This window comes from Microcebus murinus, chromosome 20 (genome assembly GCF_040939455.1).
Source record: "Microcebus murinus isolate Inina chromosome 20, M.murinus_Inina_mat1.0, whole genome shotgun sequence".
In the NCBI taxonomy this organism is placed as follows: domain Eukaryota; kingdom Metazoa; phylum Chordata; class Mammalia; order Primates; family Cheirogaleidae; genus Microcebus; species Microcebus murinus.
Window position 1 is genome coordinate 1 of NC_134123.1, and position 137,880 is coordinate 137,880.

Here is a 137,880-nt window from a genome sequence, read left to right on the forward strand (position 1 = left end):
CATCCGAAAACTGAGATTGAGGGTCCGGTGGTTGTCTGCACTTTTGTGCTTTTTTTTTTTTTTTTTTCTCCAAGGGCTTGGGCGTTTTCCAGAGGTAGGAGATGGAGGGGACTGATTTCTTCAGCGCCCCACAAACCACGCCACCCCACCCATGGGACACATCCCTAGAGAGAGAGAGAGACGCCCCATACACTCGCTCCCCTCCCCCATGCGCTGTGCCCCAGCCCGGGCCCGGGGGAATAGGCGGCAGCCCACCCACAGGGTGGGGGGTGCAGCTGAAAGGGGTTGTCGGGGAGGGCGGCCCCTGCCTGGGGTCAAAGGGCAGGCGACCCGCGCGTGCGCAATCGGCGGCGGCGGCCACGAGCTGGGGGTGGGCCAGGCGAGGAGAGGAAGGGGGCTGGAAGGTCTCCACCTTGGCGAGTCCAGCCGTGGAGGCGCATCTTGTGTGAGTGTGAGTGTGTGTGTGTGTGTGTGTGTGTGTGTGTGTATAGAGAGACAGCCCCCCACCCCGGCCCGCCGCTCCCTGCCCGCCCCGCCCCGCCCCGCCCCGCTGTCACCCCCGTCCCTCGGAGCCCGCCGGACCCGGCCGGTGAACTCAACAGGCCCGGCCCGGTGCGGGTCAGCGCCGGCGCGGGGCCTTGGGCGGGGGGAGGAGGCGGCGGGGAAGCGCAGAGAGGCTCGGCTTCTTGAGCGGGGCAGGGGCGCCCTCCGCCGTCTAGGGCCACACCACCCTGAACGCGCCCGATCTCGTCTGGTCTCGGAAGCTAAGCAGGGTCGGGCCTGGTTAGTACTTGGATGGGAGACCGCCTGGGAATACCGGGTGCCGTAGGCTTCTTCTTTTTTTTTTTTTTGTTTTGCCTCTTGTTCTGTCCCCTTTCTGGGAGCGAGTCGGCGGCCCGGGGTGGGGGTCACCCCCACCCTCAGCGCCCGCCGCGGTGCCTGGCGCCCCAGCCCGCACCGTGGGGCCTCCTCTTGTCCCAAGCCGCGACACCGCCGTCACGCGGCAGCATGCGTGGCTTCTGGACTGTCAGGTCTCAGACCAAAGGTCTGCTCTGTGGGAACCGACACGCTGGAGGAAACCTTGAGAGTCTGAGAGGGGAGGGAGTTCCAGAAGAAGGCCAGGATGTCATTTTGAGGGAGTATGTGACCAGAACTCGTCCCATTGCTTTTGGGGTTCTATGGGCTACACGTAGGAATCTTTGGTGGTGGCACCTGATGTTGGGGGATCCGGAGTCACACCCAGACCTGCTCCACAGGCCTCCTTTTACTTTTCTCTTCGGATTCATTATGTTTAAAAAGTGTCTCTTATCTCTATGATTGCATTTTCTTTTCTCTCTCTTTTCAAGCAGATGATGGGAGTCCAAGTATTAAGGTGACATGTGTTGCCCGTGCCCCCCTCCCCCCTGTGTTCTTATTCATTAACCTCTGATGTTGTTCCAGCGTATTGTGGGGGTACCAATGTTAAGGTCGGGTACGTTGCCCTCTCCCAGCCTCCCCCCTCGGGTCAGAGCCTCAAGTGCGCCCATCCCCCAGTCGGTGCGCACACACCCGTTCCTAATGGAGGTGTATGCCCATCCCCTCCCCCCACCCGCCCGACACCCACCCGATGAAGGTGATTCCTCTGTGTCCACTTAGGTGTCCATCGGTTCGTACCCATTTGCTGGTGAGCGCGAGCACGTGGTGCTCGTGTGTCCATTCTTGGGCTACCTGGCTTACTGGAACGGGTTCCAGCTCTGGCCAGGAGAACCACGAGAGGTGCCCTCTCACCGCTGCTCCTCCTAGCTGAATAGCACTCCGTGGTGTCCACGCGCCACATTTCATTTACGCACTCGTGGGTCGATGGGCACTCGGGTCGCTTCCAGGTCTTTGCGATTGTGACTTGTGCCCTGACTCTAACCCTAACCCTTACCCAGCCCGTCTCCTCCTCAGTCCCTGCCTGACTGACTCCTTCCCGCCCGGCCTGTCACCTGTCACCGTCCTCTGCCCCTGCCTGACACGCTCCTCCCCGCCCGGGCCGTCACCGTCCTCGGCCCCTGCCTGACGGGGCTCCTCCGTCGCCTGGGCCTTCCAAGGGCTTGGTGTGGACGCTGGTTCCAGGACGCCCTCCCAGGGACCCGGTAGCAGGGCGGCCGCAGCGTCTCGCGCCACCCAACCGTCCGCCGGCCGGTGGCCGGCGCTAAGTGGCCTGCGGGGGACGTGCCCCCACTGTGGGGCGGGCGCCCAGCCTGGTGTCTTCTCTGAGGCCCCGTGGCTGCTTTTCCCCCCCGCAAGGGGAGAGCCGCGGAGGTGGGGACCGCCTCCTCGTGGGGACGTACACCCAGCTCTCCACGTCGGATTCCGGGGCTCTCTGTCCTGCCAGAAGGCCCAGCTGGCCTGCGGGTCCTTAGAGTGGCAAAAACATCCGAAAACTGAGATTGAGGGTCCGGTGGTTGTCTGCACTTTTGTGCTGGGCACCCCAGGGAGGCCCGGGGGCTGGCTGGACAACGCGGTCTGCTGGGCAGGGGGGTGGTTTGGAGGAGCAACTGATGCCCTTTGCACTTTGGGTAGCAAGTGTCTGAGGTGTCTCTGAGCCCTGCGCCATGTCGGGGGGTGGGGTGGGGGGGTGGGAGGTCGGGGGGGTGTGGAGGAGCAGGAGGAGGAGGAGGAGGAGGTGGGAAGGGCCGTGGCCTGCAGTCGTGTTCCCGGGGTGGCTTCTTCCACAGGCTGCTTGGCCTGGGCTCCCTGCACCTGGGCCTTTGGAGGACTGGCCCTGTGCTTGCCAACGCTTCCCCTGCAGGGACCCAGAGCTGGGAGGTTGCATCTCTCAGCCCTGGGTCGGGCAGAGCCCCAGCGGGCCATGCCCACAACCTCTCTCAGCACGGGTCCCCCAGAAGGCTCCTTTGGGACCAGGATTCTCTTGCGGGTGACTCTTTAAGGTCTGGCCCCTGGATGGAGGGGCACCAGGAGTAGAGGAGCAGGAAGGGGAAGGGGGTGGCCATGCGAGGGGACACTTTCAGGCCAAGTCCCAGCTTCAGCCTGATCCTCCTGGGAACCCCGGGGTGTACGTCACACCTCCTGGTTGTCCCGCTCTGAGACAAGGGCTCTGAGACAAGGAGCCGGGCTTCGCATTCCCCCAGCAGCCAGTCGTGGGCTGAGGACACCTGGGGCGTTGGGAACTCCCTGGCTTCTCCTTGGCTTAACATCTGGAGCTGCTTGTGAATCGTGCCGCCACACACACCCGAGTGCAGGTGTCTTCTGCACAGACTGCGGGCCTCGCTCTTCTGAATGCCGCTAGCTCGCCACCCACCCACGGGTGAACCTGGTCAGGGTACTTTCTCTCGGGGGCAGACTCTCATCCTGGCGGGCTACCGGTGTTTCTGTTTGCTCGTTTCTTTCTTCCATTTCGGGAAAGGCTTCCTTACTGGGTGTGGAAATCTCCTATGCCTTTCCTCGCCTATTCTGTCAGCTTTAAAATTCTCTTTCAGTTGCCACCCTCACAGATGGATTAGGAAACTCTTTCCGGTGCACTCATTAGTGAAATGACCTCAATGAAGCTGGAATCCAATATCTAATCGCCGATTTTTAGCGAGTCCACACGCCAGGGTGGTCGGGGTCTAATGCAGCCCCGGCCAGGCCCAGGCCCCTTGGACTGGGCCACAGGAGGACCCAGAGGAGGTTCCCGGCCCCCACGGTCGCGTTGCCGGCAGTTCTCCAAGGGCTTCGGCGTTTTCCAGAGGTAGGAGATGGAGGGGACTGATTTCTTCAGCGCCCCACAAACCACGCCACCCCACCCATGGGACACATCCCTAGAGAGAGAGAGAGACGCCCCATACACTCGCTCCCCTCCCCCATGCGCTGTGCCCCAGCCCGGGCCCGGGGGAATAGGCGGCAGCCCACCCACAGGGTGGGGGGCGCAGCTGAAAGGGGTTGTGGGGATGGCGGCCCCTGCCTGGGGTCAAAGGGCGGGCGACCCGCGCGTGCGCAATCGGCGGCGGCGGCGGCGGCGGCGGCGGCGGCGGCGGCGGCGGCGGCCACGAGCTGGGGGTGGGCCAGGCGAGGAGAGGAAGGGGGCTGGAAGGTCTCCACCTTGGCGAGTCCAGCCGTGGAGGCGCATCTTGTGTGAGTGTGAGTGAGTGAGTGTGAGTGTGAGTGTGTGTGTGTGTGTGTGTGTGTGTGTGTGTGTATAGAGAGACAGCCCCCCACCCCGGCCCGCCGCTCCCTGCCCGCCCCGCCCCGCCTGTCACCCCCGTCCCTCGGAGCCCGCCGGACCCGGCCGGTGAACTCAACAGGCCCGGCCCGGTGCGGGTCAGCGCCGGCGCGGGGCCTGGGGCGGGGGGAGGAGGCGGCGGGGAAGCGCAGAGAGGCTCGTCTTCTTTTTTTTTTTTTTTTTTTTTTTTTTTGAGACAGAGTCTTGCTTTGTTGCCTAGGCTAGAGTGAGTGCCATGGCATCAGCCTAGCTCACAGCAACCTCAAACTCCTGGGCTCAAGCAATCCTTCTGTCTCAGCCTCCCAAGTAGCTGGGACTACAGGCATGAGCCACCATGCCCGGCTAATTTTTTCTATATATATTAGTTGGCCAATTAGTTTCTTTCTATTTATAGTAGAGACGGGGTCTCGCTCTTGCTCAGGCTGGTTTCGAACTCCCGACCTCGAGCAAGAGGCTCGGCTTCTTGAGCGGGGCAGGGGCGCCCTCCGCCGTCTAGGGCCACACCACCCTGAACGCGCCCGATCTCGGAAGCTAAGCAGGGTCGGGCCTGGTTAGTACTTGGATGGGAGACCGCCTGGGAATACCTGGGAATACCGGGTGCCGTAGGCTTCTTCTTTTTTTTTTTTTTGTTTTGCCTCTTGTTCTGTCCCCTTTCTGGGAGCGAGTCGGCGGCCCGGGGTGGGGGTCACCCCCACCCTCAGCGCCCGCCGCGGTGCCTGGCGCCCCAGCCCGCACCGTGGGGCCTCCTCTTGTCCCAAGCCGCGACACCGCCGTCACGCGGCAGCATGCGTGGCTTCTGGACTGTCAGGTCTCAGACCAAAGGTCTGCTCTGTGGGAACCGACACGCTGGAGGAAACCTTGAGAGTCTGAGAGGGGAGGGAGTTCCAGAAGAAGGCCAGGATGTCATTTTGAGGGAGTATGTGACCAGAACTCGTCCCGTTGCTTTTGGGGTTCTATGGGCTACACGTAGGAATCTTTGGTGGTGGCACCTGATGTTGGGGGATCCGGAGTCACACCCAGACCTGCTCCACAGGCCTCCTTTTACTTTTCTCTTCGGATTCATTATTTTTAAAAAGTGTCTCTTATCTCTATGATTGCATTTTCTTTTCTCTCTCTTTTCAAGCAGATGATGGGAGTCCAAGTATTAAGGTGACATGTGTTGCCCGTGCCCCCCTCCCCCCTGTGTTCTTATTCATTAACCTCTGATGTTGTTCCAGCGTATTGTGGGGGTACCAATGTTAAGGTCGGGTACGTTGCCCTCTCCCAGCCTCCCCCCTCGGGTCAGAGCCTCAAGTGCGCCCATCCCCCAGTCGGTGCGCACCCACCCCGTTCCTAATGGAGGTGTATGCCCATCCCCTCCCCCCACCCGCCCGACACCCACCCGATGAAGGTGATTCCTCTGTGTCCACTTAGGTGTCCATCGGTTCGTACCCATTTGCTGGTGAGCGCGAGCACGTGGTGCTCGTGTGTCCATTCTTGGGCTACCTGGCTTACTGGAACGGGTTCCAGCTCTGGCCAGGAGAACCACGAGAGGTGCCCTCTCACCGCTGCTCCTCCTAGCTGAATAGCACTCCGTGGTGTCCACGCGCCACATTTCATTTACGCACTCGTGGGTCGATGGGCACTCGGGTCGCTTCCAGGTCTTTGCGATTGTGACTTGTGCCCTGACTCTAACCCTAACCCTTACCCAGCCCGTCTCCTCCTCGGCCCCTGCCTGACTGACTCCTTCCCGCCCGGCCTGTCACCTGTCACCGTCCTCTGCCCCTGCCTGACACGCTCCTCCCCGCCCGGGCCGTCACCGTCCTCGGCCCCTGCCTGACGGGGCTCCTCCGTCGCCTGGGCCTTCCAAGGGCTTGGTGTGGACGCTGGTTCCAGGACGCCCTCCCAGGAACCCGGTAGCAGGGCGGCCGCAGCGTCTCGCGCCACCCAACCGTCCGCCGGCCGTTGGCCGTCGCTAAGTGGCCTGCGGGGGACGTGCCCCCACTGTGGGGCGGGAGCCCAGCCTGGTGTCTTCTCTGAGGCCCCGTGGCTGCTTTTCCCCCCCGCAAGGGGAGAGCCGCGGAGGTGGGGACCGCCTCCTCGTGGGGACGTACACCCAGCTCTCCACGTCGGATTCCGGGGCTCTCTGTCCTGCCAGAAGGCCCAGCTGGCCTGCGGGTCCTTAGAGTGGCAAAAACATCCGAAAACTGAGATTGAGGGTCCGGTGGTTGTCTGCACTTTTGTGCTGGGCACCCCAGGGAGGCCCGGGGGCTGGCTGGACAACGTGGTCTGCTGGGCAGGGGGGGGGGTTTGGAGGAGCAACTGATGCCCTTTGCACTTTGGGTAGCAAGTGTCTGAGGTGTCTCTGAGCCCTGCGCCATGTCTGGGGGGGGTGGGAGTTCGGGGGGGTGGAGGAGCAGGAGGAGGAGGAGGAGGAGGTGGGAAGGGCCGTGGCCTGCAGTCGTGTTCCCGGGGTGGCTTCTTCCACAGGCTGCTTGGCCTGGGCTCCCTGCACCTGGGCCTTTGGAGGACTGGCCCTGTGCTTGCCAACGCTTCCCCTGCAGGGACCCAGAGCTGGGAGGTTGCATCTCTCAGCCCTGGGTGGGGCAGAGCCCCAGCAGGCCATGCCCACAACCTCTCTCAGCACGGGTCCCCCAGAAGGCTCCTTTGGGACCAGGATTCTCTTGCGGGTGACTCTTTAAGGTCTGGCCCTTGGATGGAGGGGCACCAGGAGTAGAGGAGCAGGAAGGGGAAGGGGGTGGCCATGCGAGGAGACACTTTCAGGGGAAGTCCCAGCTTCAGCCTGATCCTCCTGGGAACCCCGGGGTGTACGTCACACCTCCTGGTTTCCCGCTCTGAGACAAGGAGCCGGGCTTCGCATTCCCCCAGCAGCCAGTCGTGGGCTGAGGACACCTGGGGCGTTGGGAACTCCCTGGCTTCTCCTTGGCTTAACATCTGGAGCTGCTTGTGAATCGTGCCGCCGCACACACCCGAGTGCAGGTGTCTCCTGCACAGACTGCGGGCCTCGCTCTTCTGAATGCCGCTAGCTCGCCACCCACCCACGGGTGAACCTGGTCAGGGTACTTTCTCTCGGGGGCAGACTCTGATCCTGGTGGGCTACCGGTGTCTCTGTTTGCTCGTTTCTTTCTTCCATTTCGGGAAAGGCTTCCTTACTGGGTGTGGAAATCTCCTATGCCTTTCCTCGCCTATTCTGTCAGCTTTAAAATTCTCTTTCAGTTGCCACCCTCACAGATGGATTAGGAAACTCTTTCCGGTGCACTCATTAGTGAAATGACCTCAATGAAGCTGGAATCCAATATCTAATCGCCGATTTTTAGCGAGTCCACACGCCAGGGTGGTCGGGGTCCAATGCAGCCCCGGCCAGGCCCAGGCCCCTTGGACTGGGCCACAGGAGGACACAGAGGAGGGTCCCGGCCCCCACGGTCGCGTTGCCGGCAGTTCTCCAAGGGCTTGGGCGTTTTCCAGAGGTAGGAGATGGAGGGGACTGATTTCTTCAGCGCCCCACAAACCACGCCACCCCACCCATGGGACACATCCCTAGAGAGAGAGAGAGACGCCCCATACACTCGCTCCCCTCCCCCATGCGCTGTGCCCCAGCCCGGGCCCGGGGGAATAGGCGGCAGCCCACCCACAGGGTGGGGGGTGCAGCTGAAAGGGGTTGTCGGGGAGGGCGGCCCCTGCCTGGGGTCAAAGGGCAGGCGACCCGCGCGTGCGCAATCGGCGGCGGCGGCCACGAGCTGGGGGTGGGCCAGGCGAGGAGAGGAAGGGGGCTGGAAGGTCTCCACCTTGGCGATTCCAGCCATGGAGGCGCATCTTGTGTGAGTGTGAGTGAGTGAGTGTGAGTGTGTGTGTGTGTGTGTGTGTATAGAGAGACAGCCCCCCACCCCGGCCCGCCGTTCCCTGCCCGCCCCGCCCCGCCCCGCCCCGCCTGTCACCCCCGTCCCTCGGAGCCCGCCGGATCCGGCCGGTGAACTCAACAGGTACGCCCGGTGGGGGTCAGCGCCGGCGCCGGGCCTGGGGCGGGAGGAGTCGGCGGGGAAGCGCAGAGAGGCTCGGCTTCTTGAGCGGGGCAGGGGCGCCCTCCGCAGTCTAGGGCCACACCACCCTGAACGCGCCCGATCTCGTCTGGTCTCGGAAGCTGTTAACGGAAAAAAATCTAAACTCTGTAAAATAATTTTAAAGAGATTTATTCTGAGCCAAATTTGAGGACCATGACCCGGAGCCACTGCCAAGAGGCCTTGGGCTAGTGGACTCGCTGTGGCTGGGTTACAGTTTGGTTTTTATACATTTTAGAGACAAGGGTTATGGGTAAAGCCATCAATCAATGTGTGGGAGGTATACATTGGTTTGGCCCAAAAAGGAGGGCCATCTCGAAGCGGGGGGCTTACAGGTTATAGGTGGGTTTAAAGATTCTTTAGATTGTAATTGGCTAAAGACACATGCTTTGTCTAAAGAGGTGGAATGTTTTAACATAAACTGTTTACCAGAGGTAAGCCACCATTTGTTGCAAATAGAAGGCCTGCAGGTTTGTCTTGCATACCCTCAGGCCTATTAATGGGTTACAAAGGAAATCTCCAAGAAGGGAGGGGGGCATGATAAGGCCTGTCTGACCTCCCTCCTCCTGGCAGGCAACTTTGCCCTTGAATATTCCTCTGGCCACGAGGGGGTCCATTCAGTCAGCCGGTAGGTGTTGAGGATTTTAGTTCACAATTCCCCCCCTTTGGCCAAGATCTGTCATAGGCAGCATCTATGGCCAAACTTTTATTTTGTCCCATCCGTTGCCAGGGTGGTGTGGCTACCTGCCCTGGGTCCATCTAGTCCCTCGGTGGGACCCTTGTGGTCAAGAGGACCGAAGAGCCAAACTGGGGCTTATAGCCAATTAAATAAGCCATACAGGATGGGAGGTAGACAGGCACTCATTAATATGCTAAAATTTTTTAGATGACATAAGAGTAAAATGCAAAATATTAAAGGCAAGGCTACAAAACTAATTTACCTACAAGTATTGAGATATACTATATTCTTGGGTTTAGTGGAAGACTTGTAGCAAATATAAGCATCATTAATTAACATTTAAGCTAAGGAAGTTTAGTAATTTATACTAAGGTGGCTGATAAATTACTCATTATATTTTCTTTTGTATAATCTGTAACTGATAAAAATTACACTCAGTAAGTTTTAAGTTTATAAAAAGCAGGAAAAAAAAGAACTTTTATGATTGGGATGGATATCTGCAGCATGTGGCCTGAAAAGACAAAGTATTTCTTTTAGTATTCCTTTAGGCTTTTGAGCGTCCCTCCTATATCTGGAGGGTAACTAATTCCATCCCTCAGAATTGGCCCTTACAATCTGGCACGCCCCCTCTTCCGCAATATTCCCTGGGCTCAGAGGGAGGATATTTGAACAAGGCTTTTGCAGATTCCATGGTTTTAAGGTCCCAGAGATCAGGTAAACTTGCTAATTACCTAAAATTTGTCAGGACTCTAGAAAACAAAAGAATTAGTAATGTTTTAAATAAAGAGTCTTTATATGAAAATTTAGTTCCATCTCATGAGGTTTGAGTTAGCTATACTCATGGTCATATCAGATTTTTAATTAAAGTCTTGGAACTTTGTTTTGTTTTAGTCCAGTGGTATATATAATCTCTAAAGTTATTAGAAACCAGTATTTAAGTGGATTTGTCAGTCCTTTCCATGAAGAAGCCAATTTTAGACTTAGCCAGAAAGAACCACTTTCTGAGATGAATCAAAGTAAAATAATAACTTAAAAGATGATAAAACTTGACCAGCCATGGTTACAGACAATTGACAAACCAAATTGGTTATTATGTGACATATAGCAATTTACATAACCATAATTATTATTGATACACATACCAAGACATGCCAATAATTTACAAAACTAGTATATTAATAACATACTTATACAAGTATAGCCCAAAGAAAATTAAACACCATTTTATATTTGACAATGTTCCCTGGATGGTTTTGACACATTAAATAAATCTAATGTCTTTCTTAGACTTTTAGTGATCCTAATGTATAAAAAGCTAGTTTAAGGTCAAAAGGCTGGATTTAGAATTTAACTTTTGGAAAGGTCATCAAATATCAAAGGCTTAAAGCATTTGTTCATATATAATCACAAACCACTATAAAATAATTTAACAAAGAAAGAGAGACATCAAATAAATCTAAAGGTGATAAAGTTATATGGATATAAATCTTAACCCTTTATTTTTAGTTTTTCTGGTTAGTCAGAACCTAATAAAGAGAGCACAGGGATTATCTGACAGAGTATAAAATGTTTTACCAAAGCATAAAATGCCAATTACCAAAATTAAACAAAAACCTTTTGTACTACACTACTTTTTATATTAAAAGGAAAAAAAAATATGTTATAAAATTAAAATGAATACACATCATGTTATTTCATTAAGAGTAAATTAATATTGACAGAAATCTTTGTTTTAGCCAAAATTCTTTAATAAATTTTCTTTTATAAACTTTATTCTCACCTGCACATACCATACACCATTTACAAAACATACCTTAAAACTTTCGATTTTGTCCTAACATTCCCTTTTCCTAAATAACCATTCATTTTAGGACAAAAATTTCATGCAAGATCCTTTCTTTATATTACTTTCTGTTAAACTTTCTTACCTTACATTAACCTTTCTTACCAAAAACATATTTCTATATTCATTGTCCCTTTACATCTTTTTAAGTAGGAAGTCATGAATTGTTTATCATAAGACAGTTGTCATGAAACAAGATTGTAGGTTACTGTAAAATTATAGCCAAATTAATAATTCAAATATATATATATTTTTTTAAGTGCCAAAATCCTATTTTTTGAGAAAGGAGACTCAGTGTCTCAAACAACTATAAGACCTAATAGACATGGCCGGGCGCGGTGGCTCACGCTTGTAATCCTAGCACTCTGGGAGGCCGAGGCGGGCGGATTGCTCAAGGTCAGGAGTTCAAAACCAGCCTGAGCGAGACCCCGTCTCTACTATAAAAATAGAAAGAAATTAATTGGCCAACTAATATATATATATAAAAAATTAGCTGGGCATGGTGGCTCATGCCTATAGTCCCAGCAACTCGGGAGGCTGAGGCAGTAGGATTGCTTAAGCCCAGGAGTTTGAGGTTGCTGTGAGCTAGGCTGACGCCACGGCACTCACTCTAGCCTAGGCAAGAAAGCGAGACTCTGTCTCAAAAAAAAAAAAAAAAAAAAAAAGACCTAATAGACAGACTGCAGTATAAGTTAATAAGGAAACTGAATCTGTGTCTTTTTTTTTTGCAGTTTATTAAAAGGTGAATAAAAAATCTTTTGTTATTCCTATCATATGACAATCTAGTTTAAAAGAGAAAACCAAATTTCATTGTATTAGTGTATTAATGATCAAAGTTAATTTTAATAAAATCTTATAAACAAATCTATCTAATTTTAACCTATAAGACTATAAGACTTTTATAAACCTTTTATAACCTTTAACTTTTATATCCACTTAATTTTTAATGATTATTTACATATTGAATAAGTAGTTTCAAAGAAACCAATAAATTAAACAAAATAATGGACTTAAACAGAACTCTAGAACAAATGGGCCTGACTGACATTTTATAGCACATTCTACCCCAAAACCACTGAATATACATTCTTCTCATCAGCTCATGGGTCATTCTCTAAGATTGACCATATCCTAGGACACAAAGCATATCTCAAACAATTTTTTTTTTTTAAAATAGAAATTATACCGTGTCTTTTTTAGATCACAATGGAGTAAATGTAGAGATCAACCCTAACAGGAACTCTCATTTTTACACAAAATCATGGAAACTAAACAACCTTCTACTAAATGATCACTTCATAAATGAGGAAATCAAGATGGAAATCAAAAGATTTTTTTTTTTAACTAAATGACAACACAAGTTATCAAACACAAGTTATCAAAACCTGTGGGACACAGCTAAAGCAGTCCTGAGAGGAAAGTTTGTTTCCATAAATGCCTAAACAAAATTATCTTTTAACAAAACTAATACTTATGCTGTATAACATTTTATTTAAAAGAATTTTTGTACAGAATTGTTCTTTTTTTTATCTAGAAGTTTTAATTACACGTACTGATCATAATATTAACTCTTAGAAAAACTTAGGAAGTTAAATTAACTTTGAACTGTTAGTCACCAATTGTATTAATATTCCTAAATATAAAGCTATGAAGGTATAAACTTAAACTTATATTTAAGAACTGATGTTCTAGTACTTTACCTTACAAATGACCCATTTATAAGGGACATATAATGACATTTTATGATTATTTTTTAACTTAACATGACTTTAAGATTTATTTGCATTTATTGCATTTGTATTTACCTAATTCATCTATATTAGCACCTTACTTAGATCTTAGCTATTAAAAGTTTAAGTTACTTTATTAACCATTTTTATACCCTGTAAACTAGATATATATAACAGAACACGGATTAAAATACAAACTCAAATCTTATCAGAAACAATTAGCATTTAAATAAGACTTGTTATTTTAAACAAAATATAACATCACTTCTAAATTTTGTAAACATAGTAGTCATTTTAGAATATCTTGTTTAAAGGTATTTGCTAATTAGATCCTTCCAAAATATCACATCCCCAAACAAAATCTATTGGCATCATAGGGGAATGTCTCTGGCACCCAAAGTTTGGGAGCAAAGGCCACTGTTCTCCTAAAGGCTTGCTGAAAATCTACTGACATTAAAATTAATAGGATTAATAAGAGAAGGACTTAAAACTTATACATGGACGTTTTTAGAATGAACACAAAGATGCAGGGGAAATTGTCCATTTTTTATGTTTAAAGTATGGACAGCTGTGTAGAAAGATGATTGGACAAAAAGGATACGAGCTAATTCTAACAGGCTTAGTGGCAGAACCAGCTAGGCATTTTATATTTAGATTTTGCTTGGCCTCTTGAGTGTGCATTTTCCCTTCTGGGTGTAGGACAAAGCCCTTTCTGGCATGGGGTTTTACAGTAAAACAAAGTACAAACAAAATAGGTCAGATAATTGCTTTATGGCCATTTTACATAGAATAATTTTAGGTTTTATGGCTAGCTTCAGGGAAGAATTGGCACAAGAGGCAAGCAAGGTCAAAAAATTTTGCTTCTGAAGCCTTTATTTTAAGCTAGTTTTTTTTTTTTTTTGATCCCATCAACATAAGATCTCCTGGCTGTAGACTGAGGAAAAAAACTTTCAGCATCATTTGTTAGCACCTCAAACAATGATACAAAGTGGTAACATGCTTTTTACATGAGGCTCAAGATTAAGCTGTTAAAAAAAACTATCTAAATGGTCTCAAAACAATGTTTAGTGCATAAACTTGAGCACATTTATAGAGTAAGATTACTTTGAGATTCTCATGGATTTTAACCATCATTCACTTTTTATCTTAAAATAAATTACTATATAAAAATTAATAATTTAGAAATTTTTTTCTAGGCAAAAACATTATTACAGTAACACAATGTAATCATAACCAGCTAGATTGTAAAGAGTAGGACAAAAATGGACAAGACCAAGGTAACACTAAAGCTTTCAATTTAAGATCTTTCAACTTTCAGGACAACTTTGAATCCCTAACAGTACTGTTAAATGAGTTGAACACACCTTGTGCACAGGCATTGAATGAGTGGAGGTAAACTATTTCTGCAGTTAGGATTAAAAGATCAAAACCAAAATGTTTTTTTTTATACACCTTTAACGATTAAATTTGTTTTTTTTTCCCTCTATTTGTTGTTTTATTTATTCTAATTTGCTGACTCAGGCACATTTGCATTTTTACCTTAAAGTTAAACACATTAAGTATTTTTGTTGGTAACCCAGATTCAGTTAATATCATTTGACCAAATATTAAATTTACTTTACTTATCAAAAATCACCCATTACTTTGTCTTTGGCTGAGTTTACATTTTTATCAAACCTTTACACGTCAAGAACTTAAAAATGTCCAGTAAAACCCAGGCAAAAACAAATGTATGCTGACAGTTTGAAAGCATTTTTACTATTACTTTACTAATAACACCTTATTTATTAATAACAACACAGCTTATTTACCAACGGTTACTAAATTCACATGAAGCATTTGGGTTTAATTTATGAGCGCTTCCTTAATTTTAAAACAGTCCGAAACCTATAAGCACAAACATGTGATACATGGACAGACATAAAACATACCCAAACATATACACTCTCTCAGAAGCATACATACACAAAAAGTTCTGATAAATTTTACCTTAGAATGTTAGCCATGAAATGGTAACACAAACTCACCAGTCTGTAAAAGAAAGCTGGATCTAAATTTCTTCTGACGAGACTGGAACTTGTACACCTGGCAAACTTTAGTTGACCTGATAGGTAACTTAATTAGGCCTGTGGATCAAAGTTTTGGGTAAAGCAGTTTTTATGGTAGTTTGATTTTTTTTTTTTCAGTGCAAAATGAGTTTTCTATGTTAGCATTTTAGCTGGAACTGGCTGCAAGGTCTCCAGGTAGCCTTTCAATTGTAAATACCACAAACAATGAGTTATCTTGGCCGGGCGCTGTGGCTCACGCCTGTAATCCTAGCTCTTGGGAGGCCGAGGCGGGCGGATTGCTCAAGGTCAGGAGTTCAAAACCAGCCTGAGCAAGAGCGAGACCCCGTCTCTACTATAAATAGAAAGAAATTAATTGGCCAACTGATATATATATAAAAAATTAGCCGGGCATGGTGGCGCATGCCTGTAGTCCCAGCTACTCGGGAGGCTGAGGCAGAAGGATCACTCAAGCCCAGGAGTTTGAGGTTGCTGTGAGCTAGGCTGACGCCACGGCACTCACTCTAGCCTGGACAACAAAGCGAGACTCTGTCTCAAAAAAAAAAAAAAAAAAAAAAAAAAAAAAAAAAAAAAAAAAACAATGAGTTATCTTAACATCACTAGAAAAAGTTAGCAGATTTTAGAGTAGCCAGAAAGAAAGAGAGATAGGTTGAGACATTTTAATAGTGGGGGGTCGACCATTTCAGCTCTGAATTTTTCTTGATGTAATTTTGCCCTTTCTTAAAACCTTGTGCACAAGAATTAGCTATAACCAGCTGGAGCTCTAGAAAACCTGGCATGCCTTTGAATTGTCGACGGAAAAAAGCCAAACTCTGTAAAATAATTTTAAAGAGATTTATTCTGAGCCAAATTTGAGGATCATGACCCGGAGCCACTGCCAAGAGGCCTTGGGCAAGTGGACTCGCTGTGGCTGGGTTACAGTTCAGTTTTATACATTTTCAGAGAGGCAGGGGTTACAGGCAAAGTCACAAATCAATACATGAGAGGCATACATTGGTTTGGCCCAAAAAGGTGGGACATCTCGAAGCGGGGGCTTACAGGTTATAGGTGGGTTTAAAGATTCTTTGGCTGGCAATTGGCTGAGAGAGTTAGTCTTTATCTAGAAGACCAGAAAGGATATGTTTACTTTAAGATAAGGGTATGAGCACTCTGGGAGGTCCAGACAGGAGGACACTTTAAATTTACAATAGGCGCCTGCTAGGATGTTTTAAGATGGTTTAAATTTAAGAATAGGCATCTGCTAGGATGCTTGAGTTAAGACAGGGGCTTCTTATCTTTTAGGTGATGTTAATGCCATACCAGAATCAGGTCAGGAAGTAAACCACTGCTTCGTTTGGTTAACAAAAGCCGCTTAGTGGGAATTTACTGTTTGTCAGCCTAACCCTGCTGGCCTCCTTACCATTTGCCAGCCTAACCCAGCTGGCCTCCTTAGGACAGAGTTTTTAGCAAAAAATTAGAGTTCAGTCCTCAGTTCCCCCTGTTGGCCAAAGATCATTCCATGGAATGCATATGTAGGCCAATAACTAGCATGAGGTCCCACGGTGCTAGGAAGGCTCATTCCTAGAGTTGTCTATCTGGTCGCATGGTGTTGTGAAATAGGCGGTGTTATATCTTAGGGGGGGGGACATGACTCCACTTGATTTAATAGCCAATTGTTAAAGGGGGCCAGATAGAGTCAGGCCTCTGGCCTACTCTGAAAAAAACATTTTGAACCAGATCTGTTTTGCGAGCTATCATGATCTGGGCCTTTGATTGATTTTTTTCCTTTTCCTGTATCTGGTATAGCATTTACAGGAAACTTAATAAGAGTCATAGGTAGAATCAGAAGGTAACAAGCAGCCTAACCAGCCAAAAAATCCTTTGCATGCATCATCATATTTTTTTAATCAGACTTACAATGCATTTACCCTCTGTATCAACAGTCAGTTGAACTTTATGGTAAATTTTATTTGAGGATTACAAAACTGATACCAATTCAGAATCTAATAAATTTAATTTTTCCTCTGGACAATTAGTCTCCATAGGTATAACATCCTGAGGAGGGCATAAATTAAACTTGAGAAAAATTTGATCTTTAATATTTTAAAGGCAAAGTTATAAAACTAATTTACCTACAACTTGTAGCAAAATATAAGCATTATTAACAATTAAGCTAAGGAGGAAATTTAGTAATTTATAGTAAGGTGGCTGATAAATTACTCATTATATTTCCTTTTGGATAAATCCATAACTGATAAAAATTATACTTAGTAAGTTCTAATTCTATAGGAAGCAGAGACAGACTTTTATGATTGGGATGGCTATCTGCAGCATGTGGCCTGAAATGACGGAGTATCTTATTTAGTATTCCTTTAGGCTTTTGTGTGTCCCTCCTTCATCTGGAGGGTCTAAACTAATTCCATCCCTCAGAATTGGCCCTTACAATCTGGCACGCCCCCTCTTCCGCGATATTCCCTGGGCTTAGAGGGAGGACATTTGAACAGGGCTTTGGCAGATTCTATGGTTTTAAGGTCCCAGAGATCAGGTAAACTTGCTAATTACTTAAAATTTGTCAGGACTCTGGAAAACAAAATAAAAGAATTAGTAATGTTTTAAATAAAGAGTCTTTATATGAAAATTTAGTTCCGTCTCATGAGGTTCGAATTAGCTATACTCATGGTCATATCAGATTTTTAATTAAAGTCTTGGAACTTCGTTTTCTTTTAGTCCAGTGGTATACATAATCTCCAAAGTTATTAGAAACCAGTATTTAAGTGGATTTGTCAGTCCTTTCCATGGCCTTTACTTGAAGAAGCCAATTTTAGACTTAGCCAGAAAGAATCATTTTCTGAGATGAATCAAAGTAAAATAATAACTTAAAAGATAAAACTTGACCAGCCATGGTTACAGAGTCCAAATTGGTTATTTTGTGACATATAGCAATTTACCTAATAACCATAATCATTACTGATAACACATACCAAGACATGTCAATATTTTACAATACTAGTATATTAATAATATACTTATAAGTACAGCCCAAAGAAAGTTAAACACCATTTTATATTTGACAATGTTCCCTGGATAGTTTTGACACATTAAAATAAATCTAAAGTCTGTCTTAGACTTTTGGTGATCCTAATGTGTAAAAAGCTAGTTTAAGGTCAAAAGGCTGGATTTAGAATTTAAGTTTTGGAAAGGTTGTCAAATATCAAAGGCTTAAAGCATTTGTGCACATATAATCACAAACCACTATAAAATAATTTAACAAAGGGATAGATATCAAATAAATCTAAAGGTGATAAAGTTATATGGATACAAATCTTAACCCTTTTTTAGTTTTTCTAGTTAGTCAAAACCTAATAAAGAGAGCACAGGGATTATCTGACAAAGTATAAAATGTTTTACCAAAGCATAAAATGCCAATTACCAAAATTAAACAAAAATCTTTTGTACTACACTACCTTTTATATTAAAAGGAAAAAAAAACATGTTATAAAATCAAAATGAGTACACATCATGTTATTTCATTAAGAGTAAATTAATATTGACAGAAATCTTTGTTTTAGCCAAAATTTTTTTAATAAATTTTTTATAAACTTCATCCTCACCTGCACGTACCACAAACCATTTACAAAACATACCTTAAAACTTTCGATTTTGTCCTAACATTCCCTTTTTCTAAATAACCATTCATTTTAGGACAAAAATTTCATGCAGGATCCTTTCTTTACATTATTCTTTCTGTTTAACCTTTCTTACCAAAATATATTTCTATATTCATTGTCCCTTTACATCTTTTTCTTACACAAGTGGAATTTTGTATTTTCTTTCTAAATTTATTTTGATTCAGCCCTTATTAGACAAAGTTACACATTTTAATAAGAACATTCTGTTTTATATTCTTTGGTACACCTTATATGTAGAATTACATACAATGACTAGAATTTTTATTTTTAGTAACTTTAAATTTTAGTGAAAATTTTAAAAAGTAGGAAGTCATGAATTGTTTATCCTAAGACACTTGTCATGAAACAAGATTGTAGGTTACTGTAAAATTATAGCCAAATCAATAATTCGAATATATATATATTTTTTAAGTACCAAAATCCTATTTTTTTTTAGAGAAAGGAGACTCAGTGTCTCAAACAAGTATAAGACCTAAATAGACAGACTGCAGTACAAGTTAATAAGGAAGCTGAATCTGTGTCTTTTTTGCAGTTTATTAAAAGATGAATAAAAAATCTTGTTATTCCTATTAATATCATATGACAATCTAGTTTAAAAGAGAAAACCAAATTTCATTGTGTTAGTGTACTAATCATCAAAGTTAATTTTAATAAAATCTTATAAACAAATCAATCTAATTTTAACCTATAAGACTATAAGACTTTTATAAACCTTTTATAACCTTTAACTTTTATATCCACTTAATTTTTAATGATCATTTACATATTGGATAAGTAGTTTCAAAAAACCAATTAAACAAAATAATGGACTTAAACAGAACTCTAGAACAATTGGGCCTGACTTACATTTTATAGGACATTCTACCTCAAAACCACTGAATACACATTCTTCTCATCAACTCATAGGCCATTCTCTAAGATTGACCATATCCTAGGACAAAGCATATCTCAAACAATTTTTTTTTTTTTAAATAGAAATTATACCGTGTCTTTTTTCAGATCACAATGGAGTAAATGTAGAGATCAACCCTAACAAGAACTCTCATTTTTACACAAAATCATGGAAACTAAACAACCTTCTACTAAATGATCACTTCATAAATGAGGAAATCAAGATGGAAATCAAAAGATTTTTTTTTTTTTTTTAACACAAGTTATCAAACACAAGTTGTCAAAACCTGTGGGACACAGCTAAAGCAGTCCTGAGAGGAAAGTTTGTTTCTATAAATGCCTATAAACAAAATTATCTTTTAACAAACTAATACTTATGCTGTATAACATTTTATTTATTTATTTATTATTTTTTTTAAGGCAAGCATGAAAATTAGGTTTATTGAGGAGAGAAAGCTAGGATTATAGGGCAAGAGCAAGATATAGGTTTACAGAGCATGATACATATGCCACAGATGACAACGGGACCCATTGTCACAGCAAAGGGAAGGTATAACAAAGGCGGGGGTGGGGTGGGAAAAGAGAGTTGGTGATGGTCTCAGTCTTCTTCTATAGTCTATAACATTTTATTGAAAGAATTTTTGTACAGAGTTGTTCTTCTTTTATCTAGAAGTTTTAATTACACGTACTAATCATAATGTCAACTCTTAGAAAAACTTAGGAAGTTAAATTAACTTTGAACTATTAGTCACCAATTGTATTAGTATTTCTAAATATAAGGCTATGAAGGTATAAACTTAAACTTATATTTAAGAACTGATGTTCTAGTATTTTACCTTATAAATGACCCATTTCTAAGGGACATATAATGACATTTTATGATTATTTTTTAACTTAACATGACTTTAAGATTTATTTGTATTTATTGCATTTGTATTTACCTAATTCATCTATATTAGCAGCTTACTTAGATCCTAGCTATTAAAAGTTTATGTTACTTTATTAACCATTTTTATACCCTGTAAATTAGATATATATAACAGAACACGGATTAAAATACAAACTCAAATCTTATCAGAAACAATAAGCATTTAAATAAGACTTGTTATTTTAAACAAAATATAACATCACTTCTAAATTTTGTAAACATAGTAGTCATTTTAGAATATCTTGTTTAAAGGTATTTGCTAATTAGATCCTTCCAAAACATCACATCCCCAAACAAAATCTATTGGCATCATAGGGGAATGTCTCTGGCACCCAAAGTTTGGGAGCAAAGGCCACTGTTCTCCTAAAGGCTTGCTGAAAATCTACTGACATTAAAAGTAATAGGATTAATAAGAGAAGGACTTAAAACTTATACATGGACGTTTTTAGAATGAACACAAAGATGCAGGGGAAATTGTCCATTTTTCATGTTTAAAGTATGGACAGCTGTGTAGAAAGATGATTGGACAAAAAGGATATGAGCTAATTCTAACAGGCTTAGTGGCAGAACCAGCAAGGCATTTTATATTTAGATTTTGCTTGGCCTCTTGAGTGTGCATTTTTCCCTTTTGGGTGTAGGACAAAGCCCTTTCTGGCATGGGGTTTTACAGTAAAACAAAGTAAAAACAAAGTAGGTCAGATAATTGCTTTATGGGCATTTTACATGAATAATTTTAGGTTTTATGGCTAGCTTTAGGGAAGAATTGGCACAAGAGGTGAGCAAGGTCAGAAAATTTTGCTTCTGAAGCCTTTATTTTAAGCTAGTTTTTTTTTTTTTTAATCCCATCAACATAAGATCTCCTGGCTGTAGACTGAGGAAAAAAACTTTCAGCACCATTTGTTAGCACCTCAAACAATGATACAAAGTGGTAACATGCTTTTTACATGAGGTTCAAGATTAAGCTGTTAAAAAAAAAAACAAACTATCTAAATGGTCTCAAAACAATGTTTAGTGCATAAACTTGAGCACATTTATAGAGTAAGATTACTTTGAGAGTCTCATGGATTTTAACCATCATTCACTTTTTATCTTAAATTACTATATAAAAATTAATAATTTAGAATTTTTTTTTTAGGCAAAAACTCTATTACAGTAACACAATGTAATCATAACCAGCTAGATTGTAAAGAGTAGGACAAAAATGGACAAGACCAAGGTAAAACTAAAGCTTTCAATTTAAGTTCTTTACAACTTTCAGGACAACTTTGAATTCCTAACAGTACTGTTAAATGAGTTGAACACACCTTGTGCACCTCTCTACAGGCATTGAATGAGTGGAGGTAAACTATTTCTGCAGTTAGGATTAAAAGACCAAAACCAAAATGTTTTTTTTATATACCTTTAACGATTAAATTTGGATTTTTTTTTCCTCTACTTGGTGTTTTATTTATTCTAATTTGTTGACTCAGGTACATTTGCATTTTTACCTTAAAGTTAAACACATAAGTATTTTTGTTGGTAACCCAGATTCAGTTAATATCATTTGACCAAATATTAAATGTACTTAACAAAAATCACCCATTACATTTTTATCAAACCTTTACACCTCAAGAACTTAAAAATGTCCAGTAAAAGCCAGGCAAAAACAAATGTATGCTGACAGTTTGAAAGCATTTTTACTATTACTTTACTAATAACACCTTATTTATTAATAATAACACAGCTTATTTACCAACAGTTACTAAATTCACATGAAGCATTTGGGTTTAATTTATGAGCGCTTCCTTAATTTTAAAACAGTCTGAAACCTATAAGCACAAACATGTGATACATGGACAGACATAAAACATACCCAAACATATACACTCTCTCAGACGCATACATACACACAAAGTTCTGATAAATTTTACCTTAGAATGTTAGCCATGAAATGGTAACACAAACTCACCAGTCTGTAAAAGAAAGCTGGATCTAAATTTCTTTTGATGAGACTGGAACTTGTACACCTGGCAAACTTTAGTTGACCTGATAGGTAACTTAATTAGACCTGTGGATCAAAGTTTTGGGTAAAGCAGTTTCTATGGCAGTTTGATTTTTTTTCTTCAGTGCAAAATGAGTTTTCTATGTTAGCATTTTAGCTAGAACTGGCTGCAAGGTCTCCAGGCAGCCTTTCAATTGTAAATACCACAAACAAAGAGTTATCTTAACATCACTAGAAAAAGTTAGCAGATTTTAGAGTAGCCAGAAAGGAAGAGAGATAGCTTGAGACATTTTAATAGTGGGGGGTCGACCATTTCAGCTCTGAATTTTTCTTGATGTAATTTTGCCCTTTCTTAAAACCTTGTGCACAAGAATTAGCTATAACCAGCTGGAGCTCTAGAAAACCTGGCATGCCTTTGAATCTTTTCGTTTACAAAAATACTTGCAAGTAGAGGTACCACAAACCAACTGGGGTGCCCCCAAAAGAGTCATTTTCCTTGCCCTTCCTCTTTTTTTTTTTTTTTTTTTCTTCAAGGAACCGAACTGTGGTCTAGGGTTTGGTGTCGTGGATCACAGTGTGCTGCTTGTGGGTGGGGCTCCTCAATGTTTCACCATTGAGTCGGTCCCACCCTCTTACGTGTCTCAGTTTCTCTCTCGGGGGTCTAGTACCTCCGAGAGGGCTCAAAACGCTGAGTGATCAGCTCTTATGTGCGTTTCCTGAACGAGCCTTCTTTTAATTAATTTGTTGGGGGGTTCCCTGTGGGGCTACTCGCGCCTTGGGGAATCGCCCCAGGCAACTCCCATTCAGGGCCCTGGTCACCCAGAGCTGCCTTAGGTCTGGGAGGAGTAAGCTGCCCCTTTTCTTCAGAGCTGAGAAACTCAGTCTCTCATCTATCTACAAATAGGACAGTTGGGTTCCTTGCCAAATGCGCAGACAAGCCAATTGAAACTAGTTTTGAGAGGAAAAAAAAGGCAACGGAGAAAGCCCTTTAGAGTGCACCTCCAAACCTAAATTAGGATCCCAAACAACAATTCCTAGGAAAAGAACCAGCTCAGAATAAACCAAGACCATCAACCAAAAGCGGGAGGTCCAGATCTCAGGAGGACTTACCAGTCCCGCTGAAGGAGAAGCTCGGAGTCGGAGGCCTAAAAGGGCCATGCCGGTACCTGGCGCCGAGTCCGCGCTGCTCCTTAGGCGGTCCTGAGTCTTCTCTGAGATCCTGCCGGCTACGCCAAAATTGTCGACGGAAAAAAGCCAAACTCTGTAAAATAATTTTAAAGAGATTTATTCTGAGCCAAATTTGAGGATCATGACCCGGAGCCACTGCCAAGAGGCCTTGGGCAAGTGGACTCGCTGTGGCTGGGTTACAGTTCAGTTTTATACATTTTCAGAGAGGCAGGGGTTACAGGCAAAGTCACAAATCAATACATGAGAGGCATACATTGGTTTGGCCCAAAAAGGTGGGACATCTCGAAGCGGGGGCTTACAGGTTATAGGTGGGTTTAAAGATTCTTTGGCTGGCAATTGGCTGAGAGAGTTAGTCTTTATCTAGAAGACCAGAAAGGATATGTTTACTTTAAGATAAGGGTATGAGCACTCTGGGAGGTCCAGACAGGAGGACACTTTAAATTTACAATAGGCGCCTGCTAGGATGTTTTAAGATGGTTTAAATTTAAGAATAGGCATCTGCTAGGATGCTTGAGTTAAGACAGGGGCTTCTTATCTTTTAGGTGATGTTAATGCCATACCAGAATCAGGTCAGGAAGTAAACCACTGCTTCGTTTGGTTAACAAAAGCCGCTTAGTGGGAATTTACTGTTTGTCAGCCTAACCCTGCTGGCCTCCTTACCATTTGCCAGCCTAACCCAGCTGGCCTCCTTAGGACAGAGTTTTTAGCAAAAAATTAGAGTTCAGTCCTCAGAATCTTTTCGTTTACAAAAATACTTGCAAGTAGAGATGCCACAAACCAACTGGGGTGCCCCAACAGGAGTCATTTTCTTTGCCCTTCCTCACTCTTAAGTGGAAAAAAGGCAACGGAGAAAGCCCTTTAGAATGCACCTCCAAAACTAAATTAGGATCCCAAACAACAATTCCTAGGAAAAGAACCAGCTCAGAATAAACCAAGACCATCAACCAAAAACGGGAGGTCCGGATCTCAGGAGGACTTACCAGTTCCCGCCAAAGGAGAAGCTCGGAGTCGGAGGCCTAAAAGGGCCGTGCCGGTACCTGGCGCCGAGTCCGCGCTGCTCCTTAGGCGGCCCTGAGTCTTCTCTGAGGTCCTGCCGACTACGCCAAAATTGTTAACGGAAAAAAATCCAAACTCTGTAAAATAATTTTAAAGAGATTTATTCTGAGCCAAATTTGAGGACCATGACCCGGAGCCACTGCCAAGAGGCCTTGGGCAAGTGGACTCGCTGTGGCTGGGTTACAGTTTGGTTTTTATACATTTTAGAGACAAGGGTTATGGGTAAAGCCATCAATCAATGTGTGGGAGGTATACATTGGTTTGGCCCAAAAAGGAGGGCCATCTCGAAGCAGGGGGGGCTTACAGGTTATAGGTGGGTTTAAAGATTCTTTAGATTGTAATTGGCTAAAGACACATGCTTTGTCTAAAGAGGTGGAATGTTTTAACATAAACTGTTTACCAGAGGTAAGCCACCATTTGTTGCAAATAGAAGGCCTGCAGGTTTGTCTTGCATACCCTCAGGCCTATTAATGGGTTACAAAGGAAATCTCCAAGAAGGGAGGGGGGCATGATAAGGCCTGTCTGACCTCCCTCCTCCTGGCAGGCAACTTTGCCCTTGAATATTCCTCTGGCCACGAGGGGGTCCATTCAGTCAGCCCGTAGGGGTTGAGGATTTTAGTTCACAAAGCTAAGCAGGGTCGGGCCTGGTTAGTACTTGGATGGGAGACCGCCTGGGAATACCGGGTGCCTTAGGCTTCTTTTTTTTTTTTTTTTTGTTTTGCCTCTTGTTCTGTCCCCTCTCTGGGAGCCAGGCGGCGGCCCGGGGCGGGGGTCACCCCCACCCTCAGCGCCCGCCGCGGTGCCTGGTGCCCCAGCCCGCACCATGGGGCCTCCTCTTGTCCCAGCCGCGACACCGCCGTCACGCGGCAGCATGCGTGGCTTCTGGACTGTCAGGTCTCAGACCAAAGGTCTGCTCTGTGGGAACCGACACGCTGGAGGAAACCTTGAGAGTCTGAGAGGGGAGGGAGTTCCAGAAGAAGGCCAGGATGTCATTTTGAGGGAGTATGTGACCAGAACTCGTCCCGTTGCTTTTGGGGTTCTATGGGCTACACGTAGGAATCTTTGGTGGTGGCACCTGATGTTGGGGGATCCGGAGTCACACCCAGACCTGCTCCACAGGCCTCCTTTTACTTTTCTCTTCGGATTCATTATGTTTAAAAAGTGTCTCTTATCTCTATGATTGCATTTTCTTTTCTCTCTCTTTTCAAGCAGATGATGGGAGTCCAAGTATTAAGGTGACATGTGTTGCCCGTGCCCCCCTCCCCCCTGTGTTCTTATTCATTAACCTCTGATGTTGTTCCAGCGTATTGTGGGGGTACCAATGTTAAGGTCGGGTACGTTGCCCTCTCCCAGCCTCCCCCCTCGGGTCAGAGCCTCAAGTGCGCCCATCCCCCAGTCGGTGCGCACCCACCCCATTCCTAATGGAGGTGTATGCCCATCCCCTCCCCCCACCCGCCCGACACCCACCCGATGAAGGTGATTCCTCTGTGTCCACTTAGGTGTCCATCGGTTCGTACCCATTTGCTGGTGAGCGCGAGCACGTGGTGCTCGTGTGTCCATTCTTGGGCTACCTGGCTTACTGGAACGGGTTCCAGCTCTGGCCAGGAGAACCACGAGAGGTGCCCTCTCACCGCTGCTCCTCCTAGCTGAATAGCACTCCGTGGTGTCCACGCGCCACATTTCATTTACGCACTCGTGGGTCGATGGGCACTCGGGTCGCTTCCAGGTCTTTGCGATTGTGACTTGTGCCCTGACTCTAACCCTAACCCTTACCCAGCCCGTCTCCTCCTCGGCCCCTGCCTGACTGACTCCTTCCCGCCCGGCCTGTCACCTGTCACCGTCCTCTGCCCCTGCCTGACACGCTCCTCCCCGCCCGGGCCGTCACCGTCCTCGGCCACTGCCTGACGGGGCTCCTCCGTCGCCTGGGCCTTCCAAGGGCTTGGTGTGGACGCTGGTTCCAGGACGCCCTCCCAGGAACCCGGTAGCAGGGCGGCCGCAGCGTCTCGCGCCACCCAACCGTCCGCCGGCCGGCGGCCGTCGCTAAGTGGCCTGCGGGGGACGTGCCCCCACTGTGGGGCGGGCGCCCAGCCTGGTGTCTTCTCTGAGGCCCCGTGGCTGCTTTTCCCCCCCGCAAGGGGAGAGCCGCGGAGGTGGGGACCGCCTCCTCGTGGGGACGTACACCCAGCTCTCCACGTCGGATTCCGGGGCTCTCTGTCCTGCCAGAAGGCCCAGCTGGCCTGCGGGTCCTTAGAGTGGCAAAAACATCCGAAAACTGAGATTGAGGGTCCGGTGGTTGTCTGCACTTTTGTGCTGGGCACCCCAGGGAGGCCCGGGGGCTGGCTGGACAACGTGGTCTGCTGGGCAGGGGGGGGGTTTGGAGGAGCAACTGATGCCCTTTGCACTTTGGGTAGCAAGTGTCTGAGGTGTCTCTGAGCCCTGCGCCATGTCGGGGTGGGGTGGGGGGGTGGGAGGTCGGGGGGGGGGGTGGAGGAGCAGGAGGAGGAGGAGGAGGAGGTGGGAAGGGCCGTGGCCTGCAGTCGTGTTCCCGGGGTGGCTTCTTCCACAGGCTGCTTGGCCTGGGCTCCCTGCACCTGGGCCTTTGGAGGACTGGCCCTGTGCTTGCCAACGCTTCCCCTGCAGGGACCCAGAGCTGGGAGGTTGCATCTCTCAGCCCTGGGTCGGGCAGAGCCCCAGCGGGCCATGCCCACAACCTCTCTCAGCACGGGTCCCCCAGAAGGCTCCTTTGGGACCAGGATTCTCTTGCGGGTGACTCTTTAAGGTCTGGCCCCTGGATGGAGGGGCACCAGGAGTAGAGGAGCAGGAAGGGGAAGGGGGTGGCCATGCGAGGGGACACTTTCAGGCCAAGTCCCAGCTTCAGCCTGATCCTCCTGGGAACCCCGGGGTGTACGTCACACCTCCTGGTTGTCCCGCTCTGAGACAAGGGCTCTGAGACAAGGAGCCGGGCTTCGCATTCCCCCAGCAGCCAGTCGTGGGCTGAGGACACCTGGGGCGTTGGGAACTCCCTGGCTTCTCCTTGGCTTAACATCTGGAGCTGCTTGTGAATCGTGCCGCCACACACACCCGAGTGCAGGTGTCTTCTGCACAGACTGCGGGCCTCGCTCTTCTGAATGCCGCTAGCTCGCCACCCACCCACGGGTGAACCTGGTCAGGGTACTTTCTCTCGGGGGCAGACTCTGATCCTGGCGGGCTCCCGGTGTTTCTGTTTGCTCGTTTCTTTCTTCCATTTCGGGAAAGGCTTCCTTACTGGGTGTGGAAATCTCCTATGCCTTTCCTCGCCTATTCTGTCAGCTTTAAAATTCTCTTTCAGTTGCCACCCTCACAGATGGATTAGGAAACTCTTTCCGGTGCACTCATTAGTGAAATGACCTCAATGAAGCTGGAATCCAATATCTAATCGCCGATTTTTAGCGAGTCCACACGCCAGGGTGGTCGGGGTCCAATGCAGCCCCGGCCAGGCCCAGGCCCCTTGGACTGGGCCACAGGAGGACACAGAGGAGGGTCCCGGCCCCCACGGTCGCGTTGCCGGCAGTTCTCCAAGGGCTTGGGCGTTTTCCAGAGGTAGGAGATGGAGGGGACTGATTTCTTCAGCGCCCCACAAACCACGCCACCCCACCCATGGGACACATCCCTAGAGAGAGAGAGAGACGCCCCATACACTCGCTCCCCTCCCCCATGCGCTGTGCCCCAGCCCGGGCCCGGGGGAATAGGCGGCAGCCCACCCACAGGGTGGGGGGCCCAGCTGAAAGGGGTTGTCGGGGAGGGCGGCCCCTGCCTGGGGTCAAAGGGCGGGCGACCCGCGCGTGCGCAATCGGCGGCGGCGGCGGCGGCGGCGGCCACGAGCTGGGGGTGGGCCAGGCGAGGAGAGGAAGGGGGCTGGAAGGTCTCCACCTTGGCGAGTCCAGCCGTGGAGGCGCATCTTGTGTGAGTGTGAGTGAGTGAGTGTGAGTGTGTGTGTGTGTGTGTGTGTGTGTGTATAGAGAGACAGCCCCCCACCCCGGCCCGCCGCTCCCTGCCCGCCCCGCCCCGCCTGTCACCCCCGTCCCTTGGAGCCCGCCGGACCCGGCCGGTGAACTCAACAGGCCCGGCCCGGTGCGGGTCAGCGCCGGCGCGGGGCCTGGGGCGGGGGGAGGAGGCGGCGGGGAAGCGCAGAGAGGCTCGGCTTCTTGAGCGGGGCAGGGGCGCCCTCCGCCGTCTAGGGCCACACCACCCTGAACGCGCCCGATCTCGTCTGGTCTCGGAAGCTAAGCAGGGTCGGGCCTGGTTAGTACTTGGATGGGAGACCGCCTGGGAATACCGGGTGCCGTAGGCTTCTTCTTTTTTTTTTTTTTGTTTTGCCTCTTGTTCTGTCCCCTTTCTGGGAGCGAGTCGGCGGCCCGGGGTGGGGGTCACCCCCACCCTCAGCGCCCGCCGCGGTGCCTGGCGCCCCAGCCCGCACCGTGGGGCCTCCTCTTGTCCCAAGCCGCGACACCGCCGTCACGCGGCAGCATGCGTGGCTTCTGGACTGTCAGGTCTCAGACCAAAGGTCTGCTCTGTGGGAACCGACACGCTGGAGGAAACCTTGAGAGTCTGAGAGGGGAGGGAGTTCCAGAAGAAGGCCAGGATGTCATTTTGAGGGAGTATGTGACCAGAACTCGTCCCGTTGCTTTTGGGGTTCTATGGGCTACACGTAGGAATCTTTGGTGGTGGCACCTGATGTTGGGGGATCCGGAGTCACACCCAGACCTGCTCCACAGGCCTCCTTTTACTTTTCTCTTCGGATTCATTATGTTTAAAAAGTGTCTCTTATCTCTATGATTGCATTTTCTTTTCTCTCTCTTTTCAAGCAGATGATGGGAGTCCAAGTATTAAGGTGACATGTGTTGCCCGTGCCCCCCTCCCCCCTGTGTTCTTATTCATTTACCTCTGATGTTGTTCCAGCGTATTGTGGGGTTACCAATGTTAAGGTCGGGTACGTTGCCCTCTCCCAGCCTCCCCCCTCGGGTCAGAGCCTCAAGTGCGCCCATCCCCCAGTCGGTGCGCACCCACCCCGTTCCTAATGGAGGTGTATGCCCATCCCCTCCCCCCACCCGCCCGACACCCACCCGATGAAGGTGATTCCTCTGTGTCCACTTAGGTGTCCATCGGTTCGTACCCATTTGCTGGTGAGCGCGAGCACGTGGTGCTCGTGTGTCCATTCTTGGGCTACCTGGCTTACTGGAACGGGTTCCAGCTCTGGCCAGGAGAACCACGAGAGGTGCCCTCTCACCGCTGCTCCTCCTAGCTGAATAGCACTCCGTGGTGTCCACGCGCCACATTGCATTTACGCACTCGTGGGTCCATGGGCACTCGGGTCGCTTCCAGGTCTTTGCGATTGTGACTTGTGCCCTGACTCTAACCCTAACCCTTACCCAGCCCGTCTCCTCCTCGGCCCCTGCCTGACTGACTCCTTCCCGCCCGGCCTGTCACCTGTCACCGTCCTCGGCCCCTGCCTGACGGGGCTCCTCCGTCGCCTGGGCCTTCCAAGGGCTTGGTGTGGACGCTGGTTCCAGGACGCCCTCCCAGGAACCCGGTAGCAGGGCGGCCGCAGCGTCTCGCGCCACCCAACCGTCCGCCGGCCGGCGGCCGTCGCTAAGTGGCCTGCGGGGGACGTGCCCCCACTGTGGGGCGGGCGCCCAGCCTGGTGTCTTCTCTGAGGCCCCGTGGCTGCTTTTCCCCCCCGCAAGGGGAGAGCCGCGGAGGTGGGGACCGCCTCCTCGTGGGGACGTACACCCAGCTCTCCACGTCGGATTCCGGGGCTCTCTGTCCTGCCAGAAGGCCCAGCTGGCCTGCGGGTCCTTAGAGTGGCAAAAACATCCGAAAACTGAGATTGAGGGTCCGGTGGTTGTCTGCACTTTTGTGCTGGGCACCCCAGGGAGGCCCGGGGGCTGGCTGGACAACGCGGTCTGCTGGGCAGGGGGGGGGGTTTTGGAGGAGCAACTGATGCCCTTTGCACTTTGGGTAGCAAGTGTCTGAGGTGTCTCTGAGCCCTGCGCCATGTCGGGGGGTGGGGTGGGGGGGTGGGAGGTCGGGGGGGGGTGGAGGAGCAGGAGGAGGAGGAGGAGGAGGTGGGAAGGGCCGTGGCCTGCAGTCGTGTTCCCGGGGTGGCTTCTTCCACAGGCTGCTTGGCCTGGGCTCCCTGCACCTGGGCCTTTGGAGGACTGGCCCTGTGCTTGCCAACGCTTCCCCTGCAGGGACCCAGAGCTGGGAGGTTGCATCTCTCAGCCCTGGGTCGGGCAGAGCCCCAGCGGGCCATGCCCACAACCTCTCTCAGCACGGGTCCCCCAGAAGGCTCCTTTGGGACCAGGATTCTCTTGCGGGTGACTCTTTAAGGTCTGGCCCCTGGATGGAGGGGCACCAGGAGTAGAGGAGCAGGAAGGGGAAGGGGGTGGCCATGCGAGGGGACACTTTCAGGCCAAGTCCCAGCTTCAGCCTGATCCTCCTGGGAACCCCGGGGTGTACGTCACACCTCCTGGTTGTCCCGCTCTGAGACAAGGGCTCTGAGACAAGGAGCCGGGCTTCGCATTCCCCCAGCAGCCAGTCGTGGGCTGAGGACACCTGGGGCGTTGGGAACTCCCTGGCTTCTCCTTGGCTTAACATCTGGAGCTGCTTGTGAATCGTGCCGCCACACACACCCGAGTGCAGGTGTCTTCTGCACAGACTGCGGGCCTCGCTCTTCTGAATGCCGCTAGCTCGCCACCCACCCACGGGTGAACCTGGTCAGGGTACTTTCTCTCGGGGGCAGACTCTCATCCTGGCGGGCTACCGGTGTTTCTGTTTGCTCGTTTCTTTCTTCCATTTCGGGAAAGGCTTCCTTACTGGGTGTGGAAATCTCCTATGCCTTTCCTCGCCTATTCTGTCAGCTTTAAAATTCTCTTTCAGTTGCCACCCTCACAGATGGATTAGGAAACTCTTTCCGGTGCACTCATTAGTGAAATGACCTCAATGAAGCTGGAATCCAATATCTAATCGCCGATTTTTAGCGAGTCCACACGCCAGGGTGGTCGGGGTCCAATGCAGCCCCGGCCAGGCCCAGGCCCCTTGGACTGGGCCACAGGAGGACACAGAGGAGGGTCCCGGCCCCCACGGTCGCGTTGCCGGCAGTTCTCCAAGGGCTTGGGCGTTTTCCAGAGGTAGGAGATGGAGGGGACTGATTTCTTCAGCGCCCCACAAACCACGCCACCCCACCCATGGGACACATCCCTAGAGAGAGAGAGAGACGCCCCATACACTCGCTCCCCTCCCCCATGCGCTGTGCCCCAGCCCGGGCCCGGGGGAATAGGCGGCAGCCCACCCACAGGGTGGGGGGCGCAGCTGAAAGGGGTTGTCTGGGAGGGCGGCCCCTGCCTGGGGTCAAAGGGCGGGCGACCCGCGCGTGCGCAATCGGCGGCGGCGGCGGCGGCGGCGGCCACGAGCTGGGGGTGGGCCAGGCGAGGAGAGGAAGGGGGCTGGAAGGTCTCCACCTTGGCGAGTCCAGCCGTGGAGGCGCATCTTGTGTGAGTGTGAGTGAGTGAGTGTGAGTGTGTGTGTGTGTGTGTGTGTGTATAGAGAGACAGCCCCCCACCCCGGCCCGCCGCTCCCTGCCCGCCCCGCCCCGCCTGTCACCCCCGTCCCTCGGAGCCCGCCAGACCCGGCCGGTGAACTCAACAGGCCCGGCCCGGTGCGGGTCAGCGCCGGCGCGGGGCCTGGGGCGGGGGGAGGAGGCGGCGGGGAAGCGCAGAGAGGCTCGGCTTCTTGAGCGGGGCAGGGGCGCCCTCCGCCGTCTAGGGCCACACCACCCTGAACGCGCCCGATCTCGTCTGGTCTCAGAAGCTAAGCAGGGTCGGGCCTGGTTAGTACTTGGATGGGAGACCGCCTGGGAATACCGGGTGCCGTAGGCTTCTTCTTTTTTTTTTTTTTGTTTTGCCTCTTGTTCTGTCCCCTTTCTGGGAGCGAGTCGGCGGCCCGGGGTGGGGGTCACCCCCACCCTCAGCGCCCGCCGCGGTGCCTGGCGCCCCAGCCCGCACCGTGGGGCCTCCTCTTGTCCCAAGCCGCGACACCGCCGTCACGCGGCAGCATGCGTGGCTTCTGGACTGTCAGGTCTCAGACCAAAGGTCTGCTCTGTGGGAACCGACACGCTGGAGGAAACCTTGAGAGTCTGAGAGGGGAGGGAGTTCCAGAAGAAGGCCAGGATGTCATTTTGAGGGAGTATGTGACCAGAACTCGTCCCGTTGCTTTTGGGGTTCTATGGGCTACACGTAGGAATCTTTGGTGGTGGCACCTGATGTTGGGGGATCCGGAGTCACACCCAGACCTGCTCCACAGGCCTCCTTTTACTTTTCTCTTCGGATTCATTATGTTTAAAAAGTGTCTCTTATCTCTATGATTGCATTTTCTTTTCTCTCTCTTTTCAAGCAGATGATGGGAGTCCAAGTATTAAGGTGACATATGTTGCCCGTGCCCCCCTCCCCCCTGTGTTCTTATTCATTAACCTCTGATGTTGTTCCAGCGTATTGTGGGGGTACCAATGTTAAGGTCGGGTACGTTGCCCTCTCCCAGCCTCCCCCCTCGGGTCAGAGCCTCAAGTGCGCCCATCCCCCAGTCGGTGCGCACCCACCCCATTCCTAATGGAGGTGTATGCCCATCCCCTCCCCCACCCGCCCGACACCCACCCGATGAAGGTGATTCCTCTGTGTCCACTTAGGTGTCCATCGGTTCGTACCCATTTGCTGGTGAGCGCGAGCACGTGGTGCTCGTGTGTCCATTCTTGGGCTACCTGGCTTACTGGAACGGGTTCCAGCTCTGGCCAGGAGAACCACGAGAGGTGCCCTCTCACCGCTGCTCCTCCTAGCTGAATAGCACTCCGTGGTGTCCACGCGCCACATTTCATTTACGCACTCGTGGGTCGATGGGCACTCGGGTCGCTTCCAGGTCTTTGCGATTGTGACTTGTGCCCTGACTCTAACCCTAACCCTTACCCAGCCCGTCTCCTCCTCGGCCCCTGCCTGACTGACTCCTTCCCGCCCGGCCTGTCACCTGTCACCGTCCTCTGCCCCTGCCTGACACGCTCCTCCCCGCCCGGGCCGTCACCGTCCTCGGCCCCTGCCTGACGGGGCTCCTCCGTCGCCTGGGCCTTCCAAGGGCTTGGTGTGGACGCTGGTTCCAGGACGCCCTCCCAGGAACCCGGTAGCAGGGCGGCCGCAGCGTCTCGCGCCACCCAACCGTCCGCCGGCCGGCGGCCGGCGCTAAGTGGCCTGCGGGGGACGTGCCCCCACTGTGGGGCGGGCGCCCAGCCTGGTGTCTTCTCTGAGGCCCCGTGGCTGCTTTTCCCCCCCGCAAGGGGAGAGCCGCGGAGGTGGGGACCGCCTCCTCGTGGGGACGTACACCCAGCTCTCCACGTCGGATTCCGGGGCTCTCTGTCCTGCCAGAAGGCCCAGCTGGCCTGCGGGTCCTTAGAGTGGCAAAAACATCCGAAAACTGAGATTGAGGGTCCGGTGGTTGTCTGCACTTTTGTGCTGGGCACCCCAGGGAGGCCCGGGGGCTGGCTGGACAACGCGGTCTGCTGGGCAGGGGGGGGGTTTGGAGGAGCAACTGATGCCCTTTGCACTTTGGGTAGCAAGTGTCTGAGGTGTCTCTGAGCCCTGCGCCATGTCGGGGGGTGGGGTGGGGGGGTGGGAGGTCGGGGGGGGTGGAGGAGCAGGAGGAGGAGGAGGAGGAGGTGGGAAGGGCCGTGGCCTGCAGTCGTGTTCCCGGGGTGGCTTCTTCCACAGGCTGCTTGGCCTGGGCTCCCTGCACCTGGGCCTTTGGAGGACTGGCCCTGTGCTTGCCAACGCTTCCCCTGCAGGGACCCAGAGCTGGGAGGTTGCATCTCTCAGCCCTGGGTCGGGCAGAGCCCCAGCGGGCCATGCCCACAACCTCTCTCAGCACGGGTCCCCCAGAAGGCTCCTTTGGGACCAGGATTCTCTTGCGGGTGACTCTTTAAGGTCTGGCCCCTGGATGGAGGGGCACCAGGAGTAGAGGAGCAGGAAGGGGAAGGGGGTGGCCATGCGAGGGGACACTTTCAGGCCAAGTCCCAGCTTCAGCCTGATCCTCCTGGGAACCCCGGGGTGTACGTCACACCTCCTGGTTGTCCCGCTCTGAGACAAGGGCTCTGAGACAAGGAGCCGGGCTTCGCATTCCCCCAGCAGCCAGTCGTGGGCTGAGGACACCTGGGGCGTTGGGAACTCCCTGGCTTCTCCTTGGCTTAACATCTGGAGCTGCTTGTGAATCGTGCCGCCACACACACCCGAGTGCAGGTGTCTTCTGCACAGACTGCGGGCCTCGCTCTTCTGAATGCCGCTAGCTCGCCACCCACCCACGGGTGAACCTGGTCAGGGTACTTTCTCTCGGGGGCAGACTCTGATCCTGGCGGGCTACCGGTGTTTCTGTTTGCTCGTTTCTTTCTTCCATTTCGGGAAAGGCTTCCTTACTGGGTGTGGAAATCTCCTATGCCTTTCCTCGCCTATTCTGTCAGCTTTAAAATTCTCTTTCAGTTGCCACCCTCACAGATGGATTAGGAAACTCTTTCCGGTGCACTCATTAGTGAAATGACCTCAATGAAGCTGGAATCCAATATCTAATCGCCGATTTTTAGCGAGTCCACACGCCAGGGTGGTCGGGGTCCAATGCAGCCCCGGCCAGGCCCAGGCCCCTTGGACTGGGCCACAGGAGGACACAGAGGAGGGTCCCGGCCCCCACGGTCGCGTTGCCGGCAGTTCTCCAAGGGCTTGGGCGTTTTCCAGAGGTAGGAGATGGAGGGGACTGATTTCTTCAGCGCCCCACAAACCACGCCACCCCACCCATGGGACACATCCCTAGAGAGAGAGAGAGACGCCCCATACACTCGCTCCCCTCCCCCATGCGCTGTGCCCCAGCCCGGGCCCGGGGGAATAGGCGGCAGCCCACCCACAGGGTGGGGGGCACAGCTGAAAGGGGTTGTCGGGGATGGCGGCCCCTGCCTGGGGTCAAAGGGCGGGCGACCCGCGCGTGCGCAATCGGCGGCGGCGGCGGCGGCGGCGGCGGCGGCGGCGGCCACGAGCTGGGGGTGGGCCAGGCGAGGAGAGGAAGGGGGCTGGAAGGTCTCCACCTTGGCGAGTCCAGCCGTGGAGGCGCATCTTGTGTGAGTGTGAGTGAGTGAGTGTGAGTGTGTGTGTGTGTGTGTGTGTGTGTGTATAGAGAGACAGCCCCCCACCCCGGCCCGCCGCTCCCTGCCCGCCCCGCCCCGCCTGTCACCCCCGTCCCTCGGAGCCCGCCAGACCCGGCCGGTGAACTCAACAGGCCCGGCCCGGTGCGGGTCAGCGCCGGCGCGGGGCCTGGGGCGGGGGGAGGAGGCGGCGGGGAAGCGCAGAGAGGCTCGGCTTCTTGAGCGGGGCAGGGGCGCCCTCCGCCGTCTAGGGCCACACCACCCTGAACGCGCCCGATCTCGTCTGGTCTCAGAAGCTAAGCAGGGTCGGGCCTGGTTAGTACTTGGATGGGAGACCGCCTGGGAATACCGGGTGCCGTAGGCTTCTTCTTTTTTTTTTTTTTGTTTTGCCTCTTGTTCTGTCCCCTTTCTGGGAGCGAGTCGGCGGCCCGGGGTGGGGGTCACCCCCACCCTCAGCGCCCGCCGCGGTGCCTGGCGCCCCAGCCCGCACCGTGGGGCCTCCTCTTGTCCCAAGCCGCGACACCGCCGTCACGCGGCAGCATGCGTGGCTTCTGGACTGTCAGGTCTCAGACCAAAGGTCTGCTCTGTGGGAACCGACACGCTGGAGGAAACCTTGAGAGTCTGAGAGGGGAGGGAGTTCCAGAAGAAGGCCAGGATGTCATTTTGAGGGAGTATGTGACCAGAACTCGTCCCGTTGCTTTTGGGGTTCTATGGGCTACACGTAGGAATCTTTGGTGGTGGCACCTGATGTTGGGGGATCCGGAGTCACACCCAGACCTGCTCCACAGGCCTCCTTTTACTTTTCTCTTCGGATTCATTATGTTTAAAAAGTGTCTCTTATCTCTATGATTGCATTTTCTTTTCTCTCTCTTTTCAAGCAGATGATGGGAGTCCAAGTATTAAGGTGACATGTGTTGCCCGTGCCCCCCTCCCCCCTGTGTTCTTATTCATTTACCTCTGATGTTGTTCCAGCGTATTGTGGGGTTACCAATGTTAAGGTCGGGTACGTTGCCCTCTCCCAGCCTCCCCCCTCGGGTCAGAGCCTCAAGTGCGCCCATCCCCCAGTCGGTGCGCACCCACCCCGTTCCTAATGGAGGTGTATGCCCATCCCCTCCCCCCACCCGCCCGACACCCACCCGATGAAGGTGATTCCTCTGTGTCCACTTAGGTGTCCATCGGTTCGTACCCATTTGCTGGTGAGCGCGAGCACGTGGTGCTCGTGTGTCCATTCTTGGGCTACCTGGCTTACTGGAACGGGTTCCAGCTCTGGCCAGGAGAACCACGAGAGGTGCCCTCTCACCGCTGCTCCTCCTAGCTGAATAGCACTCCGTGGTGTCCACGCGCCACATTTCATTTACGCACTCGTGGGTCGATGGGCACTCGGGTCGCTTCCAGGTCTTTGCGATTGTGACTTGTGCCCTGACTCTAACCCTAACCCTTACCCAGCCCGTCTCCTCCTCGGCCCCTGCCTGACTGACTCCTTCCCGCCCGGCCTGTCACCTGTCACCGTCCTCTGCCCCTGCCTGACACGCTCCTCCCCGCCCGGGCCGTCACCGTCCTCGGCCCCTGCCTGACGGGGCTCCTCCGTCGCCTGGGCCTTCCAAGGGCTTGGTGTGGACGCTGGTTCCAGGACGCCCTCCCAGGAACCCGGTAGCAGGGCGGCCGCAGCGTCTCGCGCCACCCAACCGTCCGCCGGCCGGCGGCCGGCGCTAAGTGGCCTGCGGGGGACGTGCCCCCACTGTGGGGCGGGCGCCCAACCTGGTGTCTTCTCTGAGGCCCCGTGGCTGCTTTTCCCCCCCGCAAGGGGAGAGCCGCGGAGGTGGGGACCGCCTCCTCGTGGGGACGTACACCCAGCTCTCCACGTCGGATTCCGGGGCTCTCTGTCCTGCCAGAAGGCCCAGCTGGCCTGCGGGTCCTTAGAGTGGCAAAAACATCCGAAAACTGAGATTGAGGGTCCGGTGGTTGTCTGCACTTTTGTGCTGGGCACCCCAGGGAGGCCCGGGGGCTGGCTGGACAACGCGGTCTGCTGGGCACGGGGGGGGGTTTGGAGGAGCAACTGATGCCCTTTGCACTTTGGGTAGCAAGTGTCTGAGGTGTCTCTGAGCCCTGCGCCATGTCGGGGGGTGGGGTGGGGGGGTGGGAGGTCGGGGGGTGTGGAGGAGCAGGAGGAGGAGGAGGAGGAGGTGGGAAGGGCCGTGGCCTGCAGTCGTGTTCCCGGGGTGGCTTCTTCCACAGGCTGCTTGGCCTGGGCTCCCTGCACCTGGGCCTTTGGAGGACTGGCCCTGTGCTTGCCAACGCTTCCCCTGCAGGGACCCAGAGCTGGGAGGTTGCATCTCTCAGCCCTGGGTCGGGCAGAGCCCCAGCGGGCCATGCCCACAACCTCTCTCAGCACGGGTCCCCCAGAAGGCTCCTTTGGGACCAGGATTCTCTTGCGGGTGACTCTTTAAGGTCTGGCCCCTGGATGGAGGGGCACCAGGAGTAGAGGAGCAGGAAGGGGAAGGGGGTGGCCATGCGAGGGGACACTTTCAGGCCAAGTCCCAGCTTCAGCCTGATCCTCCTGGGAACCCCGGGGTGTACGTCACACCTCCTGGTTGTCCCGCTCTGAGACAAGGGCTCTGAGACAAGGAGCCGGGCTTCGCATTCCCCCAGCAGCCAGTCGTGGGCTGAGGACACCTGGGGCGTTGGGAACTCCCTGGCTTCTCCTTGGCTTAACATCTGGAGCTGCTTGTGAATCGTGCCGCCACACACACCCGGGTGCAGGTGTCTTCTGCACAGACTGCGGGCCTCGCTCTTCTGAATGCCGCTAGCTCGCCACCCACCCACGGGTGAACCTGGTCAGGGTACTTTCTCTCGGGGGCAGACTCTGATCCTGGCGGGCTACCGGTGTTTCTGTTTGCTCGTTTCTTTCTTCCATTTCGGGAAAGGCTTCCTTACTGGGTGTGGAAATCTCCTATGCCTTTCCTCGCCTATTCTGTCAGCTTTAAAATTCTCTTTCAGTTGCCACCCTCACAGATGGATTAGGAAACTCTTTCCGGTGCACTCATTAGTGAAATGACCTCAATGAAGCTGGAATCCAATATCTAATCGCCGATTTTTAGCGAGTCCACACGCCAGGGTGGTCGGGGTCTAATGCAGCCCCGGCCAGGCCCAGGCCCCTTGGACTGGGCCACAGGAGGACCCAGAGGAGGTTCCCGGCCCCCACGGTCGCGTTGCCGGCAGTTCTCCAAGGGCTTGGGCGTTTTCCAGAGGTAGGAGATGGAGGGGACTGATTTCTTCAGCGCCCCACAAACCACGCCACCCCACCCATGGGACACATCCCTAGAGAGAGAGAGAGACGCCCCATACACTCGCTCCCCTCCCCCATGCGCTGTGCCCCAGCCCGGGCCCGGGGGAATAGGCGGCAGCCCACCCACAGGGTGGGGGGCGCAGCTGAAAGGGGTTGTGGGGATGGCGGGCCCTGCCAGGGGTCAAAGGGCGGGCGACCCGCGCGTGCGCAATCGGCGGCGGCGGCGGCGGCGGCGGCGGCGGCGGCGGCGGCGGCGGCCACGAGCTGGGGGTGGGCCAGGCGAGGAGAGGAAGGGGGCTGGAAGGTCTCCACCTTGGCGAGTCCAGCCGTGGAGGCGCATCTTGTGTGAGTGTGAGTGTGAGTGTGTGTGTGTGTGTGTGTGTGTGTGTGTGTATAGAGAGACAGCCCCCCACCCCGGCCCGCCGCTCCCTGCCCGCCCCGCCCCGCCTGTCACCCCCGTCCCTCGGAGCCCGCCAGACCCGGCCGGTGAACTCAACAGGCCCGGCCCGGTGCGGGTCAGCGCCGGCGCGGGGCCTGGGGCGGGGGGAGGAGGCGGCGGGGAAGCGCAGAGAGGCTCGGCTTCTTGAGCGGGGCAGGGGCGCCCTCCGCCGTCTAGGGCCACACCACCCTGAACGCGCCCGATCTCGTCTGGTCTCAGAAGCTAAGCAGGGTCGGGCCTGGTTAGTACTTGGATGGGAGACCGCCTGGGAATACCGGGTGCCGTAGGCTTCTTCTTTTTTTTTTTTTTGTTTTGCCTCTTGTTCTGTCCCCTTTCTGGGAGCGAGTCGGCGGCCCGGGGTGGGGGTCACCCCCACCCTCAGCGCCCGCCGCGGTGCCTGGCGCCCCAGCCCGCACCGTGGGGCCTCCTCTTGTCCCAAGCCGCGACACCGCCGTCACGCGGCAGCATGCGTGGCTTCTGGACTGTCAGGTCTCAGACCAAAGGTCTGCTCTGTGGGAACCGACACGCTGGAGGAAACCTTGAGAGTCTGAGAGGGGAGGGAGTTCCAGAAGAAGGCCAGGATGTCATTTTGAGGGAGTATGTGACCAGAACTCGTCCCGTTGCTTTTGGGGTTCTATGGGCTACACGTAGGAATCTTTGGTGGTGGCACCTGATGTTGGGGGATCCGGAGTCACACCCAGACCTGCTCCACAGGCCTCCTTTTACTTTTCTCTTCGGATTCATTATGTTTAAAAAGTGTCTCTTATCTCTATGATTGCATTTTCTTTTCTCTCTCTTTTCAAGCAGATGATGGGAGTCCAAGTATTAAGGTGACATATGTTGCCCGTGCCCCCCTCCCCCCTGTGTTCTTATTCATTAACCTCTGATGTTGTTCCAGCGTATTGTGGGGGTACCAATGTTAAGGTCGGGTACGTTGCCCTCTCCCAGCCTCCCCCCTCGGGTCAGAGCCTCAAGTGCGCCCATCCCCCAGTCGGTGCGCACCCACCCCATTCCTAATGGAGGTGTATGCCCATCCCCTCCCCCACCCGCCCGACACCCACCCGATGAAGGTGATTCCTCTGTGTCCACTTAGGTGTCCATCGGTTCGTACCCATTTGCTGGTGAGCGCGAGCACGTGGTGCTCGTGTGTCCATTCTTGGGCTACCTGGCTTACTGGAACGGGTTCCAGCTCTGGCCAGGAGAACCACGAGAGGTGCCCTCTCACCGCTGCTCCTCCTAGCTGAATAGCACTCCGTGGTGTCCACGCGCCACATTTCATTTACGCACTCGTGGGTCGATGGGCACTCGGGTCGCTTCCAGGTCTTTGCGATTGTGACTTGTGCCCTGACTCTAACCCTAACCCTTACCCAGCCCGTCTCCTCCTCGGCCCCTGCCTGACTGACTCCTTCCCGCCCGGCCTGTCACCTGTCACCGTCCTCTGCCCCTGCCTGACACGCTCCTCCCCGCCCGGGCCGTCACCGTCCTCGGCCCCTGCCTGACGGGGCTCCTCCGTCGCCTGGGCCTTCCAAGGGCTTGGTGTGGACGCTGGTTCCAGGACGCCCTCCCAGGAACCCGGTAGCAGGGCGGCCGCAGCGTCTCGCGCCACCCAACCGTCCGCCGGCCGGCGGCCGGCGCTAAGTGGCCTGCGGGGGACGTGCCCCCACTGTGGGGCGGGCGCCCAGCCTGGTGTCTTCTCTGAGGCCCCGTGGCTGCTTTTCCCCCCCGCAAGGGGAGAGCCGCGGAGGTGGGGACCGCCTCCTCGTGGGGACGTACACCCAGCTCTCCACGTCGGATTCCGGGGCTCTCTGTCCTGCCAGAAGGCCCAGCTGGCCTGCGGGTCCTTAGAGTGGCAAAAACATCCGAAAACTGAGATTGAGGGTCCGGTGGTTGTCTGCACTTTTGTGCTGGGCACCCCAGGGAGGCCCGGGGGCTGGCTGGACAACGCGGTCTGCTGGGCAGGGGGGGGGTTTGGAGGAGCAACTGATGCCCTTTGCACTTTGGGTAGCAAGTGTCTGAGGTGTCTCTGAGCCCTGCGCCATGTCGGGGGGTGGGGTGGGGGGGTGGGAGGTCGGGGGGGGTGGAGGAGCAGGAGGAGGAGGAGGAGGAGGTGGGAAGGGCCGTGGCCTGCAGTCGTGTTCCCGGGGTGGCTTCTTCCACAGGCTGCTTGGCCTGGGCTCCCTGCACCTGGGCCTTTGGAGGACTGGCCCTGTGCTTGCCAACGCTTCCCCTGCAGGGACCCAGAGCTGGGAGGTTGCATCTCTCAGCCCTGGGTCGGGCAGAGCCCCAGCGGGCCATGCCCACAACCTCTCTCAGCACGGGTCCCCCAGAAGGCTCCTTTGGGACCAGGATTCTCTTGCGGGTGACTCTTTAAGGTCTGGCCCCTGGATGGAGGGGCACCAGGAGTAGAGGAGCAGGAAGGGGAAGGGGGTGGCCATGCGAGGGGACACTTTCAGGCCAAGTCCCAGCTTCAGCCTGATCCTCCTGGGAACCCCGGGGTGTACGTCACACCTCCTGGTTGTCCCGCTCTGAGACAAGGGCTCTGAGACAAGGAGCCGGGCTTCGCATTCCCCCAGCAGCCAGTCGTGGGCTGAGGACACCTGGGGCGTTGGGAACTCCCTGGCTTCTCCTTGGCTTAACATCTGGAGCTGCTTGTGAATCGTGCCGCCACACACACCCGAGTGCAGGTGTCTTCTGCACAGACTGCGGGCCTCGCTCTTCTGAATGCCGCTAGCTCGCCACCCACCCACGGGTGAACCTGGTCAGGGTACTTTCTCTCGGGGGCAGACTCTGATCCTGGCGGGCTACCGGTGTTTCTGTTTGCTCGTTTCTTTCTTCCATTTCGGGAAAGGCTTCCTTACTGGGTGTGGAAATCTCCTATGCCTTTCCTCGCCTATTCTGTCAGCTTTAAAATTCTCTTTCAGTTGCCACCCTCACAGATGGATTAGGAAACTCTTTCCGGTGCACTCATTAGTGAAATGACCTCAATGAAGCTGGAATCCAATATCTAATCGCCGATTTTTAGCGAGTCCACACGCCAGGGTGGTCGGGGTCCAATGCAGCCCCGGCCAGGCCCAGGCCCCTTGGACTGGGCCACAGGAGGACACAGAGGAGGGTCCCGGCCCCCACGGTCGCGTTGCCGGCAGTTCTCCAAGGGCTTGGGCGTTTTCCAGAGGTAGGAGATGGAGGGGACTGATTTCTTCAGCGCCCCACAAACCACGCCACCCCACCCATGGGACACATCCCTAGAGAGAGAGAGAGACGCCCCATACACTCGCTCCCCTCCCCCATGCGCTGTGCCCCAGCCCGGGCCCGGGGGAATAGGCGGCAGCCCACCCACAGGGTGGGGGGCACAGCTGAAAGGGGTTGTCGGGGATGGCGGCCCCTGCCTGGGGTCAAAGGGCGGGCGACCCGCGCGTGCGCAATCGGCGGCGGCGGCGGCGGCGGCGGCGGCGGCGGCCACGAGCTGGGGGTGGGCCAGGCGAGGAGAGGAAGGGGGCTGGAAGGTCTCCACCTTGGCGAGTCCAGCCGTGGAGGCGCATCTTGTGTGAGTGTGAGTGAGTGAGTGTGAGTGTGTGTGTGTGTGTGTGTGTGTGTGTATAGAGAGACAGCCCCCCACCCCGGCCCGCCGCTCCCTGCCCGCCCCGCCCCGCCTGTCACCCCCGTCCCTCGGAGCCCGCCAGACCCGGCCGGTGAACTCAACAGGCCCGGCCCGGTGCGGGTCAGCGCCGGCGCGGGGCCTGGGGCGGGGGGAGGAGGCGGCGGGGAAGCGCAGAGAGGCTCGGCTTCTTGAGCGGGGCAGGGGCGCCCTCCGCCGTCTAGGGCCACACCACCCTGAACGCGCCCGATCTCGTCTGGTCTCAGAAGCTAAGCAGGGTCGGGCCTGGTTAGTACTTGGATGGGAGACCGCCTGGGAATACCGGGTGCCGTAGGCTTCTTCTTTTTTTTTTTTTTGTTTTGCCTCTTGTTCTGTCCCCTTTCTGGGAGCGAGTCGGCGGCCCGGGGTGGGGGTCACCCCCACCCTCAGCGCCCGCCGCGGTGCCTGGCGCCCCAGCCCGCACCGTGGGGCCTCCTCTTGTCCCAAGCCGCGACACCGCCGTCACGCGGCAGCATGCGTGGCTTCTGGACTGTCAGGTCTCAGACCAAAGGTCTGCTCTGTGGGAACCGACACGCTGGAGGAAACCTTGAGAGTCTGAGAGGGGAGGGAGTTCCAGAAGAAGGCCAGGATGTCATTTTGAGGGAGTATGTGACCAGAACTCGTCCCGTTGCTTTTGGGGTTCTATGGGCTACACGTAGGAATCTTTGGTGGTGGCACCTGATGTTGGGGGATCCGGAGTCACACCCAGACCTGCTCCACAGGCCTCCTTTTACTTTTCTCTTCGGATTCATTATGTTTAAAAAGTGTCTCTTATCTCTATGATTGCATTTTCTTTTCTCTCTCTTTTCAAGCAGATGATGGGAGTCCAAGTATTAAGGTGACATGTGTTGCCCGTGCCCCCCTCCCCCCTGTGTTCTTATTCATTTACCTCTGATGTTGTTCCAGCGTATTGTGGGGTTACCAATGTTAAGGTCGGGTACGTTGCCCTCTCCCAGCCTCCCCCCTCGGGTCAGAGCCTCAAGTGCGCCCATCCCCCAGTCGGTGCGCACCCACCCCGTTCCTAATGGAGGTGTATGCCCATCCCCTCCCCCCACCCGCCCGACACCCACCCGATGAAGGTGATTCCTCTGTGTCCACTTAGGTGTCCATCGGTTCGTACCCATTTGCTGGTGAGCGCGAGCACGTGGTGCTCGTGTGTCCATTCTTGGGCTACCTGGCTTACTGGAACGGGTTCCAGCTCTGGCCAGGAGAACCACGAGAGGTGCCCTCTCACCGCTGCTCCTCCTAGCTGAATAGCACTCCGTGGTGTCCACGCGCCACATTTCATTTACGCACTCGTGGGTCGATGGGCACTCGGGTCGCTTCCAGGTCTTTGCGATTGTGACTTGTGCCCTGACTCTAACCCTAACCCTTACCCAGCCCGTCTCCTCCTCGGCCCCTGCCTGACTGACTCCTTCCCGCCCGGCCTGTCACCTGTCACCGTCCTCTGCCCCTGCCTGACACGCTCCTCCCCGCCCGGGCCGTCACCGTCCTCGGCCCCTGCCTGACGGGGCTCCTCCGTCGCCTGGGCCTTCCAAGGGCTTGGTGTGGACGCTGGTTCCAGGACGCCCTCCCAGGAACCCGGTAGCAGGGCGGCCGCAGCGTCTCGCGCCACCCAACCGTCCGCCGGCCGGCGGCCGGCGCTAAGTGGCCTGCGGGGGACGTGCCCCCACTGTGGGGCGGGCGCCCAACCTGGTGTCTTCTCTGAGGCCCCGTGGCTGCTTTTCCCCCCCGCAAGGGGAGAGCCGCGGAGGTGGGGACCGCCTCCTCGTGGGGACGTACACCCAGCTCTCCACGTCGGATTCCGGGGCTCTCTGTCCTGCCAGAAGGCCCAGCTGGCCTGCGGGTCCTTAGAGTGGCAAAAACATCCGAAAACTGAGATTGAGGGTCCGGTGGTTGTCTGCACTTTTGTGCTGGGCACCCCAGGGAGGCCCGGGGGCTGGCTGGACAACGCGGTCTGCTGGGCACGGGGGGGGGTTTGGAGGAGCAACTGATGCCCTTTGCACTTTGGGTAGCAAGTGTCTGAGGTGTCTCTGAGCCCTGCGCCATGTCGGGGGGTGGGGTGGGGGGGTGGGAGGTCGGGGGGTGTGGAGGAGCAGGAGGAGGAGGAGGAGGAGGTGGGAAGGGCCGTGGCCTGCAGTCGTGTTCCCGGGGTGGCTTCTTCCACAGGCTGCTTGGCCTGGGCTCCCTGCACCTGGGCCTTTGGAGGACTGGCCCTGTGCTTGCCAACGCTTCCCCTGCAGGGACCCAGAGCTGGGAGGTTGCATCTCTCAGCCCTGGGTCGGGCAGAGCCCCAGCGGGCCATGCCCACAACCTCTCTCAGCACGGGTCCCCCAGAAGGCTCCTTTGGGACCAGGATTCTCTTGCGGGTGACTCTTTAAGGTCTGGCCCCTGGATGGAGGGGCACCAGGAGTAGAGGAGCAGGAAGGGGAAGGGGGTGGCCATGCGAGGGGACACTTTCAGGCCAAGTCCCAGCTTCAGCCTGATCCTCCTGGGAACCCCGGGGTGTACGTCACACCTCCTGGTTGTCCCGCTCTGAGACAAGGGCTCTGAGACAAGGAGCCGGGCTTCGCATTCCCCCAGCAGCCAGTCGTGGGCTGAGGACACCTGGGGCGTTGGGAACTCCCTGGCTTCTCCTTGGCTTAACATCTGGAGCTGCTTGTGAATCGTGCCGCCACACACACCCGGGTGCAGGTGTCTTCTGCACAGACTGCGGGCCTCGCTCTTCTGAATGCCGCTAGCTCGCCACCCACCCACGGGTGAACCTGGTCAGGGTACTTTCTCTCGGGGGCAGACTCTGATCCTGGCGGGCTACCGGTGTTTCTGTTTGCTCGTTTCTTTCTTCCATTTCGGGAAAGGCTTCCTTACTGGGTGTGGAAATCTCCTATGCCTTTCCTCGCCTATTCTGTCAGCTTTAAAATTCTCTTTCAGTTGCCACCCTCACAGATGGATTAGGAAACTCTTTCCGGTGCACTCATTAGTGAAATGACCTCAATGAAGCTGGAATCCAATATCTAATCGCCGATTTTTAGCGAGTCCACACGCCAGGGTGGTCGGGGTCTAATGCAGCCCCGGCCAGGCCCAGGCCCCTTGGACTGGGCCACAGGAGGACCCAGAGGAGGTTCCCGGCCCCCACGGTCGCGTTGCCGGCAGTTCTCCAAGGGCTTGGGCGTTTTCCAGAGGTAGGAGATGGAGGGGACTGATTTCTTCAGCGCCCCACAAACCACGCCACCCCACCCATGGGACACATCCCTAGAGAGAGAGAGAGACGCCCCATACACTCGCTCCCCTCCCCCATGCGCTGTGCCCCAGCCCGGGCCCGGGGGAATAGGCGGCAGCCCACCCACAGGGTGGGGGGCGCAGCTGAAAGGGGTTGTGGGGATGGCGGGCCCTGCCAGGGGTCAAAGGGCGGGCGACCCGCGCGTGCGCAATCGGCGGCGGCGGCGGCGGCGGCGGCGGCGGCGGCGGCGGCGGCGGCCACGAGCTGGGGGTGGGCCAGGCGAGGAGAGGAAGGGGGCTGGAAGGTCTCCACCTTGGCGAGTCCAGCCGTGGAGGCGCATCTTGTGTGAGTGTGAGTGTGAGTGTGTGTGTGTGTGTGTGTGTGTGTGTGTGTATAGAGAGACAGCCCCCCACCCCGGCCCGCCGCTCCCTGCCCGCCCCGCCCCGCCCCGCCCCGCTGTCACCCCCGTCCCTCGGAGCCCGCCGGACCCGGCCGGTGAACTCAACAGGCCCGGCCCGGTGCGGGTCAGCGCCGGCGCGGGGCCTTGGGCGGGGGGAGGAGGCGGCGGGGAAGCGCAGAGAGGCTCGGCTTCTTGAGCGGGGCAGGGGCGCCCTCCGCCGTCTAGGGCCACACCACCCTGAACGCGCCCGATCTCGTCTGGTCTCGGAAGCTAAGCAGGGTCGGGCCTGGTTAGTACTTGGATGGGAGACCGCCTGGGAATACCGGGTGCCGTAGGCTTCTTCTTTTTTTTTTTTTTGTTTTGCCTCTTGTTCTGTCCCCTTTCTGGGAGCGAGTCGGCGGCCCGGGGTGGGGGTCACCCCCACCCTCAGCGCCCGCCGCGGTGCCTGGCGCCCCAGCCCGCACCGTGGGGCCTCCTCTTGTCCCAAGCCGCGACACCGCCGTCACGCGGCAGCATGCGTGGCTTCTGGACTGTCAGGTCTCAGACCAAAGGTCTGCTCTGTGGGAACCGACACGCTGGAGGAAACCTTGAGAGTCTGAGAGGGGAGGGAGTTCCAGAAGAAGGCCAGGATGTCATTTTGAGGGAGTATGTGACCAGAACTCGTCCCATTGCTTTTGGGGTTCTATGGGCTACACGTAGGAATCTTTGGTGGTGGCACCTGATGTTGGGGGATCCGGAGTCACACCCAGACCTGCTCCACAGGCCTCCTTTTACTTTTCTCTTCGGATTCATTATGTTTAAAAAGTGTCTCTTATCTCTATGATTGCATTTTCTTTTCTCTCTCTTTTCAAGCAGATGATGGGAGTCCAAGTATTAAGGTGACATGTGTTGCCCGTGCCCCCCTCCCCCCTGTGTTCTTATTCATTAACCTCTGATGTTGTTCCAGCGTATTGTGGGGGTACCAATGTTAAGGTCGGGTACGTTGCCCTCTCCCAGCCTCCCCCCTCGGGTCAGAGCCTCAAGTGCGCCCATCCCCCAGTCGGTGCGCACCCACCCCGTTCCTAATGGAGGTGTATGCCCATCCCCTCCCCCCACCCGCCCGACACCCACCCGATGAAGGTGATTCCTCTGTGTCCACTTAGGTGTCCATCGGTTCGTACCCATTTGCTGGTGAGCGCGAGCACGTGGTGCTCGTGTGTCCATTCTTGGGCTACCTGGCTTACTGGAACGGGTTCCAGCTCTGGCCAGGAGAACCACGAGAGGTGCCCTCTCACCGCTGCTCCTCCTAGCTGAATAGCACTCCGTGGTGTCCACGCGCCACATTTCATTTACGCACTCGTGGGTCGATGGGCACTCGGGTCGCTTCCAGGTCTTTGCGATTGTGACTTGTGCCCTGACTCTAACCCTAACCCTTACCCAGCCCGTCTCCTCCTCAGTCCCTGCCTGACTGACTCCTTCCCGCCCGGCCTGTCACCTGTCACCGTCCTCTGCCCCTGCCTGACACGCTCCTCCCCGCCCGGGCCGTCACCGTCCTCGGCCCCTGCCTGACGGGGCTCCTCCGTCGCCTGGGCCTTCCAAGGGCTTGGTGTGGACGCTGGTTCCAGGACGCCCTCCCAGGGACCCGGTAGCAGGGCGGCCGCAGCGTCTCGCGCCACCCAACCGTCCGCCGGCCGGCGGCCGGCGCTAAGTGGCCTGCCGGGGACGTGCCCCCACTGTGGGGCGGGCGCCCAACCTGGTGTCTTCTCTGAGGCCCCGTGGCTGCTTTTCCCCCCCGCAAAAGGAGAGCCGCGGAGGTGGGGACCGCCTCCTCGTGGGGACGTACACCCAGCTCTCCACGTCGGATTCCGGGGCTCTCTGTCCTGCCAGAAGGCCCAGCTGGCCTGCGGGTCCTTAGAGTGGCAAAAACATCCGAAAACTGAGATTGAGGGTCTGGTGGTTGTCTGCACTTTTGTGCTGGGCACCCCAGGGAGGCCCGGGGGCTGGCTGGACAACGCGGTCTGCTGGGCACGGGGGGGGGGTTTGGAGGAGCAACTGATGCCCTTTGCACTTTGGGTAGCAAGTGTCTGAGGTGTCTCTGAGCCCTGCGCCATGTCGGGGGGTGGGGTGGGGGGGTGGGAGGTCGGGGGGTGTGGAGGAGCAGGAGGAGGAGGAGGAGGAGGTGGGAAGGGCCGTGGCCTGCAGTCGTGTTCCCGGGGTGGCTTCTTCCACAGGCTGCTTGGCCTGGGCTCCCTGCACCTGGGCCTTTGGAGGACTGGCCCTGTGCTTGCCAACGCTTCCCCTGCAGGGACCCAGAGCTGGGAGGTTGCATCTCTCAGCCCTGGGTCGGGCAGAGCCCCAGCGGGCCATGCCCACAACCTCTCTCAGCACGGGTCCCCCAGAAGGCTCCTTTGGGACCAGGATTCTCTTGCGGGTGACTCTTTAAGGTCTGGCCCCTGGATGGAGGGGCACCAGGAGTAGAGGAGCAGGAAGGGGAAGGGGGTGGCCATGCGAGGGGACACTTTCAGGCCAAGTCCCAGCTTCAGCCTGATCCTCCTGGGAACCCCGGGGTGTACGTCACACCTCCTGGTTGTCCCGCTCTGAGACAAGGGCTCTGAGACAAGGAGCCGGGCTTCGCATTCCCCCAGCAGCCAGTCGTGGGCTGAGGACACCTGGGGCGTTGGGAACTCCCTGGCTTCTCCTTGGCTTAACATCTGGAGCTGCTTGTGAATCGTGCCGCCACACACACCCGAGTGCAGGTGTCTTCTGCACAGACTGCGGGCCTCGCTCTTCTGAATGCCGCTAGCTCGCCACCCACCCACGGGTGAACCTGGTCAGGGTACTTTCTCTCGGGGGCAGACTCTGATCCTGGCGGGCTACCGGTGTTTCTGTTTGCTCGTTTCTTTCTTCCATTTCGGGAAAGGCTTCCTTACTGGGTGTGGAAATCTCCTATGCCTTTCCTCGCCTATTCTGTCAGCTTTAAAATTCTCTTTCAGTTGCCACCCTCACAGATGGATTAGGAAACTCTTTCCGGTGCACTCATTAGTGAAATGACCTCAATGAAGCTGGAATCCAATATCTAATCGCCGATTTTTAGCGAGTCCACACGCCAGGGTGGTCGGGGTCCAATGCAGCCCCGGCCAGGCCCAGGCCCCTTGGACTGGGCCACAGGAGGACACAGAGGAGGGTCCCGGCCCCCACGGTCGCGTTGCCGGCAGTTCTCCAAGGGCTTGGGCGTTTTCCAGAGGTAGGAGATGGAGGGGACTGATTTCTTCAGCGCCCCACAAACCACGCCACCCCACCCATGGGACACATCCCTAGAGAGAGAGAGAGACGCCCCATACACTCGCTCCCCTCCCCCATGCGCTGTGCCCCAGCCCGGGCCCGGGGGAATAGGCGGCAGCCCACCCACAGGGTGGGGGGCACAGCTGAAAGGGGTTGTCGGGGATGGCGGCCCCTGCCTGGGGTCAAAGGGCGGGCGACCCGCGCGTGCGCAATCGGCGGCGGCGGCGGCGGCGGCGGCGGCGGCGGCCACGAGCTGGGGGTGGGCCAGGCGAGGAGAGGAAGGGGGCTGGAAGGTCTCCACCTTGGCGAGTCCAGCCGTGGAGGCGCATCTTGTGTGAGTGTGAGTGAGTGAGTGTGAGTGTGTGTGTGTGTGTGTGTGTGTGTGTATAGAGAGACAGCCCCCCACCCCGGCCCGCCGCTCCCTGCCCGCCCCGCCCCGCCTGTCACCCCCGTCCCTTGGAGCCCGCCGGACCCGGCCGGTGAACTCAACAGGCCCGGCCCGGTGCGGGTCAGCGCCGGCGCGGGGCCTGGGGCGGGGGGAGGAGGCGGCGGGGAAGCGCAGAGAGGCTCGGCTTCTTGAGCGGGGCAGGGGCGCCCTCCGCCGTCTAGGGCCACACCACCCTGAACGCGCCCGATCTCGTCTGGTCTCGGAAGCTAAGCAGGGTCGGGCCTGGTTAGTACTTGGATGGGAGACCGCCTGGGAATACCGGGTGCCGTAGGCTTCTTCTTTTTTTTTTTTTGTTTTGCCTCTTGTTCTGTCCCCTTTCTGGGAGCGAGTCGGCGGCCCGGGGTGGGGGTCACCCCCACCCTCAGCGCCCGCCGCGGTGCCTGGCGCCCCAGCCCGCACCGTGGGGCCTCCTCTTGTCCCAAGCCGCGACACCGCCGTCACGCGGCAGCATGCGTGGCTTCTGGACTGTCAGGTCTCAGACCAAAGGTCTGCTCTGTGGGAACCGACACGCTGGATGAAACCTTGAGAGTCTGAGAGGGGAGGGAGTTCCAGAAGAAGGCCAGGATGTCATTTTGAGGGAGTATGTGACCAGAACTCGTCCCGTTGCTTTTGGGGTTCTATGGGCTACACGTAGGAATCTTTGGTGGTGGCACCTGATGTTGGGGGATCCGGAGTCACACCCAGACCTGCTCCACAGGCCTCCTTTTACTTTTCTCTTCGGATTCATTATGTTTAAAAAGTGTCTCTTATCTCTATGATTGCATTTTCTTTTCTCTCTCTTTTCAAGCAGATGATGGGAGTCCAAGTATTAAGGTGACATGTGTTGCCCGTGCCCCCCTCCCCCCTGTGTTCTTATTCATTTACCTCTGATGTTGTTCCAGCGTATTGTGGGGTTACCAATGTTAAGGTCGGGTACGTTGCCCTCTCCCAGCCTCCCCCCTCGGGTCAGAGCCTCAAGTGCGCCCATCCCCCAGTCGGTGCGCACCCACCCCGTTCCTAATGGAGGTGTATGCCCATCCCCTCCCCCCACCCGCCCGACACCCACCCGATGAAGGTGATTCCTCTGTGTCCACTTAGGTGTCCATCGGTTCGTACCCATTTGCTGGTGAGCGCGAGCACGTGGTGCTCGTGTGTCCATTCTTGGGCTACCTGGCTTACTGGAACGGGTTCCAGCTCTGGCCAGGAGAACCACGAGAGGTGCCCTCTCACCGCTGCTCCTCCTAGCTGAATAGCACTCCGTGGTGTCCACGCGCCACATTTCATTTACGCACTCGTGGGTCGATGGGCACTCGGGTCGCTTCCAGGTCTTTGCGATTGTGACTTGTGCCCTGACTCTAACCCTAACCCTTACCCAGCCCGTCTCCTCCTCGGCCCCTGCCTGACTGACTCCTTCCCGCCCGGCCTGTCACCTGTCACCGTCCTCTGCCCCTGCCTGACACGCTCCTCCCCGCCCGGGCCGTCACCGTCCTCGGCCCCTGCCTGACGGGGCTCCTCCGTCGCCTGGGCCTTCCAAGGGCTTGGTGTGGACGCTGGTTCCAGGACGCCCTCCCAGGAACCCGGTAGCAGGGCGGCCGCAGCGTCTCGCGCCACCCAACCGTCCGCCGGCCGGCGGCCGGCGCTAAGTGGCCTGCGGGGGACGTGCCCCCACTGTGGGGCGGGCGCCCAACCTGGTGTCTTCTCTGAGGCCCCGTGGCTGCTTTTCCCCCCCGCAAGGGGAGAGCCGCGGAGGTGGGGACCGCCTCCTCGTGGGGACGTACACCCAGCTCTCCACGTCGGATTCCGGGGCTCTCTGTCCTGCCAGAAGGCCCAGCTGGCCTGCGGGTCCTTAGAGTGGCAAAAACATCCGAAAACTGAGATTGAGGGTCCGGTGGTTGTCTGCACTTTTGTGCTGGGCACCCCAGGGAGGCCCGGGGGCTGGCTGGACAACGCGGTCTGCTGGGCACGGGGGGGGGTTTGGAGGAGCAACTGATGCCCTTTGCACTTTGGGTAGCAAGTGTCTGAGGTGTCTCTGAGCCCTGCGCCATGTCGGGGGGTGGGGTGGGGGGGTGGGAGGTCGGGGGGTGTGGAGGAGCAGGAGGAGGAGGAGGAGGAGGTGGGAAGGGCCGTGGCCTGCAGTCGTGTTCCCGGGGTGGCTTCTTCCACAGGCTGCTTGGCCTGGGCTCCCTGCACCTGGGCCTTTGGAGGACTGGCCCTGTGCTTGCCAACGCTTCCCCTGCAGGGACCCAGAGCTGGGAGGTTGCATCTCTCAGCCCTGGGTCGGGCAGAGCCCCAGCGGGCCATGCCCACAACCTCTCTCAGCACGGGTCCCCCAGAAGGCTCCTTTGGGACCAGGATTCTCTTGCGGGTGACTCTTTAAGGTCTGGCCCCTGGATGGAGGGGCACCAGGAGTAGAGGAGCAGGAAGGGGAAGGGGGTGGCCATGCGAGGGGACACTTTCAGGCCAAGTCCCAGCTTCAGCCTGATCCTCCTGGGAACCCCGGGGTGTACGTCACACCTCCTGGTTGTCCCGCTCTGAGACAAGGGCTCTGAGACAAGGAGCCGGGCTTCGCATTCCCCCAGCAGCCAGTCGTGGGCTGAGGACACCTGGGGCGTTGGGAACTCCCTGGCTTCTCCTTGGCTTAACATCTGGAGCTGCTTGTGAATCGTGCCGCCACACACACCCGGGTGCAGGTGTCTTCTGCACAGACTGCGGGCCTCGCTCTTCTGAATGCCGCTAGCTCGCCACCCACCCACGGGTGAACCTGGTCAGGGTACTTTCTCTCGGGGGCAGACTCTGATCCTGGCGGGCTACCGGTGTTTCTGTTTGCTCGTTTCTTTCTTCCATTTCGGGAAAGGCTTCCTTACTGGGTGTGGAAATCTCCTATGCCTTTCCTCGCCTATTCTGTCAGCTTTAAAATTCTCTTTCAGTTGCCACCCTCACAGATGGATTAGGAAACTCTTTCCGGTGCACTCATTAGTGAAATGACCTCAATGAAGCTGGAATCCAATATCTAATCGCCGATTTTTAGCGAGTCCACACGCCAGGGTGGTCGGGGTCTAATGCAGCCCCGGCCAGGCCCAGGCCCCTTGGACTGGGCCACAGGAGGACCCAGAGGAGGTTCCCGGCCCCCACGGTCGCGTTGCCGGCAGTTCTCCAAGGGCTTGGGCGTTTTCCAGAGGTAGGAGATGGAGGGGACTGATTTCTTCAGCGCCCCACAAACCACGCCACCCCACCCATGGGACACATCCCTAGAGAGAGAGAGAGACGCCCCATACACTCGCTCCCCTCCCCCATGCGCTGTGCCCCAGCCCGGGCCCGGGGGAATAGGCGGCAGCCCACCCACAGGGTGGGGGGCGCAGCTGAAAGGGGTTGTGGGGATGGCGGGCCCTGCCAGGGGTCAAAGGGCGGGCGACCCGCGCGTGCGCAATCGGCGGCGGCGGCGGCGGCGGCGGCGGCGGCGGCGGCGGCGGCGGCGGCGGCGGCCACGAGCTGGGGGTGGGCCAGGCGAGGAGAGGAAGGGGGCTGGAAGGTCTCCACCTTGGCGAGTCCAGCCGTGGAGGCGCATCTTGTGTGAGTGTGAGTGTGAGTGTGTGTGTGTGTGTGTGTGTGTGTGTGTGTATAGAGAGACAGCCCCCCACCCCGGCCCGCCGCTCCCTGCCCGCCCCGCCCCGCCCCGCCCCGCTGTCACCCCCGTCCCTCGGAGCCCGCCGGACCCGGCCGGTGAACTCAACAGGCCCGGCCCGGTGCGGGTCAGCGCCGGCGCGGGGCCTTGGGCGGGGGGAGGAGGCGGCGGGGAAGCGCAGAGAGGCTCGGCTTCTTGAGCGGGGCAGGGGCGCCCTCCGCCGTCTAGGGCCACACCACCCTGAACGCGCCCGATCTCGTCTGGTCTCGGAAGCTAAGCAGGGTCGGGCCTGGTTAGTACTTGGATGGGAGACCGCCTGGGAATACCGGGTGCCGTAGGCTTCTTCTTTTTTTTTTTTTTGTTTTGCCTCTTGTTCTGTCCCCTTTCTGGGAGCGAGTCGGCGGCCCGGGGTGGGGGTCACCCCCACCCTCAGCGCCCGCCGCGGTGCCTGGCGCCCCAGCCCGCACCGTGGGGCCTCCTCTTGTCCCAAGCCGCGACACCGCCGTCACGCGGCAGCATGCGTGGCTTCTGGACTGTCAGGTCTCAGACCAAAGGTCTGCTCTGTGGGAACCGACACGCTGGAGGAAACCTTGAGAGTCTGAGAGGGGAGGGAGTTCCAGAAGAAGGCCAGGATGTCATTTTGAGGGAGTATGTGACCAGAACTCGTCCCATTGCTTTTGGGGTTCTATGGGCTACACGTAGGAATCTTTGGTGGTGGCACCTGATGTTGGGGGATCCGGAGTCACACCCAGACCTGCTCCACAGGCCTCCTTTTACTTTTCTCTTCGGATTCATTATGTTTAAAAAGTGTCTCTTATCTCTATGATTGCATTTTCTTTTCTCTCTCTTTTCAAGCAGATGATGGGAGTCCAAGTATTAAGGTGACATGTGTTGCCCGTGCCCCCCTCCCCCCTGTGTTCTTATTCATTAACCTCTGATGTTGTTCCAGCGTATTGTGGGGGTACCAATGTTAAGGTCGGGTACGTTGCCCTCTCCCAGCCTCCCCCCTCGGGTCAGAGCCTCAAGTGCGCCCATCCCCCAGTCGGTGCGCACCCACCCCGTTCCTAATGGAGGTGTATGCCCATCCCCTCCCCCCACCCGCCCGACACCCACCCGATGAAGGTGATTCCTCTGTGTCCACTTAGGTGTCCATCGGTTCGTACCCATTTGCTGGTGAGCGCGAGCACGTGGTGCTCGTGTGTCCATTCTTGGGCTACCTGGCTTACTGGAACGGGTTCCAGCTCTGGCCAGGAGAACCACGAGAGGTGCCCTCTCACCGCTGCTCCTCCTAGCTGAATAGCACTCCGTGGTGTCCACGCGCCACATTTCATTTACGCACTCGTGGGTCGATGGGCACTCGGGTCGCTTCCAGGTCTTTGCGATTGTGACTTGTGCCCTGACTCTAACCCTAACCCTTACCCAGCCCGTCTCCTCCTCAGTCCCTGCCTGACTGACTCCTTCCCGCCCGGCCTGTCACCTGTCACCGTCCTCTGCCCCTGCCTGACACGCTCCTCCCCGCCCGGGCCGTCACCGTCCTCGGCCCCTGCCTGACGGGGCTCCTCCGTCGCCTGGGCCTTCCAAGGGCTTGGTGTGGACGCTGGTTCCAGGACGCCCTCCCAGGGACCCGGTAGCAGGGCGGCCGCAGCGTCTCGCGCCACCCAACCGTCCGCCGGCCGGCGGCCGGCGCTAAGTGGCCTGCCGGGGACGTGCCCCCACTGTGGGGCGGGCGCCCAACCTGGTGTCTTCTCTGAGGCCCCGTGGCTGCTTTTCCCCCCCGCAAAAGGAGAGCCGCGGAGGTGGGGACCGCCTCCTCGTGGGGACGTACACCCAGCTCTCCACGTCGGATTCCGGGGCTCTCTGTCCTGCCAGAAGGCCCAGCTGGCCTGCGGGTCCTTAGAGTGGCAAAAACATCCGAAAACTGAGATTGAGGGTCTGGTGGTTGTCTGCACTTTTGTGCTGGGCACCCCAGGGAGGCCCGGGGGCTGGCTGGACAACGCGGTCTGCTGGGCACGGGGGGGGGTTTGGAGGAGCAACTGATGCCCTTTGCACTTTGGGTAGCAAGTGTCTGAGGTGTCTCTGAGCCCTGCGCCATGTCGGGGGGTGGGGTGGGGGGGTGGGAGGTCGGGGGGTGTGGAGGAGCAGGAGGAGGAGGAGGAGGAGGTGGGAAGGGCCGTGGCCTGCAGTCGTGTTCCCGGGGTGGCTTCTTCCACAGGCTGCTTGGCCTGGGCTCCCTGCACCTGGGCCTTTGGAGGACTGGCCCTGTGCTTGCCAACGCTTCCCCTGCAGGGACCCAGAGCTGGGAGGTTGCATCTCTCAGCCCTGGGTCGGGCAGAGCCCCAGCGGGCCATGCCCACAACCTCTCTCAGCACGGGTCCCCCAGAAGGCTCCTTTGGGACCAGGATTCTCTTGCGGGTGACTCTTTAAGGTCTGGCCCCTGGATGGAGGGGCACCAGGAGTAGAGGAGCAGGAAGGGGAAGGGGGTGGCCATGCGAGGGGACACTTTCAGGCCAAGTCCCAGCTTCAGCCTGATCCTCCTGGGAACCCCGGGGTGTACGTCACACCTCCTGGTTGTCCCGCTCTGAGACAAGGGCTCTGAGACAAGGAGCCGGGCTTCGCATTCCCCCAGCAGCCAGTCGTGGGCTGAGGACACCTGGGGCGTTGGGAACTCCCTGGCTTCTCCTTGGCTTAACATCTGGAGCTGCTTGTGAATCGTGCCGCCACACACACCCGAGTGCAGGTGTCTTCTGCACAGACTGCGGGCCTCGCTCTTCTGAATGCCGCTAGCTCGCCACCCACCCACGGGTGAACCTGGTCAGGGTACTTTCTCTCGGGGGCAGACTCTGATCCTGGCGGGCTACCGGTGTTTCTGTTTGCTCGTTTCTTTCTTCCATTTCGGGAAAGGCTTCCTTACTGGGTGTGGAAATCTCCTATGCCTTTCCTCGCCTATTCTGTCAGCTTTAAAATTCTCTTTCAGTTGCCACCCTCACAGATGGATTAGGAAACTCTTTCCGGTGCACTCATTAGTGAAATGACCTCAATGAAGCTGGAATCCAATATCTAATCGCCGATTTTTAGCGAGTCCACACGCCAGGGTGGTCGGGGTCCAATGCAGCCCCGGCCAGGCCCAGGCCCCTTGGACTGGGCCACAGGAGGACACAGAGGAGGGTCCCGGCCCCCACGGTCGCGTTGCCGGCAGTTCTCCAAGGGCTTGGGCGTTTTCCAGAGGTAGGAGATGGAGGGGACTGATTTCTTCAGCGCCCCACAAACCACGCCACCCCACCCATGGGACACATCCCTAGAGAGAGAGAGAGACGCCCCATACACTCGCTCCCCTCCCCCATGCGCTGTGCCCCAGCCCGGGCCCGGGGGAATAGGCGGCAGCCCACCCACAGGGTGGGGGGCACAGCTGAAAGGGGTTGTCGGGGATGGCGGCCCCTGCCTGGGGTCAAAGGGCGGGCGACCCGCGCGTGCGCAATCGGCGGCGGCGGCGGCGGCGGCGGCGGCGGCGGCCACGAGCTGGGGGTGGGCCAGGCGAGGAGAGGAAGGGGGCTGGAAGGTCTCCACCTTGGCGAGTCCAGCCGTGGAGGCGCATCTTGTGTGAGTGTGAGTGAGTGAGTGTGAGTGTGTGTGTGTGTGTGTGTGTGTGTGTATAGAGAGACAGCCCCCCACCCCGGCCCGCCGCTCCCTGCCCGCCCCGCCCCGCCTGTCACCCCCGTCCCTTGGAGCCCGCCGGACCCGGCCGGTGAACTCAACAGGCCCGGCCCGGTGCGGGTCAGCGCCGGCGCGGGGCCTGGGGCGGGGGGAGGAGGCGGCGGGGAAGCGCAGAGAGGCTCGGCTTCTTGAGCGGGGCAGGGGCGCCCTCCGCCGTCTAGGGCCACACCACCCTGAACGCGCCCGATCTCGTCTGGTCTCGGAAGCTAAGCAGGGTCGGGCCTGGTTAGTACTTGGATGGGAGACCGCCTGGGAATACCGGGTGCCGTAGGCTTCTTCTTTTTTTTTTTTTGTTTTGCCTCTTGTTCTGTCCCCTTTCTGGGAGCGAGTCGGCGGCCCGGGGTGGGGGTCACCCCCACCCTCAGCGCCCGCCGCGGTGCCTGGCGCCCCAGCCCGCACCGTGGGGCCTCCTCTTGTCCCAAGCCGCGACACCGCCGTCACGCGGCAGCATGCGTGGCTTCTGGACTGTCAGGTCTCAGACCAAAGGTCTGCTCTGTGGGAACCGACACGCTGGATGAAACCTTGAGAGTCTGAGAGGGGAGGGAGTTCCAGAAGAAGGCCAGGATGTCATTTTGAGGGAGTATGTGACCAGAACTCGTCCCGTTGCTTTTGGGGTTCTATGGGCTACACGTAGGAATCTTTGGTGGTGGCACCTGATGTTGGGGGATCCGGAGTCACACCCAGACCTGCTCCACAGGCCTCCTTTTACTTTTCTCTTCGGATTCATTATGTTTAAAAAGTGTCTCTTATCTCTATGATTGCATTTTCTTTTCTCTCTCTTTTCAAGCAGATGATGGGAGTCCAAGTATTAAGGTGACATGTGTTGCCCGTGCCCCCCTCCCCCCTGTGTTCTTATTCATTTACCTCTGATGTTGTTCCAGCGTATTGTGGGGTTACCAATGTTAAGGTCGGGTACGTTGCCCTCTCCCAGCCTCCCCCCTCGGGTCAGAGCCTCAAGTGCGCCCATCCCCCAGTCGGTGCGCACCCACCCCGTTCCTAATGGAGGTGTATGCCCATCCCCTCCCCCCACCCGCCCGACACCCACCCGATGAAGGTGATTCCTCTGTGTCCACTTAGGTGTCCATCGGTTCGTACCCATTTGCTGGTGAGCGCGAGCACGTGGTGCTCGTGTGTCCATTCTTGGGCTACCTGGCTTACTGGAACGGGTTCCAGCTCTGGCCAGGAGAACCACGAGAGGTGCCCTCTCACCGCTGCTCCTCCTAGCTGAATAGCACTCCGTGGTGTCCACGCGCCACATTTCATTTACGCACTCGTGGGTCGATGGGCACTCGGGTCGCTTCCAGGTCTTTGCGATTGTGACTTGTGCCCTGACTCTAACCCTAACCCTTACCCAGCCCGTCTCCTCCTCGGCCCCTGCCTGACTGACTCCTTCCCGCCCGGCCTGTCACCTGTCACCGTCCTCTGCCCCTGCCTGACACGCTCCTCCCCGCCCGGGCCGTCACCGTCCTCGGCCCCTGCCTGACGGGGCTCCTCCGTCGCCTGGGCCTTCCAAGGGCTTGGTGTGGACGCTGGTTCCAGGACGCCCTCCCAGGAACCCGGTAGCAGGGCGGCCGCAGCGTCTCGCGCCACCCAACCGTCCGCCGGCCGGCGGCCGGCGCTAAGTGGCCTGCGGGGGACGTGCCCCCACTGTGGGGCGGGCGCCCAACCTGGTGTCTTCTCTGAGGCCCCGTGGCTGCTTTTCCCCCCCGCAAGGGGAGAGCCGCGGAGGTGGGGACCGCCTCCTCGTGGGGACGTACACCCAGCTCTCCACGTCGGATTCCGGGGCTCTCTGTCCTGCCAGAAGGCCCAGCTGGCCTGCGGGTCCTTAGAGTGGCAAAAACATCCGAAAACTGAGATTGAGGGTCCGGTGGTTGTCTGCACTTTTGTGCTGGGCACCCCAGGGAGGCCCGGGGGCTGGCTGGACAACGCGGTCTGCTGGGCACGGGGGGGGGTTTGGAGGAGCAACTGATGCCCTTTGCACTTTGGGTAGCAAGTGTCTGAGGTGTCTCTGAGCCCTGCGCCATGTCGGGGGGTGGGGTGGGGGGGTGGGAGGTCGGGGGGTGTGGAGGAGCAGGAGGAGGAGGAGGAGGAGGTGGGAAGGGCCGTGGCCTGCAGTCGTGTTCCCGGGGTGGCTTCTTCCACAGGCTGCTTGGCCTGGGCTCCCTGCACCTGGGCCTTTGGAGGACTGGCCCTGTGCTTGCCAACGCTTCCCCTGCAGGGACCCAGAGCTGGGAGGTTGCATCTCTCAGCCCTGGGTCGGGCAGAGCCCCAGCGGGCCATGCCCACAACCTCTCTCAGCACGGGTCCCCCAGAAGGCTCCTTTGGGACCAGGATTCTCTTGCGGGTGACTCTTTAAGGTCTGGCCCCTGGATGGAGGGGCACCAGGAGTAGAGGAGCAGGAAGGGGAAGGGGGTGGCCATGCGAGGGGACACTTTCAGGCCAAGTCCCAGCTTCAGCCTGATCCTCCTGGGAACCCCGGGGTGTACGTCACACCTCCTGGTTGTCCCGCTCTGAGACAAGGGCTCTGAGACAAGGAGCCGGGCTTCGCATTCCCCCAGCAGCCAGTCGTGGGCTGAGGACACCTGGGGCGTTGGGAACTCCCTGGCTTCTCCTTGGCTTAACATCTGGAGCTGCTTGTGAATCGTGCCGCCACACACACCCGGGTGCAGGTGTCTTCTGCACAGACTGCGGGCCTCGCTCTTCTGAATGCCGCTAGCTCGCCACCCACCCACGGGTGAACCTGGTCAGGGTACTTTCTCTCGGGGGCAGACTCTGATCCTGGCGGGCTACCGGTGTTTCTGTTTGCTCGTTTCTTTCTTCCATTTCGGGAAAGGCTTCCTTACTGGGTGTGGAAATCTCCTATGCCTTTCCTCGCCTATTCTGTCAGCTTTAAAATTCTCTTTCAGTTGCCACCCTCACAGATGGATTAGGAAACTCTTTCCGGTGCACTCATTAGTGAAATGACCTCAATGAAGCTGGAATCCAATATCTAATCGCCGATTTTTAGCGAGTCCACACGCCAGGGTGGTCGGGGTCTAATGCAGCCCCGGCCAGGCCCAGGCCCCTTGGACTGGGCCACAGGAGGACCCAGAGGAGGTTCCCGGCCCCCACGGTCGCGTTGCCGGCAGTTCTCCAAGGGCTTGGGCGTTTTCCAGAGGTAGGAGATGGAGGGGACTGATTTCTTCAGCGCCCCACAAACCACGCCACCCCACCCATGGGACACATCCCTAGAGAGAGAGAGAGACGCCCCATACACTCGCTCCCCTCCCCCATGCGCTGTGCCCCAGCCCGGGCCCGGGGGAATAGGCGGCAGCCCACCCACAGGGTGGGGGGCGCAGCTGAAAGGGGTTGTGGGGATGGCGGGCCCTGCCAGGGGTCAAAGGGCGGGCGACCCGCGCGTGCGCAATCGGCGGCGGCGGCGGCGGCGGCGGCGGCGGCGGCGGCGGCGGCGGCCACGAGCTGGGGGTGGGCCAGGCGAGGAGAGGAAGGGGGCTGGAAGGTCTCCACCTTGGCGAGTCCAGCCGTGGAGGCGCATCTTGTGTGAGTGTGAGTGTGAGTGTGTGTGTGTGTGTGTGTGTGTGTGTGTGTATAGAGAGACAGCCCCCCACCCCGGCCCGCCGCTCCCTGCCCGCCCCGCCCCGCCTGTCACCCCCGTCCCTCGGAGCCCGCCAGACCCGGCCGGTGAACTCAACAGGCCCGGCCCGGTGCGGGTCAGCGCCGGCGCGGGGCCTGGGGCGGGGGGAGGAGGCGGCGGGGAAGCGCAGAGAGGCTCGGCTTCTTGAGCGGGGCAGGGGCGCCCTCCGCCGTCTAGGGCCACACCACCCTGAACGCGCCCGATCTCGTCTGGTCTCAGAAGCTAAGCAGGGTCGGGCCTGGTTAGTACTTGGATGGGAGACCGCCTGGGAATACCGGGTGCCGTAGGCTTCTTCTTTTTTTTTTTTTTGTTTTGCCTCTTGTTCTGTCCCCTTTCTGGGAGCGAGTCGGCGGCCCGGGGTGGGGGTCACCCCCACCCTCAGCGCCCGCCGCGGTGCCTGGCGCCCCAGCCCGCACCGTGGGGCCTCCTCTTGTCCCAAGCCGCGACACCGCCGTCACGCGGCAGCATGCGTGGCTTCTGGACTGTCAGGTCTCAGACCAAAGGTCTGCTCTGTGGGAACCGACACGCTGGAGGAAACCTTGAGAGTCTGAGAGGGGAGGGAGTTCCAGAAGAAGGCCAGGATGTCATTTTGAGGGAGTATGTGACCAGAACTCGTCCCGTTGCTTTTGGGGTTCTATGGGCTACACGTAGGAATCTTTGGTGGTGGCACCTGATGTTGGGGGATCCGGAGTCACACCCAGACCTGCTCCACAGGCCTCCTTTTACTTTTCTCTTCGGATTCATTATGTTTAAAAAGTGTCTCTTATCTCTATGATTGCATTTTCTTTTCTCTCTCTTTTCAAGCAGATGATGGGAGTCCAAGTATTAAGGTGACATATGTTGCCCGTGCCCCCCTCCCCCCTGTGTTCTTATTCATTAACCTCTGATGTTGTTCCAGCGTATTGTGGGGGTACCAATGTTAAGGTCGGGTACGTTGCCCTCTCCCAGCCTCCCCCCTCGGGTCAGAGCCTCAAGTGCGCCCATCCCCCAGTCGGTGCGCACCCACCCCATTCCTAATGGAGGTGTATGCCCATCCCCTCCCCCACCCGCCCGACACCCACCCGATGAAGGTGATTCCTCTGTGTCCACTTAGGTGTCCATCGGTTCGTACCCATTTGCTGGTGAGCGCGAGCACGTGGTGCTCGTGTGTCCATTCTTGGGCTACCTGGCTTACTGGAACGGGTTCCAGCTCTGGCCAGGAGAACCACGAGAGGTGCCCTCTCACCGCTGCTCCTCCTAGCTGAATAGCACTCCGTGGTGTCCACGCGCCACATTTCATTTACGCACTCGTGGGTCGATGGGCACTCGGGTCGCTTCCAGGTCTTTGCGATTGTGACTTGTGCCCTGACTCTAACCCTAACCCTTACCCAGCCCGTCTCCTCCTCGGCCCCTGCCTGACTGACTCCTTCCCGCCCGGCCTGTCACCTGTCACCGTCCTCTGCCCCTGCCTGACACGCTCCTCCCCGCCCGGGCCGTCACCGTCCTCGGCCCCTGCCTGACGGGGCTCCTCCGTCGCCTGGGCCTTCCAAGGGCTTGGTGTGGACGCTGGTTCCAGGACGCCCTCCCAGGAACCCGGTAGCAGGGCGGCCGCAGCGTCTCGCGCCACCCAACCGTCCGCCGGCCGGCGGCCGGCGCTAAGTGGCCTGCGGGGGACGTGCCCCCACTGTGGGGCGGGCGCCCAGCCTGGTGTCTTCTCTGAGGCCCCGTGGCTGCTTTTCCCCCCCGCAAGGGGAGAGCCGCGGAGGTGGGGACCGCCTCCTCGTGGGGACGTACACCCAGCTCTCCACGTCGGATTCCGGGGCTCTCTGTCCTGCCAGAAGGCCCAGCTGGCCTGCGGGTCCTTAGAGTGGCAAAAACATCCGAAAACTGAGATTGAGGGTCCGGTGGTTGTCTGCACTTTTGTGCTGGGCACCCCAGGGAGGCCCGGGGGCTGGCTGGACAACGCGGTCTGCTGGGCAGGGGGGGGGTTTGGAGGAGCAACTGATGCCCTTTGCACTTTGGGTAGCAAGTGTCTGAGGTGTCTCTGAGCCCTGCGCCATGTCGGGGGGTGGGGTGGGGGGGTGGGAGGTCGGGGGGGGTGGAGGAGCAGGAGGAGGAGGAGGAGGAGGTGGGAAGGGCCGTGGCCTGCAGTCGTGTTCCCGGGGTGGCTTCTTCCACAGGCTGCTTGGCCTGGGCTCCCTGCACCTGGGCCTTTGGAGGACTGGCCCTGTGCTTGCCAACGCTTCCCCTGCAGGGACCCAGAGCTGGGAGGTTGCATCTCTCAGCCCTGGGTCGGGCAGAGCCCCAGCGGGCCATGCCCACAACCTCTCTCAGCACGGGTCCCCCAGAAGGCTCCTTTGGGACCAGGATTCTCTTGCGGGTGACTCTTTAAGGTCTGGCCCCTGGATGGAGGGGCACCAGGAGTAGAGGAGCAGGAAGGGGAAGGGGGTGGCCATGCGAGGGGACACTTTCAGGCCAAGTCCCAGCTTCAGCCTGATCCTCCTGGGAACCCCGGGGTGTACGTCACACCTCCTGGTTGTCCCGCTCTGAGACAAGGGCTCTGAGACAAGGAGCCGGGCTTCGCATTCCCCCAGCAGCCAGTCGTGGGCTGAGGACACCTGGGGCGTTGGGAACTCCCTGGCTTCTCCTTGGCTTAACATCTGGAGCTGCTTGTGAATCGTGCCGCCACACACACCCGAGTGCAGGTGTCTTCTGCACAGACTGCGGGCCTCGCTCTTCTGAATGCCGCTAGCTCGCCACCCACCCACGGGTGAACCTGGTCAGGGTACTTTCTCTCGGGGGCAGACTCTGATCCTGGCGGGCTACCGGTGTTTCTGTTTGCTCGTTTCTTTCTTCCATTTCGGGAAAGGCTTCCTTACTGGGTGTGGAAATCTCCTATGCCTTTCCTCGCCTATTCTGTCAGCTTTAAAATTCTCTTTCAGTTGCCACCCTCACAGATGGATTAGGAAACTCTTTCCGGTGCACTCATTAGTGAAATGACCTCAATGAAGCTGGAATCCAATATCTAATCGCCGATTTTTAGCGAGTCCACACGCCAGGGTGGTCGGGGTCCAATGCAGCCCCGGCCAGGCCCAGGCCCCTTGGACTGGGCCACAGGAGGACACAGAGGAGGGTCCCGGCCCCCACGGTCGCGTTGCCGGCAGTTCTCCAAGGGCTTGGGCGTTTTCCAGAGGTAGGAGATGGAGGGGACTGATTTCTTCAGCGCCCCACAAACCACGCCACCCCACCCATGGGACACATCCCTAGAGAGAGAGAGAGACGCCCCATACACTCGCTCCCCTCCCCCATGCGCTGTGCCCCAGCCCGGGCCCGGGGGAATAGGCGGCAGCCCACCCACAGGGTGGGGGGCACAGCTGAAAGGGGTTGTCGGGGATGGCGGCCCCTGCCTGGGGTCAAAGGGCGGGCGACCCGCGCGTGCGCAATCGGCGGCGGCGGCGGCGGCGGCGGCGGCGGCGGCCACGAGCTGGGGGTGGGCCAGGCGAGGAGAGGAAGGGGGCTGGAAGGTCTCCACCTTGGCGAGTCCAGCCGTGGAGGCGCATCTTGTGTGAGTGTGAGTGAGTGAGTGTGAGTGTGTGTGTGTGTGTGTGTGTGTGTGTATAGAGAGACAGCCCCCCACCCCGGCCCGCCGCTCCCTGCCCGCCCCGCCCCGCCTGTCACCCCCGTCCCTCGGAGCCCGCCAGACCCGGCCGGTGAACTCAACAGGCCCGGCCCGGTGCGGGTCAGCGCCGGCGCGGGGCCTGGGGCGGGGGGAGGAGGCGGCGGGGAAGCGCAGAGAGGCTCGGCTTCTTGAGCGGGGCAGGGGCGCCCTCCGCCGTCTAGGGCCACACCACCCTGAACGCGCCCGATCTCGTCTGGTCTCAGAAGCTAAGCAGGGTCGGGCCTGGTTAGTACTTGGATGGGAGACCGCCTGGGAATACCGGGTGCCGTAGGCTTCTTCTTTTTTTTTTTTTTGTTTTGCCTCTTGTTCTGTCCCCTTTCTGGGAGCGAGTCGGCGGCCCGGGGTGGGGGTCACCCCCACCCTCAGCGCCCGCCGCGGTGCCTGGCGCCCCAGCCCGCACCGTGGGGCCTCCTCTTGTCCCAAGCCGCGACACCGCCGTCACGCGGCAGCATGCGTGGCTTCTGGACTGTCAGGTCTCAGACCAAAGGTCTGCTCTGTGGGAACCGACACGCTGGAGGAAACCTTGAGAGTCTGAGAGGGGAGGGAGTTCCAGAAGAAGGCCAGGATGTCATTTTGAGGGAGTATGTGACCAGAACTCGTCCCGTTGCTTTTGGGGTTCTATGGGCTACACGTAGGAATCTTTGGTGGTGGCACCTGATGTTGGGGGATCCGGAGTCACACCCAGACCTGCTCCACAGGCCTCCTTTTACTTTTCTCTTCGGATTCATTATGTTTAAAAAGTGTCTCTTATCTCTATGATTGCATTTTCTTTTCTCTCTCTTTTCAAGCAGATGATGGGAGTCCAAGTATTAAGGTGACATGTGTTGCCCGTGCCCCCCTCCCCCCTGTGTTCTTATTCATTTACCTCTGATGTTGTTCCAGCGTATTGTGGGGTTACCAATGTTAAGGTCGGGTACGTTGCCCTCTCCCAGCCTCCCCCCTCGGGTCAGAGCCTCAAGTGCGCCCATCCCCCAGTCGGTGCGCACCCACCCCGTTCCTAATGGAGGTGTATGCCCATCCCCTCCCCCCACCCGCCCGACACCCACCCGATGAAGGTGATTCCTCTGTGTCCACTTAGGTGTCCATCGGTTCGTACCCATTTGCTGGTGAGCGCGAGCACGTGGTGCTCGTGTGTCCATTCTTGGGCTACCTGGCTTACTGGAACGGGTTCCAGCTCTGGCCAGGAGAACCACGAGAGGTGCCCTCTCACCGCTGCTCCTCCTAGCTGAATAGCACTCCGTGGTGTCCACGCGCCACATTTCATTTACGCACTCGTGGGTCGATGGGCACTCGGGTCGCTTCCAGGTCTTTGCGATTGTGACTTGTGCCCTGACTCTAACCCTAACCCTTACCCAGCCCGTCTCCTCCTCGGCCCCTGCCTGACTGACTCCTTCCCGCCCGGCCTGTCACCTGTCACCGTCCTCTGCCCCTGCCTGACACGCTCCTCCCCGCCCGGGCCGTCACCGTCCTCGGCCCCTGCCTGACGGGGCTCCTCCGTCGCCTGGGCCTTCCAAGGGCTTGGTGTGGACGCTGGTTCCAGGACGCCCTCCCAGGAACCCGGTAGCAGGGCGGCCGCAGCGTCTCGCGCCACCCAACCGTCCGCCGGCCGGCGGCCGGCGCTAAGTGGCCTGCGGGGGACGTGCCCCCACTGTGGGGCGGGCGCCCAACCTGGTGTCTTCTCTGAGGCCCCGTGGCTGCTTTTCCCCCCCGCAAGGGGAGAGCCGCGGAGGTGGGGACCGCCTCCTCGTGGGGACGTACACCCAGCTCTCCACGTCGGATTCCGGGGCTCTCTGTCCTGCCAGAAGGCCCAGCTGGCCTGCGGGTCCTTAGAGTGGCAAAAACATCCGAAAACTGAGATTGAGGGTCCGGTGGTTGTCTGCACTTTTGTGCTGGGCACCCCAGGGAGGCCCGGGGGCTGGCTGGACAACGCGGTCTGCTGGGCACGGGGGGGGGTTTGGAGGAGCAACTGATGCCCTTTGCACTTTGGGTAGCAAGTGTCTGAGGTGTCTCTGAGCCCTGCGCCATGTCGGGGGGTGGGGTGGGGGGGTGGGAGGTCGGGGGGTGTGGAGGAGCAGGAGGAGGAGGAGGAGGAGGTGGGAAGGGCCGTGGCCTGCAGTCGTGTTCCCGGGGTGGCTTCTTCCACAGGCTGCTTGGCCTGGGCTCCCTGCACCTGGGCCTTTGGAGGACTGGCCCTGTGCTTGCCAACGCTTCCCCTGCAGGGACCCAGAGCTGGGAGGTTGCATCTCTCAGCCCTGGGTCGGGCAGAGCCCCAGCGGGCCATGCCCACAACCTCTCTCAGCACGGGTCCCCCAGAAGGCTCCTTTGGGACCAGGATTCTCTTGCGGGTGACTCTTTAAGGTCTGGCCCCTGGATGGAGGGGCACCAGGAGTAGAGGAGCAGGAAGGGGAAGGGGGTGGCCATGCGAGGGGACACTTTCAGGCCAAGTCCCAGCTTCAGCCTGATCCTCCTGGGAACCCCGGGGTGTACGTCACACCTCCTGGTTGTCCCGCTCTGAGACAAGGGCTCTGAGACAAGGAGCCGGGCTTCGCATTCCCCCAGCAGCCAGTCGTGGGCTGAGGACACCTGGGGCGTTGGGAACTCCCTGGCTTCTCCTTGGCTTAACATCTGGAGCTGCTTGTGAATCGTGCCGCCACACACACCCGGGTGCAGGTGTCTTCTGCACAGACTGCGGGCCTCGCTCTTCTGAATGCCGCTAGCTCGCCACCCACCCACGGGTGAACCTGGTCAGGGTACTTTCTCTCGGGGGCAGACTCTGATCCTGGCGGGCTACCGGTGTTTCTGTTTGCTCGTTTCTTTCTTCCATTTCGGGAAAGGCTTCCTTACTGGGTGTGGAAATCTCCTATGCCTTTCCTCGCCTATTCTGTCAGCTTTAAAATTCTCTTTCAGTTGCCACCCTCACAGATGGATTAGGAAACTCTTTCCGGTGCACTCATTAGTGAAATGACCTCAATGAAGCTGGAATCCAATATCTAATCGCCGATTTTTAGCGAGTCCACACGCCAGGGTGGTCGGGGTCTAATGCAGCCCCGGCCAGGCCCAGGCCCCTTGGACTGGGCCACAGGAGGACCCAGAGGAGGTTCCCGGCCCCCACGGTCGCGTTGCCGGCAGTTCTCCAAGGGCTTGGGCGTTTTCCAGAGGTAGGAGATGGAGGGGACTGATTTCTTCAGCGCCCCACAAACCACGCCACCCCACCCATGGGACACATCCCTAGAGAGAGAGAGAGACGCCCCATACACTCGCTCCCCTCCCCCATGCGCTGTGCCCCAGCCCGGGCCCGGGGGAATAGGCGGCAGCCCACCCACAGGGTGGGGGGCGCAGCTGAAAGGGGTTGTGGGGATGGCGGGCCCTGCCAGGGGTCAAAGGGCGGGCGACCCGCGCGTGCGCAATCGGCGGCGGCGGCGGCGGCGGCGGCGGCGGCGGCGGCGGCGGCGGCCACGAGCTGGGGGTGGGCCAGGCGAGGAGAGGAAGGGGGCTGGAAGGTCTCCACCTTGGCGAGTCCAGCCGTGGAGGCGCATCTTGTGTGAGTGTGAGTGTGAGTGTGTGTGTGTGTGTGTGTGTGTGTGTGTGTATAGAGAGACAGCCCCCCACCCCGGCCCGCCGCTCCCTGCCCGCCCCGCCCCGCCCCGCCCCGCTGTCACCCCCGTCCCTCGGAGCCCGCCGGACCCGGCCGGTGAACTCAACAGGCCCGGCCCGGTGCGGGTCAGCGCCGGCGCGGGGCCTTGGGCGGGGGGAGGAGGCGGCGGGGAAGCGCAGAGAGGCTCGGCTTCTTGAGCGGGGCAGGGGCGCCCTCCGCCGTCTAGGGCCACACCACCCTGAACGCGCCCGATCTCGTCTGGTCTCGGAAGCTAAGCAGGGTCGGGCCTGGTTAGTACTTGGATGGGAGACCGCCTGGGAATACCGGGTGCCGTAGGCTTCTTCTTTTTTTTTTTTTTGTTTTGCCTCTTGTTCTGTCCCCTTTCTGGGAGCGAGTCGGCGGCCCGGGGTGGGGGTCACCCCCACCCTCAGCGCCCGCCGCGGTGCCTGGCGCCCCAGCCCGCACCGTGGGGCCTCCTCTTGTCCCAAGCCGCGACACCGCCGTCACGCGGCAGCATGCGTGGCTTCTGGACTGTCAGGTCTCAGACCAAAGGTCTGCTCTGTGGGAACCGACACGCTGGAGGAAACCTTGAGAGTCTGAGAGGGGAGGGAGTTCCAGAAGAAGGCCAGGATGTCATTTTGAGGGAGTATGTGACCAGAACTCGTCCCATTGCTTTTGGGGTTCTATGGGCTACACGTAGGAATCTTTGGTGGTGGCACCTGATGTTGGGGGATCCGGAGTCACACCCAGACCTGCTCCACAGGCCTCCTTTTACTTTTCTCTTCGGATTCATTATGTTTAAAAAGTGTCTCTTATCTCTATGATTGCATTTTCTTTTCTCTCTCTTTTCAAGCAGATGATGGGAGTCCAAGTATTAAGGTGACATGTGTTGCCCGTGCCCCCCTCCCCCCTGTGTTCTTATTCATTAACCTCTGATGTTGTTCCAGCGTATTGTGGGGGTACCAATGTTAAGGTCGGGTACGTTGCCCTCTCCCAGCCTCCCCCCTCGGGTCAGAGCCTCAAGTGCGCCCATCCCCCAGTCGGTGCGCACCCACCCCGTTCCTAATGGAGGTGTATGCCCATCCCCTCCCCCCACCCGCCCGACACCCACCCGATGAAGGTGATTCCTCTGTGTCCACTTAGGTGTCCATCGGTTCGTACCCATTTGCTGGTGAGCGCGAGCACGTGGTGCTCGTGTGTCCATTCTTGGGCTACCTGGCTTACTGGAACGGGTTCCAGCTCTGGCCAGGAGAACCACGAGAGGTGCCCTCTCACCGCTGCTCCTCCTAGCTGAATAGCACTCCGTGGTGTCCACGCGCCACATTTCATTTACGCACTCGTGGGTCGATGGGCACTCGGGTCGCTTCCAGGTCTTTGCGATTGTGACTTGTGCCCTGACTCTAACCCTAACCCTTACCCAGCCCGTCTCCTCCTCAGTCCCTGCCTGACTGACTCCTTCCCGCCCGGCCTGTCACCTGTCACCGTCCTCTGCCCCTGCCTGACACGCTCCTCCCCGCCCGGGCCGTCACCGTCCTCGGCCCCTGCCTGACGGGGCTCCTCCGTCGCCTGGGCCTTCCAAGGGCTTGGTGTGGACGCTGGTTCCAGGACGCCCTCCCAGGGACCCGGTAGCAGGGCGGCCGCAGCGTCTCGCGCCACCCAACCGTCCGCCGGCCGGCGGCCGGCGCTAAGTGGCCTGCCGGGGACGTGCCCCCACTGTGGGGCGGGCGCCCAACCTGGTGTCTTCTCTGAGGCCCCGTGGCTGCTTTTCCCCCCCGCAAAAGGAGAGCCGCGGAGGTGGGGACCGCCTCCTCGTGGGGACGTACACCCAGCTCTCCACGTCGGATTCCGGGGCTCTCTGTCCTGCCAGAAGGCCCAGCTGGCCTGCGGGTCCTTAGAGTGGCAAAAACATCCGAAAACTGAGATTGAGGGTCTGGTGGTTGTCTGCACTTTTGTGCTGGGCACCCCAGGGAGGCCCGGGGGCTGGCTGGACAACGCGGTCTGCTGGGCACGGGGGGGGGGTTTGGAGGAGCAACTGATGCCCTTTGCACTTTGGGTAGCAAGTGTCTGAGGTGTCTCTGAGCCCTGCGCCATGTCGGGGGGTGGGGTGGGGGGGTGGGAGGTCGGGGGGTGTGGAGGAGCAGGAGGAGGAGGAGGAGGAGGTGGGAAGGGCCGTGGCCTGCAGTCGTGTTCCCGGGGTGGCTTCTTCCACAGGCTGCTTGGCCTGGGCTCCCTGCACCTGGGCCTTTGGAGGACTGGCCCTGTGCTTGCCAACGCTTCCCCTGCAGGGACCCAGAGCTGGGAGGTTGCATCTCTCAGCCCTGGGTCGGGCAGAGCCCCAGCGGGCCATGCCCACAACCTCTCTCAGCACGGGTCCCCCAGAAGGCTCCTTTGGGACCAGGATTCTCTTGCGGGTGACTCTTTAAGGTCTGGCCCCTGGATGGAGGGGCACCAGGAGTAGAGGAGCAGGAAGGGGAAGGGGGTGGCCATGCGAGGGGACACTTTCAGGCCAAGTCCCAGCTTCAGCCTGATCCTCCTGGGAACCCCGGGGTGTACGTCACACCTCCTGGTTGTCCCGCTCTGAGACAAGGGCTCTGAGACAAGGAGCCGGGCTTCGCATTCCCCCAGCAGCCAGTCGTGGGCTGAGGACACCTGGGGCGTTGGGAACTCCCTGGCTTCTCCTTGGCTTAACATCTGGAGCTGCTTGTGAATCGTGCCGCCACACACACCCGAGTGCAGGTGTCTTCTGCACAGACTGCGGGCCTCGCTCTTCTGAATGCCGCTAGCTCGCCACCCACCCACGGGTGAACCTGGTCAGGGTACTTTCTCTCGGGGGCAGACTCTGATCCTGGCGGGCTACCGGTGTTTCTGTTTGCTCGTTTCTTTCTTCCATTTCGGGAAAGGCTTCCTTACTGGGTGTGGAAATCTCCTATGCCTTTCCTCGCCTATTCTGTCAGCTTTAAAATTCTCTTTCAGTTGCCACCCTCACAGATGGATTAGGAAACTCTTTCCGGTGCACTCATTAGTGAAATGACCTCAATGAAGCTGGAATCCAATATCTAATCGCCGATTTTTAGCGAGTCCACACGCCAGGGTGGTCGGGGTCCAATGCAGCCCCGGCCAGGCCCAGGCCCCTTGGACTGGGCCACAGGAGGACACAGAGGAGGGTCCCGGCCCCCACGGTCGCGTTGCCGGCAGTTCTCCAAGGGCTTGGGCGTTTTCCAGAGGTAGGAGATGGAGGGGACTGATTTCTTCAGCGCCCCACAAACCACGCCACCCCACCCATGGGACACATCCCTAGAGAGAGAGAGAGACGCCCCATACACTCGCTCCCCTCCCCCATGCGCTGTGCCCCAGCCCGGGCCCGGGGGAATAGGCGGCAGCCCACCCACAGGGTGGGGGGCACAGCTGAAAGGGGTTGTCGGGGATGGCGGCCCCTGCCTGGGGTCAAAGGGCGGGCGACCCGCGCGTGCGCAATCGGCGGCGGCGGCGGCGGCGGCGGCGGCGGCGGCCACGAGCTGGGGGTGGGCCAGGCGAGGAGAGGAAGGGGGCTGGAAGGTCTCCACCTTGGCGAGTCCAGCCGTGGAGGCGCATCTTGTGTGAGTGTGAGTGAGTGAGTGTGAGTGTGTGTGTGTGTGTGTGTGTGTGTGTATAGAGAGACAGCCCCCCACCCCGGCCCGCCGCTCCCTGCCCGCCCCGCCCCGCCTGTCACCCCCGTCCCTTGGAGCCCGCCGGACCCGGCCGGTGAACTCAACAGGCCCGGCCCGGTGCGGGTCAGCGCCGGCGCGGGGCCTGGGGCGGGGGGAGGAGGCGGCGGGGAAGCGCAGAGAGGCTCGGCTTCTTGAGCGGGGCAGGGGCGCCCTCCGCCGTCTAGGGCCACACCACCCTGAACGCGCCCGATCTCGTCTGGTCTCGGAAGCTAAGCAGGGTCGGGCCTGGTTAGTACTTGGATGGGAGACCGCCTGGGAATACCGGGTGCCGTAGGCTTCTTCTTTTTTTTTTTTTGTTTTGCCTCTTGTTCTGTCCCCTTTCTGGGAGCGAGTCGGCGGCCCGGGGTGGGGGTCACCCCCACCCTCAGCGCCCGCCGCGGTGCCTGGCGCCCCAGCCCGCACCGTGGGGCCTCCTCTTGTCCCAAGCCGCGACACCGCCGTCACGCGGCAGCATGCGTGGCTTCTGGACTGTCAGGTCTCAGACCAAAGGTCTGCTCTGTGGGAACCGACACGCTGGATGAAACCTTGAGAGTCTGAGAGGGGAGGGAGTTCCAGAAGAAGGCCAGGATGTCATTTTGAGGGAGTATGTGACCAGAACTCGTCCCGTTGCTTTTGGGGTTCTATGGGCTACACGTAGGAATCTTTGGTGGTGGCACCTGATGTTGGGGGATCCGGAGTCACACCCAGACCTGCTCCACAGGCCTCCTTTTACTTTTCTCTTCGGATTCATTATGTTTAAAAAGTGTCTCTTATCTCTATGATTGCATTTTCTTTTCTCTCTCTTTTCAAGCAGATGATGGGAGTCCAAGTATTAAGGTGACATGTGTTGCCCGTGCCCCCCTCCCCCCTGTGTTCTTATTCATTTACCTCTGATGTTGTTCCAGCGTATTGTGGGGTTACCAATGTTAAGGTCGGGTACGTTGCCCTCTCCCAGCCTCCCCCCTCGGGTCAGAGCCTCAAGTGCGCCCATCCCCCAGTCGGTGCGCACCCACCCCGTTCCTAATGGAGGTGTATGCCCATCCCCTCCCCCCACCCGCCCGACACCCACCCGATGAAGGTGATTCCTCTGTGTCCACTTAGGTGTCCATCGGTTCGTACCCATTTGCTGGTGAGCGCGAGCACGTGGTGCTCGTGTGTCCATTCTTGGGCTACCTGGCTTACTGGAACGGGTTCCAGCTCTGGCCAGGAGAACCACGAGAGGTGCCCTCTCACCGCTGCTCCTCCTAGCTGAATAGCACTCCGTGGTGTCCACGCGCCACATTTCATTTACGCACTCGTGGGTCGATGGGCACTCGGGTCGCTTCCAGGTCTTTGCGATTGTGACTTGTGCCCTGACTCTAACCCTAACCCTTACCCAGCCCGTCTCCTCCTCGGCCCCTGCCTGACTGACTCCTTCCCGCCCGGCCTGTCACCTGTCACCGTCCTCTGCCCCTGCCTGACACGCTCCTCCCCGCCCGGGCCGTCACCGTCCTCGGCCCCTGCCTGACGGGGCTCCTCCGTCGCCTGGGCCTTCCAAGGGCTTGGTGTGGACGCTGGTTCCAGGACGCCCTCCCAGGAACCCGGTAGCAGGGCGGCCGCAGCGTCTCGCGCCACCCAACCGTCCGCCGGCCGGCGGCCGGCGCTAAGTGGCCTGCGGGGGACGTGCCCCCACTGTGGGGCGGGCGCCCAACCTGGTGTCTTCTCTGAGGCCCCGTGGCTGCTTTTCCCCCCCGCAAGGGGAGAGCCGCGGAGGTGGGGACCGCCTCCTCGTGGGGACGTACACCCAGCTCTCCACGTCGGATTCCGGGGCTCTCTGTCCTGCCAGAAGGCCCAGCTGGCCTGCGGGTCCTTAGAGTGGCAAAAACATCCGAAAACTGAGATTGAGGGTCCGGTGGTTGTCTGCACTTTTGTGCTGGGCACCCCAGGGAGGCCCGGGGGCTGGCTGGACAACGCGGTCTGCTGGGCACGGGGGGGGGTTTGGAGGAGCAACTGATGCCCTTTGCACTTTGGGTAGCAAGTGTCTGAGGTGTCTCTGAGCCCTGCGCCATGTCGGGGGGTGGGGTGGGGGGGTGGGAGGTCGGGGGGTGTGGAGGAGCAGGAGGAGGAGGAGGAGGAGGTGGGAAGGGCCGTGGCCTGCAGTCGTGTTCCCGGGGTGGCTTCTTCCACAGGCTGCTTGGCCTGGGCTCCCTGCACCTGGGCCTTTGGAGGACTGGCCCTGTGCTTGCCAACGCTTCCCCTGCAGGGACCCAGAGCTGGGAGGTTGCATCTCTCAGCCCTGGGTCGGGCAGAGCCCCAGCGGGCCATGCCCACAACCTCTCTCAGCACGGGTCCCCCAGAAGGCTCCTTTGGGACCAGGATTCTCTTGCGGGTGACTCTTTAAGGTCTGGCCCCTGGATGGAGGGGCACCAGGAGTAGAGGAGCAGGAAGGGGAAGGGGGTGGCCATGCGAGGGGACACTTTCAGGCCAAGTCCCAGCTTCAGCCTGATCCTCCTGGGAACCCCGGGGTGTACGTCACACCTCCTGGTTGTCCCGCTCTGAGACAAGGGCTCTGAGACAAGGAGCCGGGCTTCGCATTCCCCCAGCAGCCAGTCGTGGGCTGAGGACACCTGGGGCGTTGGGAACTCCCTGGCTTCTCCTTGGCTTAACATCTGGAGCTGCTTGTGAATCGTGCCGCCACACACACCCGGGTGCAGGTGTCTTCTGCACAGACTGCGGGCCTCGCTCTTCTGAATGCCGCTAGCTCGCCACCCACCCACGGGTGAACCTGGTCAGGGTACTTTCTCTCGGGGGCAGACTCTGATCCTGGCGGGCTACCGGTGTTTCTGTTTGCTCGTTTCTTTCTTCCATTTCGGGAAAGGCTTCCTTACTGGGTGTGGAAATCTCCTATGCCTTTCCTCGCCTATTCTGTCAGCTTTAAAATTCTCTTTCAGTTGCCACCCTCACAGATGGATTAGGAAACTCTTTCCGGTGCACTCATTAGTGAAATGACCTCAATGAAGCTGGAATCCAATATCTAATCGCCGATTTTTAGCGAGTCCACACGCCAGGGTGGTCGGGGTCTAATGCAGCCCCGGCCAGGCCCAGGCCCCTTGGACTGGGCCACAGGAGGACCCAGAGGAGGTTCCCGGCCCCCACGGTCGCGTTGCCGGCAGTTCTCCAAGGGCTTGGGCGTTTTCCAGAGGTAGGAGATGGAGGGGACTGATTTCTTCAGCGCCCCACAAACCACGCCACCCCACCCATGGGACACATCCCTAGAGAGAGAGAGAGACGCCCCATACACTCGCTCCCCTCCCCCATGCGCTGTGCCCCAGCCCGGGCCCGGGGGAATAGGCGGCAGCCCACCCACAGGGTGGGGGGCGCAGCTGAAAGGGGTTGTGGGGATGGCGGGCCCTGCCAGGGGTCAAAGGGCGGGCGACCCGCGCGTGCGCAATCGGCGGCGGCGGCGGCGGCGGCGGCGGCGGCGGCGGCGGCGGCGGCGGCGGCGGCCACGAGCTGGGGGTGGGCCAGGCGAGGAGAGGAAGGGGGCTGGAAGGTCTCCACCTTGGCGAGTCCAGCCGTGGAGGCGCATCTTGTGTGAGTGTGAGTGTGAGTGTGTGTGTGTGTGTGTGTGTGTGTGTGTGTATAGAGAGACAGCCCCCCACCCCGGCCCGCCGCTCCCTGCCCGCCCCGCCCCGCCCCGCCCCGCTGTCACCCCCGTCCCTCGGAGCCCGCCGGACCCGGCCGGTGAACTCAACAGGCCCGGCCCGGTGCGGGTCAGCGCCGGCGCGGGGCCTTGGGCGGGGGGAGGAGGCGGCGGGGAAGCGCAGAGAGGCTCGGCTTCTTGAGCGGGGCAGGGGCGCCCTCCGCCGTCTAGGGCCACACCACCCTGAACGCGCCCGATCTCGTCTGGTCTCGGAAGCTAAGCAGGGTCGGGCCTGGTTAGTACTTGGATGGGAGACCGCCTGGGAATACCGGGTGCCGTAGGCTTCTTCTTTTTTTTTTTTTTGTTTTGCCTCTTGTTCTGTCCCCTTTCTGGGAGCGAGTCGGCGGCCCGGGGTGGGGGTCACCCCCACCCTCAGCGCCCGCCGCGGTGCCTGGCGCCCCAGCCCGCACCGTGGGGCCTCCTCTTGTCCCAAGCCGCGACACCGCCGTCACGCGGCAGCATGCGTGGCTTCTGGACTGTCAGGTCTCAGACCAAAGGTCTGCTCTGTGGGAACCGACACGCTGGAGGAAACCTTGAGAGTCTGAGAGGGGAGGGAGTTCCAGAAGAAGGCCAGGATGTCATTTTGAGGGAGTATGTGACCAGAACTCGTCCCATTGCTTTTGGGGTTCTATGGGCTACACGTAGGAATCTTTGGTGGTGGCACCTGATGTTGGGGGATCCGGAGTCACACCCAGACCTGCTCCACAGGCCTCCTTTTACTTTTCTCTTCGGATTCATTATGTTTAAAAAGTGTCTCTTATCTCTATGATTGCATTTTCTTTTCTCTCTCTTTTCAAGCAGATGATGGGAGTCCAAGTATTAAGGTGACATGTGTTGCCCGTGCCCCCCTCCCCCCTGTGTTCTTATTCATTAACCTCTGATGTTGTTCCAGCGTATTGTGGGGGTACCAATGTTAAGGTCGGGTACGTTGCCCTCTCCCAGCCTCCCCCCTCGGGTCAGAGCCTCAAGTGCGCCCATCCCCCAGTCGGTGCGCACCCACCCCGTTCCTAATGGAGGTGTATGCCCATCCCCTCCCCCCACCCGCCCGACACCCACCCGATGAAGGTGATTCCTCTGTGTCCACTTAGGTGTCCATCGGTTCGTACCCATTTGCTGGTGAGCGCGAGCACGTGGTGCTCGTGTGTCCATTCTTGGGCTACCTGGCTTACTGGAACGGGTTCCAGCTCTGGCCAGGAGAACCACGAGAGGTGCCCTCTCACCGCTGCTCCTCCTAGCTGAATAGCACTCCGTGGTGTCCACGCGCCACATTTCATTTACGCACTCGTGGGTCGATGGGCACTCGGGTCGCTTCCAGGTCTTTGCGATTGTGACTTGTGCCCTGACTCTAACCCTAACCCTTACCCAGCCCGTCTCCTCCTCAGTCCCTGCCTGACTGACTCCTTCCCGCCCGGCCTGTCACCTGTCACCGTCCTCTGCCCCTGCCTGACACGCTCCTCCCCGCCCGGGCCGTCACCGTCCTCGGCCCCTGCCTGACGGGGCTCCTCCGTCGCCTGGGCCTTCCAAGGGCTTGGTGTGGACGCTGGTTCCAGGACGCCCTCCCAGGGACCCGGTAGCAGGGCGGCCGCAGCGTCTCGCGCCACCCAACCGTCCGCCGGCCGGCGGCCGGCGCTAAGTGGCCTGCCGGGGACGTGCCCCCACTGTGGGGCGGGCGCCCAACCTGGTGTCTTCTCTGAGGCCCCGTGGCTGCTTTTCCCCCCCGCAAAAGGAGAGCCGCGGAGGTGGGGACCGCCTCCTCGTGGGGACGTACACCCAGCTCTCCACGTCGGATTCCGGGGCTCTCTGTCCTGCCAGAAGGCCCAGCTGGCCTGCGGGTCCTTAGAGTGGCAAAAACATCCGAAAACTGAGATTGAGGGTCTGGTGGTTGTCTGCACTTTTGTGCTGGGCACCCCAGGGAGGCCCGGGGGCTGGCTGGACAACGCGGTCTGCTGGGCACGGGGGGGGGTTTGGAGGAGCAACTGATGCCCTTTGCACTTTGGGTAGCAAGTGTCTGAGGTGTCTCTGAGCCCTGCGCCATGTCGGGGGGTGGGGTGGGGGGGTGGGAGGTCGGGGGGTGTGGAGGAGCAGGAGGAGGAGGAGGAGGAGGTGGGAAGGGCCGTGGCCTGCAGTCGTGTTCCCGGGGTGGCTTCTTCCACAGGCTGCTTGGCCTGGGCTCCCTGCACCTGGGCCTTTGGAGGACTGGCCCTGTGCTTGCCAACGCTTCCCCTGCAGGGACCCAGAGCTGGGAGGTTGCATCTCTCAGCCCTGGGTCGGGCAGAGCCCCAGCGGGCCATGCCCACAACCTCTCTCAGCACGGGTCCCCCAGAAGGCTCCTTTGGGACCAGGATTCTCTTGCGGGTGACTCTTTAAGGTCTGGCCCCTGGATGGAGGGGCACCAGGAGTAGAGGAGCAGGAAGGGGAAGGGGGTGGCCATGCGAGGGGACACTTTCAGGCCAAGTCCCAGCTTCAGCCTGATCCTCCTGGGAACCCCGGGGTGTACGTCACACCTCCTGGTTGTCCCGCTCTGAGACAAGGGCTCTGAGACAAGGAGCCGGGCTTCGCATTCCCCCAGCAGCCAGTCGTGGGCTGAGGACACCTGGGGCGTTGGGAACTCCCTGGCTTCTCCTTGGCTTAACATCTGGAGCTGCTTGTGAATCGTGCCGCCACACACACCCGAGTGCAGGTGTCTTCTGCACAGACTGCGGGCCTCGCTCTTCTGAATGCCGCTAGCTCGCCACCCACCCACGGGTGAACCTGGTCAGGGTACTTTCTCTCGGGGGCAGACTCTGATCCTGGCGGGCTACCGGTGTTTCTGTTTGCTCGTTTCTTTCTTCCATTTCGGGAAAGGCTTCCTTACTGGGTGTGGAAATCTCCTATGCCTTTCCTCGCCTATTCTGTCAGCTTTAAAATTCTCTTTCAGTTGCCACCCTCACAGATGGATTAGGAAACTCTTTCCGGTGCACTCATTAGTGAAATGACCTCAATGAAGCTGGAATCCAATATCTAATCGCCGATTTTTAGCGAGTCCACACGCCAGGGTGGTCGGGGTCCAATGCAGCCCCGGCCAGGCCCAGGCCCCTTGGACTGGGCCACAGGAGGACACAGAGGAGGGTCCCGGCCCCCACGGTCGCGTTGCCGGCAGTTCTCCAAGGGCTTGGGCGTTTTCCAGAGGTAGGAGATGGAGGGGACTGATTTCTTCAGCGCCCCACAAACCACGCCACCCCACCCATGGGACACATCCCTAGAGAGAGAGAGAGACGCCCCATACACTCGCTCCCCTCCCCCATGCGCTGTGCCCCAGCCCGGGCCCGGGGGAATAGGCGGCAGCCCACCCACAGGGTGGGGGGCACAGCTGAAAGGGGTTGTCGGGGATGGCGGCCCCTGCCTGGGGTCAAAGGGCGGGCGACCCGCGCGTGCGCAATCGGCGGCGGCGGCGGCGGCGGCGGCGGCGGCGGCCACGAGCTGGGGGTGGGCCAGGCGAGGAGAGGAAGGGGGCTGGAAGGTCTCCACCTTGGCGAGTCCAGCCGTGGAGGCGCATCTTGTGTGAGTGTGAGTGAGTGAGTGTGAGTGTGTGTGTGTGTGTGTGTGTGTGTGTATAGAGAGACAGCCCCCCACCCCGGCCCGCCGCTCCCTGCCCGCCCCGCCCCGCCTGTCACCCCCGTCCCTTGGAGCCCGCCGGACCCGGCCGGTGAACTCAACAGGCCCGGCCCGGTGCGGGTCAGCGCCGGCGCGGGGCCTGGGGCGGGGGGAGGAGGCGGCGGGGAAGCGCAGAGAGGCTCGGCTTCTTGAGCGGGGCAGGGGCGCCCTCCGCCGTCTAGGGCCACACCACCCTGAACGCGCCCGATCTCGTCTGGTCTCGGAAGCTAAGCAGGGTCGGGCCTGGTTAGTACTTGGATGGGAGACCGCCTGGGAATACCGGGTGCCGTAGGCTTCTTCTTTTTTTTTTTTTGTTTTGCCTCTTGTTCTGTCCCCTTTCTGGGAGCGAGTCGGCGGCCCGGGGTGGGGGTCACCCCCACCCTCAGCGCCCGCCGCGGTGCCTGGCGCCCCAGCCCGCACCGTGGGGCCTCCTCTTGTCCCAAGCCGCGACACCGCCGTCACGCGGCAGCATGCGTGGCTTCTGGACTGTCAGGTCTCAGACCAAAGGTCTGCTCTGTGGGAACCGACACGCTGGATGAAACCTTGAGAGTCTGAGAGGGGAGGGAGTTCCAGAAGAAGGCCAGGATGTCATTTTGAGGGAGTATGTGACCAGAACTCGTCCCGTTGCTTTTGGGGTTCTATGGGCTACACGTAGGAATCTTTGGTGGTGGCACCTGATGTTGGGGGATCCGGAGTCACACCCAGACCTGCTCCACAGGCCTCCTTTTACTTTTCTCTTCGGATTCATTATGTTTAAAAAGTGTCTCTTATCTCTATGATTGCATTTTCTTTTCTCTCTCTTTTCAAGCAGATGATGGGAGTCCAAGTATTAAGGTGACATGTGTTGCCCGTGCCCCCCTCCCCCCTGTGTTCTTATTCATTTACCTCTGATGTTGTTCCAGCGTATTGTGGGGTTACCAATGTTAAGGTCGGGTACGTTGCCCTCTCCCAGCCTCCCCCCTCGGGTCAGAGCCTCAAGTGCGCCCATCCCCCAGTCGGTGCGCACCCACCCCGTTCCTAATGGAGGTGTATGCCCATCCCCTCCCCCCACCCGCCCGACACCCACCCGATGAAGGTGATTCCTCTGTGTCCACTTAGGTGTCCATCGGTTCGTACCCATTTGCTGGTGAGCGCGAGCACGTGGTGCTCGTGTGTCCATTCTTGGGCTACCTGGCTTACTGGAACGGGTTCCAGCTCTGGCCAGGAGAACCACGAGAGGTGCCCTCTCACCGCTGCTCCTCCTAGCTGAATAGCACTCCGTGGTGTCCACGCGCCACATTTCATTTACGCACTCGTGGGTCGATGGGCACTCGGGTCGCTTCCAGGTCTTTGCGATTGTGACTTGTGCCCTGACTCTAACCCTAACCCTTACCCAGCCCGTCTCCTCCTCGGCCCCTGCCTGACTGACTCCTTCCCGCCCGGCCTGTCACCTGTCACCGTCCTCTGCCCCTGCCTGACACGCTCCTCCCCGCCCGGGCCGTCACCGTCCTCGGCCCCTGCCTGACGGGGCTCCTCCGTCGCCTGGGCCTTCCAAGGGCTTGGTGTGGACGCTGGTTCCAGGACGCCCTCCCAGGAACCCGGTAGCAGGGCGGCCGCAGCGTCTCGCGCCACCCAACCGTCCGCCGGCCGGCGGCCGGCGCTAAGTGGCCTGCGGGGGACGTGCCCCCACTGTGGGGCGGGCGCCCAACCTGGTGTCTTCTCTGAGGCCCCGTGGCTGCTTTTCCCCCCCGCAAGGGGAGAGCCGCGGAGGTGGGGACCGCCTCCTCGTGGGGACGTACACCCAGCTCTCCACGTCGGATTCCGGGGCTCTCTGTCCTGCCAGAAGGCCCAGCTGGCCTGCGGGTCCTTAGAGTGGCAAAAACATCCGAAAACTGAGATTGAGGGTCCGGTGGTTGTCTGCACTTTTGTGCTGGGCACCCCAGGGAGGCCCGGGGGCTGGCTGGACAACGCGGTCTGCTGGGCACGGGGGGGGGTTTGGAGGAGCAACTGATGCCCTTTGCACTTTGGGTAGCAAGTGTCTGAGGTGTCTCTGAGCCCTGCGCCATGTCGGGGGGTGGGGTGGGGGGGTGGGAGGTCGGGGGGTGTGGAGGAGCAGGAGGAGGAGGAGGAGGAGGTGGGAAGGGCCGTGGCCTGCAGTCGTGTTCCCGGGGTGGCTTCTTCCACAGGCTGCTTGGCCTGGGCTCCCTGCACCTGGGCCTTTGGAGGACTGGCCCTGTGCTTGCCAACGCTTCCCCTGCAGGGACCCAGAGCTGGGAGGTTGCATCTCTCAGCCCTGGGTCGGGCAGAGCCCCAGCGGGCCATGCCCACAACCTCTCTCAGCACGGGTCCCCCAGAAGGCTCCTTTGGGACCAGGATTCTCTTGCGGGTGACTCTTTAAGGTCTGGCCCCTGGATGGAGGGGCACCAGGAGTAGAGGAGCAGGAAGGGGAAGGGGGTGGCCATGCGAGGGGACACTTTCAGGCCAAGTCCCAGCTTCAGCCTGATCCTCCTGGGAACCCCGGGGTGTACGTCACACCTCCTGGTTGTCCCGCTCTGAGACAAGGGCTCTGAGACAAGGAGCCGGGCTTCGCATTCCCCCAGCAGCCAGTCGTGGGCTGAGGACACCTGGGGCGTTGGGAACTCCCTGGCTTCTCCTTGGCTTAACATCTGGAGCTGCTTGTGAATCGTGCCGCCACACACACCCGGGTGCAGGTGTCTTCTGCACAGACTGCGGGCCTCGCTCTTCTGAATGCCGCTAGCTCGCCACCCACCCACGGGTGAACCTGGTCAGGGTACTTTCTCTCGGGGGCAGACTCTGATCCTGGCGGGCTACCGGTGTTTCTGTTTGCTCGTTTCTTTCTTCCATTTCGGGAAAGGCTTCCTTACTGGGTGTGGAAATCTCCTATGCCTTTCCTCGCCTATTCTGTCAGCTTTAAAATTCTCTTTCAGTTGCCACCCTCACAGATGGATTAGGAAACTCTTTCCGGTGCACTCATTAGTGAAATGACCTCAATGAAGCTGGAATCCAATATCTAATCGCCGATTTTTAGCGAGTCCACACGCCAGGGTGGTCGGGGTCTAATGCAGCCCCGGCCAGGCCCAGGCCCCTTGGACTGGGCCACAGGAGGACCCAGAGGAGGTTCCCGGCCCCCACGGTCGCGTTGCCGGCAGTTCTCCAAGGGCTTGGGCGTTTTCCAGAGGTAGGAGATGGAGGGGACTGATTTCTTCAGCGCCCCACAAACCACGCCACCCCACCCATGGGACACATCCCTAGAGAGAGAGAGAGACGCCCCATACACTCGCTCCCCTCCCCCATGCGCTGTGCCCCAGCCCGGGCCCGGGGGAATAGGCGGCAGCCCACCCACAGGGTGGGGGGCGCAGCTGAAAGGGGTTGTGGGGATGGCGGGCCCTGCCAGGGGTCAAAGGGCGGGCGACCCGCGCGTGCGCAATCGGCGGCGGCGGCGGCGGCGGCGGCGGCGGCGGCGGCGGCGGCGGCGGCGGCGGCCACGAGCTGGGGGTGGGCCAGGCGAGGAGAGGAAGGGGGCTGGAAGGTCTCCACCTTGGCGAGTCCAGCCGTGGAGGCGCATCTTGTGTGAGTGTGAGTGTGAGTGTGTGTGTGTGTGTGTGTGTGTGTGTGTGTATAGAGAGACAGCCCCCCACCCCGGCCCGCCGCTCCCTGCCCGCCCCGCCCCGCCCCGCCCCGCTGTCACCCCCGTCCCTCGGAGCCCGCCGGACCCGGCCGGTGAACTCAACAGGCCCGGCCCGGTGCGGGTCAGCGCCGGCGCGGGGCCTTGGGCGGGGGGAGGAGGCGGCGGGGAAGCGCAGAGAGGCTCGGCTTCTTGAGCGGGGCAGGGGCGCCCTCCGCCGTCTAGGGCCACACCACCCTGAACGCGCCCGATCTCGTCTGGTCTCGGAAGCTAAGCAGGGTCGGGCCTGGTTAGTACTTGGATGGGAGACCGCCTGGGAATACCGGGTGCCGTAGGCTTCTTCTTTTTTTTTTTTTTGTTTTGCCTCTTGTTCTGTCCCCTTTCTGGGAGCGAGTCGGCGGCCCGGGGTGGGGGTCACCCCCACCCTCAGCGCCCGCCGCGGTGCCTGGCGCCCCAGCCCGCACCGTGGGGCCTCCTCTTGTCCCAAGCCGCGACACCGCCGTCACGCGGCAGCATGCGTGGCTTCTGGACTGTCAGGTCTCAGACCAAAGGTCTGCTCTGTGGGAACCGACACGCTGGAGGAAACCTTGAGAGTCTGAGAGGGGAGGGAGTTCCAGAAGAAGGCCAGGATGTCATTTTGAGGGAGTATGTGACCAGAACTCGTCCCATTGCTTTTGGGGTTCTATGGGCTACACGTAGGAATCTTTGGTGGTGGCACCTGATGTTGGGGGATCCGGAGTCACACCCAGACCTGCTCCACAGGCCTCCTTTTACTTTTCTCTTCGGATTCATTATGTTTAAAAAGTGTCTCTTATCTCTATGATTGCATTTTCTTTTCTCTCTCTTTTCAAGCAGATGATGGGAGTCCAAGTATTAAGGTGACATGTGTTGCCCGTGCCCCCCTCCCCCCTGTGTTCTTATTCATTAACCTCTGATGTTGTTCCAGCGTATTGTGGGGGTACCAATGTTAAGGTCGGGTACGTTGCCCTCTCCCAGCCTCCCCCCTCGGGTCAGAGCCTCAAGTGCGCCCATCCCCCAGTCGGTGCGCACCCACCCCGTTCCTAATGGAGGTGTATGCCCATCCCCTCCCCCCACCCGCCCGACACCCACCCGATGAAGGTGATTCCTCTGTGTCCACTTAGGTGTCCATCGGTTCGTACCCATTTGCTGGTGAGCGCGAGCACGTGGTGCTCGTGTGTCCATTCTTGGGCTACCTGGCTTACTGGAACGGGTTCCAGCTCTGGCCAGGAGAACCACGAGAGGTGCCCTCTCACCGCTGCTCCTCCTAGCTGAATAGCACTCCGTGGTGTCCACGCGCCACATTTCATTTACGCACTCGTGGGTCGATGGGCACTCGGGTCGCTTCCAGGTCTTTGCGATTGTGACTTGTGCCCTGACTCTAACCCTAACCCTTACCCAGCCCGTCTCCTCCTCGGCCCCTGCCTGACTGACTCCTTCCCGCCCGGCCTGTCACCTGTCACCGTCCTCTGCCCCTGCCTGACACGCTCCTCCCCGCCCGGGCCGTCACCGTCCTCGGCCACTGCCTGACGGGGCTCCTCCGTCGCCTGGGCCTTCCAAGGGCTTGGTGTGGACGCTGGTTCCAGGACGCCCTCCCAGGAACCCGGTAGCAGGGCGGCCGCAGCGTCTCGCGCCACCCAACCGTCCGCCGGCCGGCGGCCGGCGCTAAGTGGCCTGCGGGGGACGTGCCCCCACTGTGGGGCGGGCGCCCAGCCTGGTGTCTTCTCTGAGGCCCCGTGGCTGCTTTTCCCCCCCGCAAGGGGAGAGCCGCGGAGGTGGGGACCGCCTCCTCGTGGGGACGTACACCCAGCTCTCCACGTCGGATTCCGGGGCTCTCTGTCCTGCCAGAAGGCCCAGCTGGCCTGCGGGTCCTTAGAGTGGCAAAAACATCCGAAAACTGAGATTGAGGGTCCGGTGGTTGTCTGCACTTTTGTGCTGGGCACCCCAGGGAGGCCCGGGGGCTGGCTGGACAACGCGGTCTGCTGGGCAGGGGGGGGGGTTTGGAGGAGCAACTGATGCCCTTTGCACTTTGGGTAGCAAGTGTCTGAGGTGTCTCTGAGCCCTGCGCCATGTCGGGGGGTGGGGTGGGGGGGTGGGAGGTCGGGGGGGGGTGGAGGAGCAGGAGGAGGAGGAGGAGGAGGTGGGAAGGGCCGTGGCCTGCAGTCGTGTTCCCGGGGTGGCTTCTTCCACAGGCTGCTTGGCCTGGGCTCCCTGCACCTGGGCCTTTGGAGGACTGGCCCTGTGCTTGCCAACGCTTCCCCTGCAGGGACCCAGAGCTGGGAGGTTGCATCTCTCAGCCCTGGGTCGGGCAGAGCCCCAGCGGGCCATGCCCACAACCTCTCTCAGCACGGGTCCCCCAGAAGGCTCCTTTGGGACCAGGATTCTCTTGCGGGTGACTCTTTAAGGTCTGGCCCCTGGATGGAGGGGCACCAGGAGTAGAGGAGCAGGAAGGGGAAGGGGGTGGCCATGCGAGGGGACACTTTCAGGCCAAGTCCCAGCTTCAGCCTGATCCTCCTGGGAACCCCGGGGTGTACGTCACACCTCCTGGTTGTCCCGCTCTGAGACAAGGGCTCTGAGACAAGGAGCCGGGCTTCGCATTCCCCCAGCAGCCAGTCGTGGGCTGAGGACACCTGGGGCGTTGGGAACTCCCTGGCTTCTCCTTGGCTTAACATCTGGAGCTGCTTGTGAATCGTGCCGCCACACACACCCGAGTGCAGGTGTCTTCTGCACAGACTGCGGGCCTCGCTCTTCTGAATGCCGCTAGCTCGCCACCCACCCACGGGTGAACCTGGTCAGGGTACTTTCTCTCGGGGGCAGACTCTGATCCTGGCGGGCTACCGGTGTTTCTGTTTGCTCGTTTCTTTCTTCCATTTCGGGAAAGGCTTCCTTACTGGGTGTGGAAATCTCCTATGCCTTTCCTCGCCTATTCTGTCAGCTTTAAAATTCTCTTTCAGTTGCCACCCTCACAGATGGATTAGGAAACTCTTTCCGGTGCACTCATTAGTGAAATGACCTCAATGAAGCTGGAATCCAATATCTAATCGCCGATTTTTAGCGAGTCCACACGCCAGGGTGGTCGGGGTCTAATGCAGCCCCGGCCAGGCCCAGGCCCCTTGGACTGGGCCACAGGAGGACCCAGAGGAGGTTCCCGGCCCCCACGGTCGCGTTGCCGGCAGTTCTCCAAGGGCTTGGGCGTTTTCCAGAGGTAGGAGATGGAGGGGACTGATTTCTTCAGCGCCCCACAAACCACGCCACCCCACCCATGGGACACATCCCTAGAGAGAGAGAGAGACGCCCCATACACTCGCTCCCCTCCCCCATGCGCTGCTGTGCCCCAGCCCGGGCCCGGGGGAATAGGCGGCAGCCCACCCACAGGGTGGGGGGCGCAGCTGAAAGGGGTTGTCGGGGATGGCGGACCCTGCCTGGGGTCAAAGGGCGGGCGACCCGCGCGTGTGCAATCGGCGGCGGCGGCGGCCACGAGCTGGGGGTGGGCCAGGCGAGGAGAGGAAGGGGGCTGGAAGGTCTCCACCTTGGCGAGTCCAGCCGTGGAGGCGCATCTTGTGTGAGTGTGAGTGAGTGAGTGTGAGTGTGAGTGTGTGTGTGTGTGTGTGTGTGTGTGTGTGTGTATAGAGAGACAGCCCCCCACCCCGGCCCGCCGCTCCCTGCCCGCCCCGCCCCGCCTGTCACCCCCGTCCCTCGGAGCCCGCCGGACCCGGCCGGTGAACTCAACAGGCCCGGCCCGGTGCGGGTCAGCGCCGGCGCGGGGCCTGGGGCGGGGGGAGGAGGCGGCGGGGAAGCGCAGAGAGGCTCGTCTTCTTTTTTTTTTTTTTTTTTTTTTTTTTTTGAGACAGAGTCTTGCTTTGTTGCCTAGGCTAGAGTGAGTGCCATGGCATCAGCCTAGCTCACAGCAACCTCAAACTCCTGGGCTCAAGCAATCCTTCTGTCTCAGCCTCCCAAGTAGCTGGGAGTACAGGCATGAGCCACCATGCCCGGCTAATTTTTTCTATATATATTAGTTGGCCAATTAGTTTCTTTCTATTTATAGTAGAGACGGGGTCTCGCTCTTGCTCAGGCTGGTTTCGAACTCCCGACCTCGAGCAAGAGGCTCGGCTTCTTGAGCGGGGCAGGGGCGCCCTCCGCCGTCTAGGGCCACACCACCCTGAACGCGCCCGATCTCGGAAGCTAAGCAGGGTCGGGCCTGGTTAGTACTTGGATGGGAGACCGCCTGGGAATACCGGGTGCCGTAGGCTTCTTCTTTTTTTTTTTTTTGTTTTGCCTCTTGTTCTGTCCCCTTTCTGGGAGCGAGTCGGCGGCCCGGGGTGGGGGTCACCCCCACCCTCAGCGCCCGCCGCGGTGCCTGGCGCCCCAGCCCGCACCGTGGGGCCTCCTCTTGTCCCAAGCCGCGACACCGCCGTCACGCGGCAGCATGCGTGGCTTCTGGACTGTCAGGTCTCAGACCAAAGGTCTGCTCTGTGGGAACCGACACGCTGGAGGAAACCTTGAGAGTCTGAGAGGGGAGGGAGTTCCAGAAGAAGGCCAGGATGTCATTTTGAGGGAGTATGTGACCAGAACTCGTCCCGTTGCTTTTGGGGTTCTATGGGCTACACGTAGGAATCTTTGGTGGTGGCACCTGATGTTGGGGGATCCGGAGTCACACCCAGACCTGCTCCACAGGCCTCCTTTTACTTTTCTCTTCGGATTCATTATTTTTAAAAAGTGTCTCTTATCTCTATGATTGCATTTTCTTTTCTCTCTCTTTTCAAGCAGATGATGGGAGTCCAAGTATTAAGGTGACATGTGTTGCCCGTGCCCCCCTCCCCCCTGTGTTCTTATTCATTAACCTCTGATGTTGTTCCAGCGTATTGTGGGGGTACCAATGTTAAGGTCGGGTACGTTGCCCTCTCCCAGCCTCCCCCCTCGGGTCAGAGCCTCAAGTGCGCCCATCCCCCAGTCGGTGCGCACCCACCCCGTTCCTAATGGAGGTGTATGCCCATCCCCTCCCCCCACCCGCCCGACACCCACCCGATGAAGGTGATTCCTCTGTGTCCACTTAGGTGTCCATCGGTTCGTACCCATTTGCTGGTGAGCGCGAGCACGTGGTGCTCGTGTGTCCATTCTTGGGCTACCTGGCTTACTGGAACGGGTTCCAGCTCTGGCCAGGAGAACCACGAGAGGTGCCCTCTCACCGCTGCTCCTCCTAGCTGAATAGCACTCCGTGGTGTCCACGCGCCACATTTCATTTACGCACTCGTGGGTCGATGGGCACTCGGGTCGCTTCCAGGTCTTTGCGATTGTGACTTGTGCCCTGACTCTAACCCTAACCCTTACCCAGCCCGTCTCCTCCTCGGCCCCTGCCTGACTGACTCCTTCCCGCCCGGCCTGTCACCTGTCACCGTCCTCTGCCCCTGCCTGACACGCTCCTCCCCGCCCGGGCCGTCACCGTCCTCGGCCCCTGCCTGACGGGGCTCCTCCGTCGCCTGGGCCTTCCAAGGGCTTGGTGTGGACGCTGGTTCCAGGACGCCCTCCCAGGAACCCGGTAGCAGGGCGGCCGCAGCGTCTCGCGCCACCCAACCGTCCGCCGGCCGGCGGCCGTCGCTAAGTGGCCTGCGGGGGACGTGCCCCCACTGTGGGGCGGGAGCCCAGCCTGGTGTCTTCTCTGAGGCCCCGTGGCTGCTTTTCCCCCCCGCAAGGGGAGAGCCGCGGAGGTGGGGACCGCCTCCTCGTGGGGACGTACACCCAGCTCTCCACGTCGGATTCCGGGGCTCTCTGTCCTGCCAGAAGGCCCAGCTGGCCTGCGGGTCCTTAGAGTGGCAAAAACATCCGAAAACTGAGATTGAGTGTCCGGTGGTTGTCTGCACTTTTGTGCTGGGCACCCCAGGGAGGCCCGGGGGCTGGCTGGACAACGTGGTCTGCTGGGCAGGGGGGGGGGTTTGGAGGAGCAACTGATGCCCTTTGCACTTTGGGTAGCAAGTGTCTGAGGTGTCTCTGAGCCCTGCGCCATGTCTGGGGGGGGTGGGAGTTCGGGGGGGTGGAGGAGCAGGAGGAGGAGGAGGAGGAGGTGGGAAGGGCCGTGGCCTGCAGTCGTGTTCCCGGGGTGGCTTCTTCCACAGGCTGCTTGGCCTGGGCTCCCTGCACCTGGGCCTTTGGAGGACTGGCCCTGTGCTTGCCAACGCTTCCCCTGCAGGGACCCAGAGCTGGGAGGTTGCATCTCTCAGCCCTGGGTGGGGCAGAGCCCCAGCAGGCCATGCCCACAACCTCTCTCAGCACGGGTCCCCCAGAAGGCTCCTTTGGGACCAGGATTCTCTTGCGGGTGACTCTTTAAGGTCTGGCCCTTGGATGGAGGGGCACCAGGAGTAGAGGAGCAGGAAGGGGAAGGGGGTGGCCATGCGAGGAGACACTTTCAGGGCAAGTCCCAGCTTCAGCCTGATCCTCCTGGGAACCCCGGGGTGTACGTCACACCTCCTGGTTTCCCGCTCTGAGACAAGGAGCCGGGCTTCGCATTCCCCCAGCAGCCAGTCGTGGGCTGAGGACACCTGGGGCGTTGGGAACTCCCTGGCTTCTCCTTGGCTTAACATCTGGAGCTGCTTGTGAATCGTGCCGCCGCACACACCCGAGTGCAGGTGTCTCCTGCACATACTGCGGGCCTCGCTCTTCTGAATGCCGCTAGCTCGCCACCCACCCACGGGTGAACCTGGTCAGGGTACTTTCTCTCGGGGGCAGACTCTGATCCTGGTGGGCTACCGGTGTCTCTGTTTGCTCGTTTCTTTCTTCCATTTCGGGAAAGGCTTCCTTACTGGGTGTGGAAATCTCCTATGCCTTTCCTCGCCTATTCTGTCAGCTTTAAAATTCTCTTTCAGTTGCCACCCTCACAGATGGATTAGGAAACTCTTTCCGGTGCACTCATTAGTGAAATGACCTCAATGAAGCTGGAATCCAATATCTAATCGCCGATTTTTAGCGAGTCCACACGCCAGGGTGGTCGGGGTCCAATGCAGCCCCGGCCAGGCCCAGGCCCCTTGGACTGGGCCACAGGAGGACACAGAGGAGGGTCCCGGCCCCCACGGTCGCGTTGCCGGCAGTTCTCCAAGGGCTTGGGCGTTTTCCAGAGGTAGGAGATGGAGGGGACTGATTTCTTCAGCGCCCCACAAACCACGCCACCCCACCCATGGGACACATCCCTAGAGAGAGAGAGAGACGCCCCATACACTCGCTCCCCTCCCCCATGCGCTGTGCCCCAGCCCGGGCCCGGGGGAATAGGCGGCAGCCCACCCACAGGGTGGGGGGTGCAGCTGAAAGGGGTTGTCGGGGAGGGCGGCCCCTGCCTGGGGTCAAAGGGCAGGCGACCCGCGCGTGCGCAATCGGCGGCGGCGGCCACGAGCTGGGGGTGGGCCAGGCGAGGAGAGGAAGGGGGCTGGAAGGTCTCCACCTTGGCGATTCCAGCCATGGAGGCGCATCTTGTGTGAGTGTGAGTGAGTGAGTGTGAGTGTGTGTGTGTGTGTGTGTGTATAGAGAGACAGCCCCCCACCCCGGCCCGCCGTTCCCTGCCCGCCCCGCCCCGCCCCGCCCCGCCTGTCACCCCCGTCCCTCGGAGCCCGCCGGATCCGGCCGGTGAACTCAACAGGTACGCCCGGTGCGGGTCAGCGCCGGCGCCGGGCCTGGGGCGGGAGGAGTCGGCGGGGAAGCGCAGAGAGGCTCGGCTTCTTGAGCGGGGCAGGGGCGCCCTCCGCCGTCTAGGGCCACACCACCCTGAACGCGCCCGATCTCGTCTGGTCTCGGAAGCTGTTAACGGAAAAAAATCTAAACTCTGTAAAATAATTTTAAAGAGATTTATTCTGAGCCAAATTTGAGGACCATGACCCGGAGCCACTGCCAAGAGGCCTTGGGCTAGTGGACTCGCTGTGGCTGGGTTACAGTTTGGTTTTTATACATTTTAGAGACAAGGGTTATGGGTAAAGCCATCAATCAATGTGTGGGAGGTATACATTGGTTTGGCCCAAAAAGGAGGGCCATCTCGAAGCGGGGGGCTTACAGGTTATAGGTGGGTTTAAAGATTCTTTAGATTGTAATTGGCTAAAGACACATGCTTTGTCTAAAGAGGTGGAATGTTTTAACATAAACTGTTTACCAGAGGTAAGCCACCATTTGTTGCAAATAGAAGGCCTGCAGGTTTGTCTTGCATACCCTCAGGCCTATTAATGGGTTACAAAGGAAATCTCCAAGAAGGGAGGGGGGCATGATAAGGCCTGTCTGACCTCCCTCCTCCTGGCAGGCAACTTTGCCCTTGAATATTCCTCTGGCCACGAGGGGGTCCATTCAGTCAGCCGGTAGGTGTTGAGGATTTTAGTTCACAATTCCCCCCCTTTGGCCAAGATCTGTCATAGGCAGCATCTATGGCCAAACTTTTATTTTGTCCCATCCGTTGCCAGGGTGGTGTGGCTACCTGCCCTGGGTCCATCTAGTCCCTCGGTGGGACCCTTGTGGTCAAGAGGACCGAAGAGCCAAACTGGGGCTTATAGCCAATTAAATAAGCCATACAGGATGGGAGGTAGACAGGCACTCATTAATATGCTAAAATTTTTTAGATGACATAAGAGTAAAATGCAAAATATTAAAGGCAAGGCTACAAAACTAATTTACCTACAAGTATTGAGATATACTATATTCTTGGGTTTAGTGGAAGACTTGTAGCAAATATAAGCATCATTAATTAACATTTAAGCTAAGGAAGTTTAGTAATTTATACTAAGGTGGCTGATAAATTACTCATTATATTTTCTTTTGTATAATCTGTAACTGATAAAAATTACACTCAGTAAGTTTTAAGTTTATAAAAAGCAGGAAAAAAAAGAACTTTTATGATTGGGATGGATATCTGCAGCATGTGGCCTGAAAAGACAAAGTATTTCTTTTAGTATTCCTTTAGGCTTTTGAGCGTCCCTCCTATATCTGGAGGGTAACTAATTCCATCCCTCAGAATTGGCCCTTACAATCTGGCACGCCCCCTCTTCCGCAATATTCCCTGGGCTCAGAGGGAGGATATTTGAACAAGGCTTTTGCAGATTCCATGGTTTTAAGGTCCCAGAGATCAGGTAAACTTGCTAATTACCTAAAATTTGTCAGGACTCTAGAAAACAAAAGAATTAGTAATGTTTTAAATAAAGAGTCTTTATATGAAAATTTAGTTCCATCTCATGAGGTTTGAGTTAGCTATACTCATGGTCATATCAGATTTTTAATTAAAGTCTTGGAACTTTGTTTTGTTTTAGTCCAGTGGTATATACAATCTCTAAAGTTATTAGAAACCAGTATTTAAGTGGATTTGTCAGTCCTTTCCATGAAGAAGCCAATTTTAGACTTAGCCAGAAAGAACCACTTTCTGAGATGAATCAAAGTAAAATAATAACTTAAAAGATGATAAAACTTGACCAGCCATGGTTACAGACAATTGACAAACCAAATTGGTTATTATGTGACATATAGCAATTTACATAACCATAATTATTATTGATACACATACCAAGACATGCCAATAATTTACAAAACTAGTATATTAATAACATACTTATACAAGTATAGCCCAAAGAAAATTAAACACCATTTTATATTTGACAATGTTCCCTGGATGGTTTTGACACATTAAATAAATCTAATGTCTTTCTTAGACTTTTAGTGATCCTAATGTATAAAAAGCTAGTTTAAGGTCAAAAGGCTGGATTTAGAATTTAACTTTTGGAAAGGTCATCAAATATCAAAGGCTTAAAGCATTTGTTCATATATAATCACAAACCACTATAAAATAATTTAACAAAGAAAGAGAGACATCAAATAAATCTAAAGGTGATAAAGTTATATGGATATAAATCTTAACCCTTTATTTTTAGTTTTTCTGGTTAGTCAGAACCTAATAAAGAGAGCACAGGGATTATCTGACAGAGTATAAAATGTTTTACCAAAGCATAAAATGCCAATTACCAAAATTAAACAAAAACCTTTTGTACTACACTACTTTTTATATTAAAAGGAAAAAAAAATATGTTATAAAATTAAAATGAATACACATCATGTTATTTCATTAAGAGTAAATTAATATTGACAGAAATCTTTGTTTTAGCCAAAATTCTTTAATAAATTTTCTTTTATAAACTTTATTCTCACCTGCACATACCATACACCATTTACAAAACATACCTTAAAACTTTCGATTTTGTCCTAACATTCCCTTTTCCTAAATAACCATTCATTTTAGGACAAAAATTTCATGCAAGATCCTTTCTTTATATTACTTTCTGTTAAACTTTCTTACCTTACATTAACCTTTCTTACCAAAAACATATTTCTATATTCATTGTCCCTTTACATCTTTTTAAGTAGGAAGTCATGAATTGTTTATCATAAGACAGTTGTCATGAAACAAGATTGTAGGTTACTGTAAAATTATAGCCAAATTAATAATTCAAATATATATATATTTTTTTAAGTGCCAAAATCCTATTTTTTGAGAAAGGAGACTCAGTGTCTCAAACAACTATAAGACCTAATAGACATGGCCGGGCGCGGTGGCTCACGCTTGTAATCCTAGCACTCTGGGAGGCCGAGGCGGGCGGATTGCTCAAGGTCAGGAGTTCAAAACCAGCCTGAGCGAGACCCCGTCTCTACTATAAAAATAGAAAGAAATTAATTGGCCAACTAATATATATATATAAAAAATTAGCTGGGCATGGTGGCTCATGCCTATAGTCCCAGCAACTCGGGAGGCTGAGGCAGTAGGATTGCTTAAGCCCAGGAGTTTGAGGTTGCTGTGAGCTAGGCTGACGCCACGGCACTCACTCTAGCCTAGGCAAGAAAGCGAGACTCTGTCTCAAAAAAAAAAAAAAAAAAAAAAGACCTAATAGACAGACTGCAGTATAAGTTAATAAGGAAACTGAATCTGTGTCTTTTTTTTTTGCAGTTTATTAAAAGGTGAATAAAAAATCTTTTGTTATTCCTATCATATGACAATCTAGTTTAAAAGAGAAAACCAAATTTCATTGTATTAGTGTATTAATGATCAAAGTTAATTTTAATAAAATCTTATAAACAAATCTATCTAATTTTAACCTATAAGACTATAAGACTTTTATAAACCTTTTATAACCTTTAACTTTTATATCCACTTAATTTTTAATGATTATTTACATATTGAATAAGTAGTTTCAAAGAAACCAATAAATTAAACAAAATAATGGACTTAAACAGAACTCTAGAACAAATGGGCCTGACTGACATTTTATAGCACATTCTACCCCAAAACCACTGAATATACATTCTTCTCATCAGCTCATGGGTCATTCTCTAAGATTGACCATATCCTAGGACACAAAGCATATCTCAAACAATTTTTTTTTTTTAAAATAGAAATTATACCGTGCCTTTTTTAGATCACAATGGAGTAAATGTAGAGATCAACCCTAACAGGAACTCTCATTTTTACACAAAATCATGGAAACTAAACAACCTTCTACTAAATGATCACTTCATAAATGAGGAAATCAAGATGGAAATCAAAAGATTTTTTTTTTTTAACTAAATGACAACACAAGTTATCAAACACAAGTTATCAAAACCTGTGGGACACAGCTAAAGCAGTCCTGAGAGGAAAGTTTGTTTCCATAAATGCCTAAACAAAATTATCTTTTAACAAAACTAATACTTATGCTGTATAACATTTTATTTAAAAGAATTTTTGTACAGAATTGTTCTTTTTTTTATCTAGAAGTTTTAATTACACGTACTGATCATAATATTAACTCTTAGAAAAACTTAGGAAGTTAAATTAACTTTGAACTGTTAGTCACCAATTGTATTAATATTCCTAAATATAAAGCTATGAAGGTATAAACTTAAACTTATATTTAAGAACTGATGTTCTAGTACTTTACCTTACAAATGACCCATTTATAAGGGACATATAATGACATTTTATGATTATTTTTTAACTTAACATGACTTTAAGATTTATTTGCATTTATTGCATTTGTATTTACCTAATTCATCTATATTAGCACCTTACTTAGATCTTAGCTATTAAAAGTTTAAGTTACTTTATTAACCATTTTTATACCCTGTAAACTAGATATATATAACAGAACACGGATTAAAATACAAACTCAAATCTTATCAGAAACAATTAGCATTTAAATAAGACTTGTTATTTTAAACAAAATATAACATCACTTCTAAATTTTGTAAACATAGTAGTCATTTTAGAATATCTTGTTTAAAGGTATTTGCTAATTAGATCCTTCCAAAATATCACATCCCCAAACAAAATCTATTGGCATCATAGGGGAATGTCTCTGGCACCCAAAGTTTGGGAGCAAAGGCCACTGTTCTCCTAAAGGCTTGCTGAAAATCTACTGACATTAAAATTAATAGGATTAATAAGAGAAGGACTTAAAACTTATACATGGACGTTTTTAGAATGAACACAAAGATGCAGGGGAAATTGTCCATTTTTTATGTTTAAAGTATGGACAGCTGTGTAGAAAGATGATTGGACAAAAAGGATACGAGCTAATTCTAACAGGCTTAGTGGCAGAACCAGCTAGGCATTTTATATTTAGATTTTGCTTGGCCTCTTGAGTGTGCATTTTCCCTTCTGGGTGTAGGACAAAGCCCTTTCTGGCATGGGGTTTTACAGTAAAACAAAGTACAAACAAAATAGGTCAGATAATTGCTTTATGGCCATTTTACATAGAATAATTTTAGGTTTTATGGCTAGCTTCAGGGAAGAATTGGCACAAGAGGCAAGCAAGGTCAAAAAATTTTGCTTCTGAAGCCTTTATTTTAAGCTAGTTTTTTTTTTTTTTTGATCCCATCAACATAAGATCTCCTGGCTGTAGACTGAGGAAAAAAACTTTCAGCATCATTTGTTAGCACCTCAAACAATGATACAAAGTGGTAACATGCTTTTTACATGAGGCTCAAGATTAAGCTGTTAAAAAAAACTATCTAAATGGTCTCAAAACAATGTTTAGTGCATAAACTTGAGCACATTTATAGAGTAAGATTACTTTGAGATTCTCATGGATTTTAACCATCATTCACTTTTTATCTTAAAATAAATTACTATATAAAAATTAATAATTTAGAAATTTTTTTCTAGGCAAAAACATTATTACAGTAACACAATGTAATCATAACCAGCTAGATTGTAAAGAGTAGGACAAAAATGGACAAGACCAAGGTAACACTAAAGCTTTCAATTTAAGATCTTTCAACTTTCAGGACAACTTTGAATCCCTAACAGTACTGTTAAATGAGTTGAACACACCTTGTGCACAGGCATTGAATGAGTGGAGGTAAACTATTTCTGCAGTTAGGATTAAAAGATCAAAACCAAAATGTTTTTTTTATACACCTTTAACGATTAAATTTGTTTTTTTTTCCCTCTATTTGTTGTTTTATTTATTCTAATTTGCTGACTCAGGCACATTTGCATTTTTACCTTAAAGTTAAACACATTAAGTATTTTTGTTGGTAACCCAGATTCAGTTAATATCATTTGACCAAATATTAAATTTACTTTACTTATCAAAAATCACCCATTACTTTGTCTTTGGCTGAGTTTACATTTTTATCAAACCTTTACACGTCAAGAACTTAAAAATGTCCAGTAAAACCCAGGCAAAAACAAATGTATGCTGACAGTTTGAAAGCATTTTTACTATTACTTTACTAATAACACCTTATTTATTAATAACAACACAGCTTATTTACCAACGGTTACTAAATTCACATGAAGCATTTGGGTTTAATTTATGAGCGCTTCCTTAATTTTAAAACAGTCCGAAACCTATAAGCACAAACATGTGATACATGGACAGACATAAAACATACCCAAACATATACACTCTCTCAGAAGCATACATACACAAAAAGTTCTGATAAATTTTACCTTAGAATGTTAGCCATGAAATGGTAACACAAACTCACCAGTCTGTAAAAGAAAGCTGGATCTAAATTTCTTCTGACGAGACTGGAACTTGTACACCTGGCAAACTTTAGTTGACCTGATAGGTAACTTAATTAGGCCTGTGGATCAAAGTTTTGGGTAAAGCAGTTTTTATGGTAGTTTGATTTTTTTTTTTTCAGTGCAAAATGAGTTTTCTATGTTAGCATTTTAGCTGGAACTGGCTGCAAGGTCTCCAGGTAGCCTTTCAATTGTAAATACCACAAACAATGAGTTATCTTAACATCACTAGAAAAAGTTAGCAGATTTTAGAGTAGCCAGAAAGAAAGAGAGATAGGTTGAGACATTTTAATAGTGGGGGGTCGACCATTTCAGCTCTGAATTTTTCTTGATGTAATTTTGCCCTTTCTTAAAACCTTGTGCACAAGAATTAGCTATAACCAGCTGGAGCTCTAGAAAACCTGGCATGCCTTTGAATCTTTTCGTTTACAAAAATACTTGCAAGTAGAGATGCCACAAACCAACTGGGGTGCCCCAACAGGAGTCATTTTCTTTGCCCTTCCTCACTCTTAAGTGGAAAAAAGGCAACGGAGAAAGCCCTTTAGAATGCACCTCCAAAACTAAATTAGGATCCCAAACAACAATTCCTAGGAAAAGAACCAGCTCAGAATAAACCAAGACCATCAACCAAAAACGGGAGGTCCGGATCTCAGGAGGACTTACCAGTTCCCGCCAAAGGAGAAGCTCGGAGTCGGAGGCCTAAAAGGGCCGTGCCGGTACCTGGCGCCGAGTCCGCGCTGCTCCTTAGGCGGCCCTGAGTCTTCTCTGAGGTCCTGCCGACTACGCCAAAATTGTTAACGGAAAAAAATCCAAACTCTGTAAAATAATTTTAAAGAGATTTATTCTGAGCCAAATTTGAGGACCATGACCCGGAGCCACTGCCAAGAGGCCTTGGGCTAGTGGACTCGCTGTGGCTGGGTTACAGTTTGGTTTTTATACATTTTAGAGACAAGGGTTATGGGTAAAGCCATCAATCAATGTGTGGGAGGTATACATTGGTTTGGCCCAAAAAGGAGGGCCATCTCGAAGCGGGGGGGCTTACAGGTTATAGGTGGGTTTAAAGATTCTTTAGATTGTAATTGGCTAAAGACACATGCTTTGTCTAAAGAGGTGGAATGTTTTAACATAAACTGTTTACCAGAGGTAAGCCACCATTTGTTGCAAATAGAAGGCCTGCAGGTTTGTCTTGCATACCCTCAGGCCTATTAATGGGTTACAAAGGAAATCTCCAAGAAGGGAGGGGGGCATGATAAGGCCTGTCTGACCTCCCTCCTCCTGGCAGGCAACTTTGCCCTTGAATATTCCTCTGGCCACGAGGGGGTCCATTCAGTCAGCCGGTAGGGGTTGAGGATTTTAGTTCACAAAGCTAAGCAGGGTCGGGCCTGGTTAGTACTTGGATGGGAGACCGCCTGGGAATACCGGGTGCCGTAGGCTTCTTTTTTTTTTTTTTTTTGTTTTGCCTCTTGTTCTGTCCCCTCTCTGGGAGCCAGGCGGCGGCCCGGGGCGGGGGTCACCCCCACCCTCAGCGCCCGCCGCGGTGCCTGGTGCCCCAGCCCGCACCGTGGGGCCTCCTCTTGTCCCAAGCCGCGACACCGCCGTCACGCGGCAGCATGCGTGGCTTCTGGACTGTCAGGTCTCAGACCAAAGGTCTGCTCTGTGGGAACCGACACGCTGGAGGAAACCTTGAGAGTCTGAGAGGGGAGGGAGTTCCAGAAGAAGGCCAGGATGTCATTTTGAGGGAGTATGTGACCAGAACTCGTCCCGTTGCTTTTGGGGTTCTATGGGCTACACGTAGGAATCTTTGGTGGTGGCACCTGATGTTGGGGGATCCGGAGTCACACCCAGACCTGCTCCACAGGCCTCCTTTTACTTTTCTCTTCGGATTCATTATGTTTAAAAAGTGTCTCTTATCTCTATGATTGCATTTTCTTTTCTCTCTCTTTTCAAGCAGATGATGGGAGTTCAAGTATTAAGGTGACATGTGTTGCCCGTGCCCCCCTCCCCCCTGTGTTCTTATTCATTAACCTCTGATGTTGTTCCAGCGTATTGTGGGGGTACCAATGTTAAGGTCGGGTACGTTGCCCTCTCCCAGCCTCCCCCCTCGGGTCAGAGCCTCAAGTGCGCCCATCCCCCAGTCGGTGCGCACCCACCCCATTCCTAATGGAGGTGTATGCCCATCCCCTCCCCCCACCCGCCCGACACCCACCCGATGAAGGTGATTCCTCTGTGTCCACTTAGGTGTCCATCGGTTCGTACCCATTTGCTGGTGAGCGCGAGCACGTGGTGCTCGTGTGTCCATTCTTGGGCTACCTGGCTTACTGGAACGGGTTCCAGCTCTGGCCAGGAGAACCACGAGAGGTGCCCTCTCACCGCTGCTCCTCCTAGCTGAATAGCACTCCGTGGTGTCCACGCGCCACATTTCATTTACGCACTCGTGGGTCGATGGGCACTCGGGTCGCTTCCAGGTCTTTGCGATTGTGACTTGTGCCCTGACTCTAACCCTAACCCTTACCCAGCCCGTCTCCTCCTCGGCCCCTGCCTGACTGACTCCTTCCCGCCCGGCCTGTCACCTGTCACCGTCCTCTGCCCCTGCCTGACACGCTCCTCCCCGCCCGGGCCGTCACCGTCCTCGGCCACTGCCTGACGGGGCTCCTCCGTCGCCTGGGCCTTCCAAGGGCTTGGTGTGGACGCTGGTTCCAGGACGCCCTCCCAGGAACCCGGTAGCAGGGCGGCCGCAGCGTCTCGCGCCACCCAACCGTCCGCCGGCCGGCGGCCGGCGCTAAGTGGCCTGCGGGGGACGTGCCCCCACTGTGGGGCGGGCGCCCAGCCTGGTGTCTTCTCTGAGGCCCCGTGGCTGCTTTTCCCCCCCGCAAGGGGAGAGCCGCGGAGGTGGGGACCGCCTCCTCGTGGGGACGTACACCCAGCTCTCCACGTCGGATTCCGGGGCTCTCTGTCCTGCCAGAAGGCCCAGCTGGCCTGCGGGTCCTTAGAGTGGCAAAAACATCCGAAAACTGAGATTGAGGGTCCGGTGGTTGTCTGCACTTTTGTGCTGGGCACCCCAGGGAGGCCCGGGGGCTGGCTGGACAACGCGGTCTGCTGGGCAGGGGGGGGGGTTTGGAGGAGCAACTGATGCCCTTTGCACTTTGGGTAGCAAGTGTCTGAGGTGTCTCTGAGCCCTGCGCCATGTCGGGGGGTGGGGTGGGGGGGTGGGAGGTCGGGGGGGGGTGGAGGAGCAGGAGGAGGAGGAGGAGGAGGTGGGAAGGGCCGTGGCCTGCAGTCGTGTTCCCGGGGTGGCTTCTTCCACAGGCTGCTTGGCCTGGGCTCCCTGCACCTGGGCCTTTGGAGGACTGGCCCTGTGCTTGCCAACGCTTCCCCTGCAGGGACCCAGAGCTGGGAGGTTGCATCTCTCAGCCCTGGGTCGGGCAGAGCCCCAGCGGGCCATGCCCACAACCTCTCTCAGCACGGGTCCCCCAGAAGGCTCCTTTGGGACCAGGATTCTCTTGCGGGTGACTCTTTAAGGTCTGGCCCCTGGATGGAGGGGCACCAGGAGTAGAGGAGCAGGAAGGGGAAGGGGGTGGCCATGCGAGGGGACACTTTCAGGCCAAGTCCCAGCTTCAGCCTGATCCTCCTGGGAACCCCGGGGTGTACGTCACACCTCCTGGTTGTCCCGCTCTGAGACAAGGGCTCTGAGACAAGGAGCCGGGCTTCGCATTCCCCCAGCAGCCAGTCGTGGGCTGAGGACACCTGGGGCGTTGGGAACTCCCTGGCTTCTCCTTGGCTTAACATCTGGAGCTGCTTGTGAATCGTGCCGCCACACACACCCGAGTGCAGGTGTCTTCTGCACAGACTGCGGGCCTCGCTCTTCTGAATGCCGCTAGCTCGCCACCCACCCACGGGTGAACCTGGTCAGGGTACTTTCTCTCGGGGGCAGACTCTGATCCTGGCGGGCTACCGGTGTTTCTGTTTGCTCGTTTCTTTCTTCCATTTCGGGAAAGGCTTCCTTACTGGGTGTGGAAATCTCCTATGCCTTTCCTCGCCTATTCTGTCAGCTTTAAAATTCTCTTTCAGTTGCCACCCTCACAGATGGATTAGGAAACTCTTTCCGGTGCACTCATTAGTGAAATGACCTCAATGAAGCTGGAATCCAATATCTAATCGCCGATTTTTAGCGAGTCCACACGCCAGGGTGGTCGGGGTCTAATGCAGCCCCGGCCAGGCCCAGGCCCCTTGGACTGGGCCACAGGAGGACCCAGAGGAGGTTCCCGGCCCCCACGGTCGCGTTGCCGGCAGTTCTCCAAGGGCTTGGGCGTTTTCCAGAGGTAGGAGATGGAGGGGACTGATTTCTTCAGCGCCCCACAAACCACGCCACCCCACCCATGGGACACATCCCTAGAGAGAGAGAGAGACGCCCCATACACTCGCTCCCCTCCCCCATGCGCTGCTGTGCCCCAGCCCGGGCCCGGGGGAATAGGCGGCAGCCCACCCACAGGGTGGGGGGCGCAGCTGAAAGGGGTTGTCGGGGATGGCGGACCCTGCCTGGGGTCAAAGGGCGGGCGACCCGCGCGTGTGCAATCGGCGGCGGCGGCGGCCACGAGCTGGGGGTGGGCCAGGCGAGGAGAGGAAGGGGGCTGGAAGGTCTCCACCTTGGCGAGTCCAGCCGTGGAGGCGCATCTTGTGTGAGTGTGAGTGAGTGAGTGTGAGTGTGAGTGTGTGTGTGTGTGTGTGTGTGTGTATAGAGAGACAGCCCCCCACCCCGGCCCGCCGCTCCCTGCCCGCCCCGCCCCGCCTGTCACCCCCGTCCCTTGGAGCCCGCCGGACCCGGCCGGTGAACTCAACAGGCCCGGCCCGGTGCGGGTCAGCGCCGGCGCGGGGCCTGGGGCGGGGGGAGGAGGCGGCGGGGAAGCGCAGAGAGGCTCGGCTTCTTGAGCGGGGCAGGGGCGCCCTCCGCCGTCTAGGGCCACACCACCCTGAACGCGCCCGATCTCGTCTGGTCTCGGAAGCTAAGCAGGGTCGGGCCTGGTTAGTACTTGGATGGGAGACCGCCTGGGAATACCGGGTGCCGTAGGCTTCTTCTTTTTTTTTTTTTTGTTTTGCCTCTTGTTCTGTCCCCTTTCTGGGAGCGAGTCGGCGGCCCGGGGTGGGGGTCACCCCCACCCTCAGCGCCCGCCGCGGTGCCTGGCGCCCCAGCCCGCACCGTGGGGCCTCCTCTTGTCCCAAGCCGCGACACCGCCGTCACGCGGCAGCATGCGTGGCTTCTGGACTGTCAGGTCTCAGACCAAAGGTCTGCTCTGTGGGAACCGACACGCTGGAGGAAACCTTGAGAGTCTGAGAGGGGAGGGAGTTCCAGAAGAAGGCCAGGATGTCATTTTGAGGGAGTATGTGACCAGAACTCGTCCCGTTGCTTTTGGGGTTCTATGGGCTACACGTAGGAATCTTTGGTGGTGGCACCTGATGTTGGGGGATCCGGAGTCACACCCAGACCTGCTCCACAGGCCTCCTTTTACTTTTCTCTTCGGATTCATTATGTTTAAAAAGTGTCTCTTATCTCTATGATTGCATTTTCTTTTCTCTCTCTTTTCAAGCAGATGATGGGAGTCCAAGTATTAAGGTGACATGTGTTGCCCGTGCCCCCCTCCCCCCTGTGTTCTTATTCATTTACCTCTGATGTTGTTCCAGCGTATTGTGGGGTTACCAATGTTAAGGTCGGGTACGTTGCCCTCTCCCAGCCTCCCCCCTCGGGTCAGAGCCTCAAGTGCGCCCATCCCCCAGTCGGTGCGCATCCACCCCGTTCCTAATGGAGGTGTATGCCCATCCCCTCCCCCCACCCGCCCGACACCCACCCGATGAAGGTGATTCCTCTGTGTCCACTTAGGTGTCCATCGGTTCGTACCCATTTGCTGGTGAGCGCGAGCACGTGGTGCTCGTGTGTCCATTCTTGGGCTACCTGGCTTACTGGAACGGGTTCCAGCTCTGGCCAGGAGAACCACGAGAGGTGCCCTCTCACCGCTGCTCCTCCTAGCTGAATAGCACTCCGTGGTGTCCACGCGCCACATTGCATTTACGCACTCGTGGGTCCATGGGCACTCGGGTCGCTTCCAGGTCTTTGCGATTGTGACTTGTGCCCTGACTCTAACCCTAACCCTTACCCAGCCCGTCTCCTCCTCGGCCCCTGCCTGACTGACTCCTTCCCGCCCGGCCTGTCACCTGTCACCGTCCTCGGCCCCTGCCTGACGGGGCTCCTCCGTCGCCTGGGCCTTCCAAGGGCTTGGTGTGGACGCTGGTTCCAGGACGCCCTCCCAGGAACCCGGTAGCAGGGCGGCCGCAGCGTCTCGCGCCACCCAACCGTCCGCCGGCCGGCGGCCGTCGCTAAGTGGCCTGCGGGGGACGTGCCCCCACTGTGGGGCGGGCGCCCAGCCTGGTGTCTTCTCTGAGGCCCCGTGGCTGCTTTTCCCCCCCGCAAGGGGAGAGCCGCGGAGGTGGGGACCGCCTCCTCGTGGGGACGTACACCCAGCTCTCCACGTCGGATTCCGGGGCTCTCTGTCCTGCCAGAAGGCCCAGCTGGCCTGCGGGTCCTTAGAGTGGCAAAAACATCCGAAAACTGAGATTGAGGGTCCGGTGGTTGTCTGCACTTTTGTGCTGGGCACCCCAGGGAGGCCCGGGGGCTGGCTGGACAACGCGGTCTGCTGGGCAGGGGGGGGGGTTTTGGAGGAGCAACTGATGCCCTTTGCACTTTGGGTAGCAAGTGTCTGAGGTGTCTCTGAGCCCTGCGCCATGTCGGGGGGTGGGGTGGGGGGGTGGGAGGTCGGGGGGGGGTGGAGGAGCAGGAGGAGGAGGAGGAGGAGGTGGGAAGGGCCGTGGCCTGCAGTCGTGTTCCCGGGGTGGCTTCTTCCACAGGCTGCTTGGCCTGGGCTCCCTGCACCTGGGCCTTTGGAGGACTGGCCCTGTGCTTGCCAACGCTTCCCCTGCAGGGACCCAGAGCTGGGAGGTTGCATCTCTCAGCCCTGGGTCAGGCAGAGCCCCAGCGGGCCATGCCCACAACCTCTCTCAGCACGGGTCCCCCAGAAGGCTCTTTTGGGACCAGGATTCTCTTGCGGGTGACTCTTTAAGGTCTGGTCCCTGGATGGAGGGGCACCAGGAGTAGAGGAGCAGGAAGGGGAAGGGGGTGGCCATGCGAGGGGACACTTTGAGGCCAAGTCCCAGCTTCAGCCTGATCCTCCTGGGAACCCCGCTCTGAGACAAGGAGCCGGGCTTCGCATTCCCACAGCAGCCAGTCGTGGGCTGAGGACACCTGGGGGGTTGGGAACTCCCTGGCTTCTCCTTGGCTTAACATCTGGAGCTGCTTGTGAATTGTGCCGCCACACACACCCGAGTGCGGGTGTCTTCCGCACAGACTGCGGGCCTCGCTCTTCTGAATGCCGCCAGCTCGCGACCCACCCACAGGTGAACCTGGTCAGGGTACTTTCTCTCAGGGGCAGACTCTGATCCGGGCGGGCTAACTGTGTCTCTGTTTGCTCGTTTCTTTCTTCCATTTCGGGAAAGTCTTCCTTTTTGGGTGTGGAAATCTCCTATGCCTTTCCTCGCCTATTCTGTCTGCTTTAAAATTCTCTTTCAGTTGCCACCCTCACAGATGGATTAGGAAACTCTTTCCGGTGCACTCATTAGTGAAATGACCTCAATGAAGCTGGAATCCAATATCTAATCACCGATTTTTAGCGAGTCCACACGCCAGGGTGGTCGGGGTCCAATGCAGCCCCGGCCAGGCCCAGGCCCCTTGGACCGGGCCACAGGAGGACACAGAGGAGGGTCCCAGCCCCCAGGAAGCGGTGCCGGCATTTCTCCACGGGCTTGGGCGTTTTCCAGAGGTAGGAGATGGAGGGGACTGATTTCTTCAGCGCCCCACAAACCACGCCACCCCACCCCACCCATGGGACACATCCCCAGAGAGAGTCCCCATACACTGGCTCCCCTCCCCCTTGCGCTGTGCCCCAGCCCTGGCCCGGGGGAATAGGCGGCAGCCCACCCACAGGGCGAGGGGGGGCGCAGCTGAAAGGGGTTGTGGGGGAGGGCGGCCCCTGGCTGTGGTCAAAGGGCGAGCATCCGGCGCTGTGCGTAGTCAGTGGTGGCGACGGGCTGGGGGTGGGCAGCGGGTAGGTGATGGAGGCCGGGGGAGGAGACGAGGGGGGCTGGAAGGGCTCCACCTTGGCGAGTCCAGCCATGGAGGCGCATCTTGTGTTAGTGTGAGTGTGTGTGTGTGTATAGAGAGACAGCCCGCCACCCTGCCCCGCCCCGCCCATCACCCCCTTCCTTCCCTGGGAGCCCACGGGGCCTGGGGCGGGAGGAGGCGGGGGGGGGGGGGGGGGGGGGGGGAAGCACAGAGGGTGGCCACACCACCCTGAACGCCCCGTATCTCGTCTGGTCTTAGAAGCTAAGCAGGGTTGGGCCATCGTTAGTACCTGGATGGGAGAACGCCTGGGCATACCGGGTGCCACAGGCTTCTTCTTCTTCTTCTTCTTTTTTTTGCCTCTTGTTCTGTCCCCTTTCTGGGAGCGCAGCAGCGGCCGGGGTGGGGGTGACCCCCACCCTCGGCGCCCGCCGTGGTGCCTGGCGCGCCAGCCCTCACCGTGGGGCCTCCTCTTGTCCCAAGCCGCGACACCGCTGCCACGCGGCAGCATGCGTGGCATCTGGACTCTCAGGTCTCAGACCAAAAGTCTGGCACCCTGTCTGACCGTCCCCCATGGGTGTGTGGACACAGCCAGATCCACACCGCGCCCTGCCTGCCCGTCTCCGGTGGGTGTGTGGACACAGCCAGATCTACACAGTGCCCTGCCTGCCCGTCTCCGGTGGGTGAGTGGACACAGCCACATCCACACAGCACCCTTTCTGGCCAGATCCAAACAGCACACTCTCTGCCCGTCTCCCGTGGGTGTGTTGACACAGCCACATCCACACAGCACCCTTCCTGCCCGTCTCCCATGGGTGAGTGGACACAGCCAGATCCACACCGCGCCCTGCCTGCCCATCTCTGGTGGGTGAGTGGACACAGCCACATCCACACAGCACCCTTTCTGACCATCTCCCATGGATGTGTGGACACAGCATGTTCCACACAGCGCCCTGCCTGCCCATCTGCCGTGGGTGAGTGGACAGAGCCAGATCCACATAGCGCCCTCCCTGCCCGTCTCCCGTGCGTGAGTGGACACAGCCACATCCACACAGCGCCCTGCCTGCCCATCTACCGTGGGTCAGTGGAAACAGCCAGATCTACACTGCGCCCTGCCTGCTCATCTCCCGTGGGTGAGTGGACACAGCCACATCCACACTGCAACCTGCCATCCCGTCTCCCATGGGTGTGTGGACACGGCAAGATCCACACTGCGCCCTGCCTCCCCGTCTCCCGTGGCTGTGTGGACACGGCAAGATCGACACTGCACCCTGCCTCCCTGTCTCCTGTGGGTGAGTGGACACAGCCAGTTCCACACAGCGCCCTGCCTGACCATATCCCATGGGTAAGTGGACACACCCAGATCCAAACAGCGCCCTGCCTTCCCGTCTCCATTGGGTGTGTGGACAAAGCCAGATCCACACAGAGCTCTGCCTGCCCATCACCCATGGGTGAGTGGACACAGTCAGATCCACACTGCGCCCTGCCTGCCCGTCTCCCGTGGTTGAGTGGAAACAGCAGGATCCACACTGCGCGCTGCCTGCCCATCTCCAGTGGGTGAGTGGACAGAGCCAGATACACACGGCGCCCAGCCTGCCCGTCTCCCATTGGTGAGTGGACACAGCCACATCCACAAAGCACCTTGCCTGACCATCTCCCATGGGTGTGTGGACACAGCAAGTTCCACACTGCGCTCTGCCTGCCCATCTCCCGTGGGTGAGTGGACACAGCCACATCAACACTGCGCCCTGCCTCCCGTTTCCCGTGGGTGTGTGGACACACCAGTTCCACACTGCACCCTGTCTGCCTGACACCCCTGGGTGAGTGGAACCAGCCAGTTCAACACTGGGCCCTGCCTGCCCGTCTCCCATGAGTGTGTGGACACGGCAAGATCCACACTGTGCCCTACCTGCCCGTCTCCTGTGGTGGAGTGGACACAGCCAGTTCCACACTGCGCCCTGCCTGCCCGTCTCCCGTGGGTGAGTAGACACAGGCAGATCCACACAGTGCCCTGCCTGTCCGTCTCTCATGAGTGTGTCGACACAACCAGATCCACACGGCGCCCAGCCTGCACGTCTCCCATGGGTGTGTGGACACAGCCAGATACAGCGCCCTGTCTGCCCGTCTCCCGTGGGTGAGTGGACTCAGCCAGATCCACACTGCACCCTGCCTGCCCGTCTCCCGTGGGTGAGTGGACACAGCCAGATCGTCACGGTGCCCAGCCTGCCCATCTCGTGTGGGTGAGTGGACACAGCCACATCCACACAGCGCCCTGCCTGAACGTATCCCATGGGTGTGTGGAAACAGCCAGATCCACACAGCGCCCTGCCTGCCCGTCTCCCGTGGGTAAGTAGACACAGCTAGTTCCACACTGCGCCCTGCCTGCCCATCTTCCGTGGGTGAGTGAGGACATCCACATCCACACAGCGCCCTGCCTGCCCGTCTCCGGTGGGGGTGTGTACACAGCCAGTTCCACACTGGGCCCTGCCTGCCCATCACGCATGGGTGAGTGGACACAGCCAGATGTACACTGCGCCCTGCCTGCAAGTCTCCCGTGTGTGTGAGGACACAGCCAGATCCACACTGCGACCTGCCTGCCCGTCTCCCATGGGTGAGTGGACACAGCCACATCCACACTGCGCCCTGCCTGCCCGTCTCCCATGGGTGAGTGGACACAGCCACATCCACACTGCGCCCTGCCTGCCCGTCTCCCGTGGGTGTGTGGACACGGCAGGATCCAAACTGCGCCCTGCCTGCCCATCTCCCATGGGTGTGTGGACACAGCCAGTTCCACACTGCGCCCTGCCGGCCCGTCACCCATTGGAGATTGGACAAGCCAGATCCACACTGCACCCTGCCTGCCCGTCTCCCGTGGTTGAGTGGACACAGCCAGTTCCACACTGCACCCAGACTGCCCGTCTCCCGTGGGTGAGTGGACACAGCCAGTTCCACACTGCGCCCTGCCTGCCAGTCTCCTGTGGGTGAGTGGAGATCGCCACATCCACACAGCGCCCTGCCTGCCCGTCTCTTGTGGCTGTGTGTACACAGCCATTTCCACACTGCGCCCTGCTTGCCCGTCAACCATGTGTAAGTGGACACAGCCAGATCCACACAGCACCCTGCCTGCCTGTCTCCGGTGGGTGTGTGGACACAGCCATATCCACACAGCGCCCTGCCTGCCCGTCTCCCATGGGTGAGTGGACACAGCCAGATCCACACAGCGCCCTGCCTGCCCGTCTCCGGTGGGTGTGTGGACACAGTCAGATCCACACAGCGCCCTGCCTGCCCGTTTCCGGTGGGTGAGTGGACACAGCCACATCCACACAGCACCCTTTCTGACCATCTCCCATGGATGTGTGGACACAGCATGTTCCACACAGCGCCCTGCCTGCCCATCTGCCGTGGGTGAGTGGACAGAGCCAGATCCACATAGCGCCCTCCCTGCCCGTCTCCCGTGAGTGTGTGTACACGGCAACATCCACACAGCGCCCAGCCTGCCCGTCTCCCGTGCGTGAGTGGACACAGCCACATCCACACAGCGCCCTGCCTGCTCGTCTACCGTGAGTCAGTGGAAACAGCCAGATCTACACTGCGCCCTGCCTACCCGTCTCCCGTGGGTGAGTGGACACAGCCACATCCACACTGCAACCTGCCATCCCGTCTCCCGTGGGTGTGTGGACACGGCAAGATCCACACTGCGCCCTGCCTCCCCGTCTCCCGTGGCTGTGTGGACATGGCAAGATCGACACTGCGCCCTGCCTCCCTGTCTCCTGTGGGTGAGTGGACACAGCCAGTTCCACACAGCGCCCTGCCTGACCATATCCCATGGGTAAGTGGACACACCCAGATCCAAACAGCGCCCTGCCGTCCCGTCTCCCGTGGGTAAGTAGACACACCATGTTCCACACAGCGCCCTGCCTGACCATATCCCATGGGTAAGTGGACACACCCAGATCCAAACAGCGCCCTGCCTGCCCGTCTCCCATGGGTGAGTGGACACAGCCACATCCACACAGCGCCCTGCCTGCCCGTCTACCGTGAGTCAGTGGAAACAGCCAGATCTACACTGCGCCCTGCCTACCCGTCTCCCGTGGGTGAGTGGACACAGCCACATCCACACTGCAACCTGCCATCCCGTCTCCCGTGGGTGTGTGGACACGGCAAGATCCACACTGCGCCCTGCCTGCCCATCTCCCGTGGGTGTGTGGACACGGCAAGATCCAAACTGCGCCCTGCCTGCCCATCTCCCATGGGTGTGTGGACACAGCCAGTTCCACACAGAGTCCTACCTGCACGTCTCCGGTGCCTGTGTTGACATAGCCAGTTCCACACTGTGCCCTGCCTGTTCATCACCCATGGGTGAGTGGACACAGCCAGATCCACACGGCGAACAGCCTGCCCGTCTCCGATGGTTGAGTGGACACAGCCACATCCACACTGCGCCCTGCCTGACCGTCTCCCTTGGGTTTTTGGACACAGCCACATCCACACGACGCACTGCCTGCCCGTCTCCCGTGAGTAAGTGGACACAGCCAGTTCCACACAGAGCCCTGCCTGCCCATCTCCCTTTGGTGAGTGGACACCTCCACATCCATAATGCGCCCTGCATGCCCGTCTCCCGTGGGTGAGTGGACACAGCCAGTTCCACACTGTGCCTAGCCTGCCCGTTACCCATGGGTGAGTGGACACAGCTAGATCCACACTGCGCCCGGCCTGCTCATCTCCCGTGCTTGTGTGGACAGAGTCAGTTCCACACAGAGCACTGCCTGACCGTCTCCCGTAGGTGTGTGGACATAGCCAGTTCCACACTGTGCTCTGCCTTCTCGTCACCCATGCGTGAGTGGACACAGCCAGATGCACACTGCGCCCTGCATGCCCGTCTCCCGTTTGTGTGTGGACACAGCCAGATCCACACGGCTCCCAGCCTGCCCGTCTCCCGTGGGTGTGTTGACACAGCCACATCCACACAGCACCCTGCCTGACCGTCTCCCGTGGGTGAGTAGACACAGCCAGTTCCACACTGCGCCCTGCCTGCCCGTCTCCCGTGGGTGAGTGGAGACAGCCACATCCACACATGCCCTGCCTGCCCGTCTCTGGTGGGTGTGTGGACACAGCCATTTCCACACTGCGTCCTGCTTGCCCGTCACCCATGGGTGAGTGATCACAGCCAGATCCACACTGCACCCTGCCTGCCCGTCTTCCGTGGGTGAGTGGACACAGCCAGTTCCACACTGCGCCCTGCCTGCCCGTCACCCATTGGAGATTGGACAAGCCAGATCCACACTGCACCCTGCCTGCTCGTCTCCCGTGGTTGAGTGGACACAGCCAGTTCCACACTGCACCCAGACTGCCCGTCTCCCGTGGGTGAGTGGACACAGCCAGTTCCACACTGCGCCCTGCCTGCCAGTCTCCTGTGGGTGAGTGGAGATAGCCACATCCACACAGCGCCCTGCCTGCCCGTCTCTTGTGGCTGTGTGTACACAGCCATTTCCACACTGCGCCCTGCTTGCCCGTCAACCATGTGTAAGTGGACACAGCCAGATCCACACAGCACCCTGCCTGCCTGTCTCCGGTGGGTGTGTGGACACAGCCATATCCACACAGCACCCTGCCTGCCCGTCTCCGGTGGGTGTGTGGACACAGCCAGATCCACACAGCGCCCTGCCTGCCCGTCTCCGGTGGGTGTGTGGACACAGCCCGATCCACACAGCGCCCTGCCTGCCCGTCTCCGGTGGGTGAGTGGACTCAGCCACATCCACACAGCACCCTTTCTGACCATCTCCCATGGATGTGTGGACACAGCATGTTCCACACAGCGCCCTGCCTGCCCATCTGCCGTGGGTGAGTGGACAGAGCCAGATCCACATAGCGCCCTCCCTGCCCGTCTCCCGTGAGTGTGTGTACATGGCAACATCCACACGGCGCCCAGCCTGCCCGTCTCCCATGGGTGAGTGGACACAGCCAGTTCCACACAGCGCCCTGCCTGACCGTATCCCATGGGTAAGTGGACACACCCAGATCCAAACAGCGCCCTGCCTTCCCGTCTCTAGTGGGTGTGTGGACAAAGCCAGATCCACACAGAGCTCTGCATGCCCATCACCCATGGGTGAGTGGACACAGTCAGATCCACACTGCGCCCTGCCTGCCCGTCTCCCGTGGGTGAGTGGAAACAGCAGGATCCACACTGCGCGCTGCCTGCCCATCTCCCGTGGGTGAGTGGACAGAGCCAGATACACATGGCGCCCAGCCTGCCCGTCTCCCATTGGTGAGTGGACACAGCTACATCCACAAAGCACCTTGCCTGACCATCTCCCATGGGTGTGTGGACACAGCAAGTTCCACACTGCGCTCTGCCTGCCCATCTCCCGTGGGTGAGTGGACACAGCCACATCCACACTGCGCCCTGCCTCCCGTTTCCCGTGGGTGTGTGGACACACCAGTTCCACACTGCACCCTGTCTGCCCGACACCCCTGGGTGAGTGGAACCAGCCAGTTCAACACTGGGCCCTGCCTGCCCGTCTCCCGTGGGTGTGTGGACACAGCCAGTTCCACTCAGAGCTCTGCCTGCCCGTCTCCCATGGGTGAGTGGACACAGCAACATCCACACTGAGTCCTGCCTGCCCGTCTCATGGGTGAGTGGACACAGCCGGATCCACACCGCGCCCGGCCTGACCGTATCCCATGGGTGTGGGGAAACAGCCAGTTCCAACTGCGCCCTGCCTGCCCGTCTCCCGTGGGTGTGTGGACACACCCAGATCCACACAGCGCCCTGCCTGCCCATCTCCCGTGAATCAGTGGAAACAGCCATGTCCACACAGCGCCCTTCCTGCCCATCTCCAGTGGGTGTGTGGACACAGCAAGTTCCACACTGTGCCCTGCCTGACCATCACCCATAGGTGTGTGGACACAGCCAGTTCCACACACGACCCCGCCTGCCTGTCTCCCGTGGGTGTGTGGATACGGGAAGATCCTCACAGCGTCTGCTCTTTGGGAACCGACACGCTGGAGGAAACCTTGACAGTCTGAGAGGGGACGGAGTTCCAGAAGAAGGCCAGGAGGTCATTTTGAGGGAGTATGTGACCAGAACTCGTCCCATTGGTTTTGGGGTTCTATGGGCTACACGTAGGATTCTAGAGTGGTGGCACCTGATGGTGGGGGATCCGGAGTCACACCCAGACCTGCTCCACAGGCCTCCTTTTACTTTTCTCTTCGGATTCATTATTTTTAAAAAGTGTCTCCACCTCTATCATTGCATTTTCTTTTCTCTCTGTTTCAAGAAGATGATGGGAGTACAAGTATTCAGGTGACATGTGTTGCCCGTGCCCCCCTCCCCCCTGTGTTCTTACTCATATACCTCTGATGTCGTTCCAGCGTATTGTGGGGGTACCAATGTTAAGGTCGGGTACATTGCCCTCTCCCAACCTCCCCCCTCAGGTCAGAGCTTCAAGTGTGCCCATCCCACAGTCGGTGCACACCCACTCCATACCTAATGGAGGTGTATGCCCATCCCCTCCCCCCACCCGCCCGAAACCCACCCGATGAAGGTGATTCCCCTCTGTCCACTTAGGTGTCCATCCATTCCTACCAATTTGCTGGTGAGCGCGCTCACGTGGTGCTCGTGTGTCCATTCTTGGGATACTTGGCTTACTGGAACGGGTTCCAGCTCTGGCCAGGAGAGCACGAGAGGTGCCCTCTCACCGCTGCTCCTCCTAGCTGAATAGCACACCGTGGTGTCCACGCGCCACATGTTATTAATGCACTCCTTGATGGATGGGCACTCGGGTCGCTTCCACATCTTTGTGATTGTGAATTGTGCCCTAACTGTAACCCTAACCCTTACCCAGCCCGTCTCCTCTGCCCCTGCCTGACGCGCTCCTCCCCGGCCAGGCCCGTCACTGTCCTGGGCCCCTGCCTGACCGGCTCCTTCCCGCCCGGCCTGTCACCATCCTCTGCCCCTGCCTGACACCTTCCTCCCCGCCCGGCCCCTCAACTCGGCCCCTGCCTGACTCGCTCCTCCCCACCCGGCCTGTCACCGTCCTGCGCCCCTGCCTGACCGGCTCCTTCCCGCCCGGCCTGTCTACCTCCTCTGCCCCTGCCTTACACGCTCCTCCCCGCCCGTCACCCTCCTAGGACCCTGCCTGACCGGCTCCTCCATCGCCTGGGCCTTCCAAGGGCTTGGTGTGGACGCTGCTTCCAGGAAGCCCTCCGGGAACCCGGCAGCAGGGCGGCCTCAGCAGTCTGGCTCAGGTGCCCCGCTGTGCCGCGGGGGCCCAGCCTGGTGTCTTCCCTGAGGCCCTGCAGCTGCCGCTCCCCGCAAGGGGAGAGCCGGGGAGGTGGGGACCGCCTCCTGATGGGGACGTACACGCAGCTCTCCACGTCGGATTCCGGGGCTCTCTGTCCTGCCCGAAGGCCCAGCTGGCCTGCGGGTCCTTAGAGTGGCAGAAACATCCTCAAACTGACATTGCGAGTCCGGTGGTTGTCTGCACTTTTGTGTGGGCACCCCAGGGAGGCCCAGGGGCTGGCTGGACAACGCGGTCTGCTCGGGTGCTTTGGAGTAGCAACCGATGCCCTGTGGACTTTGGTAGCAGCGTCTGAGGTGTCTCTGAGCCCTGCGCCATGTCGGGGGTGGGGAGGAGGAGGTGGAGGAGGAGGAGGAGGAGGAGGAGGAGGAGGAAGAGGAGTGGGGGGAGGGAGGGGCCGTGACCTGCAGTCGTGTTCCCGGGGTGGCACGGCATGTGGCTTCTTGCACAGGCTGCTTGGCCTGGGCTCCCTGCACCTGGGCCTTTGGAGGACTGGCCCAGTGCTTGCCAACACTTCCTGCAGGGACCCAGAGCTGGGAGGTTGCATCTCCCAGCCCTGGGTCGGGCAGAGCCCCAGCGGGCCATGCCCACAAGCTCTCTCAGCACGGGTCCCCCAGAGGGCTTCTTTGGGACCAGGATTCTCTTGCGGGTGATTTTTTAAGGTCTGGCCCCTGGATGGAGGGGCACCAGGGGTAGAGGAGCCGGAAGCGGAAGGGGGTGCCCATGCGAGGGGACACTTTCAGGCCAAGTCCCAGCTTCAGCCTCATCCTCCTGGGAACCCCCGGAGTGGACATCACACCTCCTGGTTGTCCCGCTCTGAGACAAGGAGCCGGGCTTCGCATTCCCACAGCAGCCAGTCGTGGGCTGCGGACACCTGGGGCGTTGGGAACTCCCTGGCTTCTCTTTGGATTACCATTTGGAGCTGCTTGGGAATTGTGCCGCCACACACACCCGAGTGCAGGTGTCTTCTGCACAGACTGCGGGCCTCGCTCTTCTGAACGCCGCTAGCTCGCCACCCACCCACGGGTGAACCTGGTCAGGGTACTTTCTCTCAGGGGCAGACTCTGATCCGGGCGGGCTACCGGTGTTTCTGTTTGCTCGTTTCTTTCTTCCGTTTCGGGAAAGGCTTCCTTACTGGGTTTGGAAATCTCCTATGCCTTTCCTCGCCTATTCTGTCAGCTTTAAAATTCTCTTTCAGTTGCCACCCTCACAGATGGATTAGGAAACTCTTTTCGGTGCATTCATTAGTGAAAAGACCTCAATGAAGCTCGAATCCAATATCTAATCGCCGACTTTTAGCAAGTCCACACCCCAGGGTGGTTGGGGTCCAATGCAGTCCCGGCCAGGCCCAGGCCCCTTGGACTGGGCCACAGGAGGACACAGAGCAGGGTCCCGGCCCCCACGGTCGCGGTGCCGGCATTCTCCAAGGGCTTGGGGGTTTTCCAGAGGTAGGAGATGGAGGGGACTGATTTCTTCAGCGCCCCACAGGCCACGCCACCCCACCCCACCCATGGGACACATCCCGAGAGACGCCCCTACACTCGCTCGCCTCCCCCATGCGCTGTGCCGCAGCCCTGGCCCGGGGGAATAGGCGGCAGCCCACCCACAGGGCTGGGGGCGCAGGTGAAAGGTGTTGTGCGCGAGGCAGGCCCCTGGCTGGGGGCAAAGGGCGAGCGCCACACGCGTGCGCAGTCAGCGGCGGCCGGCGCCCTGGGAGTGGGGAGCGGGTAGGTGAAGGAGGCGAGGTGAGGAGAGGAGGGGGGCTGGAAGGTCCCCACCTTGGCGGGTCCAGACGTGGAGGCACATCGTGTGTGTGTGTGTGTGTGTGTGTGTGTGTGTGTGTGTGTGTGTGTGTGTGTCTGTGTGTGTGTGTGTGTCTGTGTGTCTGTGTGTCTGTGTGTGGAGAGACAGCCCCCCACCCCGCCCCGTCCCTCACCTCAGTCCCGCAAACTCAACAGGCCCTGTCCGACCTGCGAACTCAACAGGCCCGGCCCGGCGCGGGGCAGAGCTATCCCGGGGAAGTGCAGTGAGACTCGGCTTCTTGAGCGGGGCAGGGGCGCCCTCCGCTGTCTAAGGCCACACCACCCTGAACGCTTCCCATCTCTTCTGATCTCCGAAGCTAAGCAGCTTCCGTCCTGGTTAGTACTTGCATGGGAGACCGCCTGGGAATACCGGGTGCCGGAGGCTTTTTTTTTTTCTTTACTTTTCTTTTTTTTTTGCCTCTCATTCTGTCCCCTTTCTGGGAGTGCTACTGCGGTGGTGGCTGCGGGCCCCGCGGATCACCCCCACCCTCAGCGCCCCCCGGGGTGCCTGCCACCACAGCCCACACCGTGGGGCCTCCTCTTGTCCCGAGCCGCGGCACCGCCGCCACGCGGCAGCATGCGTGCCATCTGGACTGTCAGGTCTCAGACCAAAGGTCTGGTCTGTGGGAACCGACACGCTGGAGGAAACCTTGAGAGTCTGAGAGGGGAGGGAGTTCCGGAAGCATTCCAGGATGTAATTTGAGGGAGTATGTGACCAGAACTCGTCCCGTTGCTTTCGGGGTTCTATGGGCTACACCTAGGAATCTTTGGTGGTGGCACCAGATGTTGGGGGATCCGGAGTCACACCCAGACCTGCTCCACAGGCCTCCTTTTACTTTTCTTTTCGGATTCATTTTCTTAAAAAGTGTCTCTTATCTCTATTATTGCATTTTCTTTTCTCTCTCTTTCCAAGCAGATGATGGGAGTCCAAGCATTGAGGTGACATGTATTGCCCCTGCCCCCCAGCCCCTGTTTTCTTATTCATTTATTTCTCATTTTCTCCCAGCCTATTGTGAGGGTACCAAGGTTAAGGTCAGGTGCATTGCTCTTTCCCCGCCTCCCCCCTCGGGTCAGAGCTCCAAGCGCGCCCATCCCCCAGTTGGTGCGCACCCACCCCCTCCCTAATGGATGTGTATGTCCACCCCCTCCCCACGCCCGCCCGACACCCACCCGATGAAGGTGATTCCCCTCAGTCCACTTAGGTGTCCATCCGTTCCTACCAATTTGCTGGTGAGCGCGCTCACGTGGTGCTCGTGTGTCCATTCTTGGGATACTTGGCTTACTGGAACGGTTTCCAGCTCTGGCCAGGAGAGCATGAGAGGCGCCCTCTCACCGCTGCTCCTCATAGCCGAAAAGCACTCCGTGGTGTCCACGCGCCACATGTTATTAATGCACTCCTGGATGGATGGGCACTCGGGTCGCTTCCACATCTTTGCGATTGTGAATTGTGCCCTAACTGTAACCCTAACCCTTACCCAGCCCGTCTCCTCTGCCCCTGCCTGAGGCGCTCCTCCCCGGCCAGGCCCGTCACTGTCCTGGGCCCCTGCCTGACCGGCTCCTTCCCGCCCGGCCTGTCACCGTCCTCTGCCCCTGCCTGACACCCTCCTCCCCGCCCGGCCCCTCACCTCGGCCCCTGCCTGACTCGCTCCTCCCCACCCGGCCGGTCACCGTCCTGGGCCCCTGCCTGACCGGCTCCTTCCCGCCCGGTTTGTCACCGTCCTCTGCCCCTGCCTGACACGCTCACCCCGCCGGTCACCCTCCTAGGACCCTGCCTGTCCGGCTCCTCCATCGCCTGGGCCTTCCAAGGGCTTGGTGTGGACGCTGCTTCCAGGAAGCCCTCCGGGCACCCGGCAGCAGGGCGGCCTCAGCAGTCTGGCTCAGGTGCCCCGCTGTGCCGTGGGGGCCCAGCCTGGTGTCTTCCCTGAGGCCCTGCAGCTGCCGCTCCCCGCAAGGGGAGAGCCGGGGAGGTGGGGACCGCCTCCTGATGGGGACGTACACGCAGCTCTCCACGTCGGATTCCGGGGCTCTCTGTCCTGCCCGAAGGCCCAGCTGGCCTGCGGGTCCTTAGAGTGGCAGAAACATCCTCAAACTGACATTGCGAGTCCGGTGGTTGTCTGCACTTTTGTGTGGGCACCCCAGGGAGGCCCAGGGGCTGGCTGGACAACGCGGTCTGCTCGGGTGCTTTGGAGTAGCAACCGATGCCCTGTGGACTTTGGTAGCAGCGTCTGAGGTGTCTCTGAGCCCTGCGCCATGTCGGGGGTGGGGAGGAGGAGGTGGAGGAGGAGGAGGAGGAGGAGGAGGAGGAGGAGGAGGAAGAGGAGTGGGGGGAGGGAGGGGCCGTGACCTGCAGTCGTGTCCCCGGGGTGGCACGGCATGTGGCTTCTTGCACAGGCTGCTTGGCCTGGGCTCCCTGCACCTGGGCCTTTGGAGGACTGGCCCAGTGCTTGCCAACACTTCCTGCAGGGACCCAGAGCTGGGAGGTTGCATCTCCCAGCCCTGGGTCGGGCAGAGCCCCAGCGGGCCATGCCCACAAGCTCTCTCAGCACGGGTCCCCCAGAGGGCTTCTTTGGGACCAGGATTCTCTTGCGGGTGATTTTTTAAGGTCTGGCCCCTGGATGGAGGGGCACCAGGGGTAGAGGAGCCGGAAGCGGAAGGGGGTGCCCATGCGAGGGGACACTTTCAGGCCAAGTCCCAGCTTCAGCCTCATCCTCCTGGGAACCCCCGGAGTGGACATCACACCTCCTGGTTGTCCCGCTCTGAGACAAGGAGCCGGGCTTCGCATTCCCACAGCAGCCAGTCGTGGGCTGCGGACACCTGGGGCGTTGGGAACTCCCTGGCTTCTCTTTGGATTACCATTTGGAGCTGCTTGGGAATTGTGCCGCCACACACACCCGAGTGCAGGTGTCTTCTGCACAGACTGCGGGCCTCGCTCTTCTGAACGCCGCTAGCTCGCCACCCACCCACGGGTGAACCTGGTCAGGGTACTTTCTCTCAGGGGCAGACTCTGATCCGGGCGGGCTACCGGTGTTTCTGTTTGCTCGTTTCTTTCTTCCGTTTCGGGAAAGGCTTCCTTACTGGGTTTGGAAATCTCCTATGCCTTTCCTCGCCTATTCTGTCAGCTTTAAAATTCTCTTTCAGTTGCCACCCTCACAGATGGATTAGGAAACTCTTTTCGGTGCATTCATTAGTGAAAAGACCTCAATGAAGCTCGAATCCAATATCTAATCGCCGACTTTTAGCAAGTCCACACCCCAGGGTGGTTGGGGTCCAATGCAGCCCCGGCCAGGCCCAGGCCCCTTGGACTGGGCCACAGGAGGACACAGAGCAGGGTCCCGGCCCCCACGGTCGCGGTGCCGGCATTCTCCAAGGGCTTGGGGGTTTTCCAGAGGTAGGAGATGGAGGGGACTGATTTCTTCAGCGCCCCACAGGCCACGCCACCCCACCCCACCCATGGGACACATCCCGAGAGACGCCCCTACACTCGCTCGCCTCCCCCATGCGCTGTGCCGCAGCCCTGGCCCGGGGGAATAGGCGGCAGCCCACCCACAGGGCTGGGGGCGCAGGTGAAAGGGGTTGTGCGCGAGGCCGGCCCCTGGCTGGGGGCAAAGGGCAAGCGCCCCACGCGTGCGCAGTCAGCGGCGGCCGGCGCCCTGGGAGTGGGGAGCGGGTAGGTGAAGGAGGCGAGGTGAGGAGAGGAGGGGGGCTGGAAGGTCCCCACCTTGGCGGGTCCAGCCGTGGAGGCACATCGTGTGTGTGTGTGTGTGTGTGTGTGTGTGTGTGTGTGTCTGTCAGTGTCTGTGTGTCTGTGTGTGGAGAGACAGCCCCCCACCCCGCCCCGTCCCTCACCTCAGTCCCGCGAACTCAACAGGCCCTGTCCGACCGGCGAACTCAACAGGCCCGGCCCGGCGCGGGGCAGAGCTATCGCGGGGAAGTGCAGTGAGACTCGGCTTCTTGAGCGGGGCAGGGGCGCCCTCCGCCGTCTAAGGCCACACCACCCTGAACGCTTCCCATCTCTTCTGATCTCCGAAGCTAAGCAGCTTCCGTCCTGGTTAGTACTTGCATGGGAGACCGCCTGGGAATACCGGGTGCCGGAGGCTTTTTTTTTTTCTTTACTTTTCTTTTTTTTTTTGCCTCTCATTCTGTCCCCTTTCTGGGAGTGCTACTGCGGTGGCGGCGGCGGGTCCCGTGGATCACCCCCACCCTCAGCGCCCCCCGGGGTGCCTGCCACCACAGCCCACACCGTGGGGCCTCCTCTTGTCCCGAGCCGCGGCACCGCCGCCACGCGGCAGCATGCGTGCCATCTGGACTGTCAGGTCTCAGACCAAAGGTCTGGTCTGTGGGAACCGACACGCTGGAGGAAACCTTGAGAGTCTGAGAGGGGAGGGAGTTCCGGAAGCATTCCAGGATGTAATTTGAGGGAGTATGTGACCAGAACTCGTCCCGTTGCTTTCGGGGTTCTATGGGCTACACCTAGGAATCTTTGGTGGTGGCACCAGATGTTGGGGGATCCGGAGTCACACCCAGACCTGCTCCACAGGCCTCCTTTTACTTTTCTTTTCGGATTCATTTTCTTAAAAAGTGTCTCTTATCTCTATTATTGCATTTTCTTTTCTCTCTCTTTCCAAGCAGATGATGGGAGTCCAAGCATTGAGGTGACATGTATTGCCCCTGCCCCCCAGCCCCTGTTTTCTTATTCATTTATTTCTCATTTTCTCCCAGCCTATTGTGAGGGTACCAAGGTTAAGGTCAGGTGCATTGCTCTTTCCCCGCCTCCCCCCTCGGGTCAGAGCTCCAAGCGCGCCCATCCCCCAGTTGGTGCGCACCCACCCCCTCCCTAATGGATGTGTATGTCCACCCCCTCCCCACGCCCGCCCGACACCCACCCGATGAAGGTGATTCCCCTCTGTCCACTTAGGTGTCCATCCGTTCCTACCAATTTGCTGGTGAGCGCGCTCACGTGGTGCTCGTGTGTCCATTCTTGGGATACTTGGCTTACTGGAACGGGTTCCAGCTCTGGCCAGGAGAGCAGGAGAGGCGCCCTCTCACCGCTGCTCCTCACAGCTGAATAGCACTCCGTGGTGTCCACGCGCCACATGTTATTAATGCACTCCTGGATGGATGGGCACTCGGGTCGCTTCCACATCTTTGCGATTGTGAATTGTGCCCTAACTGTAACCCTAACCCTTACCCAGCCCGTCTCCTCTGCCCCTGCCTGAGGCGCTCCTCCCCGGCCAGGCCCGTCACTGTCCTGGGCCCCTGCCTGACCGGCTCCTTCCCGCCCGGCCTGTCACCGTCCTCTGCCCCTGCCTGACACCCTCCTCCCCGCCCGGCCCCTCACCTCGGCCCCTGCCTGACTCGCTCCTCCCCACCCGGCCGGTCACCGTCCTGGGCCCCTGCCTGACCGGCTCCTTCCCGCCCGGCCTGTCACCGTCCTCTGCCCCTGCCTGACACCCTCCTCCCCGCCCGGCCCCTCACCTCGGCCCCTGCCTGACTCGCTCCTCCCCACCCGGCCGGTCACCGTCCTGGGCCCCTGCCTGACCGGCTCCTTCCCGCCCGGCCTGTCACCGTCCTCTGCCCCTGCCTTACACGCTCCTACCCGCCCGTCACCCTCCTAGGACCCTGCCTGACCGGCTTCTCCATCACCTGGGCCTTCCAAGGGCTTGGTGTGGACGCTGCTTCCAGGAAGCCCTCCGGGCACCCGGCAGCAGGGCGGCCTCAGCAGTCTGGCTCAGGTGCCCCGCTGTGCCGCGGGGGCCCAGCCTGGTGTCTTCCCTGAGGCCCTGCAGCTGCCGCTCCCCGCAAGGGGAGAGCCGGGGAGGTGGGGACCGCCTCCTGATGGGGACGTACACGCAGCTCTCCACGTCGGATTCCGGGGCTCTCTGTCCTGCCCGAAGGCCCAGCTGGCCTGCAGGTCCTTAGAGTGGCAGAAACATCCTCAAACTGACATTGCGAGTCCGGTGGTTGTCTGCACTTTTGTGTGGGCACCCCAGGGAGGCCCAGGGGCTGGCTGGACAACGCGGTCTGCTCGGGTGCTTTGGAGTAGCAACCGATGCCCTGTGGACTTTGGTAGCAGCGTCTGAGGTGTCTCTGAGCCCTGCGCCATGTCGGGGGTGGGGAGGAGGAGGTGGAGGAGGAGGAGGAGGAGGAGGAGGAGGAAAAGGAGTGGGGGGAGGGAGGGGCCGTGACCTGCAGTCGTGTCCCCGGGGTGGCACGGCATGTGGCTTCTTGCACAGGCTGCTTGGCCTGGGCTCCCTGCACCTGGGCCTTTGGAGGACTGGCCCAGTGCTTGCCAACACTTCCTGCAGGGACCCAGAGCTGGGAGGTTGCATCTCCCAGCCCTGGGTCGGGCAGAGCTCCAGCGGGCCATGCCCACAAGCTCTCTCAGCACGGGTCCCCCAGAGGGCTTCTTTGGGACCAGGATTCTCTTGCGGGTGATTTTTTAAGGTCTGGCCCCTGGATGGAGGGGCACCAGGGGTAGAGGAGCCGGAAGCGGAAGGGGGTGCCCATGCGAGGGGACACTTTCAGGCCAAGTCCCAGCTTCAGCCTCATCCTCCTGGGAACCCCCGGAGTGGACATCACACCTCCTGGTTGTCCCGCTCTGAGACAAGGAGCCGGGCTTCGCATTCCCACAGCAGCCAGTCGTGGGCTGCGGACACCTGGGGCGTTGGGAACTCCCTGGCTTCTCTTTGGATTACCATTTGGAGCTGCTTGGGAATTGTGCCGCCACACACACCCGAGTGCAGGTGTCTTCTGCACAGACTGCGGGCCTCGCTCTTCTGAACGCCGCTAGCTCGCCACCCACCCACGGGTGAACCTGGTCAGGGTACTTTCTCTCAGGGGCAGACTCTGATCCGGGCGGGCTACCGGTGTTTCTGTTTGCTCGTTTCTTTCTTCCGTTTCGGGAAAGGCTTCCTTACTGGGTTTGGAAATCTCCTATGCCTTTCCTCGCCTATTCTGTCAGCTTTAAAATTCTCTTTCAGTTGCCACCCTCACAGATGGATTAGGAAACTCTTTTCGGTGCATTCATTAGTGAAAAGACCTCAATGAAGCTTCAATCCAATATCTAATCGCCGACTTTTAGCAAGTCCACACCCCAGGGTGGTTGGGGTCCAATGCAGTCCCGGCCAGGCCCACGCCCCTTGGACTGGGCCACAGGAGGACACAGAGCAGGGTCCCGGCCCCCACGGTCGCGGTGCCGGCATTCTCCAAGGGCTTGGGGGTTTTCCAGAGGTAGGAGATGGAGGGGACTGATTTCTTCAGCGCCCCACAGGCCACGCCACCCCACCCCACCCATGGGACACATCCCGAGAGACGCCCCTACACTCGCTCGCCTCCCCCATGCGCTGTGCCGCAGCCCTAGCCCGGGGGAATAGGCGGCAGCCCACCCACAGGGCTGGGGGCGCAGGTGAAAGGGGTTGTGCGCGAGGCCGGCCCCGGGCTGGGGGCAAAGGGCAAGCGCCCCACGCGTGCGCAGTCAGCGGCGGCCGGCGCCCTGGGAGTGGGGAGCGGGTAGGTGAAGGAGGCGAGGTGAGGAGAGGAGGGGGGCTGGAAGGTCCCCACCTTGGCGGGTCCAGCCGTGGAGGCACATCGTGTGTGTGTGTGTGTGTGTGTGTGTGTGTGTCTGTGTGTCTGTGTGTGGAGAGACAGCCCCCCACCCCGCCCCGTCCCTCACCTCAGTCCCGCGAACTCAACAGGCCCGGCCCGGCGCGGGGCAGAGCTATCGCGGGGAAGTGCAGTGAGACTCGGCTTCTTGAGCGGGGCAGGGGCGCCCTCCGCCGTCTAAGGCCACACCACCCTGAACGCTTCCCATCTCTTCTGATCTCCGAAGCTAAGCAGCTTCCGTCCTGGTTAGTACTTGCATGGGAGACCGCCTGGGAATACCGGGTGCCGGAGGCTTTTTTTTTTTCTTTACTTTTCTTTTTTTTTTTGCCTCTCATTCTGTCCCCTTTCTGGGAGTGCCACTGCGGTGGCGGCGGCGGGTCCCGCGGATCACCCCCACCCTCAGCGCCCCCCGGGGTGCCTGCCACCACAGCCCACACCGTGGGGCCTCCTCTTGTCCCGAGCCGCGGCACCGCCGCCACGCGGCAGCATGCGTGCCATCTGGACTGTCAGGTCTCAGACCAAAGGTCTGGTCTGTGGGAACCGACACGCTGGAGGAAACCTTGAGAGTCTGAGAGGGGAGGGAGTTCCGGAAGCATTCCAGGATGTAATTTGAGGGAGTATGTGACCAGAACTCGTCCCGTTGCTTTCGGGGTTCTATGGGCTACACCTAGGAATCTTTGGTGGTGGCACCAGATGTTGGGGGATCCGGAGTCACACCCAGACCTGCTCCACAGGCCTCCTTTTACTTTTCTTTTCGGATTCATTTTCTTAAAAAGTGTCTCTTATCTCTATTATTGCATTTTCTTTTCTCTCTCTTTCCAAGCAGATGATGGGAGTCCAAGCATTGAGGTGACATGTATTGCCCCTGCCCCCCAGCCCCTGTTTTCTTATTCATTTATTTCTCATTTTCTCCCAGCCTATTGTGAGGGTACCAAGGTTAAGGTCAGGTGCATTGCTCTTTCCCCGCCTCCCCCCTCGGGTCAGAGCTCCAAGCGCGCCCATCCCCCAGTTGGTGCGCACCCACCCCCTCCCTAATGGATGTGTATGTCCACCCCCTCCCCACGCCCGCCCGACACACACCCGATGAAGGTGATTCCCCTCAGTCCACTCAGGTGTCCATCCGTTCCTACCAATTTGCTGGTGAGCGCGCTCACGTGGTGCTCGTGTGTCCATTCTTGGGATACTTGGCTTACTGGAACGGGTTCCAGCTCTGGCCAGGAGAGCACGAGAGGCGCCCTCTCACCGCTGCTCCTCACAGCCGAATAGCACTCCGTGGTGTCCACGCGCCACATGTTATTAATGCACTCCTGGATGGATGGGCACTCGGGTCGCTTCCACATCTTTGCGATTGTGAATTGTGCCCTAACTGTAACCCTAACCCTTACCCAGCCCGTCTCCTCTGCCCCTGCCTGAGGCGCTCCTCCCCGGCCAGGCCCGTCACTGTCCTGGACCCCTGCCTGACCGGCTCCTTCCCGCCCGGCCTGTCACCGTCCTCTGCCCCTGCCTGACACCCTCCTCCCCGCCCGGCCCCTCACCTCGGCCCCTGCCTGACTCGCTCCTCCCCACCCGGCCGGTCACCGTCCTGGGCCCCTGCCTGACCGGCTCCTTCCCGCCCGGCCTGTCACCGTCCTCTGCCCCTGCCTGACACCCTCCTCCCCGCCCGGCCCCTCACCTCGGCCCCTGCCTGACTCGCTCCTCCCCACCCGGCCGGTCACCGTCCTGGGCCCCTGCCTGACCGGCTCCTTCCCGCCCGGCCTGTCACCGTCCTCTGCCCCTGCCTTACACGCTCCTACCCGCCCGTCACCCTCCTAGGACCCTGCCTGACCGGCTTCTCCATCACCTGGGCCTTCCAAGGGCTTGGTGTGGACGCTGCTTCCAGGAAGCCCTCCGGGCACCCGGCAGCAGGGCGGCCTCAGCAGTCTGGCTCAGGTGCCCCGCTGTGCCGCGGGGGCCCAGCCTGGTGTCTTCCCTGAGGCCCTGCAGCTGCCGCTCCCCGCAAGGGGAGAGCCGGGGAGGTGGGGACCGCCTCCTGATGGGGACGTACACGCAGCTCTCCACGTCGGATTCCGGGGCTCTCTGTCCTGCCCGAAGGCCCAGCTGGCCTGCAGGTCCTTAGAGTGGCAGAAACATCCTCAAACTGACATTGCGAGTCCGGTGGTTGTCTGCACTTTTGTGTGGGCACCCCAGGGAGGCCCAGGGGCTGGCTGGACAACGCGGTCTGCTCGGGTGCTTTGGAGTAGCAACCGATGCCCTGTGGACTTTGGTAGCAGCGTCTGAGGTGTCTCTGAGCCCTGCGCCATGTCGGGGGTGGGGAGGAGGAGGTGGAGGAGGAGGAGGAGGAGGAGGAGGAGGAAAAGGAGTGGGGGGAGGGAGGGGCCGTGACCTGCAGTCGTGTCCCCGGGGTGGCACGGCATGTGGCTTCTTGCACAGGCTGCTTGGCCTGGGCTCCCTGCACCTGGGCCTTTGGAGGACTGGCCCAGTGCTTGCCAACACTTCCTGCAGGGACCCAGAGCTGGGAGGTTGCATCTCCCAGCCCTGGGTCGGGCAGAGCTCCAGCGGGCCATGCCCACAAGCTCTCTCAGCACGGGTCCCCCAGAGGGCTTCTTTGGGACCAGGATTCTCTTGCGGGTGATTTTTTAAGGTCTGGCCCCTGGATGGAGGGGCACCAGGGGTAGAGGAGCCGGAAGCGGAAGGGGGTGCCCATGCGAGGGGACACTTTCAGGCCAAGTCCCAGCTTCAGCCTCATCCTCCTGGGAACCCCCGGAGTGGACATCACACCTCCTGGTTGTCCCGCTCTGAGACAAGGAGCCGGGCTTCGCATTCCCACAGCAGCCAGTCGTGGGCTGCGGACACCTGGGGCGTTGGGAACTCCCTGGCTTCTCTTTGGATTACCATTTGGAGCTGCTTGGGAATTGTGCCGCCACACACACCCAAGTGCAGGTGTCTTCTGCACAGACTGCGGGCCTCGCTCTTCTGAACGCCGCTAGCTCGCCACCCACCCACGGGTGAACCTGGTCAGGGTACTTTCTCTCAGGGGCAGACTCTGATCCGGGCGGGCTACCGGTGTTTCTGTTTGCTCGTTTCTTTCTTCCGTTTCGGGAAAGGCTTCCTTACTGGGTTTGGAAATCTCCTATGCCTTTCCTCGCCTATTCTGTCAGCTTTAAAATTCTCTTTCAGTTGCCACCCTCACAGATGGATTAGGAAACTCTTTTCGGTGCATTCATTAGTGAAAAGACCTCAATGAAGCTCGAATCCAATATCTAATCGCCGACTTTTAGCAAGTCCACACCCCAGGGTGGTTGGGGTCCAATGCAGCCCCGGCCAGGCCCAGGCCCCTTGGACTGGGCCACAGGAGGACACAGAGCAGGGTCCCGGCCCCCACGGTCGCGGTGCCGGCATTCTCCAAGGGCTTGGGGGTTTTCCAGAGGTAGGAGATGGAGGGGACTGATTTCTTCAGCGCCCCACAGGCCACGCCACCCCACCCCACCCATGGGACACATCCCGAGAGACGCCCCTACACTCGCTCGCCTCCCCCATGCGCTGTGCCGCAGCCCTGGCCCGGGGGAATAGGCGGCAGCCCACCCACAGGGCTGGGGGCGCAGGTGAAAGGGGTTGTGCGCGAGGCCGGCCCCTGGCTGGGGGCAAAGGGCAAGCGCCCCACGCGTGCGCAGTCAGCGGCGGCCGGCGCCCTGGGAGTGGGGAGCGGGTAGGTGAAGGAGGCGAGGTGAGGAGAGGAGGGGGGCTGGAAGGTTCCCACCTTGGCGGGTCCAGCCGTGGAGGCACATCGTGTGTGTGTGTGTGTGTGTGTGTGTGTGTGTGTGTGTGTGTGTGTGTGTCTGTCAGTGTCTGTGTGTCTGTGTGTGGAGAGACAGCCCCCCACCCCGCCCCGTCCCTCACCTCAGTCCCGCGAATTCAACAGGCCCTGTCCGACCAGCGAACTCAACAGGCCCGGCCCGGCGCGGGGCAGAGCTATCACGGGGAAGTGCAGTGAGACTCGGCTTCTTGAGCGGGGCAGGGGCGCCCTCCGCCGTCTAAGGCCACACCACCCTGAACGCTTCCCATCTCTTCTGATCTCCGAAGCTAAGCAGCTTCCGTCCTGGTTAGTACTTGCATGGGAGACCGCCTGGGAATACCGGGTGCCGGAGGCTTTTTTTTTTTCTTTACTTTTCTTTTTTTTTTTGCCTCTCATTCTGTCCCCTTTCTGGGAGTGCTACTGCGGTGGCGGCGGCGGGTCCCGCGGGTCACCCACACCCTCAGCGCCCCCCGGGGTGCCTGCCACCGCAGCCCACACCGTGGGGCCTCCTCTTGTCCCGAGCCGCGGCACCGCCGCCACGCGGCAGCATGCGTGCCATCTGGACTGTCAGGTCTCAGACCAAAGGTCTGGTCTGTGGGAACCGACACGCTGGAGGAAACCTTGAGAGTCTGAGAGGGGAGGGAGTTCCGGAAGCATTCCAGGATGTAATTTGAGGGAGTATGTGACCAGAACTCGTCCCGTTGCTTTCGGGGTTCTATGGGCTACACCTAGGAATCTTTGGTGGTGGCACCAGATGTTGGGGGATCCGGAGTCACACCCAGACCTGCTCCACAGGCCTCCTTTTACTTTTCTTTTCGGATTCATTTTCTTAAAAAGTGTCTCTTATCTCTATTATTGCATTTTCTTTTCTCTCTCTTTCCAAGCAGATGATGGGAGTCCAAGCATTGAGGTGACATGTATTGCCCCTGCCCCCCAGCCCCTGTTTTCTTATTCATTTATTTCTCATTTTCTCCCAGCCTATTGTGAGGGTACCAAGGTTAAGGTCAGGTGCATTGCTCTTTCCCCGCCTCCCCCCTCGGGTCAGAGCTCCAAGCGCGCCCATCCCCCAGTTGGTGCGCACCCACCCCCTCCCTAATGGATGTGTATGTCCACCCCCTCCCCACGCCCGCCCGACACCCACCCGATGAAGGTGATTCCCCTCAGTCCACTTAGGTGTCCATCCGTTCCTACCAATTTGCTGGTGAGCGCGCTCACGTGGTGCTCGTGTGTCCATTCTTGGGATACTTGGCTTACTGGAACGGGTTCCAGCTCTGGCCAGGAGAGCACGAGAGGCGCCCTCTCACCGCTGCTCCTCATAGCCGAATAGCACTCCGTGGTGTCCACGCGCCACATGTTATTAATGCACTCCTGGATGGATGGGCACTCGGGTCGCTTCCACATCTTTGCGATTGTGAATTGTGCCCTAACTGTAACCCTAACCCTTACCCAGCCCGTCTCCTCTGCCCCTGCCTGACGCGCTCCTCCCCGGCCAGGCCCGTCACTGTCCTGGGCCCCTGCCTGACCGGCTCCTTCCCGCCCGGCCTGTCACCGTCCTCTGCCCCTGCCTGACACCCTCCTCCCCGCCCGGCCCCTCACCTCGGCCCCTGCCTGACTCGCTCCTCCCCACCCGGCCGGTCACCGTCCTGGGCCCCTGCCTGACCGGCTCCTTCCCGCCCGGCCTGTCACCGTCCTCTGCCCCTGCCTGACACCCTCCTCCCCGCCCGGCCCCTCACCTCGGCCCCTGCCTGACTCGCTCCTCCCCACCCGGCCGGTCACTGTCCTGGGCCCCTGCCTGACCGGCTCCTTCCCGCCCGGCCTGTCACCGTCCTCTGCCCCTGCCTTACACGCTCCTCCCCGCCCGTCACCCTCCTAGGACCCTGCCTGACCGGCTCCTCCATCGCCTGGGCCTTCCAAGGGCTTGGTGTGGACGCTGCTTCCAGGAAGCCCTCCGGGCACCCGGCAGCAGGGCGGCCTCAGCAGTCTGGCTCAGGTGCCCCGCTGTGCCGCGGGGGCCCAGCCTGGTGTCTTCCCTGAGGCCCTGCAGCTGCCGCTCCCCGCAAGGGGAGAGCCGGGGAGGTGGGGACCGCCTCCTGATGGGGACGTACACGCAGCTCTCCACGTCGGATTCCGGGGCTCTCTGTCCTGCCCGAAGGCCCAGCTGGCCTGCGGGTCCTTAGAGTGGCAGAAACATCCTCAAACTGACATTGCGAGTCCGGTGGTTGTCTGCACTTTTGTGTGGGCACCCCAGGGAGGCCCAGGGGCTGGCTGGACAACGCGGTCTGCTCGGGTGCTTTGGAGTAGCAACCGATGCCCTGTGGACTTTGGTAGCAGCGTCTGAGGTGTCTCTGAGCCCTGCGCCATGTCGGGGGTGGGGAGGAGGAGGTGGAGGAGGAGGAGGAGGAGGAGGAGGAGGAGGAAGAGGAGTGGGGGGAGGGAGGGGCCGTGACCTGCAGTCGTGTCCCCGGGGTGGCACGGCATGTGGCTTCTTGCACAGGCTGCTTGGCCTGGGCTCCCTGCACCTGGGCCTTTGGAGGACTGGCCCAGTGCTTGCCAACACTTCCTGCAGGGACCCAGAGCTGGGAGGTTGCATCTCCCAGCCCTGGGTCGGGCAGAGCCCCAGCGGGCCATGCCCACAAGCTCTCTCAGCACGGGTCCCCCAGAGGGCTTCTTTGGGACCAGGATTCTCTTGTGGGTGATTTTTTAAGGTCTGGCCCCTGGATGGAGGGGCACCAGGGGTAGAGGAGCCGGAAGCGGAAGGGGGTGCCCATGCGAGGGGACACTTTTAGGCCAAGTCCCAGCTTCAGCCTCATCCTCCTGGGAACCCCCGGAGTGGACATCACACCTCCTGGTTGTCCCGCTCTGAGACAAGGAGCCGGGCTTCGCATTCCCACAGCAGCCAGTCGTGGGCTGTGGACACCTGGGGCGTTGGGAACTCCCTGGCTTCTCTTTGGATTACCATTTGGAGCTGCTTGGGAATTGTGCCGCCACACACACCCGAGTGCAGGTGTCTTCTGCACAGACTGCGGGCCTCGCTCTTCTGAACGCCGCTAGCTCGCCACCCACCCACGGGTGAACCTGGTCAGGGTACTTTCTCTCAGGGGCAGACTCTGATCCGGGCGGGCTACCGGTGTTTCTGTTTGCTCGTTTCTTTCTTCCGTTTCGGGAAAGGCTTCCTTACTGGGTTTGGAAATCTCCTATGCCTTTCCTCGCCTATTCTGTCAGCTTTAAAATTCTCTTTCAGTTGCCACCCTCACAGATGGATTAGGAAACTCTTTTCGGTGCATTCATTAGTGAAAAGACCTCAATGAAGCTCGAATCCAATATCTAATCGCCGACTTTTAGCAAGTCCACACCCCAGGGTGGTTGGGGTCCAATGCAGCCCCGGCCAGGCCCAGGCCCCTTGGACTGGGCCACAGGAGGACACAGAGCAGGGTCCCGGCCCCCACGGTCGCGGTGCCAGCATTCTCCAAGGGCTTGGGGGTTTTCCAGAGGTAGGAGATGGAGGGGACTGATTTCTTCAGCGCCCCACAGGACATGCCACCCCACCCCACCCATGGGACACATCCCGAGAGACGCCCCTACACTCGCTCGCCTCCCCCATGCACTGTGCCGCAGCCCTGGCCCGGGGGAATAGGCGGCAGCCCACCCACAGGGCTGGGGGCGCAGGTGAAAGGGGTTGTGCGCGAGGCCGGCCCCTGGCTGGGGGCAAAGGGCAAGCGCCCCACGCGTGCGCAGTCAGCGGCGGCCGGCGCCCTGGGAGTGGGGAGCGGGTAGGTGAAGGAGGCGAGGTGAGGAGAGGAGGGGGGCTGGAAGGTTCCCACCTTGGCGGGTCCAGCCGTGGAGGCACATCGTGTGTGTGTGTGTGTGTGTGTGTGTGTGTGTGTGTGTGTGTCTGTCAGTGTCTGTGTGTCTGTGTGTGGAGAGACAGCCCCCCACCCCGCCCCGTCCCTCACCTCAGTCCCGCGAATTCAACAGGCCCTGTCCGACCAGCGAACTCAACAGGCCCGGCCCGGCGCGGGGCAGAGCTATCACGGGGAAGTGCAGTGAGACTCGGCTTCTTGAGCGGGGCAGGGGCGCCCTCCGCCGTCTAAGGCCACACCACCCTGAACGCTTCCCATCTCTTCTGATCTCCGAAGCTAAGCAGCTTCCGTCCTGGTTAGTACTTGCATGGGAGACCGCCTGGGAATACCGGGTGCCGGAGGCTTTTTTTTTTCTTTACTTTTCTTTTTTTTTTGCCTCTCATTCTGTCCCCTTTCTGGGAGTGCTACTGCGGTGGTGGCTGCGGGCCCCGCGGATCACCCCCACCCTCAGCGCCCCCCGGGGTGCCTGCCACCACAGCCCACACCGTGGGGCCTCCTCTTGTCCCGAGCCGCGGCACCGCCGCCACGCGGCAGCATGCGTGCCATCTGGACTGTCAGGTCTCAGACCAAAGGTCTGGTCTGTGGGAACCGACACGCTGGAGGAAACCTTGAGAGTCTGAGAGGGGAGGGAGTTCCGGAAGCATTCCAGGATGTAATTTGAGGGAGTATGTGACCAGAACTCGTCCCGTTGCTTTCGGGGTTCTATGGGCTACACCTAGGAATCTTTGGTGGTGGCACCAGATGTTGGGGGATCCGGAGTCACACCCAGACCTGCTCCACAGGCCTCCTTTTACTTTTCTTTTCGGATTCATTTTCTTAAAAAGTGTCTCTTATCTCTATTATTGCATTTTCTTTTCTCTCTCTTTCCAAGCAGATGATGGGAGTCCAAGCATTGAGGTGACATGTATTGCCCCTGCCCCCCAGCCCCTGTTTTCTTATTCATTTATTTCTCATTTTCTCCCAGCCTATTGTGAGGGTACCAAGGTTAAGGTCAGGTGCATTGCTCTTTCCCCGCCTCCCCCCTCGGGTCAGAGCTCCAAGCGCGCCCATCCCCCAGTTGGTGCGCACCCACCCCCTCCCTAATGGATGTGTATGTCCACCCCCTCCCCACGCCCGCCCGACACCCACCCGATGAAGGTGATTCCCCTCTGTCCACTTAGGTGTCCATCCGTTCCTACCAATTTGCTGGTGAGCGCGCTCACGTGGTGCTCGTGTGTCCATTCTTGGGATACTTGGCTTACTGGAACGGGTTCCAGCTCTGGCCAGGAGAGCAGGAGAGGCGCCCTCTCACTGCTACTCCTCACAGCCGAATAGCACTCCGTGGTGTCCACGCGCCACATGTTATTAATGCACTCCTGGATGGATGGGCACTCGGGTCGCTTCCACATCTTTGCGATTGTGAATTGTGCCCTAACTGTAACCCTAACCCTTACCCAGCCCGTCTCCTCTGCCCCTGCCTGACGCGCTCCTCCCCGGCCAGGCCCGTCACTGTCCTGGGCCCCTGCCTGACCGGCTCCTTCCCGCCCGGCCTGTCACCGTCCTCTGCCCCTGCCTGACACCCTCCTCCCCGCCCGGCCCCTCACCTCGGCCCCTGCCTGACTCGCTCCTCCCCACCCGGCCGGTCACCGTCCTGGGCCCCTGCCTGACCGGCTCCTTCCCGCCCGGCCTGTCACCGTCCTCTGCCCCTGCCTGACACCCTCCTCCCCGCCCGGCCCCTCACCTCGGCCCCTGCCTGACTCGCTCCTCCCCACCCGGCCGGTCACTGTCCTGGGCCCCTGCCTGACCGGCTCCTTCCCGCCCGGCCTGTCACCGTCCTCTGCCCCTGCCTTACACGCTCCTCCCCGCCCGTCACCCTCCTAGGACCCTGCCTGACCGGCTTCTCCATCGCCTGGGCCTTCCAAGGGCTTGGTGTGGACGCTGCTTCCAGGAAGCCCTCCGGGCACCCGGCAGCAGGGCGGCCTCAGCAGTCTGGCTCAGGTGCCCCGCTGTGCCGCGGGGGCCCAGCCTGGTGTCTTCCCTGAGGCCCTGCAGCTGCCGCTCCCCGCAAGGGGAGAGCCGGGGAGGTGGGGACCGCCTCCTGATGGGGACGTACACGCAGCTCTCCACGTCGGATTCCGGGGCTCTCTGTCCTGCCCGAAGGCCCAGCTGGCCTGCGGGTCCTTAGAGTGGCAGAAACATCCTCAAACTGACATTGCGAGTCCGGTGGTTGTCTGCACTTTTGTGTGGGCACCCCAGGGAGGCCCAGGGGCTGGCTGGACAACGCGGTCTGCTCGGGTGCTTTGGAGTAGCAACCGATGCCCTGTGGACTTTGGTAGCAGCGTCTGAGGTGTCTCTGAGCCCTGCGCCATGTCGGGGGTGGGGAGGAGGAGGTGGAGGAGGAGGAGGAGGAGGAGGAGGAGGAGGAGGAAGAGGAGTGGGGGGAGGGAGGGGCCGTGACCTGCAGTCATGTTCCCGGGGTGGCACGGCATGTGGCTTCTTGCACAGGCTGCTTGGCCTGGGCTCCCTGCACCTGGGCCTTTGGAGGACTGGCCCAGTGCTTGCCAACACTTCCTGCAGGGACCCAGAGCTGGGAGGTTGCATCTCCCAGCCCTGGGTCGGGCAGAGCCCCAGCGGGCCATGCCCACAAGCTCTCTCAGCACGGGTCCCCCAGAGGGCTTCTTTGGGACCAGGATTCTCTTGCGGGTGATTTTTTAAGGTCTGGCCCCTGGATGGAGGGGCACCAGGGGTAGAGGAGCCGGAAGCGGAAGGGGGTGCCCATGCGAGGGGACACTTTCAGGCCAAGTCCCAACTTCAGCCTCATCCTCCTGGGAACCCCCGGAGTGGACATCACACCTCCTGGTTGTCCCGCTCTGAGACAAGGAGCCGGGCTTCGCATTCCCACAGCAGCCAGTCGTGGGCTGCGGACACCTGGGGCGTTGGGAACTCCCTGGCTTCTCTTTGGATTACCATTTGGAGCTGCTTGGGAATTGTGCCGCCACACACACCCGAGTGCAGGTGTCTTCTGCACAGACTGCGGGCCTCGCTCTTCTGAACGCCGCTAGCTCGCCACCCACCCACGGGTGAACCTGGTCAGGGTACTTTCTCTCAGGGGCAGACTCTGATCCGGGCGGGCTACCGGTGTTTCTGTTTGCTCGTTTCTTTCTTCCGTTTCGGGAAAGGCTTCCTTACTGGGTTTGGAAATCTCCTATGCCTTTCCTCGCCTATTCTGTCAGCTTTAAAATTCTCTTTCAGTTGCCACCCTCACAGATGGATTAGGAAACTCTTTTCGGTGCATTCATTAGTGAAAAGACCTCAATGAAGCTCGAATCCAATATCTAATCGCCGACTTTTAGCAAGTCCACACCCCAGGGTGGTTGGGGTCCAATGCAGCCCCGGCCAGGCCCAGGCCCCTTGGACTGGGCCACAGGAGGACACAGAGCAGGGTCCCGGCCCCCACGGTCGCGGTGCCGGCATTCTCCAAGGGCTTGGGGGTTTTCCAGAGGTAGGAGATGGAGGGGACTGATTTCTTCAGCGCCCCACAGGACACGCCACCCCACCCCACCCATGGGACACATCCCGAGAGACGCCCCTACACTCGCTCGCCTCCCCCATGCACTGTGCCGCAGCCCTGGCCCGGGGGAATAGGCGGCAGCCCACCCACAGGGCTGAGGGCGCAGGTGAAAGGGGTTGTGCGCGAGGCCGGCCCCTGGCTGGGGGCAAAGGGCAAGCGCCCCACGCGTGCGCAGTCAGCGGCGGCCGGCGCCCTGGGAGTGGGGAGCGGGTAGGTGAAGGAGGCGAGGTGAGGAGAGGAGGGGGGCTGGAAGGTTCCCACCTTGGCGGGTCCAGCCGTGGAGGCACATCGTGTGTGTGTGTGTGTGTGTGTGTGTGTGTGTGTGTGTGTGTCTGTCAGTGTCTGTGTGTCTGTGTGTGGAGAGACAGCCCCCCACCCCGCCCCGTCCCTCACCTCAGTCCCGCGAACTCAACAGGCCCTGTCCGACCAGCGAACTCAACAGGCCTGGCCCGGCGCGGGGCAGAGCTATCACGGGGAAGTGCAGTGAGACTCGGCTTCTTGAGCGGGGCAGGGGCGCCCTCCGCCGTCTAAGGCCACACCACCCTGAACGCTTCCCATCTCTTCTGATCTCCGAAGCTAAGCAGCTTCCGTCCTGGTTAGTACTTGCATGGGAGACCGCCTGGGAATACCGGGTGCCGGAGGCTTTTTTTTTTCTTTACTTTTCTTTTTTTTTTGCCTCTCATTCTGTCCCCTTTCTGGTAGTGCTACTGTGGTGGTGGCTGCGGGCCCCGCGGATCACCCCCACCCTCAGTGCCCCCCGGGGTGCCTGCCACCACAGCCCACACCGTGGGGCCTCCTCTTGTCCCGAGCCGCGGCACCGCCGCCACGCGGCAGCATGCGTGCCATCTGGACTGTCAGGTCTCAGACCAAAGGTCTGGTCTGTGGGAACCGACACGCTGGAGGAAACCTTGAGAGTCTGAGAGGGGAGGGAGTTCCGGAAGCATTCCAGGATGTAATTTGAGGGAGTATGTGACCAGAACTCGTCCCGTTGCTTTCGGGGTTCTATGGGCTACACCTAGGAATCTTTGGTGGTGGCACCAGATGTTGGGGGATCCGGAGTCACACCCAGACCTGCTCCACAGGCCTCCTTTTACTTTTCTTTTCGGATTCATTTTCTTAAAAAGTGTCTCTTATCTCTATTATTGCATTTTCTTTTCTCTCTCTTTCCAAGCAGATGATGGGAGTCCAAGCATTGAGGTGACATGTATTGCCCCTGCCCCCCAGCCCCTGTTTTCTTATTCATTTATTTCTCATTTTCTCCCAGCCTATTGTGAGGGTACCAAGGTTAAGGTCAGGTGCATTGCTCTTTCCCCGCCTCCCCCTCGGGTCAGAGCTCCAAGCGCGCCCATCCCCCAGTTGGTGCGCACCCACCCCCTCCCTAATGGATGTGTATGTCCACCCAATCCCCACGCCCGCCCGACACCCACCCGATGAAGGTGATTCCCCTCTGTCCACTTAGGTGTCCATCCGTTCCTACCAATTTGCTGGTGAGCGCGCTCACGTGGTGCTCGTGTGTCCATTCTTGGGATACTTGGCTTACTGGAACGGGTTCCAGCTCTGGCCAGGAGAGCAGGAGACGCGCCCTCTCACCGCTGCTCCTCACAGCCGAATAGCACTCCGTGGTGTCCACGCGCCACATGTTATTAATGCACTCCTGGATGGATGGGCACTCGGGTCGCTTCCACATCTTTGCGATTGTGAATTGTGCCCTAACTGTAACCCTAACCCTTACCCAGCCCGTCTCCTCTGCCCCTGCCTGACGCGCTCCTCCCCGGCCAGGCCCGTCACTGTCCTGGGCCCCTGCCTGACCGGCTCCTTCCCGCCCGGCCTGTCACCGTCCTCTGCCCCTGCCTGACACCCTCCTCCCCGCCCGGCCCCTCACCTCGGCCCCTGCCTGACTCGCTCCTCCCCACCCGGCCGGTCACCGTCCTGGGCCCCTGCCTGACCGGCTCCTTCCCGCCCGGCCTGTCACCGTCCTCTGCCCCTGCCTGACACCCTCCTCCCCGCCCGGCCCCTCACCTCGGCCCCTGCCTGACTCGCTCCTCCCCACCCGGCCGGTCACCGTCCTGGGCCCCTGCCTGACCGGCTCCTTCCCGCCCGGCCTGTCACCGTCCTCTGCCCCTGCCTTACACGCTCCTACCCGCCCGTCACCCTCCTAGGACCCTGCCTGACCGGCTCCTCCATCGCCTGGGCCTTCCAAGGGCTTGGTGTGGACGCTGCTTCCAGGAAGCCCTCCGGGCACCCGGCAGCAGGGCGGCCTCAGCAGTCTGGCTCAGGTGCCCCGCTGTGCCGCGGGGGCCCAGCCTGGTGTCTTCCCTGAGGCCCTGCAGCTGCCGCTCCCCGCAAGGGGAGAGCCGGGGAGGTGGGGACCGCCTCCTGATGGGGACGTACACGCAGCTCTCCACGTCGGATTCCGGGGCTCTCTGTCCTGCCCGAAGGCCCAGCTGGCCTGCGGGTCCTTAGAGTGGCAGAAACATCCTCAAACTGACATTGCGAGTCCGGTGGTTGTCTGCACTTTTGTGTGGGCACCCCAGGGAGGCCCAGGGGCTGGCTGGACAACGCGGTCTGCTCGGGTGCTTTGGAGTAGCAACCGATGCCCTGTGGACTTTGGTAGCAGCGTCTGAGGTGTCTCTGAGCCCTGCGCCATGTCGGGGGTGGGGAGGAGGAGGTGGAGGAGGAGGAGGAGGAGGAGGAGGAGGAGGAGGAAGAGGAGTGGGGGGAGGGAGGGGCCGTGACCTGCAGTCGTGTCCCCGGGGTGGCACGGCATGTGGCTTCTTGCACAGGCTGCTTGGCCTGGGCTCCCTGCACCTGGGCCTTTGGAGGACTGGCCCAGTGCTTGCCAACACTTCCTGCAGGGACCCAGAGCTGGGAGGTTGCATCTCCCAGCCCTGGGTCGGGCAGAGCCCCAGCGGGCCATGCCCACAAGCTCTCTCAGCACGGGTCCCCCAGAGGGCTTCTTTGGGACCAGGATTCTCTTGCGGGTGATTTTTTAAGGTCTGGCCCCTGGATGGAGGGGCACCAGGGGTAGAGGAGCCGGAAGCGGAAGGGGGTGCCCATGCGAGGGGACACTTTCAGGCCAAGTCCCAGCTTCAGCCTCATCCTCCTGGGAACCCCCGGAGTGGACATCACACCTCCTGGTTGTCCCGCTCTGAGACAAGGAGCCGGGCTTCGCATTCCCACAGCAGCCAGTCGTGGGCTGTGGACACCTGGGGCGTTGGGAACTCCCTGGCTTCTCTTTGGATTACCATTTGGAGCTGCTTGGGAATTGTGCCGCCACACACACCCGAGTGCAGGTGTCTTCTGCACAGACTGCGGGCCTCGCTCTTCTGAACGCCGCTAGCTCGCCACCCACCCACGGGTGAACCTGGTCAGGGTACTTTCTCTCAGGGGCAGACTCTGATCCGGGCGGGCTACCGGTGTTTCTGTTTGCTCGTTTCTTTCTTCCGTTTCGGGAAAGGCTTCCTTACTGGGTTTGGAAATCTCCTATGCCTTTCCTCGCCTATTCTGTCAGCTTTAAAATTCTCTTTCAGTTGCCACCCTCAAAGATGGATTAGGAAACCCTTTTCGGTGCATTCATTAGTGAAAAGACCTCAATGAAGCTCGAATCCAATATCTAATCGCCGACTTTTAGCAAGTCCACACCCCAGGGTGGTTGGGGTCCAATGCAGCCCCGGCCAGGCCCAGGCCCCTTGGACTGGGCCACAGGAGGACACAGAGCAGGGTCCCGGCCCCCACGGTCGCGGTGCCGGCATTCTCCAAGGGCTTGGGGGTTTTCCAGAGGTAGGAGATGGAGGGGACTGAT

At 58.1% G+C, this 137,880-nt stretch overlaps 18 non-coding genes and 2 pseudogenes across 18 annotated transcripts; all 20 read left to right on the plus strand.

Moving 5' to 3' along the window:
- Window positions 1-713: 713 nt before the first annotated feature.
- LOC142862756 (5S ribosomal RNA) lies at window positions 714-832 on the plus strand. Its single transcript, XR_012913832.1, has one exon. It is a non-coding gene; the product is annotated as a 5S ribosomal RNA (ribosomal RNA).
- Window positions 833-4,676: 3,844 nt separating this feature from the next.
- Window positions 4,677-4,795, plus strand: LOC142862953 (uncharacterized; annotated as a pseudogene).
- A 23,687-nt stretch (window positions 4,796-28,482) lies between these two features.
- LOC142862867 (5S ribosomal RNA) lies at window positions 28,483-28,601 on the plus strand. Its single transcript, XR_012913843.1, has one exon. It is a non-coding gene; the product is annotated as a 5S ribosomal RNA (ribosomal RNA).
- A 3,467-nt stretch (window positions 28,602-32,068) lies between these two features.
- LOC142862817 (5S ribosomal RNA) lies at window positions 32,069-32,187 on the plus strand. The gene has a single exon (XR_012913838.1). It is a non-coding gene; the product is annotated as a 5S ribosomal RNA (ribosomal RNA).
- Window positions 32,188-35,713: 3,526 nt separating this feature from the next.
- Window positions 35,714-35,832, plus strand: LOC142862828 (5S ribosomal RNA). Its single transcript, XR_012913839.1, has one exon. It is a non-coding gene; the product is annotated as a 5S ribosomal RNA (ribosomal RNA).
- A 3,532-nt stretch (window positions 35,833-39,364) lies between these two features.
- LOC142862839 (5S ribosomal RNA) lies at window positions 39,365-39,483 on the plus strand. The gene has a single exon (XR_012913840.1). It is a non-coding gene; the product is annotated as a 5S ribosomal RNA (ribosomal RNA).
- A 3,523-nt stretch (window positions 39,484-43,006) lies between these two features.
- LOC142862850 (5S ribosomal RNA) lies at window positions 43,007-43,125 on the plus strand. Its single transcript, XR_012913841.1, has one exon. It is a non-coding gene; the product is annotated as a 5S ribosomal RNA (ribosomal RNA).
- Window positions 43,126-46,666: 3,541 nt separating this feature from the next.
- On the plus strand, window positions 46,667-46,785 carry LOC142862961 (5S ribosomal RNA). The gene has a single exon (XR_012913855.1). It is a non-coding gene; the product is annotated as a 5S ribosomal RNA (ribosomal RNA).
- A 3,526-nt stretch (window positions 46,786-50,311) lies between these two features.
- On the plus strand, window positions 50,312-50,430 carry LOC142863034 (5S ribosomal RNA). The gene has a single exon (XR_012913916.1). It is a non-coding gene; the product is annotated as a 5S ribosomal RNA (ribosomal RNA).
- Window positions 50,431-53,979: 3,549 nt separating this feature from the next.
- On the plus strand, window positions 53,980-54,098 carry LOC142862650 (5S ribosomal RNA). The gene has a single exon (XR_012913747.1). It is a non-coding gene; the product is annotated as a 5S ribosomal RNA (ribosomal RNA).
- Window positions 54,099-57,623: 3,525 nt separating this feature from the next.
- LOC142862662 (5S ribosomal RNA) lies at window positions 57,624-57,742 on the plus strand. The gene has a single exon (XR_012913758.1). It is a non-coding gene; the product is annotated as a 5S ribosomal RNA (ribosomal RNA).
- A 3,531-nt stretch (window positions 57,743-61,273) lies between these two features.
- LOC142862861 (5S ribosomal RNA) lies at window positions 61,274-61,392 on the plus strand. Its single transcript, XR_012913842.1, has one exon. It is a non-coding gene; the product is annotated as a 5S ribosomal RNA (ribosomal RNA).
- A 3,523-nt stretch (window positions 61,393-64,915) lies between these two features.
- Window positions 64,916-65,034, plus strand: LOC142862873 (5S ribosomal RNA). Its single transcript, XR_012913844.1, has one exon. It is a non-coding gene; the product is annotated as a 5S ribosomal RNA (ribosomal RNA).
- Window positions 65,035-68,575: 3,541 nt separating this feature from the next.
- LOC142862673 (5S ribosomal RNA) lies at window positions 68,576-68,694 on the plus strand. Its single transcript, XR_012913770.1, has one exon. It is a non-coding gene; the product is annotated as a 5S ribosomal RNA (ribosomal RNA).
- Window positions 68,695-72,220: 3,526 nt separating this feature from the next.
- On the plus strand, window positions 72,221-72,339 carry LOC142862684 (5S ribosomal RNA). The gene has a single exon (XR_012913781.1). It is a non-coding gene; the product is annotated as a 5S ribosomal RNA (ribosomal RNA).
- A 3,549-nt stretch (window positions 72,340-75,888) lies between these two features.
- LOC142862695 (5S ribosomal RNA) lies at window positions 75,889-76,007 on the plus strand. Its single transcript, XR_012913793.1, has one exon. It is a non-coding gene; the product is annotated as a 5S ribosomal RNA (ribosomal RNA).
- Window positions 76,008-79,532: 3,525 nt separating this feature from the next.
- Window positions 79,533-79,651, plus strand: LOC142862706 (5S ribosomal RNA). Its single transcript, XR_012913804.1, has one exon. It is a non-coding gene; the product is annotated as a 5S ribosomal RNA (ribosomal RNA).
- Window positions 79,652-83,200: 3,549 nt separating this feature from the next.
- On the plus strand, window positions 83,201-83,319 carry LOC142862717 (5S ribosomal RNA). The gene has a single exon (XR_012913815.1). It is a non-coding gene; the product is annotated as a 5S ribosomal RNA (ribosomal RNA).
- Window positions 83,320-87,140: 3,821 nt separating this feature from the next.
- On the plus strand, window positions 87,141-87,249 carry LOC142862732 (uncharacterized; annotated as a pseudogene).
- Window positions 87,250-101,959: 14,710 nt separating this feature from the next.
- LOC142862728 (5S ribosomal RNA) lies at window positions 101,960-102,078 on the plus strand. Its single transcript, XR_012913826.1, has one exon. It is a non-coding gene; the product is annotated as a 5S ribosomal RNA (ribosomal RNA).
- Window positions 102,079-137,880: the final 35,802 nt, after the last annotated feature.